This window comes from Polypterus senegalus, chromosome 4 (assembly GCF_016835505.1).
Source record: "Polypterus senegalus isolate Bchr_013 chromosome 4, ASM1683550v1, whole genome shotgun sequence".
Taxonomy (NCBI): Eukaryota; Metazoa; Chordata; class Cladistia; order Polypteriformes; family Polypteridae; genus Polypterus; species Polypterus senegalus.
In genome coordinates this window covers 151609113-151715485 of record NC_053157.1, presented here as the reverse complement: position 1 = coordinate 151715485, position 106373 = coordinate 151609113, and the positions used below count along the sequence as shown (strand labels likewise).

Below are 106373 nucleotides of genomic sequence, written 5' to 3'. Positions count from 1 at the left end.
CGTCATTTTCAGAGACCTTGGATTTTTTCATCTCTATACCTGTCTCTTGCTCATTTTCATATTCTGCCTGTGTTGTTCTTTTTAAACACAGTTCTTTTGATAAGTTACATTCAGAATTAAAAACACTTGTATTTTTCCCAGCCCCAGTATGAATGTTGGTCTTTTCTACACCACTAAAGAGCACTGGACGGGGAATTAATCGCTCTCCGGAATTATCATTATAGTCCTGGCTTTTTAACAAACTGTTTGAAGGAAATGATTTATTAAAGTTCAGCACTCTTAGAACAGTACCTTGTGGAATGAACACAGGTGGAGAATCTTGAAAGCTCCGAACATCTTTATGTTTGCATGCAGAACTACCGTTATTTGACGTTCTTTCTTTACATTCATCGAGTCCTACTACTGGAGCATTTATAAAAGATGAAGATAAATTAGTCTGTTGGGATAATTTCAAATCAGAGTAGTTAGGTTGTCCTTCAGAAGAAATATTTTCAACAGATGGAATCTTGTTGCCAGATGAATCCTCACAACATTCAAGTCTGTCATGTGTAGCATTTATCTCAATGGGTTCGGCTGAAACTGAATCTGTCAAATTTTGTATATCAACCGAAACTTCTTCATTTTGAGAACTTGACATATTCTCCACTAAAGGCTCAGGTTTTCCAGATGCTTGTTCACTAGTCCCTTTCAGACTGGAAAATGTTCCTGCAGTACTATTTTGTAAATCCAGAGATATCTGTAGTACATTCTTCTTGTTTTCAAAGTTTTCCTTTACTGATGAAACACCATTTAGTGTATGTTTATGTGAGTTTACCACAGAGGATGCAATGGGGTCTTTCAATTGGTCTGTAAAAGTTTCTGAGACAAGGCTGATATCTTCAGCTTTAGAAGAAATTTTCTGTTCTGTGCCATTATCATAAACACCCAATGAATTATCAGGAGAAATTGTATTAGTTACTTCTGAATTAGTAACTCCTGGGCACGTCTGGGTGACAAATTGAGTAACACTGTTGTTAATTTTATTTTGTAAATGATCTTGTTCTGAAATTACTGGAATTACACTGCTCTGACACATAATCTGTCCAAGATTAGTTTCTACCATCTGAGCACTGTCTTCTCCTTTATTTTTGCAAAAGCTTATAAGATTTTTATCCCACTGGATGCAATCTGGGATTGCTTCTGTCCCTCCACACAGTGAAAATACAGAGGAAATTACAGGCCAGGCTGTGGTTTCTTTGTTGAATATTGCTTCATCAATGGCCTTATCTTTGGTGATTTTTTTACTTGTATCTTTAAGTGTAGGCACATTTACTGTTCTCAGTTCTTGGCAGGAATTATCATTTTTCACACACACTGTTTGATTTGTACGAGAAAAAATCAAAGCACTGGCATCTTCCTTTAGTAGGTCTTGTTTTAAATCATACATTTGCTTGTAATCTTTATTTACATGTTGTTTAAGCGATAAATCTGTCTTATTGTTCTGAGGAACTAATATATTCTTATTTACTTCAGGGAGAACAATACTTTTGCTTACAGGGAGCCCAATATGATGATCCTTAGTGCACGCTTTTATTTTAAGTTCATTTCCAGTAGAATTCTTCTCTTTTTGTAAACTTTGCTGTAAATGAGCAGAAGTATTTTTTGAAGAGGACAATGTTTGAGATTCTTGTAAAGGTTCTTCAGCAAAATGAATGCAAACCATTTGTTTGTTTTGGAGCCTGTTTGATGGCAACGGTGTACTGGGTTGGTCAACTGCTAATACTGCCTTTGGTGGCTTTGGTTTATGATTTTCTGGTCCATTGACAATAACTTTTGAATCATCACTGTAACAAAGAGTAGAGTGTTTGTTTTGGTCATATAAATGGGAACCATTTTTTAATTTGGCCGAATTTTGATCATACTTTTCCAAAATATTTCCTAAATGTAAAACATGTTCTGACTTGCAAAATTCTGATTGATTCTCCTGAGGTAAATTTGCAGTTGATATTATTGTGTTTGCATCTGGCAGCTTATTTGTATTACTAGTTTTACCAGCATCCATGAATGTGTCAGTTTTTAAGCTACCTTCAGGGATGAATTTCAGGACAAGCTGCTGCGTTTCATTAACTGTTTTTATTTCTAGAAGTTGTGCAAAACAGCCAGGGGGAACAATTAAATCTGAAGGTGCAACTACTGTTAGTGACTTATCAGGCTGAAGAGTTTCATTTAAAGGTGTAAGCAGCTCCAGCTGGACAGGACTGGGGACACTACTTAGGCAAACATATTCATTTTCAAGCAGTAAATTTCTGGAACTTTTTACATATGGATGACTTCTGATATCCTGTATACTGGTAGAAGAATATTCATTACCTGTCTTACAAGCAGTCTCAGTTTTATTGTTTTCTATAGAATATTTATTCCCAAAATTAACATTTCTTGGACTGAACACAGAGCACTTTGATGCTGTTACATCTATCGCCTTTAGCTTTAAATCATCCAACATTTTCTTCCTTCTTGTTGGCCCATGAACTCTTTGAGTATGCTTTACAATATAGTCGTGCCTAACTGCTCCATAGTCACAGAATTTGCATTTAAAAGGGAACTGACCTGTATGGTCTACCAGGTGACGCTGAGACTCCCCCTTAGTGTAAGAGATATGATTACAGTATGAACAGTTAAAGGTGATCTCATTGTGCTGTAATACATGTTTATTAAACTGGTTGAAGTCTTTCGAAGAAAAGCGACACTTGTTACATTGGTATCTGTCTGTCTTTGAAGGCCTGCCACCTTGATGCTTCTTTTCCTGAACTTCTGAAGAAGCATTATTTCCATTACATCCTGAGGTGATTAATGAACTGTGCAAATTAAAAACAGAATGCTGGTTATAATAATCACTGTTGTGTGTTTCATTGTCACAACTGCTGCTTACAAGAGCTGTTTTTTCTCTCATACATTTTGGCAAATGCTTGTTCAGGTCTTCAGAAGACAAATTACCTGGATCTCTACACTTTATGCAAATCGTTAGTACCTCTCCATCATGTCTCACTGCTTTATTATTAACGTGTCCGACTGCCAAATTACATTGCTTCTCCAGATTTAGGCTTTCAGGCGCTAGATAAGGATTCATTGTGTTCATTTTGCATCTTACGAACCAGAGCACACTTGATTCCCTTCTTTCAAATGCATTTTAAAGAAGAAATGTGAAAATATCTCACTTTCTGTGAGGCAGTTTTGAGTTCGGCACATCTTGACAACATGAACTTTATTTTCTCCATTGTTGAGAGGAGGTCACAGTGTTGTGTGTTTATTGTTGCATAAACATATCTGAAGCAAGTTTTCATGAATCACTGTAAAAAATAGAGAATAAAAAAGAAAAATAGTAAAAAAACATCAGTGGTCAACTGTCTTTATGTAACAAAGTCTTTCAAGTACAAAAGCAATTAATACAAAACTCCAAGCAAAATATGAGAAAAATGGAGTTACAAACATGCAAACTAAAGATGTATGCGTCTGGCAGCCTGTATATCCATCTATATTTTTAATGAATCTATCCGGCATGGAAACAATAACAACATTAATTTCAATGGCACAATTCTACATGTGACATATAGCTCAAAGTGCTTTAGCAAATGTTAAATAAAAACAAAAAGAATTACTAAGGATAAATAAATAAAATGAAATACAAAAGATAATAAAAAATATACATAAACATACAAGATAAGTGAGAAATGGCAATGTCCTTTATTTTGAACTAAATCACCAAACTGATTTTTAAGTCTCTAATAGTTATAACAAGTCTGATGCTATGCTAAAATGTCCAGGGATTACTGGAAAACAAAAACTACTGCTGGTGAGATGCTGAAAAGAATAAACCTACAGGGGTTCCAAGGCCAAAAGACCAGACTGAAAAGGAACAGATTGTGGAAAGAAGACAGGTTTTGCTTGTAAAGTGAATTTGCTTAGAAAAAAAAATAGGACAGCTAATTATAAAGGGCATCAGGATTCAAACCAAAATTCCAAAACTTTTTGAGATGTTCTCGCAAGTAATTGTGACTTTCACTCATTTCCTTCATTACAGTGCTGCAATCAAAAACAGGCTGCTTGTATGAGACAGGAAACAGTCATGGGTAAGATGAACAGTTTAACTGAGAACACGCCAACACATACAGAAAGTTATGTTTACTCATACTGAATCAAATTAGAACTGACATTTAATTTAATAAGCACATCTTTGAGACATAAAAGGAAGCCACAATACCTGGAAAAAACCCCATGTCAGGGAAAAAGATCAAACGCCATGAGCCTGAATCTGTGAGGCTGCAGTGTTAAGACTGTTTGACTGTATCACACTTCATACCAAAAATCTCAATGATACATCAACATAAGTAAAATTATTAAAAAACACCAAGAGCACAATCAGCATATTGTAATAGACATTTCACCTTTGTTTGCTTCTTTATGTGTGGTTTATTTAAGGCACCACCTGAAGAGGTTTTTCTGTATAGGGAGCTGTTTATTTTTAAGTATGCAAATATTATCAAATATTACTTCTGTATGTTCAATCACTAAGAGACAGGAAAAGCTGTTTTTAATGAGTATGTGTAGCTTTAGGTTATAGCATAATCTCCACAATGCAAATAATTAAAGATGAAACAGGCTAAAAAACCATCATTTGTTGAAAGTTGCTAAAGTTAGATTTTTCTGCCAATTACCCCCATGAATTACAATAGGTGAAATGTCATGATCTACAGATGTTTAAGGATAATTTGCTGTTTGTTTTTTGCTTGTAATTTTTTTTTTATATGTACATGTATTTATTGATCAATACTTGGTGCAATTATAAATGTTAGACTTGATGATAAAGTTCACTTCCCCTATTGCAAACAATTTACAAACAAAAACTTTAAAGTGAAACTTCAACCTGATAAAGAAGATCCAGTTCAAGTGTTGTTCTGTTCAAAATATCTGAACATTGTTAGTTGTTGTGGGCAAATTGTAGATTCCTTGCATCTATGTACAGCTCATGGATGACATGTTAGATTTTACAAATATGAATCTTCTGTGTATATTCCCACGCAGTATATAGAATAAAGCTACACAACTTGCAGAAATGAGTGCAGTGAATGTCAAGACAGTAATAAACACATACCACAAATTCTATTTTGAACAAACCATGTAAAGAATACATAAACAGCCCTAGACAGGATGGTAGTTCTTTACTGGACCCACACATACCCAATGATGATCACAATCACATAAGGCCAGTTTAGAGGCACACATTAAATTAACATGAACATCTCTGAGAAGGTGGGAACTACACAAGGATAGCAACCAAGCAGGAAAAATCTAACCCAGGATGTTGAATCCATGAGTCCAAAAAGCTAGCTACTGTATCACAATGCCACATTGGCGCTGAATATAAGGAATTAAATAAAACAGAATAGAGAATGAATACCTGCACCCCCAGAGTATTAGGTCTGCAATGCAGCCCTTTTTAATAAATTAGATCTGTATAATCTGCACGTCACAAAATATCTAAACATAAATTAAAAGAGAGGATGAATGGAAAACAGCCTGTAACACAATCTCAGGACATTATAAATAGCTGGTAATCTCTTGTATTTAAGTAACTGCACCTGCAGTTTTTCATCCTTTGTATATAACATTTTTAAGACATTTTAATTTTAAGATCTTGTACATATTCATAATTTTTTTTTCTAAAAATGTAACAGGAATATCTTTGAAAACTATTTGTAACTGATTAAATATCAAATTTGATATATTTTTGTTTTTTTATAAACCATACATCCAAGCCTTGTGGTATATAATATCTAATAATGTTTTTTTTCACTTTGACATATTAAATGTCAATACTCAAGTGGTATATAACCTCTAATTATGTTTTTTTTGCATGGACAAAGCAAATGTGAATGCTATTTTGAACTTAAGTTCAGAGGTTCCCCGGTTTATGAATTATTATAAAAAATTCAGATTTAGTCAGACCTATAATTTCTCTTGACTTATGAATCAAAAACAGATTTCATTTGATCAGTAGAAACATAGCAAGCATTTTATCAAAATTATTTATTAGAGCACCAGTTTTGCTGTTTTTTTGCAGTTTGAAATTGAAGCTGACATCTAATATATCAGAGTGGGAGTTGTACTGTCTCACAAATTTTGGGGCTCATTTTTTAGAATCGTATAAACCACAAAAATGTAGTTTTAATAAAAACTGCAAAATGTGAAAATGTGTGTCAAGGAAGATAGGTACTCTTTTCCATTAGACAGAATTTCACAAATTCTTTTCTCCTTTAATAAAAATTTTGAATCTAAGGCCTTATTTTGTCAACATGAGAATGTCTTAATTTGACAGACCTAATTTTAGCAGGTGACAGATTTCTTAGAATACAATTTCTTTTTCAAACTAAACTTAGAGAACCTACTTAACTGATAATTACTTTTACTGTCTCTTTTACTTTCAAATATGTACAGTAGCCGCTTTGTAAATTATGAATGTCTTTTTAGTTGACAACAGAATGACTACTGATTACAAAGAACTTTTAAAAATGGATAATAATGTCCACCACAACCAAAGTGAAATGTTTATACAAAAGATTAACTAAGTTACAAAAGCATAAATTAAATAGCATATAATATAAAGAAAAATAACAAGTGTGAACCAATTGAAAAACAATTCTGAAAGTTGTCCGTTCAACCACATAGAAAATGATTATAATTAATCAATGAAACAGATGCTGATTAAATCTTAGACCATCAAATAAATCCTAAAAATACTGCTGCGCCATTTTATATTCTATATATGTAAAAATGATAACGTTTAATACTAAAAAAAGAAAAAATGAGACATGCATCATAGTACAATATGGAAAATTCAACAAAAAATATCTAAACTAATGCCAAAAGAGGACAAGAGAAATGCGTAAGTCTCAGGAATAAATTCCAAATTATCCTGTCATCTACAGCAATGGACTCTGAGCAGATTATAATTTTGGTCAGAATGTCAGTCCATCACAGAGCTAACTTACACAAAAACCCATACTTATTTACTCTAATAACATCATCGACTTTCTGATTATAACAACTAGTTTTGTTTTAAATAACTAAGCTTACAATTTTGATTTTTTTTTCTTGAATATAAATGTACATTTTTCATTTACCTGTCCTATATTGGCCGCTATTAACTTCAGTTTAAACTTTTGTAACTTAACTATTCAGCTATTGCATTTTATTATTACAATAAAACGAACTGTTTTTAATAAACATATCTGAATTTTTGTGTCTTGGTGTAGTATCTGTCAAAATGCCTGGGACACACAAGCTAGAAAAATTTAAGTTTAGACAATAGTGCACTAACCTTGAACTGTCACTGCTGTTTAACAATATTTAGAAATTAAAATTATAATGGCTTCAGTCTTTAAACTGTTACTGATTCATGTCAAACTTAAATGTACACAGTTCTGTAGCATGTATGTATTCTGATCATTCAGGTTGCTAAAAAAGCTATTACTTCACCAGATGAAGTGCTGATGTCAGAACCTTTAGCTCATATACTGTCATCCTTCCGAGATATCACAAGAAATCAAAGTTCAATCAATGACGAGTCAGTACAAAAAATATCACTGTGTTAAAATGTCAGACTGTAGTTACTGTAAATAATGTGACTATTAATTATGATTTTAGTGCGTTTTTGATTTCACAGATACAGATGTGGGCCTCATGCATAACACTGTGCGTAGAATTTGCACTATAACATGACGTAAGTACAAAAGCTGAAATGTGGTTATGCACAAAAAAATCCAGATGCATAAATCTAGGCGTTCGCCAACTTCCATGTTCTTCCACTACATAAATCCCGGTCAGCGTGAAAATTAACACACGTGCACGCGCCTGCTGTCCCGCCCCAATTCTTCCCAGAATTACATCTCCTTGAATATGCAAATCAATATAAATAGCCCTTAAGATCAGCCTTCTGTGAAAAGACACTGGCAAAAGTACAGAAGAATTTCAGTGAATACCAAGTGGAGGCAAGGAAAAACATACTATTTGTTGGTTTAAACAGTGGTATAAACATCAAAAGGAAGTTGTTCGAGTGACATAGCGTGTCGGAGAAACTCGAAAGTTCAAGTTTACAAAGTCACACAGAAAAAAGAAGTTGTCACATATTAAAGTTGCCGTGAAAATACGAGTCGTAGCCCACCGTCTGAGTGCCATATGAAAGCTTACAAGGGTACAGAGAAAATAAAGACACACAGTGGGGAAAAAGCACGAAATGTGCTTAATCTCGAAATTTCCACTTAATCACGTAGTTTATTTTGTCATTAAAGTAGAACATCATAAACATCATCTTAAAATCATTTAATTTACTAGTTTCTCAAATCCCATCGTAACTAAAGTAGCACATTAAATGCTTTGTTTGTATTTGATCTAGCACTGCGGCACTGTGTATTTAAAGTTAAAGTTATATCTGTGTAATATGATAAACATATTTTGCTGCATTTCATCTTAAAAATGATAATAGTCATCATATGTAAATATGCGCTTTATAAAGTGGCTCAGGTTGTGCAATATTATAACTGTATTGCATGTTTACAGTGAGGTGATTGTACTTATAAGTACAGACAGTTCTACAAGGAGCACTTGATGGACTGATGGAGTGTGTTTAGTTGTGATGAAACTGTTTCTGAACTGCGAGGTCTGTACAGGAAAGATTCTGAAGTGTTTGTCGGATGAGAGCAGTTCAAATAGCGAATGGCTGCGGCAGCGTGTGCTTGATGCTGTATACCGATAATTCTCTTTCCGATCAGCTGCTGTATAGCTGTGATTCACACTCAGATACAGTGATATAAATACTCTGAGTGGTGCAGTGAGAGTAATATGGAAAAAGATGATCTGATGTGGCAGCCCCTAACGGAAGCAGCTGAAAGAAGAAGGTGCAGTGACAGTAACAATGCTAAAGCAGTTATGGTATTTGGAATAGTTTGACCATTCTGTGGACCATTATATTGTTACAGGTTAATTACAATCAGATGCATTAAACTAATAAACAATATGTGGTTAATTTCAGTGTATTTATAAAGCAGCATCAGGGATGTGGATATAAAAAAGAAAGATAAACTACATAGGAACAGTAGCACTGTTTTCACACCGGGTGGCGCCAGTCTGCAAAACCAAGCAGAGAACTTGCGTACGACAGGGTATGAGCTACTGTAGAAATATGCGTGGCTTTACGCCAAGTTTAGGTTTTATATATCGTGATTTTAATGTGAAAAAGTTCTTACGCAACACTTTTGTGCGTACGCACCGTTTATACATGAAGACCCTGATCTTTTTGTACACAGTGGAATGTAAAATAAAAGCACTGTTGCTGAAAGCATACAAAAGTAAAATTGTAAGTCAAATAGCATACAAAAGTAACATTGTAAGTCAAATTTGTTGTCTTGGAAAACAAATCAATAAAATATTAGTATAAAAATAAAAAATGCTTAACCAGTTCTAAAAAATAGATACAAATACATCTAAAGATACAGTATATTTAACAAAAGTAGCAACTGCATTCAATGTTTCCAATAAGAAAGAAAAATAACCATACCACAAAAAAAGAAACAATGCATTTCTAAACCATGAGTAATAATTATAATTTTAAATTTTGTCATCATTATTTCCCACTTGACTGAAATCAAAGCAGTACATTATAGGTAACCATGTTATAATGAGCTTATTTGCTTATGAAAACATTTATTTGTCAAAATAAAGAAATATTTGACAAAATATATATTGCTAATCACTGTTTTTACTCTGCATATTGAATTTTAAATTTCACTGAAATGTTCTGAGATAATCCTAGTTCAGACACTAGTCTATGTAGATTGTACACATTCCTCGTGTCTGCAAGTGTGTTTGCTCAGTAACAGGCAAACACACACCCACAAACACTGTCTTGCCTTGATTCTCCCTTGATAGTTTGATAGTCTGAATCAATAGGTTTTGATATATATATATATATATATATATATATATATATATATATATATATATATATATATATATATATATATATATATATATAGCTTATGGATGGTCCTGCAAGTTAACCATTTAAATGATTTCACTTTTTATTTAATTAGTGCATTTAATTTTAATTTGAGTCAGGGGCATATATGAGACAAATTATAATGTGATATTAGGCACCTAAATTTTTCATGTACAGTATATGCTGATTTTCACCTGCAGAGTAAGGCAAGCTGTATACTGAATATGAGTTAAAAATATAACAATTTGATGATGAAAATAGAAATTGGTACACTTGAAGACATCAGACACGATACATTTTAAACATTTCTTTAAAAAACACATACACACAACAATCATGAGACTTGGCAGAAGAGAAAGATGTCTGGTAAAGCTGGTCTTTTTAAAAATGGTTAGCCTCACGGTGAAAATCAATGGCTACAGAACTCAATTGAAATGATCATCTTAAGCCTTTGCCTGCAACTGGCCACTCTGAGGTGTTTATAATACTTCAGTAATAACCGACTGCATTGACACTTAAAGCTGGAGGTTCTTCATATTGCGTTTGCAAAAAGGAAAACGGGTAAGCTATTACTCCGTTAGTTTTATTACATTTAACATGAAACAACGCAAAATAGACTGCGTACATTTAGTGCATATGCAAGCAAACACAAAAACGTAAACGGAGTGGTGAAAAACTGAATAACACAATACTATCAAACGCGTCAATAATATCCATACCTTAAGAGAGAACTTTATTTGCTTCTTTCCATAAAGCATCGGATACAGAAAATAATCAAATGAAACACGATTAAAACAGCAACTCCTAAGCATTTTCAGTATTCAAGAATGATACCGTATATTCCAAATGAAGGTACATTTTCCGGTTAGTTCTGACCTTCAGTTTTCAGAATGATAAAATTATATTTCGCAAAAAAATGTAAAGCGTGTTTACCAAAGATAATTAGTCAGTGGATTCTGTGCAGCCGTTGTATAGTCCATCTTGCAACCTTTCCAATGGACAAAGGAAGAAGGTAAACCGATGCCAAACTAGCTTTCTTATTACATAACATCTTGCTTGTTGTTTACAATCTAAAAAAAATCTTACCTACTCTTTGAACACGTAAACAGAATTCTGATAACAAGAGCCATCATAAAAAGCAATTAACACAACCTGCAAACATACCCGAACAACGGAATCGTCTATTGTGTGATTCGGTGTAAGTCTCAAAATCTGGCAGTTTGCCATGACGTCATTGCTCTCTAACATCTGATTGGCCGTGGCGGTAGACTTCTACTAATGAGAAGGATGCTCACGCATTGAACAAAGGATATAATAGACCTAGATTCTCATTGGCTCGGAAACTATGACATTTTTGACCATGGCTTTGTGTTTTTTTCGAAAGCATTAATCAGTACATACTTGTCAAAGGGAAGTTTTTTTTTTACGAACTACAGTTGCGTTTACGGCAGGTATTTGACTCGCGCAGCAGTCGGTCAACTGGGTGCGTTACACGCCCACTCTTTGACAATTTTGTGAGTGAAGTTCATTGTCAGTGTGTTATCAATACAATTCCGAAGCACCCGGTCCCTTCAAATTAGTAACAGCGGGAAGAAGATCGAACAAAAAAATAAAGCAAGAGTTTAAAAAAAGTCGTTGGCAGTATGGATACACTAGGTGGGGTAACGTGATGAAATGGGGCTCATTTAAAAAAAATGTACATTCTATTAATTCTATTAATCTATTTTGTTTTCTCCGATTTATAGAGAATGGTACATCACACGAATGTCAGAACAAACATTTTTTCTCTGAAAATGTTAATTTCTTTACAGATTGGAAGTTACACTGCATGTTCACTCACACATATTCTTATAATTAGCGAATTCTCGATGGGGCATTAACAATGGTTTCGCAGTTCCCTTTAAATCTACTTCGTATCTCATTGGTTACTGCAGTAGAACTCTACGTAGGCGATGCTTACGATGTAGTGCCAGGTAAAAAAATATAATAATAATAAAATTAAAAAGTTTACAGATAGATAGATAGATAGATAGATAGATAGATAGATAGATCATGGCATTAATAAAAATGAAGATCAGGTACAGTACATCTGTCCTTTATACTGTCAATAGTCATTTGTTGCAAACGGGAAATTGTCATCGGATCGAGTCACTGCAGTAATGCGCGTTGGAATAACGCAATTCTGATTTGAAAATAGAATCAACTAAGGCTATCCGTTAATATGAAAGTACTGCGGCGCAAACGCCATTTTAGTATAGAATCGGTGCAATTTACTGTAAATCGTGTATTACATCAGCTAGGGAAACAAAATGGAGCTGAGCCGTCTGCTGCTGACGTGGAGTAAAAAGGTGGTCTTAGAGCTGAGCGACGTTATAGAGTCGACCCCTGCTGCTAGCTGTAGTGCATACATTTAAAAGAATGCTATAAGCGTTTGCAAATTAAAAGATGAAACCGATTATTCCTTTTTTTTAATTAGATGGTTGCAACCAAAGCATACATTTATTTTAATAGTGTCCGATGTCGCACTGTTAACTGTTTTTTGTCATGACTGGTGAAAGTACTGATTTGGAAGCCTGCATATAGTAAATGCAATACCATCAGAGATATTACAAAAAAGCAGACTAAAACATTTATTTGAATAATTATTCGCAAGGCAGACTTGCTGTTAATAAAGAATGCATTTTACACAGATTTTAGAACACCATTTTTGATCTAGGAAATCCATGACAGCAAGTTGAAAATCACAAGTGCAATGAATAAATCCATATTTAAGCATTCAGAAACCAGAAAAATGTGAGTCTCTGAATGAATCAATGTTGGGATTTTTTCTTTTATTATATTGCCTAGCAACAGAGCAATGTACAAGTTTTGGAAATCTATTCCTGGCATGATCAGGTAAAAGCATCCTCCTCTCTTATACAGGTGTATATATATATATATATATATATATATATGTAAGTTTTATAGATAATGCAGCAAGTCTTTTTTTATTTTGATACAGCGGTAAGAAACTAAAATGGTAAACTAAAATGAAATCCTGTTTTTAAATAGAATAACAATCAAACAACACTTTGGTTTGACTTACATGGAGTGCTTCATTCTGAGCACATTGCAGTAGGCATCTCATAATTTATGTTTCACACATACACACGCATGTACACACAACACACACACACACACACACACACACACACACACATGCACAAGCACACAAACACACACACGCATACTATTCATTTTCAGCCATGCCCAGCTATGGTGACATTTACTTGCAGCTCAGAATTCAAGAGCCATGACAGATTTGTTGTATAACTCCTTACAGTAACACAACCAGCTATTCTGGGCAAGTGATACAACATTAGAACAATACGAGAGAACTGTCTCCTTCTGCTCAGTCATTGTCTGTTTGGAATTTGCACTCCTAGTGTCCATGTATGGTCTCACCAGGAGCTTTGGTTTCTTCACCAATCTCAGTCATATGCAGGTTAGACTGGTGATGATACGTTTGGCCAGCATTTAAGGGTGTGTGAGGAAATGTGCCTTGAGATGGACTCAAGATTTTGTCCAAGATTATTTCCTGCCTTGTGTCCAGTGCTGCATAGATAGGTTCAGTGTCCATGTAATGTTATATAAATGTGTGAATTTCAAAAGAATATACACATTTAAAAATTTTGTTTTATTGTAATGTTTTATTTTTCACATCAGTGTTTCCAAACCAGGGTTAGGGTTAGGGTTAGGGTTCGGTGCTGAAGCCTATACCAGCTGGCATCGGGCACAAGGCAGGAACACTCACTGCACAAGGCACAAGTCCATCTCAGGTTAAACACACACAAACTGGGGTCAATGTATCATCTTCATTTTACCTTACATGCATGCCTTTGGGTAATGGCCAGAAACTGCAGCATCCAGAGAAAATCCAGGCAGACAGTGGGAGAACATGCAAGCTCCTCAAAGGGAGGACCCAGGACACAAACTCTGGGCTTCTTACTGTAAGGCCTAATCACTATCACTTCGCCACCATGCCAATCTTTAAGCTTTTTTCCCTTATTTTATGTTCAGACAATCTATACTGAAGGAATCAACCTACATATTTTACAAAATATTGGCAGATGTTTCTCAGATAGGGTTCTACATTTCCAAGACCAAGGGTTGTATTAAACGTTTTGTTTTCTACTTTCTGTCTTAATTCTTGGTAGGCCATAGAGTATTACTGGGTGGGAAGTAAAACAAATAACATTTTATAAATGATGTAATTCTAAAGTCATATTGTATTGTACCTCTTTTTAAGACCATACACAGAGCATTTAGGGAAAGACGTGAACTCACCAAAGAGTGTTTAGGCCTTTTATGAACAGAGAGGCACTCACACTTCTAAATGCTGCATAATTCTTCACGTTTCAGGAGAGATCTGTGATCAACAGCTCTCAAACAATCCTTAAACATCTCAACAGACTCTTTTAACAGTTCAAAACTGAAAGGAAAAATAATAGTATTTAAGGCCCAAATATTGCACATCCATATACACAGAAGATGCTTATTCTTGCACAAATGTACTTACACTGCATCAAATCTTTCATTGCCTCTTATGTCCTTGCTTTGGGTGCAAGGTAGAAACCAACCTAGAACAGGACACCAGCCTGTCATAGGTCACTGGTACTACAAACACATTCAGATGGTGTTTAGAGACAGTAGTTCATCTAATCTTCATCTCCTTTTGGAAGAGGAAGGAAGTTGTAGTACATTGAGAAACTCCATAACACAGAAAAAATATGCAAGGTCAACTCTGGCAGTTTATGCTTTAATATTTGATACACAGATTATTCTGGTAAATCTTCTACTTGTATTTCTTATACTTAGAGTAAAAGTTTCAAGTCTGTGTCACATACATTTTTTGTAATTAGGACTGCAGCACTCTGATGGTTTTTTAGATTAACGGTTTAGTTCTGATATTATTAACATAACCAAAAAGTAAGGTTGTTTTTGTTACCTCATACATTGTGTAATTCCTGCTCTTTTTGTTTTGCTAACATACACAATTTGACATACACTTTGACTTTGGCAGGCAGTTGCCATTTTAAGTGAAATTGTAATCTTCAAATGAGAATGAATATTACTAAAAACTCAAGCAGGGGGTAGTCATTCAGGTAGCAATAGCTCATTTACGGGAAATACAAGAAGTAAAATTATGGAGTTGCTGGACTGGGAGAAGTGTGCAGGAGGGCCTCTGTCCTCTTGCACTGCTGCACAGTAGTTAATTATTCAATGTATGAAAATTGAGCCCTGGCAGCCCAGTTGTGTGCTTCCTCGTAGAGCAATTGCTTGGCAAAGAACCACTTCATTCTGGGAAGGGTTCTTTGTATGTGAAATTGGTTCTTTGGGCTTTGAAAAGGTTAATAAGGAAGCGATACTCCCAGAGCTGAATAGCATATTTAATTTATGTTTCAGAAATCCATTAAGGTCCATTTTAGGTTTATTTAATATGATTTGGACTAAAGGTTATTTGGCTAAAGCCTGGAGGAAATCATTAATAATATTAATGAAACTTCCTTTTTTTCTGAAAAAAAAATCCCTGTTTAATAATACCTTGAATTAATTTAGAAAAATCTTTGAAGCTGAAGTCTAGGAGTTTAAAATGCAGGATTATTAATTACTGACAGAGTGTTTTATGTATGTTTTATAAGACACTTTACATTTTAATTTTAGATGCTAAAATAAGTCATCAATATTTATCCAAAGTATTACTGAAAATGGTACACAACAGATGAGGTTCAGCAGTCTAGTGTTATTTCATTTATTGATAAATGATTTTCTATGAGCTGAGTCAAATATGGATATATTACTGTTTGCCATTGATTGGGAAATTTTGATTATCTCCTAAAAAAAGTACACTCCAAACTCATACATAATAAAAAGTATAGGCAAGCCATTGGAGTTTAAAAGTTAAATTCCTAAAATAATTGCTGTAAAATGAAACTGTTCTACAGCTCGACTATTGAATGATGGAATGATTTAAAATTCTTGTGTGTAAGCGTTCATAGTAGATGTATAATATTGTTTTGTTTGGAATGGAGGGTGCAAATCAGGCCAGACCACACAAGCCAGTCCAAGGAACCCTTCACTCTAGACACACTTTAAAATTTAAAGAAAGCTTAAACCTCCATCCAGCAGATAGCAGCCTTTTGTCTTGTGCCTTTTTCAAAAGTTTTCCTATGTCTTTTGCCTTTTACGTGAATGACCCCCAGGCTCTTTTCTGAGGATAGACTTGCTTAATAAAACATTTTTACCTCGTCTTCTTCATCATGAGCTTGTACAGATCAGCATTCTTTTTTCAGTATATACAGTCAGCTGTGCTCCCCTGCCAGCTCTTGTCTGATAGAAAGCCAGAACTGGAAAATCAAGTGATATGTGCCTCTCCCCTTGTTATAGGCATGCACCTGACACCTCCATAGTGTATTTGACTCTAATTGGGTTGCAGATAGTAGAGCTTTAGTTGTGTTGAATATTCCTTTCTTATAAACAAACCAAAAAAGTAACATAACACTCAAAGGTATCATAGAAAGCTAAAGTATTAAAATGAGAAGTGTTTTAACAACTTGCACTAGCTTTTTGGCTAAGTTCAGTTGCTACTTAATTGTCACTGTGATCTTATGCTGTTTACTCTCAGTTCTCAAATAGACCACCAGCTTCCCTTGATGACATCAGTTCTGGGAATGAGAGTGCATGTGGTACACTGGTGGCATACCCAAATAATGTCACCTTTGTGGCAACTATGGTAACAAAATGTAAACAGCCCCTAACAAATATGAAATAATATATTTCTCTGTTAATTCAGACACACCGTGAGTCAGCACAGATCACTTGTAATTCTGTAAATCCTGACAGAACCCTCTTCTATAAAAGTGTCTCTGAATGTATTCTTCAGGATTGTCAGGATGTCTCCATTGAAAGCACCATAGAATGAGGCATATGGAATAAAATTATCTGGAGACACCATCCTTAAGTGTAACTGAATTCCTAGGTTTTTGGTGTCAAGCCATGTTTTGCCCAGTACGAAATTTATTTTCCATTATCCATTTACACCCAGTGTTACTGCCTTTTCTTATATTGTCAGTAGTACTAGGGTGTTGTACCGTGTTAGCCATTATGAATGTAGAGAAGAGCCAAGCAAAATGACAACTTTTTTTGGCTAACTAAAAAGATTACAATATGCAAGCTTTCGAGGCAACTCAGGCCCCTTCTTCAGGCAAGATGTAATCATATATTGTCACATACTCTAGCATAAACAGTTTGTCTGTTACAAACTAACTGACTAGAATTTGGTGCCAAAGATGAATGAAGAGGATAGACACAGTTACAGCGTGATATTCTAATGGAACCTGTCTTTAGCACATCTCACCAATTACAATAATCTGTTCATTCTGAAAGCCACACACATGATAATGTACTGTAAATTTCACTCTAAATGCTTATTTACCCTCTTAGTTTGACACATTAATTTAAATATTAGTATGATAGCAAAAACCCTCTAAAACTGAATAATAAACCTAGGTCTTCTACCTTATATGAAGGAAGTAGGAAGTCTGATCAAATTTAAATATTTTCAAGAAAAATATCCACTAAAAATATTTTGAGGCCTTTTAAGAGGTATAAAAAGGTCTGCCTTCAAAACTCGGTCAGCTATTACCAAAAGAGTAGTATACTCATAGGAAAATAAGTAATATCCATACATAAATGAATTACAGAATAGGCGGTTAGTTAACTACTCTTGGTGTGTAATTATTCAAAGCTCATGGCACACTGGGGAAATTCTTAACGATATGTAAGCTAGCACATTTTATATATCACTATATATTAAAAAGGTGATCAGGCTGATCTAAAAGACTGTAGGTCAGTAAGCTTAGTATGCATCATGGGTATATTAATGTGAACAATTGTTAAGGAAAATATCAAGAAAGCAACACATGGCAAGATCAGGTGTGTTGAGTAGTCAGCATGGGTTAGAGATGGGTGAGCTGTTTTGGTAATGATCGAGAAAGCAAGAAAGAGTGTAATTAGAAAGGTGCATATAATATTACTCATCTTGGTGTTCAGAAGGCTTTTGATAAGGTTCCGTATGAGAAATTAGTAATAAAACTAAAAGAACAGGAGTGCAAGGCACAAGATTTAGAATGTATATATAAATACATATACAATGTAATATATAAATATTATTAAGGGTATTTGTGTGCTTTTTTGTAATTTAGAAGTTTTAAATGAGTTAATGTAAGTGAGACTTCATATTGTAACTTTACATAAAAAACAATGATATGTTTGGAATGGGATGTGATATAAATATGTAGCAGTAAAGCTGTGGCTCTAAAAAATGAGATTATCTTTTATGGTTTGTCAGGACCCCCCAAGCCCTAAATGTTAAACTCAGCCCATGATTGAAATTACCTAGGAGTCCTAGCAAACTCTTTGCTTTCTTCATCTAGGATGTGTACAGAGGTGATTAAGATGGCTAATAGGATATTACTTTATATAGTCTTATGTGTGGAGTACAAGTCAAGGGAGATTATGCTAAACTGTACAGTTCAGTAATGAGGCCTCACTTGGAATGTTTTGTGCAGTTTTGGTCTCCATGTTTTAAAATGACATAACAGTGTTAGTGAAAGTCCTGAGAAAAGTGACTAGGCTAATACTAGAACGGTATAAACTATGAGCAAAAATTGAAGTAGATTAACCTTTTTAGTTTAAGAAAATAGGGATTAAGAGGTGATATTAATGAGCTGCTGTGGTGGGCTGGCGCACTGCCTGGGGTTTGTTTCCTGCCTTGTGCCCTGTGTTGGCTGGGAATGGCTCCAGCAGACCCCCGTGACCCTGTAGTTAGGCAGACATAATTTTATATCCTTTCATGATTATCTCAAAATATACTGTTAAAATCTAAAAGAAATTCTGATCATAGAATCCAACTAAATTTGGATGATCTTAATATTCTTTTTTAAATTTTATGACTGCTAAGGAGCAATCAGTAAGTCAAGACACAGGACTCCAAGAACAGTATGTCTTTATTGACAGCTTTTGCCTAAGCTTTTAGAATTCTCTGAAATCAGATAACACACCACAGGAAATTTAATGTCCCATAGGCCACCTATTGTAGCCTCTCAGTGAAAGTTCTCTGTTCAAGGAAAATTAGTTATGATCGGCTGAGTTTTGTATTTGATTGAAAGTGTAAGGATAGGTTTCTCTACTCACTTTGGAGACTCCCAAAATTAGACCAGACTCACTTAAAATGTCTGATCTCCCTTCCATGTTTTATCCAGGGTCTAATGTTTAAGGTGTACATTTTGGGAGTAACTTAGGTTTTGCATTTTTAGTTAATTCCTGTAAAGAAAATGTCTCACCATTATTTTTGACTCTGATGTCTGTTAATAGATTCTCAGATAAGAGGTCTACTTTTCCTATACAGTATACTGTAGTTGCAGACTAATTTTTGAATAATCCCTTTGTGGATTCTCAATGCAATCTTGTACTTTCATTAGACCCTAACACATGGAAACTGAAGTGTTTAATTTTAAGTTTTTGTTTGGACATCATTTCTTAATGAGTGTCACAGCTGGTGCAAATTCAAGAAGCAAGAAATGAATGTATGCATATCTTAAATTAACTTTTCAAAATACCCTGGATTTACATATGCAAGCAAACATGCATGCAAATGAAAATACTAAACATATTTATTATTTATATATAAAAAATAACTCACTTCAACCCTTGTTCAAAGTTTCTTAATGTTTCCTCACCTTACTCTGACTGTTATAGGTTAGCTTAGATGTGAATCATCTGTGATCTGTGCACAATGTTTTTATTTTACCTGTGGTGTTTTTACCAAATAATTTTGACTGTTGCCATTTTTTGTTGATTTTTCTACAGCTTTTTTCCTTTAGGAGTAGGTTTTTTTTTTCAAAAACAGGGGAACAAATCTTATATTTCAGATTATGAGTCAGGATATATTTGCCAGATTTCAAAAAGACATTGCAGCACATATTGACCATCACTTAGGAGTAGGGGAATTAAAAAAGGGGGCAAGGACTTTCTGGAATTATGAATTGATTTATTCATCTTTGTTTTAATTCATCACTCTAAGACCATAAAGAACAGAGATACAAACCTATAAAAGAGTAAAATGTATTGAAAGATGAATACTAAATGAATAATGTGATTAAAATTTGCATTTTGCATTTATGTTCAATTCTTTGCCTACTTGATTGCTTACTTGTGTTTTTAAAGACTTGTTTTTCTAACCTTGCCTTTTGAATCATGGACTCTTAATAAAGCCTTTCAATATTTTAACCACTTACATGTTTGTCACGGCTCTTGCTCATCCAGGATGGCAGCCATCCTTTACTCACTTAGTAAAAGTGTAGCTCTGCTCTCCCATTTCACAATCCAGCTTCCTTTCCTGAGAAACCCCTTGTGGGGAGTCAGCATTGAGCACAGTGTGTTCCTGCATGACATCTGGGAGGTTGCAATGATGGAAGAAATTATCCAAAGAAGATCACAATGTGATGATCAGGCTGTGAGGCAAATATCCATTTGTCAAGGGTATCAAGTTAAGAAAACAATTCAGATGGAGATACATAGTAAGTCATAACATTACTTGTATAAGATGTAACAGCTATTAGTTTTAGTTTAGATCAATGCGGTGATTCTTGGACTTTGCTGAGAAGCTGCCTGGGTAAGTAGTTCAATGATGTCTTGAACATGAGAGACACAATAAATGGGGTATGATGGAGCCTTCTGGTAAAGGGTTACTCTTTGATAAAAAAAGAAGGTACAAACAATATGTGAGATGGAGAGTGTTTTGGGAGAGTGGACAAATGAGAAATGAGGGGTTCAACTCGAGCTCATGGACTGATAAGCATTGCCTTTCTATATAGCTCTTGAAAATTCACCTTAGTGTCCTTGAAATGCGCTCTACATGAATAAATATGTACTTCATGTTCTTCATCTGTTTAACTAATCATTTATATAGGTTCATAATTACTGTCATTTTTGAATGAATGAACATGACATGTTGTAGATTTTATATTTATTTTTATCTTTTATTCAGCGTCCAGAAAATACTAAATAGAAACAAACTGGCATAATGTAACAATCTGCGAATTTGTATCTGAATAAAAGCTAGCTAAAACTAGTATAAAGTATCAATGAGACAAAGCAAAAGATTCATTTTTTATTATTATATGGCTCAAACCATGTTCTTAATGGGCAGTAAGCATATTAAAAAAACAACCTTTGAATGATAAATTGTGAAATGACTCTCATACAATTTAAGCTTTAAATTACACTGACTCAGGACCATCTACTGTTTCAGCACACTTGTGGATTTTTTTCTTGAATGTATAATTGGAGCAGTTTCTGTTGGCAATAAATCTCAAATGCAGTATCTTCAGTTTCTGGTAGTCTAACAGCTTGTTTTTACAATGCTCTTCCTAAGATAGCTAATTGAACTATTTTAATTCATTCATAAGCTTCTGTAAAGATTATGATTGTGTTTATTGATCTACCACTGCAGCATTAATATCTTCAATTTAGAAGAAATAGTTCATTTGGGAGTGATTTTATTTTGGGATTGGGAGAGACAAATTTATAGCAAAATATGTTCCAGAAATTATTTTTTATTTTAAAAATGCTGCAATTATAGATAAATGAAATAAAACAAATTTGAGCTACTGTGAAAAAAATACACAAGAGCCATATTTCTTAACCACTTTTTTTTTTTTTTACTGCCTATGTTTCTTTGCTTAAGATGAAGAAATAATAATATTTTAAGGACATCTTTTTAAAGTTGTTGTTATGAGTCAGATGAAATGATGTGAGATTCTGTATAACCACATGAGCGCAAAAACATTTAGTGGAAATTGAATTGGAGTATTTGTTTCCAATTAAAGACAAAACCAAAGAGTCATTGCATGACAGATTCTTCTCATCAGTAGAGATTGTGGTAAAACACTGAGATACTGTCTTATTATAGACAGCACTTTGAACATTAGGCCTCATTGTTCATCTACAATTAATACTTCTTATTGCTTTAGATTCTCACACTGCATCTCTGATGAAGAAGTACTGTATCATGCCTCTCTGGATTTTTACAGTTTATTAAATATTCTCTCAACAAATGATACAAGTAGGCCATAACAAACACAAAATGCTGCAGCAAATTCCTACTCAATCAAAAGCAAAAACACACAGCATCCCTCAATTGGTGTGATTGGGGGGATTCCATTTTGACATAAATATTCTAATGTTAGCCTTCTTCTAGTCCCAAAGACATACAAACTGAACTGCCAGTAATCGTTACGGGTCCTACTCTGTGGATTGTTCATCTTTCAGTGAGCTTATATCAATTATAATCATCAAAGCTTTGTTAAAAAATCCTCTTTTGCATCTCAATTTTGCTCTGTACAATCACAGTTGTGGTTATTCTTAACTGATCATGTTCTCTTCCTGGCTATCAAAAACATTAATCTGTCATTTTTCATAAATTTATCTGTATTTGCTTTTCAGTACTTTTTGCAATTTAAAGAAGGGTTAAAACTGATTTCAGCACATCTTATGGTGTGGTTATTGGATGCAACTGTGACATGATGTAAGTGTTACTGATCTGAATAAAGAAAATATCTTATCTCAGGCACTATTATACCTGCGGATTCAGTTGTGTAGGGGACACTTTCACAGTTTCTCAGTGTTATTGCTATAGTAAATTAGTGCATAGAGTGGCGTATCTTCCCTCTGGAGAGATGTATCCCAGTCACCACTTTAGAAGAAAGTGGATGTCACTGGGCAATAAATGTATAATGGACACAGCCTGTTCCCATTTTCCAGATTTGTAATGAAGTTTGACTTTCCACTAAATAACAACAATAACAACAACAACATTTACTTATATAGCACATTTTCATACAAATAATGTAGCTCAAAGTGCTTTACAATATGAAGAAAAGAGAAATAAAAGACAAAGTAAGAATTAAAATAAGACAACACTAATTAACATAGAATAAGAGTAGGGTCCAATGGAGGACAGAAAAAACATAAAAAATTCCAGACAGCTAGAGAGAAAAAATAAAATCTGCAGGGGTTCCAGACCATGAAGCCGCCCAGCCCCCTCTGACATAGACATTGGTGAACCTTTTCTACTTTAATGAGGTGTACGTTATACTTTTTATATATTAAACTTCATTTGGAAAAAATGTGGACAATCTATCCTTCAATCCATCCATCTTCAAAAGACACAAGATCGGGCAAAATATAGCTCAAATTCCCCAAATAGCTGCATGCAAATCTGTATTTTTCAGTTCCCAGTTATTATAATTTTGTAGAAAGAAAAACATTCCCTAAATATGTATATCTAGGATAAAGTAAATACATATTAAGTTGAAGGCTCATTGCAGTCATTTCAGATCGACAGTAGTAACTAACTATTAACAGTCTGTATTTAATAGATTAACACTGAATTATATGGTGACAAATGTTTGTGATAGCATGGTATCGAGAGTGGTCATACCATATAGCTTATGTCTCCAGTTCTCAAAAAAATAAGAATGTCTTCCATCCATCTATCCATCTATCCATCTATCAATCCATCATCCAAACCTATTTATCCACAGCTAGAAGAAACAATATAGTCTATCCCAGCAAGCTGTAACAATCCTTAGACAACATGCCAGCTCATCACTAGTTGAATAAAATCACGCAAAAACAGTGCACACACACACAGAAGCTAATTTAGCATCGTCAATCTGCCTAACCTGCGTGTCTTTGGTCTTAGTGAGAAAACTGAGACATCGGGAGGAAACCCACATTACAAAATGAGAACAAGCAGACTCATGAAAGATGTCTTAAATGTGGAAGTAAATGACTGATAATCATTATTCTGTTTTCATAAAGAGGAATGTATAAGTATAGCTAATGACCCTCTCTTTGTCTATACTGCTTGTGAATTCTGGTTCTTTCAAAGTCATCAACTTAACTGAAATATCACACAAATCAATCAGTGGGTCACACTTTAATCAACACACAAGAAAGACATAAACTTTCTCAAAATGTATCTCCAACTAGATGATACTGTTAATCTACACCTATACAGAAAAATAATAAAAACAGGTGATGGAAATATGCGTACAAGTATGTGTGCAGCTTTCTTGAAGTGCTCAGCTTAAATGCATGTTAGCATTCATGCATCATTAATCAAGAACAGCTTTAATGCTTCTGACAAGGTCTGTTGACAAATGTATTGTCTTCCACTTCTACTGAATCATCCATGCTTTCAGTGAGCAGCTGCCAGCTGCCCCTCTCATCTTGACTCTTTTGTTTATAAGCTGTATGTGAATATATCTGCACTTGGCATTATTGTAATTCCAATTATCTGTTGAAATGTATTGTTTATTGCCATTGTTCTTTTTATATACAGAAAATCAGGATACCGTGTGAAGATTAAATATACAGTTCAAGTCTAGTTTTGCTGTCAGTACTTTTAAATTCAGATGGTCATGTTCTAAGAAAACTTTTTCAAGAAGATTTAGATAGATAGATAGATAGATAGATAGATAGATAGATAGATACTTTATTTATATTTTTATTTTACTTTTATTTGTTCACTCTTGAACATATAACACAATGAGTGTTACTTTTCTAATTTTGTTTTTTAACAAAACATATTTTTGTTACTGGCTGGTATGTTTATTCAAATGAAAGATGCGTTCCCAGCATTTGTTCTCTTATAAAATTATATAACTTTCACATTTTTATGCAAAATATACACCTTATATTTATGCATTTTTTTCTCACTCAGATGTCCACAAGCATCATGAGAAAACCTTGTACTGTTGTATCAGATTGCCATTGGTCTGGTTTTGATTACAAGTTGCCAGTTTGATCACTTTTAGGGATGATAAAGTGTTAAATCTGAGCCTGAAAAGGCTAGTCTGTGAAACCATACAGGGTGGTCCAGATCTAATTATGCAGATCCAGATCGTCTGGATGACTTTGATTTATGCAGGGATGATTCCAGTTCGGCGCAAAGATGATTCTTCATGTTGTCAGTTTGCACATTTCTCGATGGTCCGGGATTTTTCAGGTGATTTTCTATGTAATAAACGTAATAAATTATAGCGTAATGAAAATTGCATAATTAGATCTGGACCACCCTATACAGTCGAATACACGTTAAGCCCTAGTTTTTCTCCTTGACTTGTCTTATGTGACAGGATTACCTCCATGGAATGCACCATGCCATAGATGAAGACATCTAGAAAGGACTGGTTGCCTGTGCAAGACAAAATGTTTAATTTGAGATGCACAGAAAGGTTTGCTAAAGTTATAACAAGTGCATTATTCTTCATGGAACTATAATTTTACTGGTTGTTAGCATTTACAGTTGTTATCTTACAGTTGTTAGACTTATAGATTAAGAGCCCTTGCTTTAAATCTTGGCCAGAGTGGTAACTGTGTGAATTTTGCAATTTCTTCTTATTTTAGCAAGGCTTCTCCTCCCACAGTCCAAAGATGTACATTTTATATTAAATGACTACTCTGAATTGGAAAGGTATAAGAGATTGTTTGTGTGAGTGTGCCCCGTACTACAGAAACAGGCTGAGACTGTAAATAAATGAGCTGTGTGTCATTGAAATGCCAAGTAATCTAAGCTCAGTCTTTTGTTAATAACATTTCCTGTTATGTATTGGCATATAGTGTACAGTAAAAACATACAGTGTGACAAATAGGGGGCGCTATTGTTCCCTTGAACCCTCAGACCACACATCAGACACCAGGTAAAAGTCCAAATAATTACTTTATTATTATAATAATGTGCACAAAGCACCTCCACAATCCTCAATAAATCAATAATCACAATAATAAATCAATAATAAACAATCCTCCAATCCACCCAGCAGCTCAGTCACCCTTCCTCCCAACTTGGCTCAGCCTGCTGGGGCTTCCCAGAGTTCTTTTATATTTCTTGACCCGGAAGTGCTTCTATCCCTCAGTCCATGTGATTTCCCAGCACTTCTGGGTCAGATGAAAACTCCTTCTTTTCTTCAGCCCGGAAGTACTTAGTTTCTTCCGTCCCTGTGGCTAGGGTGTACTTCCGGGCTATATGGAAAATACAACTCCCTGTTCTTCCCTGCAGCGTCCCCTGGCGGCCCCCATAGTATCCAGCAGGGCTGTGAAGTAAAACTTTAAGGTCCATGATGCCCTGCTGGAATTCAGGGCACCTCCATGTTGCAGGGAGGACTCTATATGGTGGCTTGGGGGTATTGGCCAACATAAACTGCCGGCCATATATCACAACAGATATTTTCTTTGAATTTCAAAGATCATGTGTAACACATTATTGTATTGTATTGTATTATATCATCCGGGAAAGAATGCATTAAAGGAAGATCTGAGTCAAATCAAACGTAACTCCTTTAATGTAAGTACCAAGATACACAGTATAAATAACATATGTTAGTGGAAAGAACTTGTGCTGAAATCATCTTGCTGTGCCATTATGCTTTCTTGTTTATCATGCCAACAGAGAGTGGTGATGTGCTATATTTTGGTCAGATTTGCAAATAAAATAAACTGATACTACTCATATTACTGTTACAAAGTTTTTTTGGACTGTTGTATTCTTAGACTTCACTAATGAAAGAGTTTCTATTGACTGGTGACTCCCTAGATAAGGTAAGCAGGTCACACTTTTCTTTGTTTTTGCATAATATAATCATTACAATTATTATTCTAAACAAGAAAACACAACACAATTTTTTTATAGACAAAGGAAGCTCAAAATGCATTGTTTACAGCTACTGTTTTGCTTTATCCAGATAAAAATCAGAAATTTCTAAAGTAAATTGATGCATCAGTTGTGTGTAGGCACACTTTCATCTTAATATATCCCCAGAACTGGAAAAGTATAACTTTTTGCCTTTGTTTCATTGAAACTAATTCTGTTTAACAAAATTTGAATGTAATAAATAATAAAAGCATTAGAAGCATGGAGACTCTGATCAGAAGAAACTGAGCTACATTTACATTATTTTCATAGATAATAAAAATCTTACATATTAAAGCTGTTAGGAACTTGCTAATGATGTGTTAATAACATTTGTTTATTATTATGATACATTTTTTAAATTATTTTTGTTTATATTTTTATCAAGTTGGACGGCTGGGAGATAAAGTCAGACAGGCGAGATTGCGTTGGTTTGGACATGTGCAGAGGAGAGATGCTGAGTATATTGGGAGAAGGATGTTAAAGATAGAGCTGCCAGGCAAGAAGAAAAGAGGAAGGCCTAAGAAAAGGTTTATGGATGTGGTGAGAGAGGATATGCAGGTGATGGGTGTAACTGAACAAGATGCAGAGGACAGAAAGATATGGAAGGAAATGATCCGCTGTGGCATCCCTTAATGGGAGCATCCAAAAGAAGAAGAAGATATTTTTATTTTTATTGTCGTGATTTTATTGTGTCCTTACTTCGTGAATTTGTTTCTCCCTGCATTTCCAGGTGCTGTCATTTTGTGTGTCTAGACACAGTGATGCTGGGTGGTACCTAGGCATATGATGCATGTGTCATGTGACCCATGACATTTTAGCGGCCATTATATAAGATTCCTGCTCGCCTTAAAAAGAATCCAAACTTTAATCGTTTAAAGGAAAGACCTTGCAAAAGATTAATACTGTATGTAAGCAATCAATCAAAATTACCTGTTAGATAAAGATCCAGTTTTTTCATTTATTTTGCTTTTGAATATAACTTTGATTTTGTCCGTGTAAATTTGATTAAATATCTAATGACTTTTGTATTAAGAATATCTCTAAAGAACCACAATGATTCTTTTAGAGTAATTAATATTGCAGGCTCAAGATTCCACTTCATCTCAAGTTAAGGTCTGTGGAGGTTTAGTATTTGTTCATAAGAATATTCTTATATGGGGACATGACACCTTACTTACATGTAGGGTTTTCTGGCATTCTCAAAACAAAATCATTTACCTTTAGGTTATTTTTTGGTGGCCAACAATAAATGTGAATGTTACTTATTATGTTAATGTATGTGATATATCTCTGTTGATCTCCTAATCGGTCTGCTTCAGCCATTGACTATGTCTAGCAAACCTGATATCAACATTTGTAGTAGCTGGAAAATTCACAAAAGCTGGGCATTTCATTCTATTGAAGAAAATGTCTATTATTTCAGAATCATTTCAGTAAATGTTGGACTCAGTAGTTTTCTACTTCGATTGTGTGTGATTATGGTTCTCAATTTGCCTATAGTTTTTGGTAAACTTTCTGTTCTGCAGGAATCAAACTAAATTGAATTTAATGGATATCATTCTGAAGCAAATAGATAATTTGAACAAGTGAATCAAGAATGTGAAAAGTATCTATGTTGCAGTTTTCATGTTCTGATGAAAGATTTCCCTTCACTAGCAGAATACACTTAAGAATATTCAAAAGTGTAGTGGTACAGGATGTTCTCCTTATGGGTGTCTTTGTAATAACAGTTATCTTATCTTTTTAGTTTCTTCAGATCTTGATAATGTTCAAAGTGTCACAAATCACTAATTCAGATTTTAAAAAATATGGGTTAGAGTACACAACAAACAGAAAAAAATATGGATTTGCCAAGCATGAATTCTACATAATTCATTTCATGTTTCTTGTCCAAGGTCTGTTTTCCTTTTTATTTATTTTTAATCTTCCCCTTCTCCTCTTCCTGTTGTGATTGACATATTTATCCCGTGTGGCGGGCAGCCAGAACTCTCACCTGGCCGGGACACCCAGAGAGTGGAAGGACCGGGGGAGAGAGTATTTTTGGGACATTATCTCCCCCACACCGACACAGGGCAGCCGCCTGGTTTCCAGCAGGGCTAGGAGGTGTATGGACCTTTCCAGGGCCTTATTTGGCCACACTCCCACCACACCCGGAAGTATGGCCGGAAGAAGCTTGCTAGGCACCTAGAGTCCTTCCAGGTGCCCTATAAAAAGGGGCCAGTCGGGAGGAAGGAGTGGACAAAGCCTGAGGAAGAGTGGAGGTGGAAAGGACTGGTGGCAAGGAAGAGAATGGACTGTGTGTTGTGGTGTTGGTGGTTTGTGCACTTTTATTATAAATAAACTGGGTGTTGTGTGTTGAACCTGTGTCCTGCCTGTCTATGTCTGGGTTAGGTTGGTGGTACGCCCCCTGGTGGCATCACATCTGGTAGCCTTGTACAGATGCATACATATTCCACCTCTTATGAAGGAGCTTCTATCCTGAGTTAAGCGTTATACTGTTCTGATTTTTTTACATTTATTTTTACAATTTATTTAATATTTAACATCTGTCATTTTTGAGTTTTATTTCCTATGACCACACCCATCACTAAGAGGCATATCCTAAATGCAGATGTGTACGCAAAGTCAAGGATATGTGGTCATGTGGCTTTGAGTGATGGGAATGGAAGCACAGGGGAAGAGAAAGCAAGGGAGGCCAAAGCGAAGGTGGATGGATAAAGTAAAAGAAGAACTTGACTTGCAAGGAGGTACAGGAATGAGCTGTTCAGAGAAGGTTGATCAAGCACATCAACCCCACAAAATAGGTGGGAAAAAATGATGTGGAAGAAGAAGAAGAGAAATATTGCTATGAAGATAACAGCAAAGTTAAAGGAAGCATGTGAGAAATTCCTAGACATGCCCCCTTCTGTCAAATAAAGGAGCCTCTGTGCCATTCAAAACTTTATAAAAACTGTGTGAGGAGGAGGAGGATGAGTATGTTGTGCAGGAGTGAGATGTGTCCAATAAAGGCAAACATGAAGCAAAGAATGAAGATGAGAATAATCAGGTGAATGTGTGAAGTATCATTAAATCAGAGGAAGATGAATACTGAGTTAAATTAAAGACTTGGTGTGGAGGGCAGATGTGTCTTGCGGAAGAGAAACTGACTAAGGTGGTTTTGGCATTTGGAGCAAAAGGCAAAAGGTGATTGTGTGAAGAATTTCAGAAGATGGAGGCAGAGCAGATGTGCTCAAGAGGCAGGCTGAAGGAATGTGGTTGGATGCAGTGGCAGATGATATGAAAAGAATGGGTTATACTCCAAAGGTTGCCAAAGACCTTGAAGAGTGGAGCAAAAACATTTGGGAAGCAACTGGCTAACCTGAGTAACCCTGGAAAATGAACCGGTGGTGGTGTGTGTGTGAATGTATGTGTGTGGTGCCTGTAGGGATATGATTTCAGCTTTAACTTAAGTAAAAAAAAATACAATAATGCTTAATATTTTAAAACCTAAAAAATTGCAACATTATCATATAGTTTCCAATTGGGGATTAATACAGTGTACCAAATACTAAAAAGTCATGATCCAGTTATTGGAAATTTAAAACATTGTGTGGTCCCTGCAAATCTCATTCGTTGTTGCAGATATGGTGTGTATACTTTAAAGTTGTGAAAACAATCAGATAGGAACAAGCTTATGCTCACTTAGCTAAGCTATGAAGAGGAAATCCTACATCACTTCCTTCAAATGTGCTCTGCTCTAAACACACATTGCTATTAATGGTTTTCAAAAAAGCAGAAATATATGGGTAAGCACTCAATAAGAATATGGTTTGTACACTTAGTAAATAATCATATATTATCACTATCCCTAAAGTATGCAATATTTAATATGTGAAATATATTCATATATTTTATATATTGTGAACTTGAACCCGGACACAGGCAGCCAGACATCGTTGGTTCCACCACACACTTGTTTTATTTACAATTATTATATACAAGTCTTATTGCGCACTCACGAACCTCCAATGTCCAGGCCTTACAATGCCTCTTTCTCTCTCTCCTGGCCGCCTCCAGTCCTCTCTCTGCCACCCGACTTCCGCCAATGACTGGAGGGAGGCGGCCCATTTTATAGGAACCCGGATGGGCTCCAGCTGCTTCCCGGCAATCTCCCACGGACACACCCCTGTGGCAGAAGTGCCTGCGCACCCAGAAGCCGTCCGGGTGTCCCCAGTCGTCTTCCCCCCAGCACTTCCTGGTGTGGTGGAAGTGCCGGGCTCCCAGGATAATCAGGCACTGGGGCGCCACCTGACGGTGGCCACAGGTCCCTACAGGGCTGGGCTTTCAAGCCCTCTACCCGAGGCCTCCAGCATAACCAGGACGGACGCCCCCTCTCGGTCTGGAGGAGGCACAAGCCCTCCTCTGGTCCTCCTGGGCGTCCCGGCCCGGGGATCACACGGGATATACCGGCATCGGGGCGCCGCCTGGCGGTGGCCACAGATCCCTACAGGGCTGGGCTTCCAAGCCCTTTACCCGAGGCCCCCAACATAATCAGGACGGATGCCCCCTCGCGATCTGGAGGAGGCACAAGCCCTCCTCTGGTCCTCCTGGCCGTTCCGGCCGGGGACCACAATATGGAGTAACACCTTTATGATCTTTCTTCATACGGTAACATTTTTGTGTTATATGCAACTTAGAAATTTCATAAATAGAAATCTGGCCAAATTTCCAAATATTTCCTCACTAGTATAGCAATTTTACTCTTTAAGTGCAACACAACCACAGGAAATATATCTAAAAAGGACACCAAAGACTGCAAAGCAATACACAATTTAACAGTTTGAGACAGCTATGGAAACATGTTTCAAACAAACTTTCAAATAAATGATTTTAATCAACTTAAAATAAAAATTGTTCTGATTTAGTATGTACCAATCATGGTCTCACATCACTCAAAATTGTACACCGTATATATTTCTGTTGACATAGACTGCTTGAAATGTACCTAGGATAAGACTGAACTTGGCGAGAATGTGTTATCATGATTCCATCATAATTATTAATGTTTTATTATTTTAATGTTAATTAGTTAAGTACATCAGTAGGTGGTATGTCATACTGTACATGGATGTACTTTGCTTCAAGGGAAAAACCATCTGTTATCTTAAGATAAATTCCTTCTCTGACAATTTCTTTTCAATGTTTTTCATATGTTTGGTTTTAGGTCTTCATAATTTTGAATTTGAGCTGGCTTGAATTTTCCATTTAATTTGGTTGATTTTTAAGACTTACAGTATCATCCTCATCCTACTGTTCATTTCTGTTTTTCCTTTCAAATTTTGAATCAGGTTATAAAACTGATCCTTTAATCGACAATTTAATACAAACACGACAGCTCTGCAGTGGACCAACACTTTATTCAAGGTTAGTTTCTGCCTTGAATCACATTCCGAATGAATGTCTGTAACACTGATTTAAATATCAGGTTAATAAATTGAAAGGTTTATTAGAATGTTCCTTCACATTTATTATGTAACAGAACTTCAATAAAATAATACTCATTTCTTTGCCGCCTGATATTGTAATAATTGTATGATGACAACAGCACTATATTTTTGAGTAAGTTTTTGTTTGAAGATGGCTAATGTTAAATGAATGACATTTAATTCATAGTTATTCCGCAGAGGAAGTATTCTTAAAGAATAATGGCACATTATAAATGCTTGCGAAAAATACTGTAAAATTCTAAAGATGACCATTCCAGGGTGTTTCACCATTTGCCAATAACCACTTCTCTAGCAAAGAAATCAAACAAATCTTACAATATAAAAACAAAATAACTGCCTAGCACGCCTCATTACCACCTCTAACTATTGAACAGGAATGTGAAAATTTTTCTTCAGTGAAATTGGATGAAGACACTTGATGGACTGAAAAAATTTATAAGGAAAACCAAAATGATATGATTGACATCTTTGGAGTAAAAGTAAGAACACATTTTCTCCTTAAGGGTAAGAAATGGTACAAGCAAATAGAGAGACTTAGGAAATGGCATTACACTGATATTTTATTTACTGTTTTTTTTATCTTCCTAGGGCAAGTGGGTGACCTTATCAGTTAGTAATTGTAAATTTCCTAAAGACTCAATTCAATTAGGAATAATTCTATTTTCAGAGTTTAAAGAGGAGGATACAAATAATTACACTATTAACACTATTGTCTATTTTTGTTCAAGCTAATAGTATATACAGTAGATCTAATACTCAGAAATCCTCAAGCACTTTTCCATTCTTATTCCTCAAAACCTTACACAGTTTGCTCTACTAATTATTTTTAACCAAATACTTGTTAAGCTCTCTTTTCCATATGTCTTAACTCTATACATCTTTATTGTATACTGTATTCCAGGCCATATTTATCCTAAACATCTAACAAGCCACGATGAATTGTTAAGTAGACATTTTATTAATTTATTTTGTTAATGCCCATTTAAATTTGATCTTTTTAAATTTTTATTAACCTCTGTATAGTACCAGTTGCTATGACTCTATTTGAAAGTAACTGAAAATATGGAGATAGAAATCCACATCTCAAAGAAATGCACTTATCCACCCATCTATCCATTTCCTTAAACTGTTTAATCCATGTGTAGGTTCACTGGAGTCTGGAACTTATAATGGCAGATTTGATTGCAAAGCAGAAACTAACACTCGATGGGGAAACAGTCCAAGACAGGATCCAAAGGAAATCATTACTACTATAGAAAACACTAAAAAATAGACACAGGTGTGTGTATAACTGTATATCACTTGAAATGAAAAATCACAATCACTTAATTATGCATGGAAATGTATTAGAATATATCAGATGTTTTATGTATAGCATGCTAGATATGATAATATTACAGATTAATTACCAAATTACATGCATTCAACTTAAACAAGACAGACAACTGAATGTTATTAATGATGTCTGGATAAGTTACAGTATGTTGTTATATAAAAGGAATGTCAAATTCTGATCCTCGAGGCAAAAGTAATAAGATCTTGCCTGAAGAAGGGGCCTGAGTTGCCTCGAAAGCTTCCATATTGTAATCTTTTTAGTTAGCCAATAAAAGGTGTCATTTTGCTTGGCTTTTCTCTACATTCATAATGGCTAACACGGTACAACAACCTAGTGCTTCTAATTAAGAAATTGGTTAGTTTTTAAATGGTGGTCTGTCAGGATTTAAGTTTAAGACTGCTTAGTTAGCTGGTTAACTTGCTTTGCATTTCATTAATTTTGGATTCTAGTAAAGAGATAAGAAACAAAGGCTCTGAATTTTAAAAATCCAGTTTTTATAATTAAAGCATAACATGTCTGTTCCATTAGCAACAGTAATTGGTTAATATTTAGAAAAGTGCCTGGAGTTTGATACTCCTGTGTAGAAGACACACTATATTTGTCAAACATTAGTATAGTTCCATACTTTTTGAATGCCTTGTTGTGATTTGTTACACAAAGTCTTTTGGTCCAGAATAATAGAAGTTTATGATGTAGTAGAAGACTGGTACATAAGTTAAGTTTTTGCTGTAATACAATTGAGTTTGCTTTGTAAATATTGTCTTTCATGTGTAAATGAGTATGAAAATATGACATTCATTAAATGTTCATGTCTAAATTTTGTCATTTATTACTAAAACATTAAGAACGTTTCTGTTTTAAAGATGTGTTTACATAGATTGTCGTTGACACAAAACACACATCAAATTATTTCCCCTTACAATTCTGTGTAGCGTACTCCCAGATAATCAATCAAAGCAGGAACTGGGAGAACTTCTTGCATGTTTTGAGGTGTTGGGGGGAAGGTATAGCAGGCTGCTTGCTGCTTGGGCTTATTGACACATTTAGAAAACAAAAGACACTGACGGAGAGGTGCGAGGGATTTAAGGTGGGCTGGTTTTACGAGTTTTTTCGTTGGCACTGGTAATTCTAGTGTTAAATGTTATGCAAGTTATGCAACAGGACTTCAATGAAAATGACATTTCATATGTTTATTTATAACAACATTAAAAACAGGAACACGCCAAACCTAAAAGGAACTATAAGGCAGTCTTTGGTGGTTAGAGTGTCTGCATCACTGCACTCTCAGATGCTTTGTTTTTTTCTCTCACATGATATCTAGTAGTTTTAAATCACTAAACTGTTATTTGTGTAAAAGTATGTGTTATGCTGGCCTGCAGTCACATTTGAATGGCTGATATTAAGTGCCATCTCTCTCTCTTGAGAAGATGTAGGACTGAAGATTGATGATTTACTACAGTGCATACTGTTTTATTATGGGTAATAATTCTCATCACCTCTTTAACTTGAGGCTATCGGGTATACTGTATAAACCAGATGGCATACAATGCTTTATTAAGCTTCATACCGTATCTGCCAGCAATTATTTACAATGAATGGTCAACAAGATTTGAGTATGCAGATATATAGCCAAGGAGCACACAAAATTATTTTAAAAATGTATAAAGTAAACTAGCCATTTAAAGTACTGCATTAGTGATTAAAAAGCAAAGTAGCATTTTACTCTCCTTAAAAGCAGTAAGTTCTTGTTCAGTTCAGACTGCATTATCCTACTTCATCAGATCAATTTCATGTCTCCACATTACAAGTCATAAGCTACAAGACTAAACTATTAATACATTTTATTAAGTGGTTTAAGTAAACAAAGAAAATTGTCCTAGAGGTTGGGTGTGATTGAGAATTATAGCAGATCACAAAACATTTCACTTGCCAGTCACAGAGAGCCAGAGCCTACTGACAGCAGGTCAGGAATCAGTCCTAGCTGGAATGCCTGTTTATTGATGGGCACACTGAGATCTAGGTCTATTTGGAGCCACCGATTAATGTGGATGTCTGGTAATATGGTAAGAAACAGCATCTCTGGAGAAGGCAGGCTTGCAGTATGGGTAAAAGAAATGATCCTTAAGACAGAGAGCTTGGAAATTCCACATAGACTGTGTCTGGTCTAAATGCCAAACTTGGGCCATTGAGGTAAGCTGTGATAATCACTGTAGCCACTCATACATGTGGAATATTTTAATTATTTTGTTTTATAAAGTGTGCATAATGCAAAACAAGAGATAGTCGTTAATATGATTGCGTAATCAAGTCAGTACCATATTAAAAGAGACAAACTGCCAGCTCTCCACAGTCCATTTAAATAGTGTTATAGTAGACTAAACATGAAGTTGTTTTGGGCTTTTCTTTTAAAGTCCTTTAAGTGACAGGTCCTCGGCATGGTGGTGGGCACTAGGGAATTATTGACAAGCTGGGATTTAATTAATATTTCAAAACAAGTATGATGAAAGTATAATAAACAGTGAAGAAACAAGGAACCTATAGTTTTTGCACAGCCCTTTATAAACGAATGGATGAAGTTCAAAATCACTGACCATAGAAACAATTTTTTTTAGCTTTTTAGCTAATACAGAACTAAATCTACCTTTATGATTTGGTGGACAGGCAGACCAGTTTTGGTTTAAAATTGACTCGCCTTTAGCAAAACAGTGCATTCACATCCACTTTCTCAGATTGATTATTGTTTCCAGAACTCTTTTCTTAGTCCAAATTTTATATCTGTTCCTCTTTTCTACCTGCTTTTAAATATGCCCATATGCCCCTGTGTTTTATTGTTTTATCAAATGCACCAAACACAAAATGTACCTACTAGCCTCTTAGATTCTTTTCATAATGATGGATAGGAAGAAATGTCAACACCAGCTGTTATCTGTAGCCCCATACTGTTAACTGTCCATATTGTCTCCCGCCTGTTCAGACCATTATGATTTGGACCTCTATGGCAGGGTTCTTTGCTGAGTAGGTTTGTCTTTACTTTCAATTCATTGCTGACCTAATTTACCACTAATAGAAGGCTCCCCAAAGGCATCAACTTGAGTCGTTAAGGGATAGTTAGACAAGAAAAGAACAATCTTAACTTCTCAGCTTACCAGCAGCAATCAGACATAAACATTGATTTAAGCTTCCTCTTAAAAATTATATTCATCTGCATCAAAACCGCTATCAGTAAATATAAGCAATGCAAAGAATTATACAACCTGGGTGTGTCAGATCTTTATATCAGCAAAACACCCCAGGTAGTTCAGAAACTTAGTTACAACTTATATATCCTTAATGAGAAATTAAAATTAAAATTTCATGCCAGTGAGAGACTTCCTTTCCAAGTGTTCAGCAGGTAAGAGTCAAAGCTCCATAAAACTGACTATTTCAGCCATGAAAAGTGTTTTACAAGTGTCCGTTTTTACAACTGCACTGAGCTCTTTGCAAAAGTTTCCAGAAAGCAGCAATAAAACTAAATGCTCCATGAAAGTGTGCATTTCAGCAAATGAGCTGAGAGAACTCTTTTTGAAAAAAGACAGCCACTCTCTCACAGAATACCTGCCATTTTTATAGTTTTACAGAACACAGAAAATGGTACTATATCATTATACAAGCTCAAGACTGACTCCACGGAAATCAAAAGCTGCACTTCTAACTAAGCAAAATATTCTAAATCCTGACCAGAAAACAGGGCACAAAGCTGGAGGTGGTACAGTTAAAGATGTTAAGATTTGCATTCGGTGTGACGAGGATGGACAGGTTTAGAAATGAGTACATTAGAAGGTCAGCTCAAGTTGGACGCTTGGGAGACAAAGTCAGAGAGGCGAGATTGTGTTGGTTTGGACATGTGCAGAGGAGAGATGCTGGGTATATTGGGAAAATGATGTTAACGATAGAGCTCCCAGGCAAGAGGAAAACAGGAAGGCCTAAGAGAAGGTTTATGGATGTGGTGAGAGAGGACATGCAGGTGGTGGGTGTAACAGAGCAAGATGCAGAAGACAGGACGATATGGAAGAAGATGATCCGCTGTGGCAACCCCTAACAGGAGCAGCCGAAAGTAGAACAAAAAGAAAAAAAAAATTGGGAGAGGCAGAGTCAGCACCACCAGCAGTAGACATATTAGATAGTTGGATCATTAATCTATCACAAGGCCCACTTTTGCATACATATTTTCTAACTCACTCTGAAATCATAACAGCATATCTGTAAACTTTAGGAGGGAATAACACACAAAAAGGAATCCTGTGCAAACATGCAGACTCCACATAGAAAGGTACCTTGAGAAAAAAGTTGCACTTTTAAAACTTTGTAACTGGCCAGTATTACCTCTTCTGTTTTCATACCATACATCTTTAACTGCTGCTATCATTTATATTATTTATTAGGAAATTGAATATACTGTATAAAAATATCAATCTATGCATTTCATAAGTCTGATCTTGACTGGGGATTTATAACTTATCCTATCAGGATGCTAATCTAACACTGGATACACAAATGCTGAACTGTTGAGATGAATCACATGTGGACTTTGACATAATGGATTATGAAGCATTATGTTGATGGAAGTACTAAATTGAAAAGGGACAAACTATGGCCATAAAGGCACGTACATGGACATCAACAAGGCTGAGATGAGCAGCTACATTCACATTACCCTCATTTTGGATAAAGAGATCTAATCTGTATCAAAAAATCATTCTCCACACCTCTACACTACCATTGCCAACCTGTACAATTAACACAAGGCAGAATGCTATTAATGACAGCAGAAACTGAGAATTGTCAGACATTCTTCTAGTCTCCAGTTGTCTAGTTTTCATGGCCATGTGCCCACTGTAAGCTCTTCTTGCAATTTTTAGCTGAATGGATTTTCACCTGGCTTGCTCTTCAGCATCTTTAGCCTATTTGCTTGAAAGCTTGACACATGTATTTAGAAATGACCTTCTCCACAGCACTGTTGTAAGAAATTATTTCAATATTTGCCTTTCTCTTAGTATGTATTAGTCTACCCATTCACCTGCGACTTACCTTAGGAAGAAGGTGCTTTGGCCCACAGAACTGCTATTTTTTTTTTATTTCATAACTTTCTGTACACTTTAGAGAGTGTAGTGAGTAAAAATCCCAGGAGGGCAGCTATTAGTAACATGCTACAGCAACCATTCAAACATTCTACAGTCAAAGTTGCTTAGACCACACATATTGCCCATTTTGATGTTTGCTTGAAGATCAACCATGTCTAAATTTTATCAGTACAGTTATGCATACATGATTGGCTGTTTGGAGGACCAGGCAATTTGCAGCAATGAGTAGGTGAACTTTACAAAGCGGCCACTTAATGTATTTGCATGTTTAGAATCAAATTATAACTTTGTATATGTTTTATAAATATATCAATGCAAAATATCTGTGGATGAATATCTTTGTTTTGTCATATTCCTTAAGGTTTACAAAAGGTGGATAGATTACTGGAAAATGATTAACAGAAAACAAATAGTTTATATTTATAATTTATAGGCAACAGAAATGTACAGTACAATTTGTAGTAAATCTGAACTCTGTTTGTAGAAAACTAGTTCCTTGTGCACAGAAAAGAGAGAGAGAGGTTGGGAGCATAAATAACAGCGTGTTGTGGCACCCACCACACAACGAAAAGGCTACCAGACATTACTGTGATTGTGTCATGAAGTAGATTAACTGGACAGGAGGCAGTGGTACAAGAGGATTTTCATTTATTAGACTGTGATTAGCTCTTTCAAATCAGCAAATTGATATGTGGTCATGAGATCAGAGTGGCTAGCAGAGACATAATCTGAATGAAAAGACTCATGAATAGATGGTTGTCTGGCTAGTCTTCATGAAAGAAAGAAAACATGGCAAGAGATGTGCCAGAGGGATAAATATCTACAGGAGTTTATTGCCTGGGACAGATGAAAATTCTTATCACATTGCATTGAAAATGAGTTTCAGAAAATGGTGGAATAAATGTAACTATGGCATATTATTATATTTAAAACCAACACAAACAACATCAAGTCAAAGCAAGACAAGCCCAATGTTTATTGTATTTACAGGGACTATTGAGAAGAGAGAGTGACAGGGTGTTGAAATGCATAATGATGCTGTCAAATGGCTTCAGCTTTCAATACCAGTCTGTGTGGGGTTTACATGTTCTACCTGTGCCTTTATGGATTTTCTTCTGGGTACACCAGTTTCCCTTCAACTTTCCCCATATTGGCACTGTGTAAGTGTGTGCGATTAGACAATATATTGGAGTCATATCAAGGCCTGCTTTTTCTGCCTTGTACCCAAGTGGGTTTGAGAATGTTCAGTTATTGAGAAGAGGCAAGCTAATTAGAATATAAATAAGGAAAATGCATAGCTGAGAAACTAAAGACATTTATTTGAAGAACATGAATTTTGCTTCCTTTGTTAATTAAAAGAATGAGGTTTTTCTTTTAAAAAAATCTCAGCTGTTAAAGACTAAATGTGAAACATATTGTATTTATTACAATAAGATTCTATGCATGTATGTGCATGGCCTTCAATAAATAAGAATGCCTGACAGGTGACACTAATTTGTGCAATGGAGAAGGAAAAAATAACCTCATTGCATTCATCCCTCATCATACCCACTTGATGCAGCTGCAAGTTGTGAAAGGTCCAGAGCCTATCCCAGCATTAATGGGTGCAAGGCAAGGACCAACGCACAATCTGGATCTCTCTATTCACCAAATGATTATAGACCAATGGGACTTATGTCTCATATCATTAAGACTTTTCAAAGACTGGTTCTGGACTATGTAAGTCCTCTGGCGGTAGACCACCTGGATTTACTGCAGCTTGCCTAATCGCCAAAGGTTGGAATGGAAGATGCAATTATCCATCTGCTCCACAAGGCTTATATTCACTGGAACAAAACTGGCAGCACTTTGAGGACTGTTTTTTGATTTATGCAGTTCCTTCAGTATCATCCAGCCATCCCTGTTAAGGGGTAATCTCATGGATATGCAGGTGGATGAGCCTGTGGTGCCTGGAAAATGGACTATCGGTCTGGTAGACCAGTTAGTGAGGATCGAGGACTGTGTCTCTAATATAAAAGTGAGCAACACTGGAGCACCACAAGAAACAATCCTGTCTCATTTTCTCTTCATTCTGTACACCACAGACTATAAATACAATACTAGGTCACGTAACTTGCAGAAATGTTTGATGATTCTGCAATTATGGTGTGTATTGATAAAGGGGGAATGGGACATAGAATAGAAGTCAGGTGGATAACTTTGTTTCTTGGTGCAAAGAGAATTGTCTATATCTTAACATCAGCAAAACCAAGAAATGAGTTATTGACTTTCCCCACATGAAAAAGCCTCTACGCTTGGTCACTATTCAGTGTATGGATGCAGAAGTGGTTCATTGCTGCAAGTACTTGACGTTCTACAACAATGACAAGCTTGAATGAGCTCGTAACAAAGACGAACTACATAAGAAAATGCAGAGAAGACTCTTTTTTTCAGCATTCCTTTAATTTGGGTAGTGACATCCTTTACATCTTCAACAACTCTGTGATGGCCACTAAGATTTTCTACTGGCCCAGTAAAATCACTTCAAAAAAGGCCCACCGAATCAACCAGTTAATTAAAAGTGCAAGCTCAATTATGGGACACACTCTCAACTCTCGGGAGGTAATAGCGAAGGAATGACAAGAAAACTGAGTGACATTATAAGCAATGCCGAAGATCCTCTCTTTGACACACTAACATGTTTCTGTTACTGGATTGCTTGCAGCACACTCTTTTCTTCTTGACTGTGAATATGAGCCCTGCAAAGGATTAGCGTGCTGGTAGGTATGCTTCTTACCTCACACACACTGCTGGTGGGATAATAACAAATCAGGTGTATTTACTTCAATAAAATAAGTATTGAGTTAGAATATTCATTACTTCAAAAAGTAACTATGTAACACGTTAAATTTAACACATTACCCACAACGCTGCTCCCAAAATCGTGCTACTGACATTAGTACTGCATTTTCAATTCATCAACATAAACTTAATGACTTCTATAATACTGAGACAACTTATTACAGCAGGAGAAGAAATAAAGCAATCATCTAAGCATTTGTCTCAGGAAATGTATCTATGTAGTTGCTTTTACCATTTTCTGCTCATGGCTGTTGGATGCGTGTGTGAAGAAAAGACTGGGACAGAGTTGTTTTGAATGAGTTTACCAACAATGAATGGAGGGAAACCTTCAGGTTATCAAGAAGTGCATTTGTAAGATGAGCGATGTGATAAATCTGGATCCTGTGACCAAACGTGCACCTCTGGCACTGACATACGTGAACCAACAGTGTGCTACAAAAAGAGACTCCTAAATCTTACCTGCAACCCACTTATGGTTACAGATGGCCATGTAACCAGGTTCCATGCAGAGATATCTATGTGTGGCAACTGGGTATTCTCAGAGACCAAATTCCCGGTTTCTTGGCACAAAGGGTGTACATGGCATTTCTGGAACTAGATTTCTGTGAATAATCAGGTGATTAAAGTGCATGTATATGCATTCATTGACTACCTTCATCCAACAAATTATTCAATATAAGTGTGTTAAGAAATGTTACTGGGGCTCCTTTATATAAACAGCAATATGCCTGCATAATACTTCACTGCTACTATAACTGCCAAGTAACAAGTTTTCTTTCATTTCAGTTTACTTTGTTTTTAGTCATTCTGGTGGATATGTATTTATTTAACTTTTGTAAAAAGCCAATTCCTCCTGGTAGCAAAGAAAGATCTGTCTGTCTGTCTATCTATCTATCATAGCACAGCATTCTCAGACGTGCTCATTGCTTTCACTGGTCAGAAGAGAATGCAACCCTGAACTGGATGCCAGTGACCTTACATATTCAATGTTTTATTTTTTTTATCTTGAACTCTCTGCTATCACTTAGTTGCAAAAATATTTAAATTATAGAATAAGATTCATTACTGTCGTTGCGTGCTAACATATGTTGAATATACCAGCAAACTGACGATTCCCCTCAGAATCTTGTAAAAGGCCAAATAAAGTCATTTCCTTAACTAACACTCGTGATCTCAGCAATAGATGTTTAAAGCGTACATGTCATTACATTGCCTTCTGTTCCTGTCATAGACTAAAACGAATGCTGAACTAAGGGAATCGATGTGTAAATATCACTTCTTTTAAACAAAACGCAAAACCTCCTTAAGCTGTCAACGCACCACCTTTCGTCTCATAAAATTTTACGCTAATGTTTGTGTACCCTAAACCTGAAGAAGGTGGGCCTTAGAGGCGGTCCCTTGGTTACGTCACTTCCTGATTCGGGTCGGCCCGAGAACGACAGCTGTTTCAGCCTGACAGTACTTGACTATATATGGTCAAACTACTGCGCAGACTGATTGGCGCAGGCTTCCGGGTTTCTTCGGCTAGCTGTTCGGCGGCAGGGTTTAGCGCAACCGGCTGTGACGATCTGTGGGCTCAAGGGAGGCTTGTTGTTCATTCATTGGCAACAACTGGATACTTTGTGGAAAGAAAGTCGAAGGAAACCCTGCCACTATGCCCTATGAACTCAGTAAGCGATATTTTTTTGTGGACCTTGCTTTCATAGTCCACATCCTGGTAGTGATCTGTCGTCTGGGAAGCGCTTGAGGAACCTCATTCGCTGTTCTCACTTCGTGTTGGTTTTAAAATGGACAGAGGGGCGGTTTGGGTGTACCCGGTTTCGTGCTCAAACCTCTAGTGTTTCATCAGCTCTGATTAGTCAGGCTTTTACGTTAAAATATTTAAAACTTCAGACTATTACAGCTAGTGCCTCGATCGTTAAGGTAGGCATTTTGGATGATGAAAATCAAGTAAAACCATTCGTACGATTCTGGCTTCTGGATTTTTACGTACATCTCTTGGAAGCGAGAACAGGCTGTTACTCGTTTTAATGACTTGTTCTGGCATAGGGATTTTATTTAACTTTGTAATGCATATCAGTAGACAACACTTTCTTTATGTCCCCATACAGTTTCCGCTGTTAATCTCACGTCTGTAATGTACAGCTGTTTACTGTATTTGGTGTATTTGCCTTAACATTCGTTTTGAAAAGCATGTCATAACAGGCGCCGCCCCGAAAGGAATTCAGATGGCGTAAAAGACGAAAACCGGGCTGTCTTAAGCCACCTATATTTTTTCGTTAAGTAGTTTATAATTAACTAACATCTAATATTAATTCACCAATTAATGCAGATTTTTTTTTGCCAAAGGTAAAGTTTTTGCCAGCCTCCCTCAAGTTGAGAGGGGAGTTTCCAAAGTCCTCGGTGGAGATCCCAAAGGAAACAACTTTCTCTACACCAATGGCAAATGTGTTATAATTAGGAACATTGATGTAAGTATACTGTTTTTATTCGCATGCTCCTCTTCAACTTCCTGAAACACTCCATGTCTGGAAATGGTGAATTCGGCTTGGTTGACTGTCATGTTTAGAAACACACATTGGGATCCCTGATTTAATACTGAGTTTTAAAGAAAAAATAGATCTCATCAACACTAAAAATCAAGCATATATTCTTTATATTTAAGATCTGATTTCCAGAATGTAAGCACCTCTGTTATGGAAATGGTTTATTGGACTTGTCTTGGTAGTATCATAGAGCCATATTAGCCAAAGCAGCACATCAGACTTGTCCAGTTTCCTGCAACACTCCACAGAATTGTTCTTAAAAATAATGCATTTTATTTATATAGCACCTTTCTGATTAAATAAACAGGAACCTGTTAATTTGTCCACTGTCTGAGTGAATGTCTTGCAGTAGACTAGCATTCCATCCAGGCACACCATCTGCATTGTGTCCTCATGCTTAGACTGGATCTAGTATGGAAAAGCGAGTACTGTATAGACAATTATCCATGTGTGCTGTGCAGTTTTATAAGGTTAGCAAATAGATATTACAATTCAGGTACTTTTCTAATCCTCACAGATAATTATGTGTATATTTTATAGTCTTCAGTTTTGGTTTCCATGGATACATGTTCTGTTGCCCAATTAATCCAAGTTAGAGTGAGAAAAAGCCCTGGACATAGTGCATTCAAATGCAGTGAACATACCCACACAATTTAGAGTTGGCAATTAACCTAACCGCATGTCTGTTGGGATGTGGTAGGGGGGAAAGAGGAAAAAAAACAGGGTATCTGGAAGAAAATCCAATAGCCAGGTATAGGATTTAGGATTCAAATCCAGGTTACTGGTTCTGTAAAGCTGCAGCTCCGACTAAGATTTGAAAATGCATTATTGATGTTTTGATCATACTGTTGTGGTATATTTCTTTATTGATTGAAGAGCGCATTGATTGTTAGAAGTTATTCCTCCACTATGAATAATAATATGGCTGCATTGAATGTAAGTTATCAACTAGTCCTGGATTGCATCCCATCCATTGCAGCACACACAATATTTGGAGAAACACCCACATTGAGTCATATCACTTAAGATAACTTGCCTTTCTTTATGTAGGTACAAACTCCATGCATTCTTGCCTGGGCCAGTTATTAGTCACAACACCATTCCATCAAAACATTAATTTTTTTTTTTTTGGGTGCATCACATTTAACAGCACACATTATTACTGGATGCTTTATATAGTGCCCAAAATGCAGAACACTAATGTAATATTCAATAAATAACAAGGCCTGACGGTCTGAATGTACATAGGGATAAATTGAGAGTAAAATTCAGAGAATTAACACAGTGTTGTGTCTTTAGAATTGACTAAAGCTCCAAGATTTGATTTGTTGATGTGACTTTATTAACTGATTTAATGTACTATTCCCTTTGCAAGTTATGCATTTAATGTTTTTGTTGAAGTTTGAGAGACACCTGTGCATTATTTTGAGGTAGCATTTGTCAGGAATAAATTACCATGGTTGTGTGTACAATTTTGAAAACATTTTATTGTTTTTGCAAATGGTGCACAGTGGTGCGTATTGTAACTGATAACCTGAAAACACAGTTTTTGAAGCATAGTAGATACAAAGCTCAGTGTGACTGGAATAATCTCTTACACAGTATAACGTGTAGGTGGAAATAAAGTATGAAATCATACTTGAAGTGGCCCACAAATCCATTTGTTCAATAAGTATCATGTAGTGTTTTAAGTGCAGTTCCATCCAGTTTGGGTTTTCACTTGTGGTTGTATTAACAAAATACTGTATGTATTATGTTTAGGGTTACTCAGAAACCTTAGGACATTGCTTCTGTTCGTGGATTATCTCCCACATCTTGTCTGTGAAGTAAAGGGATACACTGTTTTTTACATTAGTTTTAAATCAGTGTTTTATTATCCTTTATCAGTAAAAATGTTAGTAAATTGAAATTTTGAGATGTGAAAATAAGTGAATATGGCAGAACTGTTCTATAGAATGGATCTCTTTTTATGTAAACAATGAGTGTTGATCTTGGGAACCATTAAATGCTAATCCATCATGTGTACTTTTTTTACCCAGTTTAGAATGTCTGGAGCCTAACCCTATTAATATTGCTTGTAAGGAAGGAGGTTGCCTTAGACAGGAACCAGTTTAATTTATGGCAGAATCACAAACAAACACACACACACACAGAGTGTCTTGCATTGGAAAAACACCTGCACAGACATGGGGAGAAGGTTCAGACTTCAGATAGTGCCCAAAACTAAGGATTCAAACTATTAGAGACTTAAGGACTGGAGTAAAATATGTCATAATTATACATTTTTGTTATTTTCCATTAGGTTTTCAATATATGGGAATTTTCAAGTCCTTCTGTGAAAGCTTTCACATTTATTGAATTATTTTATGTAATCAATTTTTGTTTTGTTAATTCATTGGGCACAAGAAACCTTTTCCTGCATCAAACAGTTTTACAAGCGGATGTGAATTTTACTGTTCAGTCCATATCAAGTGCTTAGTTTTTTTGAAAGTGTATGTATACCAGAAATACCTTTTAGTTAGTCATTCAATTTGTGACATAAAAGTTGTTGGATAAAGCTGTAATGTTTCATGAATATTTGACAATGCAAGATTTGTACAAGTTGTACCTATTCCTCATAACCATTCACATTGCCTGACTGCACACTTTTTGAAAAATTCTTACTTAACCATTAAGAACAACCCATCCGGAGATAAAAAGATGTGAATGCGGTGTGTGTTGTGTGTGGTTTTTTTTTTTCTTTCTTTCTTTTTTTCATAAGTGGAAAGCCAACATTCACTTATTGATATGTGATGATTCCCTCATGCTTCTATACATACGTGGTATGGCATTGTTGCTTGTAATTCTGTATGGGTCTTGTCAGTTTGAGAATGTAACATCATTACTTCTCTACTCGCATATGCACAGTTTTTGTCTTCTATTTTTCACACAGAGGTTTGTACATATGTTAAACTACGTATCAGGATAGGTTCTAATTAATGTTGTGATTAATTTGTGTTGAGTTTTCAGCACAGTATGATTTCTATCTATACACTTCACTGCTGACCACATCAATTAGAAAAGTTAAAATTTACATTAATTGTAACCTTATTTAAATCTTTTGTTTCACTACCAAAGAGTTGTCTTTCATCTGCATCAGTAGAAAAGATTTTCCAGCAAAACATGGCTGTAATTTCAAGATGTTGATTGAAGACGGATGGTATCTTGTATATGAGTGGTGTCTAACAGTCTGTTTAATAAAGCAGGACTGGTTCAGCACCCAAGTGTTTTTTTCTTTTAGCTTTAAGGTGTTTGGTTAAAATTTGCTTTTGAGATGGCATAATTCACATACAGTACCTCAAATTGGCTAAACATTTTTTTTCTTTACTAAATAAAAGAATTTGTGAAGAGCTTTTACCAACTTAGTGCTTTGTGTTTTAGGTTATTAAGCATCTTTTAGTTATCTCAATACGTATGTGCAATGTTGCATTAACTCTGAAAAATAAGCACTGTTTTTATTATTTATTTTTTATGAAATACTATGTAGAATTGAGAGTTTATACTGTATGTTATGTGTACCTGTGACTTCATATCTTTGTGAAAAAACTGAGCAAGTGAATTGTCAGTGTTCCACTCTTGGTGGGTAATTTAAAGTAATCTCAAGTTATTTCCTTATCTTTCTGCTGTGGAGTTAGTCGCTAGCCTTTCTGATTTTACTAAGAATAGTGAGCTTATTGTGTGTTTTTTTTTTTTTTAAAATCTGGTAGCATGATAACCCATTTATTTTGGAAGGGTGTTGGACAAGTAAAGAGGGACAATATACATGTTGAAGTAACCACTTGCAAGTTAAATTTAGAACATTAACATAATCCATAATTGAAGTCGCACAGATCTTTTAAAACTGAAAAGTTGAATACATTTGCCATATTTTATGTAAAAAAATTCTGACCAACTAGGAGCAGAATTCTTTCATGTAGACCAGGTGTGTCACTTTAATGTGGCCTGTGTCATCTATATTCAAAACATGTTACATGTGATTTGCGATGACAGGTTGGTTTTCTGAAAAGACCTTCTTTAATGTTCTTTACATTTACTAATTGTATCCATTTGTCCAAATTATATTAACAGTGACTATTCAAATTCATCTTCAGTGTCGTATCACGTTTATTTGTGCAGCACAGCACATCACACCTACTAAATTGTTAGAATAGGAACTACTAATGTCCCAGGAGGACAAACTAGGGTATTGGAAGGTGACACAACAGAGGCAGACAGACTAAGCTGGACACACTGCCATCACAGTCTCATGAAGATGACAGACAGACAAAGCTGCCACTTTGCTCACTTTTTAAAGCTACACTGGTGACCGGGCTGGTCACACTTCCCCGATACTAACAGGTTTGTTCTATCTATAATTTAAAAAAAAAAAAAAAGAGGGCTTTCGGATTTGCATGTCCTTATTTTGCTGGTGTCTGATGTATTCACAATACTAAAGTTACTGCATTTCTGACTGAAAGCATCTGATGAGCAATTTGTCAAAAGCATATAGAGAAACAAAAGCTGTATCTGTTATTTGTAGGTGATGACATGAAAATGCATGAAACAACCTTTTCTTTTATCAAATGCATCTAACGAATGGTTGTGCAGCACATTTACAGTAAAAGTCAAAAACTACTTCTGCTATAACTATCCAAAATTTATTAAGTCAGCAGTTCTAGTGATTGACTACAAATATGTTTTGATAAAGTAAAAAAACAAAAATAAATGGGGTTTGTACTGCTTTCCTTATTTGTGTGTATATCACATAGTATGAGTGGTAAGAAACAAGTAATGCATAAGTAAAATCCATATTTACTGTATAATTGCAATTTAGGACTTGGGAATGATTAAATGGTACAATGTTTATATACAAAAACTGTAAAATACATTAAAAGCATAACTAAACAGTAAAAGTTGTAGTATAATTTAATGGTAAAAATATTAGAAAGAAACAAATGCATGTATAATTGTATTTACAGTGTTTCACCTGCCAATATTCTTTAATTGTTTCAATGTTGAAGAATATTTTATGACTAATTGTTGTGTTTCCAGAGATTCGCAATGATTCTGACATAAAACAAGGAATGTTTATAAAAATGTATTTAATAGAAAAAATGTAGCATCTATATATTTTCTTAAAGTTCTCATCAACCTAATTTAGTGTTTTTTTTTCTCATATTACAAAATTTAAACAAAAAAAGTAATTCTAAGCACTTTGATATTCTAATAAGTGAGTCTATAAATAAAAGACCACTTTTATATGTTGTTTATCAATATTAAATGTCTACAAATCCAGTGTAAGCAGCTTAGTCAAACACTGGCCTTTAATTAGTTCAATCAAATGGCAATACTGTAATCATAATAAAATTGCAGGTATGTACTTAGTTCATTTTATATAGTAGTATACTTGTCTATGATTCTGAATATTTTTTTGATAGTTACATGATTGGAATTCCAATCAATTAATTGTTAAATTAAGATAAATTTTCTTTACTATAGCAGTAGCTCTCAGACTTGGTCCTGGTGATTCCATGTTGCTTTAAGTTTTTGTTCCCTCCAGTTTCCATCACTTGAGGCTGAAAGACTGCAATAAAGCCCCAGTGTCAGCCCCACATTGTGTTCATTAGTAAATAATGAATGCAAACTGTAAAAACTAAGTAATAAAAAAGAACACTAAATGATTCCCATGTAACATGCGTACATTAAATAAATGCTTGGTACATCTCTCTAATTAAAAAAAAAAAATCCCGGAGAGAAACGGTAGGTCGCTGAGATGTGATGTTCACGTTAAGATCACGGAAGACACTTAAAAGACCCATGAGACTAGAGAGATTGGCCACAGAGCATCTCGCGGGGACCTTAAAAATGAGACTTTGCGCCAAGAGATTAGAACATGAGATTCTTGCAAGACACGCCCTACTTACAAATAAATAAGAGCAAGGGCAGCCAGCAGCACACTCAGTTGTGTTTTGGCTTTGAGCACACACAGATCCAGGGCTCTCAGCGCACATAAAGCGTATAAGGACAATACGTTATAAATGAAATGTAGATGACTAAGTGAAGAAGAAAGCACCGCAGAGAAAAGGGACTCAAAAGCGTTGGCGAGACAAAAAAGAATAACCTAGGTGCAAATTCAGAAAATAAGGACAGTAATCATCAGCCCCGGAACAAGTGGAAATCGGGGAAGCTCATCCAATCGGGAAGTTGCCGCTATACACATGCAGAGCAGGTTAGAGGTTATGAAAGTAATGATAAGTAATTATCAGCCTGGAACAAGTGGAATTGGTGGGGAAAAAAAAAAGCATGTACAATCGGGTCATTGGCGCTATACACATGCAGAACAGGTTACAGATTATGAAAGCAGTGGAATTCGAAAGGCTCAAAAAAAAAAAAGTTGGCGTGATACACATGTGGAGAAAGTTAAAGAATAATAAAGTAGGAAAATTAGAAAGTATAAAAAAAAAAAAAAAGTAAAGATTGCAGGAGCGCAAAAAAATGGAAATTATTACTTGAAAAAGGAAAAATAATCACCATGGACCAGGTGTCACAAAAAAAAAAAAAAAAGCAGGATAAAGCGAGGTCAGAAATAAAAAACAAGGGGCCAAACACTTGCAGAGCAGGTTAGAGATAATGAAAACTAGAATTCAGAAGGCTCAAAAAAAAGTTGGCGCGAAACACATGCATAGCAAGATACAGAATATAAAAGCAGAAAAAATGACAGTGTCAAAACAAAGAAAGTAGCATTAGCGCAAAGAAAGAGAAATTATTACTCGGAGAAATAACGAAAAGGCAAATAGAGGTCGAATATATGGACATAGGTGATATGTCAGAAGTATGTAAATATTATAAGGCTTTGAAGTTTAAGTCAAAAGATTTCAAAAACTGAGTTTTCCTCACATGCATTTATTGGTTACTTTGCAAAAAAAATTAACTGCTGATGATGTAGATCGTTTTCTCTGTACTGAAATTCCAAATGGAGAAAGCTATCCTGAATTATGGTACAAAGTCATTAAACACGTCTCACGGAGCTCATTTAAAAGATTCAGAACGTTGGGACTCGAAAGATTCCAAATATTGTTTTTACAGAAGTTCTGAAATAAAAGTGAAACTAATGAAATAGCAACAATTCAAAGAAAAAAAAATCTTAAGTGTGTATCCAGATAAACAAAAACGGGGGTTGGCGAGCGAAGCAAGCACAGGGCAAAGCCCCCTAGTTTTAATTAAAAAAAAAAAAAAAAAGTTACAAAGATAACATCTTGCCTGAAGAAGGGGCCTGAGTTGCCTCGAAAGCTTGCATATTGTAATCTTTTTAGTTAGCCAATAAAAGGTGTCATTTTGCTTGGCTTTTCTCTACATTCATAATGGCTAACACGGTACAACACCCTAGTAGTACAAACTTAGTTTAATTATACCTATAGTGACTCATAAATTAGAACATTTCTAAATTTGAAAATGTACGCATGGTGTAATATTCAGGTGTGTTTAAAGGCTGTGCATGCACTGTAGCTCTCAGTGGACTGAGTTCACTAGGAAGGTTCTAGAGCCTTCTCAATCCTTATCTCACCAAGACTGAGAGACTGAAAACAAGACTAGACAGGACTCGAGATCATCAGAGGGACCAATCTCACGTACACACACAAACCCCATATTCATACACGGTGACAAACCTTTTGTAAAAAATTCCTCCTTTGGTTGAGCTTGAGTAAAATAGTGTCGGTAAAATGCTGAGTTATTATCAACTGTGGAGAATGGAGATGTAAGGTTGGTTTATTGTCTGGTTGATTCCAAGTTAATGTTGGTCTACTCTGTGCATAACGGCTTACACTCGACAGGGTACCTCACTTATAAAATGCAAGCAAGTAAAGCAAAAGGTTATATACTTTTATAGTTTGGAAGATCATTTAATTTATTTTTAAACAGCTTAGAAATTTGGATTAGTAAAATAGCCTGTGTTTTGAGATAGCTAAGAAGTCTGCATAAAGCAGAAATGATTTGCCTTGCTGGACTTGCCAAGGTAGGTTCACTCACCCCCATAATTTATTCTTTGACAGTGAATAACTACAGCAAATAACTATCTACCTGCATTTCATTAACTTTTTGGGGAACTGTTTGATGTCCGTAGCGATTCTCAGAGGTTGAACAAAGAAAACAATATCCAAAATTTAACTTGGTGTAGCTGCTGTCAAGGTAACATTTGAAACAGTAAAATAGTTCATAGTTGAAATCGCACAGAATGCTTCTCTGTTTTGTGGGAGACGAGTTTGCAGTTTTGCCAGTGCTTTTTAATAGGAGTTTTTGAATTTTCAAAATTTTGTTTGTTCAAGATATCTAAAAAAAACATTGAAACATGTGTGCCACACTTCAACAAAATTTGTCCAATGAGGTTGACTTGTTGACAGACTGACACAGTCTATCACAATGTTTGCTGGGAAATAATTGCTTATTTAATTAGTCTAAGAGTCATATTGAAACACAGAAACAAAGCATACAGCCACAAAGGGTCTCAAGAGCTAAATTTATGAGCCGCTGGACTTTTTTTTTTATAAATGTGTGTGGGGTTGGAATAATTAGATCTCAATCACATATAGCCCCATAACTTGTGGACCTGTAAATTATAATGATTTTCACATTATGTATGAATGCACCTAAAAAGTAATTGCTCAATCTGTTATCACTGTCAAAATTCCAGAATCTTATTATTTTTGAGAAAAAAGTTGTACTGTAGATTTTGCTCTACAGTGATAATGATTTTGCATTTTTTGTAGACTTTTGTGCCCCAAATGCAACATTGTTCAAGAAACACCCTCATTGCGTTCATGGCCATTTTCTGGGTTTACCCAGGTTAGCAGGTTGCTTCGAATCTTTTTCCTCCACTCCCCATAGCCCTGGGTATTCTTTAGGGTAAGACCTATTCTCTTCACATAATTTGGCATTGGCACCATCTTTAACCACATATTCTTTGTTCTTCCTTTTGTCCTTATCCCTTCCATTTCTTTGTTGATGCACCTTTTAAACAAGTCATCCCTTTGCATTTAATTCAACAAGCTCAAACCACCTTAGCCAGTTTCTCTTCAGCAAAGCACCTATCCCCTTCACATAAAGTCTATTTTTTTCACTCAATTTATCTTCCTCTTTGGGACTCCAATAAAATGATTCATTTCATTATATATATTCTCACACAGTCAATGAATTGATATTGGTAATTAAGCACTGCTTAAATACAAATGCACATATATGTTTTAATTGTTTTAAGATATTAATAACACTAAAGCTGTTTGCTCTTAAAATATACATTTACTACATTTATAATTTTTTTGTAATTTAGTTTATGTGCCTGACATTCATAATTCTTGGGGTGTAATTATAAATATGGATTACCATTTTAATTACGTAGTACTTGTTTATTACCAAAACATATGCTGTGTGACATGCAGAAACAAATAAACACAATACAGATCTTTAAAAAGGCCTAATGTTTAGTAGGCAGCGATTTCAAATTTGACTATCTAATGGCTAATATTCCAGTGTCTCTTGCTCTCTGATAACACAACTTTCTACTTGCTGCACTGCAGGAAGTTTGCTGAAAAAAGAAAAGAGAGCGAGACATACTCTAAAGTAACCTTCGCTCTGTGCTGGCTCAACTACTGTATTACCTTGAGTAAAGGAGCAGTTCAACTAAATTAATTACCTTAAAGTTTAGAAAAGCAGAGGCTGAAAATATTGGGGTTTTTTTTGTGATCACCAACACTTTACTAAAAAAAAAAAATAAGAAGAAGATTGGCTGATTGAAATTGCTGGCCGATCGATCTGAGCCTCTGGATAAGTATGTGTTAATTTTCCCAGATATATGAATATTTGCTGTAGTGTTATTGCTTGCATCTCCAGTTGAAACCAAAGGATCAATACTGATTTATAATGACTTTACCATTTGCTAATATAAATCAAATAGATAGCAGGGAAGCAAGTAACCTCACTTACTGCATTCAACCATAGTAACTTTTGTCAGCACCTGAGGATACTTTTTCCACCATTCTATGCTGCCCAAGGTTAATCTCCTAATTTTTGTTCATGAAAGCTAAGTGAGTTGTTGTAAATATAGTATGTGTATGTAACCCCAAAGAATTCAAAATGTGTGTGCATGTATAAAAACCTTTTAATGCACTATTTCCATTTTTTTTTCTTTCCCAATTATTATTAAACAGTTCCGCTGTACCCATTAGGTATCATCTCTCAAAGCTCAAGTACTGATGTGTGTGTCTTATTACTATACCCAAGTATTCATAATCGGCAGAGATATTTAAAATGTGTCCTGGAATGACACATTATACAGAACTCTTTTTCACATTGTTTTTAGAGGCTTTCTTGCAGATTAAACATGGTACTTAATGTGAGCTCCAAAGCAACCATAAATCCCACCAAGTCTGGCTTCATCCTCACCACTATTTTATAAAATGGGCTTAACTAGAGATGGAAAGCCAGGTTAGGGGTTAATGAAATGCCCTGATGTATTTTCTTACCCCCTCTGCAGATCATCTGATGGCAAAACCACCTGAAGCCAAACATGTTTCACTTCTACCTCCAGACCACACCCTCTTACTGACCTCCTATCTGCCTGTTCTTTGAAACCTCCTCTTCTTTCCCACTACCTATAGAAACCAACCCCTTTCCTCTCCTGTCTAGTCCTGTTCTGGACTCGGTCTTCAGAGACAACTCGGTGGCAAATCCACTGCTTTTCAGCAGGGAATTTACAATATATGGGGTAAATCCCCAAATCTTCTTTTTCTGTGTGTCTTGTACTTATTTTAAAGCTTGTATTGTTGGAATATCTGCACTTTTATTGCCTGACTTCTGCTTTCTTGCATCTCATTTTTAAAATTCTGCAAATCCTAAAAACAGTTTTGCCCTCTTAATTGCTTCTTGGACCCACTTTCATGTTGCTTCTCTGCAGAGTTTTGGGGGTCAGCCTGTTCATTTTTAAGATTCTCAGTAGTTTTGTGTGTCATCCATTTCCAGTTTGGGAGATTTCTCTGCAGATGTAGTTTATCAGCACCTTTGCAGCTCTGCAACTGTTTTATACAGCTTTACTCTGATGCAAGTAATTTTGTCTAGTTAAAAGTAAAACCTATGTTTTCACTTGATGATTTTCCTCCTTTTTTCCATAAAGTATGTTTTTTTGCAGTGTTTTTATTTTTTTATTCATTTTCTTTTATTTTTGCTTTGACTTTTTTTCCTGTTTAGAATCCAGCAATTGCAGATATTTATACTGAACATGCTCACCAAGTTACTGTTGCAAAGTATGCTCCCAGCGGATTTTACATTGCTTCAGGAGGTACTGTATCATTAACATTTTGTATAGTATGATTCTATTTTCCTTTAGTTAAAACTATAATTCTGTTATAACTGGGAGGAAGGGGGGGTTGGTGGTGGTGTGTGTGTGTGTTTAAAAGAAAGTCTAGGTACACATTTATGTAACTCTTTGCTTTTTTTTCCCCCCAACATATATTTAAATACTGATGGGGTGGCACATTTTTAATTCATGGTAATATGAATTTTTTTTATTTTGATTGCCAGTTAAACTGAATAATGAATTGCAATGTTTTAGAAAATCAAATCAGAGTAATGTACTTAATTATTTCAACCGCTGCCCATATGCTAGTAAAATTTTATCTTTCCTTAAAATTGCATTATTTTTAAGATCCCAGTTTTCTATTGTCCCTGATAATCACCCTTGGTGCCCTTCCACTGTGCACAACTTGACATTTCCCCCATGTAGCTTGCATTAGAAATGAAAGCTACAGCTAAATGTGAAAATTTTTAGTTCTAGTATGCCATTATACTATTCATTTTTTTTTTACAAGTAAATGCAATTATGTTTTGTTTTACTCTTTTTATTCTTCACAATTAATTTTATTTGGTCACAGAGTACAGTGTATGCCGAGGCATACATTATAAAGTTTTTGAAGAAATCACTATTCTTGCATTGAAAACATGTCATCTTTTTATAGTCCGCTTTGATCATGTACCCCAAGGTTACTGTTGTTGTCAAAACAATGGTATTTTTGCCAAAGCAAAAACTATTACTTGTTAAATGCTAACTGTTGCACAATATTAACAATATACCATTCTATTATAGAGAGATGCGCCCTACCTCAAAATTAAGTGGCTATAGCACAACTTGCTGATGGGTTTATTTAAGTGATTGTTAACAAGACCATTCAGATTGTTTCAATTGCTCAGGTTAGGCTTTTGCTGAGCAGAAAAACACCCAGATTGTAACATTTCATATGTGACCCCTTTGTGGGTCCACTACCCAGACATCTTCTCAAGCTAGTGATTAGGGAAAGCAGAGATGGCAGGAATACAGAACTGCCTAGATGTCAATGGAGAGTTCCCAAAGATAAGTGCTCTGAGGTTGATTATTATGCAGATAAATTCTTCAAATGCACCAGCATTTTATATCATGGATACAATCTTTTATTGTGAAAGAAATGAAATGGCAGAAGTAATAAAAATAGCTGCTTTCTCCAGTCTTGGTGCTTTAACTATTTTGTTTATATGTTACACTGAAAGCTGAAAATGAAAAGTGCAAAACAACACATTGAGCTGTTATGCTATTAAAAATGAGATTTGCTTCTCCATTAAAAGTGAGAGTATAGCTAATATTAGCTTTAAGTACATGTGGTACACATTTCAGGGTCAGTTCAAATGATACCTTGTGGAAGCTTATCCAGTAAAATAGCATAAGTGGGTGTGTAAATAATATAGCAGTATATTTTCTGAATGTACAAGGTATGAAAAAATAATGTAGCTCATAATGCAGAAACTATCCAACAATGAAGTACATGTACAACTTTAATGGAGAGCCTACATAAGTAAATGTTTTTTTCTTATTTTTAAAGCAGTATTTAAATTATTTTCTCACAATACAGTGATAAAGTAAGCAAATACCAAACCATGGTGTGTACTGTACCTTCAATGAGTCATTGATATTGTATTTTTGCCTTAATAGTAAACAGAAAACATTGTTCTGTATATGAAACTGAATTTGCTTAACTTCTCTCTACTTCATTTTTGAACATCCCTCCTGATTAATTGGTTTTGGTCTTAATTTTATTCTTTCTCATTTACATTTTTTTCTTTTGTTTTATCCTTCAAGCATTTTTCATTTCTCTTGATGTCTTAGCTACAGTCTTTACAAACTTAAAGAAGTTAAAGTTCATTTTTCATTTTCTTTTGGGGAAAAAAAAATTTTCATGGCTGTATTTATTTGTGAGAGTTTAGAAAATCAGCTTTCACTTGTTTACTTTTCAGAGCAAACAGTAAATGTTTATTACCTACAGTAGTAAAGTCAAAATTCTATACATTGATTCTGCCCAGCAAAAGATAAAATTGTTATTCCTCAACAGCCTTCCTTTGCTGCTTATTGTTGTCTTAAGTGAAACGTTAAAATTAAATTGATGTGTTTCTTTTATTACAAAAATAGATATCTCTGGGAAGCTGCGAATCTGGGACACAACCCAAAAGGAGCACATACTTAAGTATGAATACCAACCATTTGCAGGAAGAATTAAGGACATGGCTTGGACAGAAGACAGCAAGAGAATAGCAGCTGTTGGAGAAGGGCGAGAAAAGTAAGTTAACTAACAGACAGCAAGTCCAAATTTATATTGCATAACAAGTGCATATTCAAATAGAACAGATTAATGCATAGATGTCAGCTTTTCTTTTTTAGAATGTATTCATCTCATAAAAATGACAGTATGTTACTAGTAGACAATTTGTAAACTTGTAACATTAAAGTATTTGAGTACAAATAATTTTTTTGATTTAAAACAGATGTTGGTATTCATCTGCAAAAATTGACTTCCAGAACGAACAACCTTGGTTCTGTCAACAGTTGCAGTTAGTTACAAAAGTTTTGTTTCCTTGAAAGTTTCACAACCAAATCATTTGGAATTATTGGAGTACAGCAAGAGAGTAAAGCATTTAGCAATGTTGAAATCCCCATTTTTCAAGAATGAATGCACTTGGCAATCGGCGATTTGATTTGAAGGATTCAGTTTTAACAAGCAGTTAGTGTAGTGCTTTAAAAGACAGTTAGATGACAATTAGATTTACACTGATTTTAGGATTTTACCAAAAAATTCCTCTCTTCAAAATGTGTGTATTTTTAATTCTTTTTTAAAGATTCCAATTCTTATAAATGACTTCAAGCTCTTTACTCCTCTCATCAAGTGTTACAAAGACCATTGTACTGAAATTGAGCATTTTATGCATTGACTAGCAAAATACCTGCGCTTCGTAGCGGCGAATTACTGCCTTAAAATTTTTATTAAGAAGAAAATTAAACCTTTTTAAACTGAGGGATACTATACCAATAATTATTTGATAAGGATCTCTTTGTATACTACATTGTGAGTTCAGCCCTCCGGTTGTAATATGACCAAGCTGTGCGCTGAGCTTACTCTTGAGCATGAGTTTCATGGTTTGTTTCAATTACGACAGTATTTGTAGGACTTGTGTTGAAGAGACATTCGGCAGCTGTCAAGTGTTGTAAGTATACAACCGGTTTCATCGATAACTTCACATCTAACTTTTGAGAGTTTAAACATTCATAAACATCAAAGTGTCCACTACTGAAATCGTCACCTGTCAATCTAAGATGTTTAAGATGCATTGGCGGTTGTCGAAAGGTGTAAAATATTTGGCCATTTCGGTACACTTGAAAGCGACAACCGAACAATTCAGTGGCAGCCATCAACTGACATGCAGCTGCATAGGTGAAGGGCTTAAGCATTTCACTCTTCTAGTGCTCCTGTGTAGAATAATTATCTCCTGTACCATCATCGGTCTACACCTTGAACCTGTCCCAGTCATTCAATACATAAGACACAATGTTCCTTCGGATATCAAGAGTGAGCCTGATATGGCTGTGCAATATGTAACAAAGAGAATGGAAAAGGTAGGTCCCATCTCGGGCATGGAAACCACTCGGTAAGTGACAATTCTTTGATCAATGGTGATCACCTTGATAGACATGTTAATGGGAGTACAGGTGGAATGATAAAGAAAATGGGTACCTGAAAAATGTAAAGTAAGTCTAAAATACGTACACAATAACTATAATCGTAATAAATGAACAAAAAAACATCGGAGAAGCCATGGATTAAATAAAAAGGCTGTAGTTATCAACAGGGAGACGTGAATCCCGTGGAGAAGCAAGGAAGGGAATGTAGAGACTGGAGCGATGGACGGCCTTATATAGCCAGACAGCCAACAACGTGGGAGGCGTTGGGATGGGGGACCCAACGCCTCACATGGTGACCGAGCTGCAGGCTATGGACGTATATATGTACGTAAGTAGGATTCAGTTAGCGTTGGGAACCCGCGTACAAAATTTCTTGAAGATGGGCCCATAAGTAACAAAGACCGTTGAAAAGTTCAATATGGTGGCCGACGGTGGCATCATACCACCAAAATAAGTATGTACATTGGTTTCGGTTAGTGCAGGGGGCTTGCCTACCAAATTTCGTGAAAATGGGGCCATAAATAAAGTTCAACATGGTGGACATTGTTAAACGTTACGCGTAGAATTTCGAAATGAAACCTGCTTAACTTTTGTAAGTAATCTGTAAGGAATGAGCCTGCCAAATTTCAGCCTTCTACCTACACGGGAAGTTGGAAAATTAGTGACGTTGGAAAGTTCAATATGGGCGGCTGACAGTGGCGTCATACCACCGAAATAAGTACGTACATTGGTTTCAGTTAGCGCAGGGAAGCCGCCTATCAAATTTCGTGAAGATGGGGCCATAAATAAGAAAGTTCAACATGGTGGACGTTGTCGACCGTTACGTGTAGAATTTCGAAATGAAACCTGCTTAACTTTTATAAGTAAGCTGTAAGGAATAAGCCTACCAAATTTCCGCCTTCTACCTACACGGGAAGTTGGAGAATTAGTGATGAGTGAGTGAGTGAGTGAGGGCTTTGCCTTTTATTAGTATAGACTAGCAGAATACCCGCGCTTCGCAGCGGAGAAGTAGTGTGGTAAAGAAGTTATGAAAAAGAAAAGCAAACATTTTAAAAATAACGTAAGATGATTGTTAATGTAATTGTTTTGTCATTGATATGAGTGTTGTTGTCATATCTATCTATTTATATTATATACTAGCAAAATACCCGCTTCGCAGCGGCGAAGTACTGCCTTAAAATTTTTATTAAGAAGAAAATTAAACCTTTTAAACTGAGGGAAAATATACCAATAATTATTTGTTAAGGATCTCTTTGTATACCACATTGTGAGTTCGGCCCTCCGATTGTAATATGACCAAGCTGTGCGCTGAGCTTACTCTTGAGCATGCAACGTACATTTGGCCATGTGAAAAGTAATCTTGTTTCAAATCTCACAGCTTGGATTGCTGCTGTCATAATCGGTTTGAGTTTCATGGTTTGTTTCAATAACGGCAGTATTTGTAGGACTTGTGTTTAAGAGACATTCGGCATCTGTCAAGTGTTGTAAGTATAAAACCGGTTTCATCGATAACTTCACATCCAGCGTTTGAGAGTTTAAACATTCATAAACATCAAAGGGTCCACTACTGAAATCGTCACCTGTCAATCTAAGATGTTTAAGAGGCATTGGCGGTTGTCGAAAGGTGTAAAATATTTGGCCATTTCGGTACACTTGAAAGCGACAACCGAACAATTCAGCGGCAGCCATCAACTCACATGCAGAACCATAGGTGAAGGGCTTAAGCATTTCTCTCTTATAGTGCTCCTGTGTAGTATAATTATCTCCTGTACCGTCATCAGTCCACACCTTGAACCTGTCCCAGTCATTCAATACATAAGACACAATGTTCCTCCGGATATCAAGAGTGAGCCTGATATGGCCATGCAATATGTAACAAAGAGAATGGAAAAGGTAGGTGCCATCTCCAGGCATGGAAACCACTCGGTAAGTGACAGTTCTTTGATCGATGGTGATCACCTCGATGGACATGTTAATGGGGGTACGGTTGGAATGATAAAGGAAATGGGTAGCTGAACAATGTAAAGCAAGTCAAAAATACTTAAATAATTAAATAAAAAGGCTGTAGTTATCAGCAGGGAGACATGAATCCCATGACGAAGCAAGGAAGGGAATGTAGAGACTGGAGCGATGGACGGCCTTATATAGGCAAGCAGCCAACAATGTGGGAGGCGTTGGGATGGGGACCCAATGGCGCCTCACACGGTGACCGAGCTGCAGGCTATGGACGTATATATGTACGTAAGTAGGAATCAGTTAGCGTTGGGAACCCGCGTACCAAATTTCTTGAAGATGGGCCCATAAGTAACAAAGACCGTTGAAAAGTTCAATATGGCGACCGACAGTGGCATCATACCACTGAAATAAGTACGTACATCGGTTTTGGTTAGCGCAGGGAAGCCACCTACCAAATTTCACGAAGATGGGGCCATAAATAAGAAAGTTCAACATGGCGGATGTTGTCGACCGTTATGACCGTTACGCATAGAATTTCGAAATTAAACCTGTTTAATTTCTGTAAGTAAGCTGTAAGGAATGAGCCTGCCAAATTTCAGCCTTCTACCTACACGTGAAGTTGGAGAATTAGTGACGTTGGAAAGTTCAATATGGCAGCTGACAGTGGCGTCATACCACCGAAATAAGTACGTACATTGGTTTCGGTTAGCACAGGGAAGCCGCCTACCAAATTTCGTGAAGATACGGCCATAAATAAGTAAGTTCAACATGGCGGACGCTGTTGACCGTTATCGACCGTTATGACTGTTACGTGTAGAATTTCGAAATGAAACCTGCTTAACTTTAGTAAGTAAGCTGTAAGGAATAAGCCTGCCATATTTCAGCCTTCTACCTACACGGGAAGTTGGTGAGTGAGTGAGTGAGTGAGTGAGTGAGTGAGTGAGTGAGTGAGTGAGTGAGTGAGTGAGTGAGTGAGTGAGTGAGTGAGTGAGTGAGTGAGTGAGTGAGTGAGTGAGTGAGTGAGTGAGTGAGTGAGTGAGTGAGTGAGTGAGTGAGTGAGTGAGTGAGTGAGTGAGTGAGTGAGTGCTTTGCCTTTTATTAGTATAGATTAAAACGTTTGCGCGGTTCTAAAGTAACATTGCCTTCTTATCGACTTAGTTCAACACCATATCACAGGGTATTGGAGCTGATCTTGGCAGCATCTGATTCTAACCAGGGATCTTTAGACAACATGTTACACTGACACAGAACCTTTTGTCCATTTCAGTGATGTCCACTGAATTCCATAAAATCACTTTGGCCTGGACCTTGAAGTTCTTTGAAGTTTGAGAATAACCCTGCTTTCGCTGTTCTGGTTGTTTGGATTACAGGTATAGTCCTCTACCAAAGTCTCATCCCCAGTTAAGAATCTCTCTAATATTTTTTCCATTTAAAACCAAGATTCTTCATGGAACATTGGATGCAGTGAGGATTTTAGGAGTTAATATTCTGGCTACCCAACATGCACCAACTTTGCTCATATAAAGTTGTTCATAGAGAGGGGATTCAGCAGACTCCAAACTACTCCCTACAGTGTCTACTGTCTCATGCACCATTTCTTTTATAGTTCATCATAACAATTTTCTCTTGGGTGGCAAAGTTTTCTTATGTCGTTAATATTGAAGGCCTGCCAGATTTTGGAACGTTTGAGACACTCTACTATAATGTAATTCTGCTTTCCATTTCTTTATGTGGCATATGAATGGGACTGGTCCTTGTACATGTTGACTAGGATAGAATGAATCTCTGAAACAGTATTATTCTATAGCATTAGAAACTTGAGTGCTATCATGGTTACATAATCCTCAAAAATTAACTACCATGTTTACATAGTTCTGAAGCAAGCCTACAAAATAAACAAGGAATGCAAACACTTATAATTTACATATTTTAGTACACTGGAACTATGTTTAGCAAGTTACAGGGTCTCCACAATATAAGATTACACCTCATAATGCATTTTGTTAACTTAACAAACTGAAACTTGAACAATTCCAGCAAAGCTTTTCACTGTTAATAGTACAGAAAACCAGATTCATCAGTGGGCACCTGGAACTATAGCAGACAGCATCATAATTCATTGAAATTCTCAAGTTATATACTAATTGTGTTTGAAGAGACCGTTATTGATATTTGGCTGGTCTATCACTCAATTACTAATTACAACAGCTGGGCAAACACTGGAACTTGTAACTTGTAATCTATTTTTTATTTTTTTATTTTTAAATGGACACCAGTGAGAACAGTAGTATATAATCAAGGGAATTTCTTTAAAATCTAAAATAGAAACCAAATATTTTGACTTATTTTATCATTTTGGTTTTCCACCTTTTACTTGGGAACACTTTTTTAGCTGCAAGATATTTGTTCTATTAAAATCTTGCTTTTAAATAAGTTATGTTAATAATCGTATTATTTCATATCTTTCTTTTTCTGTGTTTGAAACATTAAGGTAATTGTTTTAGAAGTGTTATTTAAACTGTTGCTTGAAAACAAAGCAAGAATAAACCTTACGGTGTGTGTATATATATATATATATATATATATATATTATTTTTTTCCTTTGTTTGAAGCTGTATCAGCATTGCCTCTTCTAATTTCCTTTTTTTGGATAGAATCGAGTGATCAAACTCTACATGGAACAAGTGTATCAGAGAAATGTACTTTCAAAGTTTTTAAAAAGATCTTGTAAAAGTAAATAACAATATAATGAGCAGAGAAAAAAGATCAATAATTTTAAATTACCGATAAATAAAAGCAAGAAGGGTGGCGCAGTGGTAGTGCTACTGCCTTGCAATAAGGAGACCTGGGTTTGCTTCCCAGGTTCTCCTTGCGTGGAGATTGCATGTTCTCCCTGTGTCTGCGTGGGTTTCCTCCGGGTGCTCCTGTTTCCTCCTACAGTTCAAAGATATGCAGGCTGGTGTTCCTAAATTGTTTTGTGTGTGTGTGCGCCCTGCGGTGGGCTGGTGCCCTGTGTTGTTCCTGTCTTACGACCTGTGTTGGATGGGATTTGCTCCAGCAGATCCCTGCGACCCTGTGTTAGGATATAGCGGGTTGGAGAATGACTGACTGACTGACTAAAAACAAGAATGAGTCTCTAGTTCTTCATGAATTGTTCCTGCCTTATGCCCTATGCTTGCTCGGATTATTCTCAGCTCTCCAACGACCGTACTTGGCATAAAGCAGGTTTAGAAAACGGATGGATGAATGAATTTGAGAACCAATGAGCAGTGTCATACACACAGTTCTGGATTTTTATAATAAATTCATGCATTGTACTGTATTACTTTTAAATACCCCCAAGTAATTTCATAGTATAAAGTACAGAGATGGAGGAAGTGTTTATACTGTATGCGTTAGTTATAGTGGACTAAGGATAAGTTAATAGTAAAGGTACAACACTGTCATTGGTAAATTCAGATTGTTGAGATAGTATCCTTAACTGTTATTGCAGTATTTGTTATTTGCATTTCTCTGGTGAAGGAGTCGTATTCTATTAATAGATAAGAAATGTTGAATGCTTTTCCTTACTGTTTTAAGAAATGTTTAAAAACAGAAATGACTTGTATGTTTTTTTTTTAACCTAATACACCATAGTAGATTATGAAGCACTTCTCATCTTAAAGTGGAATGAATTTAACAATCGCATAATGATTTTAGGTTTGGAGCTGTGTTATTATGGGATACTGGCTCATCAGTAGGTGAAATAAGCGGTCACAGCAAGGTTGTCAACAGTGTGGATTTTAAACAGACAAGACCATATCGCCTTGTGACTGGAAGCGATGATAACAGTGCAGCATTTTTTGAAGGACCACCATTCAAGTTCAAGTTTACTATGAATGTAAGTAAAACTAAGTGTATAGATCTTTTAAGTTTTTTTGTGCTTATTTAAAAAAAATTCTGCTCATTTCTAGTAGAGTATTTATTTATTTATTTTTAATTCTTTATTTTGTCCAGAATTCAAAATTAATAAAATTTATCACAGAGTTGTATATAAGATATTTTATTTGTTATGAATTGATTTTTAGAGTTTATGAATTATTACACAACAGCATGGGGGTTCAGTGATTAGCATCACTGACCCAGCATCCAAAGTTTGAATTATACACATTTTTTGCCTGTGTGGAGTTCTTCCCATGTCCGCACTGGTTTTCCTCTGGATACTCTCTCTTTTTATTTTTATTTATTTATTTATTTATTTATTTTTCCCCTTCCTCTTCCTCCTCTTTCCAGTCCTCTGAGATATGCGTGTCAGGTTAACTATCAAGTCTAAACTGGCTGTGTGCATGTGTGAGTCAGTGGGTCCTGCAAAATAACAGTGTAATTGCTCATGCTGTTGCATGGACATGCTAGGAACCCACAATTTAAAATCAGTTTAAGAATGTTCTATGACATTATACTTTTCAAAGTTTTAAACTGTGCTTTTTAATTATATTAAAAATGCTAAACGTTTCTAAAAATAATTGCCAGTGTTTAATCTTTATTTAATTTTATGTATTTTTTTTTAATGAATGTTGTCAAGTCTTTTAATCAAACTTAATGTTAGTTGGTTGTAACTCTAAGTAAACAACTTAGATTATTAAAGAAACTAGTGCAGAATACCCTGAACTCTGTGAAAATCATTTCCCATCTTGGACTGTTGTTGTTTACATCACATTTAACAGTAATGTCCACAGTATAAATGAATGTTTTTTTTTTGTGCTGATGCTGATCAATTTGTAAGTGGTATAGAGTAGTATAGAAGAATATTTGTTACATCTTTGATAGGCCTGTTTCATCTTTGACATTCTTCATCTTTGTCACACATTTGATCATAGGCATTTTAGAAATAATTGGTTTTCTTAATCTATTTCAATATATGGCATAAATGTTTGTGAATTGTGGATCAAGATCTTACAATATGACCCAGCTGTCCTTTAGCTCACAAACTGATGGCTTTGCATTCTCCAAAATGATACAGAGCAGAAATTCTGGATCTTTTTAATGATTTAGTCATGCAGGTGGAAATGCAGCAAAGCACCACCACCATGTTTGAATATTTATATATGTATATTTTCCCACTATGAAATGTAGCCTTGACTTTTCTCTAGACATAAATATTTTGTTGACCAAAAAGACAAACCATTTACTTGGCTGTAAATAGAATGTTCCGCCAGAATTCTAATAGCGCAGAGATTAGTGCTGCTGCCTCACACACCCAGCAACATGAGTTTAAACCCCTTGTCCACTCAATGCTAAGTGGAGTTAGAAGGTTCTCTGTGTCCACATGTTTTTTGCTATGGGTTCTCCAATTTTCCTTCCAGTTTTCCAAAATAGGCTTATAGAATTGGTGATCCTAAATTGGCTCAAGTGTGAGTAGGGGTGTTCATATGTACATGGTCCTTGTGATGGACTAGTGGCCAGTGATGACAGGATAAGCTCCAGTCCTGCATGACCATGAATTTAAGTGGGTTTGAAAATTTTATGTTAATCTTCAGAATCCTGCAGGTCACTTAAGGCAAACTTGAAGTACTTTTGATAATAATTTTCTGATTGATCAAATTTTTTTCACCTGGGCGTAGAATTTACACTAAAACATGGCGTATGGACAAAAGTGGTAATGGGCATATGCACAAAACTGTGTATAAGCCAACTTCCATGTACTTCCGCTACATAAATCCTGGTCAGCATTAAAAGTAATTCTTGTGCATGCACCTGCCGCCCCACTCCAACTCCTCCCAGAATTTTGAAAATTTTAATATGCAAATCAATATAAATAGCCCTTTTGATTCAGTGTTTGGTTAAGATTAAAATTAGTTTCAGCAAATGTGAAGTTGAGGCAAGGAAAAACATACTATTTGTTGGCTTAAGCAGTGGTATAAAGAACAAAATTTAAATCGATCGAGTGATAAAGAGTGTGTAGAAACTCAACATTTCGACTTCAGAAAGTTGTACAGTACCTGAAATAAAAAAGAAGACAGTGGGCAACGACTTGCCGTTTTACGGCAACTTTGATATCTGACCACTGAGTGTCATACAGACGCATATTAGAGTGCAGAGAAAAATGGAGACACGGAGGAAAAAAAGGTCAAAATGTCCACTTCAATCTCAGTGTATTTTGTCATTAAAGCTGAATGTCCTAAACGTAAACTTAAGATCAATGTTTAATTTACTAGAGTTTCTTGCTTGTAATGCTTCGTATTATATGTGTTCTTCTTTGTGCTCTGTGTGTGTGAATCGGTACGTCTTAAAAGGGCTTTCTCTTACACCGCCAAAACACAGAATACATTACATTCATGATATTACAGCTCTCTGAACAATTTAAATACTAAGATGTATACTTGATGTCATGTTCATGTGAAATTAATTAAAGCATGTATTAAGCAAGGAAGCACGTTGGCACTGTGGTAGTGATGAGGCGGTTCCCCATCCAGAGATTGTTCCTGCCTCCCACAAGATGCTTGCTGGGACATGTGTGACCCTCAATGAAATCATTTTTTTCAGCTGTACTGTCTTTCAAACATACTAACCCTCAATTCCCGTGCTTCCTTTTCTTTCTCCAAGTAATCAATCGCCACACAATAAGTTCAATAATAAATGTGAAGCCATCAGTAATTTAAAACTTTTAAGGAACATTGAAATATCTTCGTAGTACATGTTTAATTATTCCATCCATCTGTCCATCCAGGGTTGCACCACTCCCAACAAGCACACAGTGCAAGGGAGGACCAATCCCTGAATGGGGCGCCAGCTCATCGCAATCGCTATGTCATTGCGCCCAGACATTTCATTACTAACAGTATACATTATTTAAATAAAGTTAACAATTTATCTGTATAATATAATATACTGTACATACTTTTAATGCATTTCATCTTAAAAATTATACCAAGAGCTCCAAGAAGATTGCTGTTGGAAATCTAAATCGACTTAGAAGCCAGTCATCATCCTCTATAAAATATGCACTCTCTTCTATTGAATTGAATTTTAATTCCTTAATTGTTATTGTATAGTACAATGAGGTTCAATATATAAATCATCCACAAACTTATCTATACTAATAAAAGGCAAAGCCCTCACTCACTCACTCACTCACTCACTCACTGACTCATCACTAATTCTCCAACTTCCCGTGTGGGTGGAAGGCTGAAAATTTGGCAGGTTCATTCCTTACAGCTTCCTTACAAAAGTTGGGCAGGTTTTATATCGAAATTCTACGCGTAATGGTCATAACTGGAAGCAGTTTTTCTCCATTTACTGTAATGGAGATGAGCTTCAACGCCGTGGGGGCGGAGTTTCGTGTGACATCATCACGCCTCCCACGTAATCACGCAGTACATAGAAAACCAGGAAGACCTCAAAAAGCGCTGAAGAAAACATGCATTATATAATTGAGAAGGCAGCGAAACAATAAGAAGCGAGCGAAAGTGACATTTACAACCATATTCATGAGTTCTGCTACTTCGGAAACAAAGCACGATGTAAACCTACACTTTAAATTAAGTTCATAGACAGGCTGCGCTGGCGTTTGTAATTTAGTGCCTGCCCATATAAGGCCGTCCGTCAGCGGCAATCCAATAGCAAACTGCCACGGGTAAATATTCACGGGTGAAGGACTGTGCTTATGGAGAGGAAGATGAGATGGTCAGGGTGGTGTTTGACACAAACTCAGCAAAACTGCGAGAGAAAGTTTTAAGTGCCAGGACTAAGGTAACATTAAATACAGCTATGGACATAGCACGAGATGGCACCAGCACAGCTGGGAAACTTCGATACATGTACACCGAGTGGCTCACGTGAACTGACGCAGTGCACAGATAAAAAGCAACAGTTCCAAAGAGCGCTGAACAAAAACCGAATTACACAATTGAAAAGGCAGCAAAAAATATGAAGCGTCTGATACTTACAAGCATATTCATAAATCCAGCTACTGCGGAAACAAAGCACACGTTGGAAAAAGTCAATGTCCCGCTAAAGGAAGACAGTGTAAAAAAAAACCCGTGCATGCAGTGTGTCAGGTCTCAGATAAAGAAGAAGACGAGCTGTTTATTGATGCAGTAAGAAACGAATCGATGAATGAAACCTGTCATCTTTACAACGATTGACAAACACGGAATGTAACTTGAACACAACACATCCTACAAATACGAACCTGATTGAAAGAAATAATGATAATCAAATCCTTGATGACAGCAACACTCAGTAACACTCACAAAACAAATACTGTATATTGACAGTCATGTTACGTTATTTTTAAAATGTTCCCTTTTCTTTTCTAGCTTTTTAACACACTACTTCTCCGCTATACGCTGGTATATATATATGTATATATATATATATATATATATATATATATATATATATATATATATATATATACATATATCGAATAATGGATACTTTATTCACCATCAATGATTGTTTTGGTAAAGCCATACTCAGTGTATTCATTAGATGAACGGTAAAAAAGTAAGAGCGAGGGGAGGATGACTCATTGAGGCATGCAGGCTGTAGTGCGTCAACTCTATCTGAATTGCGCGATCACATTTGAAAAATATATCTTTTCAAGTTCTATTTAGTCCATATGTGTCAAACTCAAGGGCGCGGGCCACATCCGCCCGGCGCGTAATTATATCCGCCCCGAGATCATTTTATATACTGTATTATTGTTATTAATGGCCCGGGTATATGAAGCGCTGGTAACACAATAAACTACAGATCCCATAATGCAGCGCTTCAGCTGCCTTGCTAACACTTACCGCGTTAATCAAGTCTACCTTATGATGCTGCAAGTTATTGCAAAGCTAGAGTTATTGCGCACTGAGTTTGCGCGGCGCTTTGGTGACTTTGAAGAACAAAAAAAGTCCGTCTACATGCGGCTCGAACCTTGTGCATGTTTGGTAGCACATATCTGTGTGAGAAGCTCTTCTCAGTGATAAAGACTAACAAAACAGCACACAGGAGTCGCCTCACTGATGAGCACCTGCAATCCATCCTGAGAATCTCCACAACACAGAACCTCACACCAAACATAAACGAACTTGTGGCCAAAAAAAGATGCCAGGCGTCCAGCTCTAAAATGACATATGAGCAAAGACAACTGAATGATTTGATTTGTTATTGCACGTAAGAGCGGAGTCAACCGTTTTAACAAACAGCGTATTGCACTGATACGAAATAGCTGTGTGTGTATATATGTAGATATGTATGTATATGTATATATATGTTTATATATATGTGTGTGTGTGTGTGTGTGTGTGTGTATATATATATATGTATATATATATATGTATATATGTATTATATATATGTGTATGTATATATGTATATATGTATTATATATATGTGTATATGTATATCTATCTATCTATCTATCTATCTATCTATCTATCTATCTATCATCACTCACAACAGTGACAAAACAATTACATTGACAATCAGGTTACGTTATTTTCAAAATGTTTCCTTTTCTTTTTCATTGCTTCTTTAACACACTACTTCTCCGCTGCGAAGCGCGGGTATTTTGCTAGTTTTCCTATAAAATAATAATAATACGATAAAAACAATGAAAAATACATAATATGAAAGCATAAGTACAATATACATATATGTATAGTGCAGATTATGGCTCCGGTTGTGCAATATTACAACTGTAGTGCAAGTTTACAGTGAGGTAATTGAATTTATAAATACAAGCAGTTCTATGTTTATAGCTCTTGGGATGAAACAGTTTCTGAACCGTGAAGTTTGTGCAGGAAAGGATCTTAAGTATTTGACAAATGGGAGAATTTCAAATAGACTGTGCACATAGCTGAGGCAGCAAGTGGTGCACTGAAAGTAACAACGCTAAAGCAGCTGTGGTATTTTGAATAGTTTGGCCATTCCCTGGACCATTATATTGTTACAGGATGATTACAATCAGACGCCTTAAATTTCAAAGCGATATGTGGTTATTTTCAGTGTATTTGATAAAGCTGCTCCAGGGATGTGAATCTAAAAAATAAAGGCAAACCACACAGGAACAGCAGTACTGCTTTGACGCTGGGTGCTGCCAGTTTGCAAAACTGAGCCGAAAACGTGCGTACGCAGTGGTTTGAGCTGGACTGAGAATGTGAGTGGATTTACATCAAGTTCAGTTTTAATACATCACTATGCCATTTGAACATGAGCCATCATTTGAACATTTTTTTTTTTTTTTTTTTTCCTCTCTCCCCCCTCGATCTTGCCTGTACTCTATAGCAGGGGTGTTGAACTCCAGTCCTGGAGGGCAGCAGTGGCTACAGATTTTCATTCTAACCATCTTCTTAATTAGTGGCCAGTTTTTGATGCTAATTAACTTTTTTAGCCTCAGGTTTAATTAGCTTGACTCTGGCCCCTTAGTTGTTTTTTCCTTAATTAGCAGCCGGACAGTAATGAGACATAAAACAAGCAGGACATGACCAGCTCACCTGTACCCATCAAACAAAATCTGAAAATAAAGATGAAGGTCTCAGTAAGGTTGATCCCTCAGGTTACCAAAACATTTTAGGAGTTCTTAGGGAAAAAAACAGAATATCAACAGTTTTGGAAATGTCTGCTGTGGTAAAAAGAGAGCAGCAACAAGGCATAGAATTGAATAACGGGTTTAATTAACAGCAAGAATCACCTTCTCATTAAGAAACCGGTTGGAGTTTGAAGCCCCAATTTAGCTAGTCATCTGTTGGCTCATTTCACGTCTCATTTCTGTTTGGCTTAAGACTTAATCCTTAAAGACAGGGCTATTAAAATAGAGGGAAAAGAAATTAATTAGCAGTGAAAACTGGACACTGATTAGGAAAAGGGTTAGAAAGGAAACCTGCACCCACTGCGGCCCTCCAGGCCTGGAGTTTGACACCTGTGCTCTATAACATAGTGTTTTGAAATATTGATGTTTTCATGTATGAATATGTGTTTGTGTGTTAGAGAAGAGAGACAGATTCGATCTAATTCAAGTGGTTTCTGGAATATAAAATAACTTTCATAACAGTATAATGAAACTAGTATGCTTTTACTCAAGAATAAAACTGAATAACAAAAAATTCAAGTGATAACAAGATACTGTATACAGAAGACATGATTCACCAGCATTTGTGTATCTGTTTACATTTCTTCAATGCATGTCTTTTTCAGGTAGCAAAACCTTTACACCGACTGTTACAGACTGAAGTCAAAGGCTTCTTCTTTTTGGGCACACACACCATCGGCATGAAACTACCAGATCTAAACACTAGTGTGGCGAGTTGCTCGCATACTAAAGTGAATATAGCTGCTGGAAGTCCCATTTTACTTTATGGTGCCAAGCTGAGTTGCTTTGTGCTTTCGCTGGCAAATAGACTGCTGTATCGTAGTGAAGAAGCTGTCTATTACGGTCCTACCTTTGTCCAGTCTGATAGCAGTCACGGGACATCATATGTTTGATTGCTGGTACAACAAATAGTTCTGAGCAGGCGTCCGGCACAGTAACCACTGTGGCATTGCTGCTGTTGTGAAAAGAATGGATATAAATACCAACTCGGAGAGGGAGAGGCAAGTTCATTGTACCACATGAACGTCACTGAAAAAATAAAACTGAATAATAAAAAAACAAGCGCTAACTTTTACAAGTAGCCAAGATTTATACCGGGTGTTACAGACTTCGATCAAATGTATGATTTGATTCTATTATTGTAGTAATAATAATAATAATAGCAGCTCGCTATTCAAAATGCGGAGCGCCTGCTCTTGAACCCCGGGACCTTTTGGGTTATAAGTTCTTACCTCTACATCACTAAAGAACATGTATGAAGTCCCTGTCAATTGACATTTGAGCTTGGGTTTTTAACTCATTGCCAACAACATGTGAAACAAATGTGTGTGTGTGTGTGTGTTTTTTTTTTAATTCTTTGGTTATATTCTTGAGTAAAAGTGCACATTTATTTGTTATTAGGACTAAAGTCTTCACACATTATACACTTCACATTATTATTCAGCATTTCTTACCTTGCAATTCCTTTCTTCCTACACGTACGAATATCTTTGTTGTGAAATGCATTTATTCCAAATAACGATACACTATTATATACCCTATACAACTTCAGGAACCTCACACACAGATAAGGAGCCTTGGCTTGAGCTGGGAGAACTTTTTGCCCAAGTTAAGCTCCATCAAGGTGGGGGATGGGACAGCAGGCTGCTTGTGCTGATCGACACATTTACTAAACAAAAGACGCTGATGGAGAGGTGCAAAGGGATTTAAGGTGGGCCGAGATTACTGTTTTTTTTTGTAGGCTTCAGGAATTAGTGTTAAGAACATCACCTATGTTATGGATATTTTCAGGAATGTCTCTTAATTCTAGCATGGTGTTTATGTACCTTTTGCACACACAGCTTTACTTTCAATTATTAAGCTATTTATATTTTCTATCCTGCTTAGTTCTATTCTTTGTCGCTAGAGGCCAGTGCCTATTACGATAGCATTGGGTGTCATGCAGAAAATAAATATGGACTTGGACTTGTCCATCATGTGTCAGACATGTACAGACTAAAGGGCTATTTTGTTTATAAGGGAAAGGTTAAGCAAATTATTAACCATATATTCATTCATATTAATTAGCTAAATGGCTTTATCACACATTTTTTACTATTTCCTTGATATGTAACATCTTAGAAGTTTTTCTCACTTTTATTCATTGGAAAAAGTGAATTTCATTAGGATTCAATGCACATTGCTTGCTGTAATTATCATGTGGCACTGCACATTTATTGTAAAAGAGAATGGATGGCAAAACAGGTTGGCCTTTTTTGTTTGTAGCTGGGAAAGTAGGGTTTTTTTGAAAATGAGTACTTAAGCCCTTGGAGGAGTGAGAGGTAGTAATACTGACCGAACAAAAGAGTTAAAACATGAAGTGCTTTCTTGTAGTATCAAAACTTTATAGAAAATAATGTGTTCATGCTACAATTGTTATTTATTGCAATTTCTACATAAAGCCAGAGGGATTTTAATACTTCTTACAATTTTAATATATAGGTGTAGTTTAGGCTACAGCAAGAGTCACCTAATGTTGAATGCACTAATTAGACATGTGTGAATTGAAATCCAACTGGGATCACATTGCCTTACATGTGATCTTCTACTCTCCTAGGAAAGCAAAGTGCTGCCAGTGTTTTGTTTTCTGCATGTAGCTGTCATCTGTTCTTTGCCGTAAATATTTTTGCAGAAAGTGATTCTAATGAATGCCACAGGTCCACAGTGGAGGAAACTGGATCTGGCCATCAGTTTATAGGTTTAAACAGCTGGGTATGAATGGCAGTCGTAGAGCTGGGGCTGTGAGTAGTCTTTGTTTGTTCAATGTCTTTAATAGATATGTAAACAAAAATAATTAAATGTATCATTACAGCATTCTGCAAATGCAGTAATCATCCATTATTTGGGCTGTACTTAAGAGACATCACTGCTTTCACTTGGCAAGGTGTCAGAACAGCTTTACTCTGCCTACACATGGGGTTGTCAGAGGCACATTGTGAAGTTGGGATAGTTGACTTACCTCACAAAGAGTTGTATAGAGATTCCACTGACTCAACTGTGCCAGTGCTGTCTGTAGAGATATTGAAGTGTTTCTGAAAAAGCAGTGTTAAAGGCTTTCTTATGTTTTAGATATTTAACTGCTGCACTTGTTTTTTTTTCTGAATAAAGAACAAGCTGTTATTTGAGTTCATTGCCATAGTTCATAGTTTTATTTAGCCTTCTGGTGATAGCTAGTCCTATGCATTCATTATATTGGCACTATAATTCACTCATTTTGCAAATTTAGCATCACACTATTTTGTTTTTTTTTTTTGTTTGTTTTTTTGTAAGAAAGTATCATATGGATATTGCACAACAAATGTACAGTTGTTCCAATACCTTTGAATGTGTTATTAAAAACTGCTACTTGTGGCCCTTCATTTCTGCATAATTCATGGAAACAAAAACGGAAACTTTTTCATGAAAATTCGGGGGGGATGGGGCAAACCAATAGGGGATGCTCGGAACCACCAGTTTTTAATTACAGACAGTCAAAGCCCAAACTCACCAAGACCAGCAGACAACCAAATGTTTTAGATCATTGACATATGAAGTCCCAATTCTCCTTTGTATGTGTTCTTAACTTTGGTGTCACTATTAAAGACAGCTGCTAAAAGCATGCCAAACTGTCATAAACTCCAGCTGGTGCGAGCTGCACAAGCAGCACAGCAAAAATGAAGTAAGATCTGCTGAAACAAGAAATTTTTCCTAACTACATGGCAATGTGGGCATGACACAGTGTACCTTGATGGTGAGTTTTGAGAAGAGACTAGTTACTTGGGTAGTTGTGTGAATTATATCCTCTTGTCCATTACCATAATATTAATAAGGTAGTAATTCAGGTATACTGTGTTATGGATAAAAAAAAAAAAAGAGAGAGAGGGGGAAAGGTAAACTGTTCCAACATGGCTTCAATACCAGTTATAAGAAAATGGAATCATAATAAGGTGCATTATGATGAAACTAAATAAGTTAACTTTTCAAAAACTGGAGGAACTTTTTTGGCAGATTAAATAGTATATAGATGATAATTCTCAAAGTAGCGGTGACTGCAGGGAGTGGACAGCATCACAACCAAGTCGGAAAATGTACCATGCTGCATGGAGGTAGCATCCACAAACCACATAAGAGTTCCTTTGTTTTTCAGGCAGAACTAAATTTAGGCTTGAAAGGGTTTAAAAAAAAAAACACTATTAAAGACTGTTTACTAGTCAACCTGAAATATCTAACAAATGCTGATGCAGTGCTGAGTCATTAAAGACTGTTTACTAGTCAACCTGAAATATCTAACAAATGCTGATGCAGTGCTGAGTCATTTCATGAAATGTGCTACTTTATTAAATGTATGCTGATGCAGCAAGTAAGGATTTGCTACAGCTGAGAAAAATATTCATGAGCTTTGTGATAACATATGCTGGCTAGACTGTTCCAATAGTGCTCCTGTCACGAATTTTCAAGTGTTTAGTCTTATGAAATGGACACTAACCTTTTGAAATTAGAAGGCTATACTCCATTATAAACAGATCTCTCCTTATGAAGTCATAGAGAGGAAACTCACTATTAACCAATATGTGCCGTGGGCTCCTAACGTGTATACTAGAAGTTGTGAAAATACTTCTGTTAACCCAAAAACTGCATAGTGTGAACATAGTTCATAGTTTTTCAGGCCTAAACTTAACCTTTACTAACATGAGAACCCTCTTAATGGTTCAAGCATGACAAATTTTAACGCAGCTCTGCAGTATTCAACTGTGGACAAAAAGGCATAAGGCACTGTGAAGAACATATTGCACCTCAAAAAAACCCTGAAAGTCAATCTGATTTTGACAAATTGGTCAGGTCTAAATAGGAAAATATAATAATTCAGTATTTAGGTTTATTTTTGATAAAATATTTTTGTGTACATTGGAAACAGACCACAAATTAACGTGCTGTTCTGCTTTAATAATCTTTTTGCTGTGACTGGTTTTATATTGTTTCAGAAGAGGGCACTCATGTATAACACAACTTTACAAATAAATTGCTGTAGAAAGTTGCAGGTAACCCTACACCCCACATATAAAGGTGGACTACCAGGTTTACAAAGCTTACACAACGCTGTAGACTCTTACAGAGGTACAGTAAAGCATATTTTATCTTGCACATTTATTAAAGCAGATGATCCATCAACTTCCCAAGCAAGTGATGACTATATACCGTGACTTGAGATTTTTTTTTTTTAATATAAAGTATTATCTTGCTTAATCTTTGACAACAGAATATGTAAGAAGTTTTGGGGACTTTGTTTACTGTACTTAAATGGGAAATGTTTAAGCAACTTTCTCATAACTGCTTTAGCATGGAAACACAATTGTACCAGCCAAGTGATGAACCCAAAGTTGTTTTGTATTGTGAGTGCTGCTGCTGCTAATCCTGCCTTACACAGGCTTTGAGTCATGATCATTACTGTACAAATTATGTGCATTATTTACAGTATGGAATTTGTCATTTTAACCTTTTTTTCCTTCTTTTAGGCTATAGAAATGTAGCATGGCAAAACAGTTAAACCATTGGAAAGTTCCATTGAGGATTAGTAGTTTAGGACATGTTTGTGACTGTTATCGGCATTGTCTTGAAGTACTTTATACCTTAGAATCTGAACTGATTATCTGTCTAGTATCTGTACAGGATTCTATACTTTTTGTTCTTGTGTGCTCTTGTCTGCCATCAGTTGGGTTATGTTTTATTTCAAACTAGCTAATGTTTTATTTTGTCAGGACCACACAAGATTTGTTAATAGCGTCAAATTTTCCCCTGATGGCAACAGAATCGCTACTGCTGGAGCTGATGGTCAGGTATTTATGTTTTTAGTATGCGTCAGGTATTCTGTCTGATGCAGTCAGTTTGACCTATTTGGGGGAGGACTGCACTTTTAAACAACAGTGTTGTCCTTTCAATCTTCATATGTGAATAAACGTGTGACCCTCAACTTTACTGACTGTGCTCCAATTGTAAAATTTAAATATTTACATATTATAAATGTGTGTACATAGTACATATTATACATAGAAATAGCATGTGTGATTGCATGTATTATGTACAGTGGGATAAAAAAAATGAACACTTTAATAAATGGATTTCTTTATAACTATGCATAGTGTTTTGCTTCATTTCGCCCAAATCTAGAAGAAATTAAGAGTAAGGAAAGTTTGCAATTTGTTGCATATTACATATTCATATGATACTTAAGTCACTGAGTAATGGGTTTTTTAAATTACCTTTTTATATCTACAGTAAGCAAATACTATACTTTAAAACACACTTTTTTATTTGTACATGTGTACAATACATACTGCATATAACATTATTTACTTGTTCCATAAAGTCTTGGGCTATTAAGAGCATGTTATTTATGTGCAGTCATTGCAAGGTTATTGGATAATTATGTAAAATGCAACATTTTGCAATAAGTGTAATGTTATTTTAAAATGAATTCAAGAGAGATATAGTCTTATAATATGTTCACACATATCCTTCATATGTCCTTGGTAAAAAATTGTATTAATTTTATTGCTTCTTAACTAGATCTTCATTTATGATGGAAAAACTGGTGAAAAGATATCTTCCCTTGGTGGTGATAAAGCTCACAGTGGCGGTATATATGCTGTAAGTAGCTTTATTTAATGCTTAACTGATTCCACAACTAAGTTTATTCTGCAGATGACCCACATTATAAGAGTAGTTGCAGCCAACCTTGACACAGCTCATTTAGGGAAGTTCAACTAAGGGAAATCCTTGACATGTGAAATAGTTTGCTTTATTAAAGTCATGAAGTTCATAAATTTGCATAAAAAGATGAAAATGCACATTTAATTTTAATGAAAAAAATCACATACTATTCTAAACAAATGTTTATACATTTTTACTGTTGATCATGTAGCCCATTTCTTTTTCTGTTTAGTGTAAAAATTCTAAAGAACTTGTATGAAGATAGTGGTAAGAGACCCCACACCCTTAACTAACATTTCATTATTAATTTATCCTTCGCTTAACCTCCAGAAAAATCCAAAATATATATATATATATTCTTTAAGAATGAGAAACTTAAAATACTAGAGTTTTAAAGTATTTTTAGTTTGGCTTCCTTAATCAGGAAGAAAGCTTACAATGGTACCGTTTAGACTATGTCCACACTACTACATCTTCATTTAAAAAAAAAAAACTGCATTTGAAAAAGAAAACGATCTCTGACTGCACTACAGTTTTTGCATGGTTTATGAAAACATCTACGTCCACACCAAAACAACCAAAAATACATACTGTACGATGCAAATGTTTGCCTAAATAGGGCAAGTGTGCATTGGAAAAAAGGTCCTTGAAATGATGGTAATGCTGCTGGCCATGGAATTTTTCACAAAACTGTAATGACTGGTAAATTTATTTGCCTTTTGCACATGTATGCAGCATTCAAACGGTACAAAACCCAATTTAGGCACATTTAGGTAAGCAACACACCATCTACCATTTTAAGTAACTCGTCTGTGTCCACTATTTTTTTGGATGTGATTTTCTTCTGTGAAAGGTGACCAATCGGAGAATAAGATGCTGTAATGAGCATGATCTAATACTGGAAAGGCTATGTAATGAACCTGAACAAATTAAGGCGCAATTAGTGTCTGTGTTTTCAATAATCTGCAGTTTTTTACCCATCCATATTTCAACAGCCAGTTGGTATTTTCTGAAGTATCTGGATCTTGAGAGTGCTTTCCAAAGTCTCCATTTTTGGAGGTTAAAAATGCTGGGGTATTGTGGATGAAAGGCAAAAATGGAGACTAATGTCTGTGTTTTTAAACAAGAATCTATTAGTATAGCTGTAATGACATGTAAAGGTGGGATAAATTATACCACCATCTTTATCAAGTCCCTGTTTTAGAAGAGATGGCTACTTGTGTGACCAAAAAATACTGCATAATTTTAATATTCTCATGATCTGAGCACCAATGACAGATTGGCACCCTGTACTCCGGCTGTAGTCCCTTGTTACTATGAGTTGGATGTTTGGGTTTAACAATGTTATATTTACATTATTTTGGAAAGCCCTAAATTTACTTCATTATCTGTTTTAAATTTTAGGTCGGTTGGAGTCCTGATAGCACTCAGCTTCTTTCTGCTTCTGGAGATAAGACTGCTAAATTATGGGATTTAGCAAGTACTTCATTGGTAACTACCTTCAACATGGGATCAGATGTGCTTGATCAACAGCTGGGCTGTCTGTGGCAGAAGAATAATTTGCTGACAGTTTCTCTTTCTGGAAACATTAATTACCTTGACAAGAACAACCCAGACAGGCCTTTACGCATTATCAAGGTATCTTTACTTGTAGATTTTTAATCTTCTTACTTGTTTGTACATGCCAGCATTTCTCCCAGTTATGATACTGATACATGTATTGGAACAAATGGACTAAACTAACTGAAAAAATGTTTTGTATAACATGTTTAACCCATCTAAATTAATATTTTCCATAATGCGCATGACTAGAGCCCTTTTTCTCCCCCAAATGTGCACATTTACATAAATTTGAACACTAGTAGAATGTTGTGTAGGCATTGTCTTATCAATGTTGCTTGCTAAATCAACACAGAAGTAAATGGCCCTTTTATGACTGGAGAAAAAGATTACAGTGTGAGGTTGAGCCATATACAGTGGTGGAATGCTGCTCTTTCTAAACTCCTTGATCTAGCTTGGTGAATGCTGGCTAGGGAAAGGTATTTGGTCCAAATCTATTAATATGTAAACTTATCCTCTTATATGTAAATGAAGTGAAATATTACCAGGAAATATACTTAATTATGTAGCTGAGCATTTGGTGAAATTGTAGGTAGGCAGTCTACATTTGCTTTTCTGAGAATTCTCCATTCTTTTGATTTTTAAAGTGACAAGACTTTCTTAAATCTAAATTACTTTAAGTGCACAAAAAATAATAAAATACAAGTTATGATTTTGTTTAGGATTGGCTTAATTGTTTAAAAGTAGAAAAGCAAAAAGGTATTTCAAGGCTTTCATCCAATTCCTAGAGTCTGCTGATTAATAAAGAATTCTTATCTTATTGTGTTTCTTTTGCTTTCATCATATTAGATAGAGTTGGCATTGGATAGACATTGAAAGTCAGACAGTTGCTATATTATGTAGGTAGGGCCATGTGTTTGCTCAAAGGTTTTCACTTTTCTGATATCTTTAAATTTTTTGCTATGTTTCTATTCTTCTGTTTGTGAGTATAACATATTTTTGTAGGTGTACATTAAAACAGTGTAGACTTTTTGTTACAAGCATAAAAATGCTTAAACAGTTCCAATAAATTTGTATTAAAAATACAAAAATATCTGGTGTCTAGCACTTAAGGGAAATTGTACTTCATTTTCTTTTCTATAGAAAATTTGCAAATTTATATATATTCTTTATTCTTTACAGGGACACAATAAGTCTATTCAGTGCCTCACAGTACATAAAACTGATGGTCGATCATACATTTACACTGGAAGTCATGATGGGCATATCAATATCCTTTTTTTGTCTCTGGAGTTTAATATAAGTAAAACATTTTAAAGTTTGCTGCTGTTGTTTTTTAGTGTATAAAGCATTTTAGTTATGAGAGAAGAGGATGGAGAAAAATGTACTCTGAAGCATTTTGCTTTTATAATCCCATTCCTGGTACAAACCTCTGGATTTCCCATTTTCCTTAACTCATTTTCACATTTTTGGGATGCTGAAACTGGAGTAAGTGAAAACTTTAAAGGAAAAGGTCATGCCAACCAGGTTTCACGAATGATAGTCGATGAATCAAACCAATTAGTCAGTTGCAGTATGGATGATACAGTGCGTTATACCAGCCTTGCCAAGAAGGAATACAGGTCAGTTATAAAATTAATTCATACCATATGACAAATAAATGTTGTCTGATTAGCACATGCTGAATGTTATTAAAGGTATGCCCTTTATTGATGTAAGTAGAATAATATTGAATTAATGTTTCAATTGAATAGGTTTAACAGTCTAATTTGTGTAACTGTAGGAAGGTTTGATTTTATGAACTTTTGTCTTCATGGTCAAATATAAATTTCTCCATAACAGTTTTTCATCAGTTTTCTCTGTTATTGTGTTTAAATGATGTAAGATGCCTATTATATACACTGCTCACACCCAGCCCTTTGTTGATATGGCTTATTTTAGTCTATTGAGTTTACATTTCTGCTTTAAACTGTACCCAGAGCCACTTATAAATATTCTGGGATATAAGGTGGTGTTATGGGCATTCATTTGTGACTGCTGTGCTACACACACTGAGCCCTAGTAATTGTACCCATTAAGGGTAATTTATACTCATGCACAGGAGGCTGCAGATGCAGTTGAACATGGATGATGTGCACCCTGGTCTGTTCATGGTTAAAGTGTTCAGTGCATGAGGCTACGCGGTAGCAGAATCTCCAATCCTTTCTTCTAAATTGAAATTTTACATATCCATCTCTCAAATATTTCCATATCTGTCCGCACAAATTATCATCATGGATTTGGGCACATTTGGCTGTCTCTGCGTATGTTTAATGTTTTAATTGTATCGTTGAGGGTAATGATGAGTACTTAACACCACTGTTTTTTTGAATGAGCCCATGTGTTCTCGTCTAGTGCATGCACAGTTGGCGCACACAGGTGTACATAGGACTCCACGATTACAAATAGGACTCCACGATTACAAAATTCTGGAGGCACGGGGTCGCCAATGTGAGGGTCTGTGCGCCAGAACTGCTGGCAAAATTTATTTCACCTGAACGTTCGTGGTGACTCAGGCACTCGGTATAAAGAGCCCTTTACTCTTTACTAGTAACTGGGACTCTCATAATCATGAAATGTTAGTCCCAATTTTGTTTTCAGTATATGTTTTGGTGTTTTTGACTTTAAATTTTTTTTTTTGAGTGTCAAAGTGAGTGTGAAATTTCCAAATTAAACCATTTAGAGAGAAGGGATAGATTTTTATTAACAAGTTAACAAACAAAACCTTAACCTAAAATATTTCTACACTGTCGATATAGTACATAGAACAGTATATTTTGAATTTATTTCTTTGTTTATTTATTTTAATAGTGCATCAGACGCAGTGAAGTTGGATTTTCAACCAAAATACGTAGCAGCGGGGCCTGGGGGCTATGCAGTGGCAGTTTGCATTGGGCAGGTAAATTCAATATGTATACTTTTTTTTTTTTTTTTTTTTTTTTTTAATAGGGTATTCTTTAGCCAGTGGGGTAAGGTCATTCATTACTTAAAATTGTTAATGTTCAAACTAAATCCTTTATAGAGTATTTGAAAGGTATTATTTGTGTGGTACATGTTATCTTGTCTGTTAAAATAATAAAAGTAATATGTAAATATTTCTAATTAAAAATGACTAAGCTAATATACTTAGACCCAAAATTCTATAATCAACTTTGTAGTCACAAAATCTGGTCTAGCGATAGTCGTAGCAGTAGTGATGGTAGTAGTAGCTGTAGTATTGCCACATGCACAGAGTACAGTGATCTAGAACTGTATGCTATGGATACTTTTGGAAGAGAGAATCTTACCTATCAACTAATCGCATTAAGGAGTTTTTAATAAAAACTAAATCTAATTATTTAAAAATAAAGTGGACTTATCCAAGCATGTTGGAAACAGTAAAATTATACTGGTGTAACAGTGAGCAAGTGAGAGCTATTATTATTTGTGTTGTACCATCTGCCTGCAGTGTAAATTGTGTTATACCTGTGTATTGCATGTGAATTCAATATTTGAAGGTGTTGCATGGGATGAGAGATGGACGAAATGCACAGGGCAGCCATTAGTGTTCTCCAGTTTACATCAGTATTTCCAGGAGTGACAACCACCATACTGTATCTTCTCCTGAAACTGTACTACACAGTGTATGTAACTAAAAATAATATACTGACACCTTAAATGCAGACCAACACCTGTGATCCATAATTCAAGCACTTTTGTGTGAAAAGCAGTAAAAGGGGAGAGTAGGCTTTCAAGATGGACTGTTTAGATCAGCTGTAGGAGAGGGTGGTTTTATTTTTGTTTATAATTCTGTAATAGTGAGGAAATTTCAGACTATTAAGTTATTTTATAAATTTAGTTAACATAAAAATGTTGCAGTTTTTTGATTTGAGTAATTGCACGAATTAAATACTCATTTGTCATGGCAAAAGGAAGCACTTGCAATATGTACACATTATATAGTGGTAAGGTGCTGTATTTTGTTAGCCATTGTGGATGCAATGAGAAGTCAAGCAAAATTACACCTTTTATTGGCTAACTAAAAAGATTGCAATATGCATGTTTTCAAGGCAACTCGGGTCCCTTTTTCCAGGCAGTTTGTAAAGAAGGGGCCCGAGTTGCCTTGAAAATATGCATATTGCAATCTTTTTAGTTAGCCAATAAAATGTGTCATTTTGCTTAACTTCTGTGAACACATCAATTTTATGTATGATGTGTAATGAGATGTCTATTCATCACTTGAAATTAAATATGTAATAAAGGAACGCAGTTTTTATGTGTTGTTTACACTATTAATATAATATTGAAGTTTTAAACAATTCTATTTTTCATATTGTTTTAGTTATTGTAGTTTTTGAAATAATCCCCAGGTCCAAAGATAACAACACCCAATCCAGGTATCTGAAGTGTGCTCAAAAAGGAATGCTGGCCTAATCTGCATGTTGTAGCCGTGTCTTTCCACACAAGAAGGGGAAATGTGGAATGAGTGAAAATTAAGTTATATGCAGTTTAACATTACACAAAATTGCTACAGTTGTTTGAGATTAAATTTGTGTTTGCAGTCTTCTAAACATAAAGGGAATACTGTATCAATATACAATTTATACATAAATTTGTACTTCTAATTGAAACATTCCTTTTGTGTATTATGCTTCAGCTCGTGCTACTAAAGGACAAGAGAAAAGTTTTTGTAATAGACCAGCTTGAATTTGAACCAAGTTGTGCTGATATTCACTTGGGAGGTGTAACTGTGGCAGTTGGAGGTTCAGTAAGTAGATTTGTTAAAAAAAACCATTCACTTTATGTTTTAAAGCTCACTTTGGTTTAATGCATGCTAGTTCCCTCCATATTCACATTCAAGCAATTCACTTTAGAGAAACAAGATAAATGCATATGCTTTGCTAAAATATCCTGTGTAATTCATTCCAGTATATGTACAGTATTTATTTATTTTTTTTTTTCGTCCCGCAAGTAAGATGAAATATATATTGATATGATGTTTTTCAGCCCAAGAACATAACTGTTACTTAACCATTTCTTACTCAGCTGTTTGGTATTTTTCCATACTGGCTCATTATCAGACATGCACCTCTGTTAATGCTGTTATTTGTATATTAGCAATGAGCCATAGGTGGATATCCGAGTCACTTTAATGAATTTGCATGCCTCAATTGATATATTTTAGGTAATATTTTTCCATACACAGTATCTTCAAGTTCTGCCACTAAACACAATACTGTATAAGATTAAGCCAAAGTGAAAACATTTTTATTCTTTTCTACACATATGGATTATTTAAATTTAAAATATGTTAGGATTTTTTTTTTGTTTTTTTTTTTTTTGGACTTAAATTGAATACTTCGACTAGCCTAATGTGCTTCATCATATTTTTAATTCCTTTGGTAGGATGGCAAAATCCACCTGTACTCCATTCAAGGAAATACCCTGACATATGATGGCAAAGCCCTGAGTGCTGAAGGACCTGTAACTGATCTGGCCTTCTCGCATAATGGTGCCTATCTTGCTGCCTGTGATGCAAGCAAAATTGTTAAAGTTTTTACTGTAGCTGATGGATATGCAGTAAGTATTTATTAATTTACTTATTTTGTTATGATATAATTTTCCTTACAATATTTTTTGTCAAAATGTTTTAATTATAATACAGTTGAACTTTGTAACACAACTGAAATCTGAGCGAATCATTTTTTTGTTGTTTTAGTGAAGTTTGCTGAATCACTTTAACTACAAGTTGAGTGAGGAATATGAAATTTAAATGCCACCATTAGGCCTCACAAAATCTGGTTGGAGGGTTTGACATATTAGTAAGAGTCTCACGTTGCAAAGCTTTGTAAGAATATAAATGTAAAAAAATGTGCATAATGTGTGGTGTTTTCTCTTTTGTTTAAATATTTCAATGTCTATTATGAAATTAATTTTGGTTGTGTGTGTGTGTATCTCTGGCTGTCCTTTTTATCTGTCTAGGATTTAAATCGCCTGTAGCTCATTAATCATTTGAACTATTGACCTGAAATTTGGTCAACATATACTATGTGATGTCTACTATCTGCTTTCTGGGTGATGATTGACCTCCAAGGTTATTCCGTTTTTTTTTATTATTTCATTTTATTGTAGAACTAGCAAAATACCCATGCTTTGTAGCGGCGAAGTACTGCCATACAATATTTATAATTTTGAAAATTAAACCTTTTTAAACTGAGGGAAAATATACCAATAATTATTTGTTAAGGATCTCTTTGTATGCTACATTGTCATTTCGGCCCTCCGGTTGTAATATGACCAAGCTGTGCGCTGAGCTTACTCTTGAGCATGCAACGTACAGTTGGCCATGTGAAAAGTAATCTTTCAAATCTCACAGCTTGGATTGCTGCTGTCATAATCGGTTTGAGTTTCATGGTTTGTTTCAATTACGACAGTATTTGCAGGACTTGTGTTGAAGTGACATTCGGCATCTGTCAAGTGTTGTAAGCATACAACCGGTTTCATCGATAACTTCACATCCAGCTTTTGAGAGTTTAAACATTCATAAACATCAAAGTGTCCACTACTGAAATTGTCACCTGTGAAACTAAGATGTTTAAGAGGCATTGGCAGTTGTCCAAAGGTATAAAATATTTGGCTATTTCGGTACACTTGAAAGCGACAACCGAACAATTCAGCAGCAGCCATCAACTCATATGCAGAACCATAGGTGAAGGGCTTAAGCATTTCACTCTTATAGTGCTCTTGTGTAGTATAATTATCTCCTATACCGTCATTAGTCCACACCTTGAACCTGTCCCAGTCATTCAATACATAAGACACAATGTTCCTCCGGATATCAAGAGTGAGCCTGATATGGTCGTGCAATATGTAACAAAGAGAATGGAAAAGGCAGTTGCCATCTCCGGGAATGTAAACCACTCAGTAAGTGACAGTTCTTTGATCGATGGTGATCACCTCTATAGACATGTTAATAGGGGTATGGTTGGAAAGATAAAGGAAGTGGGTACCTGAACAATGTAAAGGAAGTCTAAAATACCTATGCAATAACTATATTCTTAATAAACGAACAATAAAACGGCGGAGAAGCCGTGGATTAAATAAAAAGGCTGTAGTTATCAGCAGGGAGATGTGAATCCCGTGGTGAAGCAAGGAAGGGAATGTAGAGACCGGAGCGACGGACAGCCTTATATAGGCAGACAGCCAACAACGTGGGAGGCGTTGGGATGGGGGACCCAACGCCACCTCACATGGTGACCGAGCTGCAGGCTATGGACGTATATATGTATGTAAGTAGGATTCAGTTAGCGTTGGGAACCCGCATACTAAATTTCTTGAAGATGGGCCCATAGGTAACAGACTGTTGGAAAGTTCAATATGGCGGCCGACAATGGTGTCATACCACCGAAATAAGTACGTACGTTGGTTTTGGTTAGCGCAGGGAAGCCACCTACCAAATTTCGTGAAGATGGGGCCATAAATAAGAAAGTTCAACATGGCGGATGTTGTCGACCGTTATGACCGTTACGCATAGAATTTCGAAATTAAACCTGTTTAATTTCTGTAAGTAAGCTGTAAGGAATGAGCCTGCCAAATTTCAGCCCTCTACCTACACGGGAAGTTGGAGAATTAGTGACGTTGGAAAGTTCAATATGGCGGCTGACAGTGGCATCATACCAACGAAATAAGTACGTACATCGGTTTCCGTTAGCACAGGGAAGCTGCCTACCAAATTTCGTGAAGATGGGTCTATAAATAAGAAAGTTCAATATGGCGGACGTTGTTGACCGTTATCGACCGTTATGACCATTACGTGTAGAATTTCAAAATGAGAACGTAGTGTGGATTCCATGTCTGCTCCCCCGGATCCAGTGTCAAAGGGGTGTTGGGTCCTAGCCATCTGTCACAATGGATATAGACATTGATAGATGGATATAGATATTATTACGAAAGGAATATTAACATTAAAAAACACACTATTTTATTTATATAATTGTATGTATTTTTTAAATTTCATCATTCTTTTCATAATGATCTGCATCATTTGTCAACAACAGTGGGAATTCTTGGGTTGAAAGTAGTCAATTACTTTTTGATTTTTTTTTTGTCTATACAGCTTGAAAAATAGAATGCAAGTGTTTAGTAAACTTTTAGGCAGTATTAGGGCTGCGCGATATGGACCAAAAATCTTATCTCAATAGTTTTAAACATGAATATCTATCTATCTATCTATCTATCTATCTATCTATCTATATATCTATCTATCTATCTCTATATATATATATCTCTATATATATATATATATATATATATCTCTATATATATATATATATATATATATATATATATATATATATATATATATATCTCTATATATCTCTATATATATATATCTCTTCATATTTATTTTTTCTTCCCATAAAGTAATAACAAAGACCGGTCTGAGTCAAATCCACATGTCCGAAATGTCGCACAGGTACTTTTACTAACATACAGCTGTAGATGTACATGTACATGAGAAATGGCTCAAAAATAAACTATCAACATCCATCCATCCATCCATTATCCATCCTGCTATATGCTAACACAGGGTCACGGGAAGTCTGCTGGAGCCAATCCCAGCCAACACAGGGCGCAAAGCAGGGAACAAACCTTGGGCAGGGCGCCAGCCCACTGCAGGGCATACACATACACACCAAGCACACACTAGGGTCAATTTAGATCCGGCAATACATCTAACCTGCATGTCTTTGGACTGTGGGAGGAAACCGGAGCACCCAGAGGAAACCCACGCAGACACTGGGAGAACATGCAAACTCCACGCAGGGAGGACCTGGGAAGTGAACCCAGGTATCCTTACTGCGAGGCAGCAGTGCTACCACTGCACCACCGTGCCACCCAAACTATCAACATATATTTAATAATAATGTTTCTTGAATAAAATAAAAAATTGTTTTTTCCTGTATTACAAAAGACTCCCGGCTGTACAATTAAGAAAATGTAAACGGATAAGATACAGAGTGAAAATAACAGAAGGCCGAATTGCTTGTTAAAAAGTGGGTTTCCACTGAAGTAGAGAGTTCTTTCTTTACCAAAATCATTTATCCTGCTTGTAGTCCAGTACAAACATCTAGGAATTTGTGCAAATATCAAAGTATGTAAACAGATTGAATGAACTCAACAAAATTCCATGCCTTTGTCAGTGCGTCTTTTTTGTGCAAATTTCAAATGATAAAAATATAATGAGAACAAAAGTCCAGGCCACCTACTGTACATTATACAGATTTTGTGCCAGGAAAACTAGTCGGTCAACAGTGTCAGGCTTCAAGGATGCCCTGTGGAAGGTTCCAATGATTACAGTGCAACTGAAAATCCTTTGATTTGAAATGTCTACACAACTCACCGTTACCTTATAGGGTAGACCCTCTTTGCTTGGAGGATTGTTAGACTCGTTGACTTGACATCAAATCCCTGTGTGTGTGTGAGTAGCATAGAGTAATCAACATCTAGAATGGCATTGACATTGGTTGAGAGAGTGAAGCGAATGTGCAAAGTAAAATACTCAGAAATTACATTTTACATATATTTTATTATTTTGAGTTGGACTCTGACTTGTTGGACTATGATTTGGTGCAAGTGATCTGGAGATCGAGATCTAAAACAAAAATAAGGTACTGGCATCAGCTGATCAATTTCCAGCTGACGCACCGCCCCCTCCCTTGCCCAGACAATGCAGCTGCCACTGCAGGATCTCTAACATGCAGTGACAGCACTCTGCATGCAGCATCATACGTTTTATGTGAGAGACTATTGCTTTCTTTTATTTTTTCAGAAAAATATTCCGTCCTAGGAGAAAAGGGTGGAAAAAAATCTGCTCTAAAAGAATACATTATGCCTAGCACATATAATTTTTATTTATTTTTTTCCCTTATTTCAAATTAACTGGTTCAATATTGCACTCCCCACTGACTAGATGTGACCAAAACACTGCATCCTTAACCTCTTTTTCAGCTTTGCTGCATTGACAACATTAGTTCCGTTGTCAGTAGTTACAGTAACCAGTCCTGTCGGGTTGAGCTTCCAACTTGTGAGGGCATCCTGAAAAGCTTCAGCTATATGCTCCTAGGTGTGGTCTTTGGGGGGGTGGGTTTGGGGATGGCGGAATGTAGCTGGTTTGGAGACACACTCTGCAGTTCCCAGTTTTCCATGAAATGTAGTGTCGCACTCATGTATAACTTGCAGGTCCTGCTGGACCACATAACGGTAGTCAGTGCAGAGTGAGACACTTTGCCAAGCCGGGCGGCAGGACTCTCAAACTTCAGTATACGTTTCTGGCAGTACTTTTTTTGCAAAGTAATTCCGACCAGGTAACTGGTATCTTCAAGGGTTGTATTAAGCCGTCTTTTTCTTCATTTGAGGTGGGGACCATGTCTTTAGCTATATGATAAGCCCACTGCCTTAGTAATGTCGCCCCACTTCTCACTTTTTCTATCATAAGGCAATGTACGGGTATATGAGTTTTGTAACGTGGTTTGTTTTGGGGCAGGAGGCTGGAAAGGCTTCACGGTCTGGGCTGTAGCATGCATTTTCACACCCTCTTCATACTGCACTTTATGGCACTGTTTTAAATATTGGAAAAGATTAGTAGTGCTCAAAGCTTTTGTCGGGACTTTTTTCGTCATTCTTTACAGAATACATTATTCTGCTGCTCATCTCACACTTCAACCCGAACCATCTCCAAACAATTCAGCTATTGTTTTTCTTTTTACCAACCAGTTCTTCTTCGTGTCTTTTTTAGACTCCATCCTGTTGCTGCCTGCAGGACATACCGAGTGAAGCAATGGTTGAGTTGTGTTTAGAGAGGAAAAGGGGAGGGGCAGGGTGAAGTTGTGCAAGAGACAAATGGGGAGAAGAGAAAGGTGAACTGGCAGCTGTAGAAGTATAATTCTAATGTAACATAGACTATATTTATATAAACAATCCTATATCTCGTATGAAAATATGCATCTCTTAAAATGTTGCTATATCACCCAGTCCTAGGTAGTATCAAATAACCCCATCCCCGTGACCGTTTTTGTTTAATGTGGTGGGTCATTTAACAGAAAATGCTGAACTTGGTATGGATAAATTATAGTCTACGTGTACAAGAATCTTTATTATTCTGAGGTAACACTACATACAGTAAAGCATCATCTGTATATATTGATCTAAATACAATATATTGATGTACTTTATTTGTGGCCTATATGCTAATTTTATACCATAAAATATAGTAAGTACTGTACATTTCATAAGCTTGTAAATAATAACTTTGAACTTCATGTGATAGAAGCTTTGTTTTTTTTTCTTTCTGCTATGTATGTACGTTTTCATACAAATGAACTGAGTAATCAAATATCAAAATAAAATGTTATACTATGGATTGATGTTTTTTTATTTTTTATCCAGTACTGCCACCAAGATTTTCCAGAATAGCTGAAATAATTATTCATATGGAGTACAATGAGTTAAATTGTTTTATAATTTTGCATAATTTAATCTTGTGTTGTTTCTTTTAGACCAGGGGTGCCCACACTTTTTCGGCTTGCAAGCTACTATATATATATATATATATATATATATATATATATATATATATATATATATATATATATATATATATATATATATATATATATATATATATATTATATATAATATCTCATTCGAAGTTTGAATCACAGTCTGATTGTATGGGTGGTTACCTACCAGATAACGTGTGTGGTTGGTCTGCAAGTCAGCAGACATGCACCACGGGTGGCCCTCTCAGTTTGCGAGAAGCAGATCGTAGAATGTTACATATTTAACTGTCAAATAATGCAAAGAGTATGCTACACGTCTTTCGCCCTATTTTTTGGGCTCATGAGGCGTACACACTCCTCTGCACCCCTCATCGGGGATCAAACCTCGTCAGACAAACGCACTTTGATTGTGACATTGTGAGGAAAAAAATCCTCTTCCAATTCCACATTCAGCCCATACCCTCCCCAAACCATTTTTTTTTTTTTTAAGATCCCTTCTTTAGTCGATATAAATTGGAAGGCTAACTAGATCATAGCCAGAGTTTTGCAGTAGCTCGCACGTTTGATCGTGTGTGCTTGATGACCAATGTGTTTGTGTTTGAAAAAAAGACCTCTCTGACTGGCCTGTATGTCAATCAAGTGGCAAATGCCATAGGAAGGATATATGATTAATGATATGACTAATGTTTAAAAATTTTTTTTTTTGAATGCAACATGATCTACCTGCACTGCCTTTGCAATCTACCAGTCGATTGCGATCGACATATTGGGCACCCCTGTTCTAGACTATAAAGGTGGCAGACCTTCATTTTTAGATTTGTTTGTTTGCTTTAAACATTGCAGTAATTACTCTCGTGTTTATTATTTTTTTTTTCTTCCTCCCCAAGGAAAAGAATTCATTTTATGGTCATCATGCAAAAATTGTCTGTTTAGCATGGTCACCAGATAATGAACATTTTGCTACAGGAGGCATGGATATGATGGTGTTTGTGTGGACTGTAAGCAATGCTGATGCCAGGATAAAGATGCCAGGTAAACTACATTTTTTTTGGATAGTTCAGATAATTGCAGCTAAGCAGGGTTTTTTATATACAACCTCATTAGTATTGGTACTCATTTAAGCACGGAATTGAGTATATATTTTAAATGTGCTTCAACTGGTTTGAACTGAATGGGTTAGAAAATAGAATGCATTCTCTAAATGTGAGATCTTGGCATAACGCAATCTTGTTTTAACTCGTCTTGATTTTTAATTGCTATTTTGCATCACTAAGTCTTCAGTGTGTATATAAGAAAGCTTAGATGAATAACTACACTTGTTGGTATGGAAATGTCAGTTGTAGTAGCTTTTATTAAGATCTTTTTTTTTTTTCATTTAAGCAGCTTAAATGTTAGTGGATGAATATATAAATATATATAAAATAAAGTGTGTGTGTAGAGCTTTGAATAATTCAAGTGTTGTAGGCTGCTGGCCAGATGTTTATTCCTAAACTCTTTAGTCAGACCACCATATCGATAAATAACCTGAAAAAATGATTAAGTGGTGTTAATACAGTTTGTTTAAAACTTTTGAAATTTGTTTTTTGAATGTACTATATCTCGTGCTACAGAAAAGTAACAGTAAACAATTATTTGTGTCACTGATAAATTGAGAGTAGTGTGATATAAATATACTATGTGACAAAACAGTTGCTCAAATAGCAACTTTACATGAAAAGCAAGTCCTTCCATACAGATGATGTTTGCATATCCATTGTGTATATGGCAGCTGTTGGCCGTGACTGAAAATCACAATATTATTATATCAGATCCTTCTTACAGTCGGTTGAATAAAAAGTGAAAACAGAAAAACATACCTGAGACCTTGGTCAAAAATGTATCCCCATCAGTATTAACTCCTGATGATTTTTTTATGATTGTGAAAAATGCTTGAAGTGGATCGGTACTCGCCAATACTAAATACTGGCACTTCCCTGTTCTGCCTGTAAGAGTACCGGCAGTTTATTGTATACGGACCAGCAATTTGCCTTATTGGCAACCCATTAATAGAAAAGAAATTGGTTCTTTCACCAGGCTTTTGTATATGTATGGGGGACTCCCAGCTTTCTGCTTGTCTCAGAAGTAACTGTAATATCAGCACTGAGGTTTTATTTATACAGTGACATGCAAACATTTAGACACTGTTGCTTAAGATGTCTTGTTACTGTTAATAGTTAAGTAAGCAGATGATGAAATGATCAACAAAAGGCATAAAGTTAAAAATGACACATTTCTTTTTAGCAATTTGTTGCTACAATACAGTTGTTCCAACTCTGCTTTTAAACAGACAGTGGGCCTTTAAGTAATCTACTGAAGTTGGGACACCTGTGCAAATTGTTTGTTTCAACTTGCAAGGCTTAATTTCCCTTAATTGTTGCAGAACAATTTGTAGGTTGTAACCTATTAGTTGTTCCCTGAAGAAGGCCAATTTCTAATAGCCTGAAATTACCTTTTTTCAGTTTGTGCTGACCTAAAGTTCAAATTTAAACCTCTGTTACTGCTTAACTTCCCACCACCTGAGGTGTTCTAAAACCTTTGACTGTGTGTGTATGTATGCATGTGTGTATGTCTGAATGTATGTAATCCCTCCTCGATCGTGGGGGTTGTGTTCCAGAACCCCCGCGATAGATGAAAATCCGTGAAGTACAAACCATATGTTTGTATGGTTATTTTTATATATTTTAAGCCCTTATAAACTCTGCCACACTGTTAACATTATTAGAGCCCTCTAGACATGAAATAACACCCTTTACTCAAAAGTTTAAACTGTGCTCCATGACAAGACAGAGATGACAGTTCTTTCTCACAATTAAAAGAATGCAAATATATCTTCTCTTCAAAAGGAGCGTCAGAGCAGAGAACAGAGAATTTCAGAGAATTTCAGAGAATTTCAGAGAATTTCAGAGAATTTCAGAGAATTTCAGAGAATTTCAGAGAGAGAGAGAGAGAGAGAGAGAGAGAGAGAGAGAGAGAGAGAGAGAGAGAGAGAGAGAGAGAGAGAGAGAGAGAGAGAGAGAGAGAGAGAGAGAGAGAGAGAGAGAGAGAGAGAGATCACCGCGATAAGGCAGCCGCAAAGAAGGGCGCAATCTGAAGGTAGTCATTCAGCATTTTTTAGAGAAGCGGCAACTTCCCCTCTGCTCACACCCCCTCCATCAGGAGCAGAGAAAGTGTGTGTATGTGTGTATATATATATATATATATATATATATATATATAGTGAACTGGGACCCGGACACAGGCAGATGGACAACATAGTTCCACCACACACCGTTTATTTTACAACTATTTACAACAAGATTAAGGTGCACACAAACCCCAGTGCATCTTGCACAGATTCCCCAAAGTCCAGGCCACACTCTCAGTCACTGTGCCTCTCTTCCGAATGCCTCCCGTCCTCTCTCCAGCTCTGTCCTCTTCCACCCGACATCCACTGCTGACTGGAGGGAGGCGGCCCCTTAAATGGGAACCAGGATGGGCTCCAGCTGCTTCCCGGCAATCAGTCCTGGCCACACCCCAGTGTGGCGGAAGTGCCGGCTGTCCCCTGTTGTCTTCCCCCAGCACTTCCTGGTGTGGCGGAAGTGCTGGGCTCCAGGGTTCCTCAGGCACCAGGGCGCCTCCTGGCGGTGGCCACGGGCCCCTACAGGGTTGGGCTTCCAAGCCCCCTACCCGTAGCCCCCGTGATATATATGTATGTGTGTGTGTGTGTGTGTTGTAAAAGACTGAGGAGGAGACAGCAAAAAGGTTTGGGGTTTTCCGGCCCCGTATATTGTAGACGATCCACAATAATAAATCTAATAAATGAAAAAACTGGTCAAAATTATAAACAAAACCGTTCATAAGCGCAACGCCGAATCATGGTGTTGGCGGCCATTTTATGGAGGAGGAGCCGGAAGTGGAGGAATGTTGGGAAGGAACCGTGATGGAGGATGGGATCGATGACGTCGGGAAAAGATGGAGGAGGAAGGGCGGAAGTAACGCAGTGCGGGCAAACCCGGCTTATGGTGGCGGAGCGTCTTTTTTCCTATGAGAAAGCAGAGGGAGAAAGTTAGTACCCGCCATTCCCTGCCGGCGAATGTCTTCCCAGGTGTGTTAAGATCCTTCCGCGGTCTCCCACTCGCGTCGCGTGACGATCCCCTTAGCCCAAGACCGTCGGGTCGGGCGGACCTAACCGAGAGGTCATGGATACGAGAGAGGGCATCGGCGTTGGCCTGAAGGGCCCCGACAATAAGTGACGGTTAATTTATATGGTTGTAAATCCAGAAACCACCTGGTGACCCGCGGATTCGACTCCTTATGTAGGGACATCCACAGAAGTGCAGCGTGATCAGTCACCAGAGTGAATTCGCGACCCAGCAGGTAATAACGGAGATGGGTCACCGCCCACTTAATGGCCAAGGCCTCCCTCTCCACCGGCGCATACCGAGTCTCCTTGTCCATCAGTTTCCGGCTTAAGTACATTACGGGGTGTTCGACACCGTCGACACTTTGGCTCAACACGGCGCCCAGGCCTGTGTCTGAAGCGTCGGTCTGGAGAATAAAAGGGAGCCCAAAATCGGGCGTTCTCAATACAGGTGCCGACGTTAGGGCCTTCTTTAGGTCACTGAATGCGTGTTCCGCCTTGTCGTTCCACACCACGTATAAGGGAGTGCCCTTCTTTGTCAAATTGGTCAAGGGTGCTGCTCTTTCGGAGAAACGGGGCACGAACCGGCGGTAGTACCCCACTAATCCCAAGAAAGCCTGCACCTGCCTCTTGGTATTCGGACGGGGCCATTCCAAGATGTCTTTGATTTTTGAACACTGCGGTCTCACCTGTCCCCGTCCCACGAGGTAGCCTAAATACTTGGCCTCCTTTAAGCCAAAAAAACACTTTCGACGGTTTATGCGGAGGCCGGCTTTAGCTAGTGTTGTGAGGACAGCAGAGACCAGCAATAGATGCTCCTCCCAGGTGCCGGAATAGATGACGACGTCATCCAGGTAGGCGGCACTATAGGACTGGTGGGGCTTCAGCACTCTATCCACCAGACGTTGAAAGGTCGCCGAGGCCCCGTGCAGCCCAAATGGGAGGACCTTGTATTGCCAGTGCCTGCTAGGGGTGCTAAAGGCCGTTTTTTCTTTTGCGGATGCCGTTAAGGGAATTTGCCAATACCCTTTCGTCATGTCAAGAGTAGTCCAGTATCGAGCCGTACCCAGCCGCTCAAGCAGGTCGTCAATGCGGGGCATCGGGTAGGCATCGAATTTGGAGACCTGATTCAGACGTCTAAAGTCGTTACAAAATCTCCAGGAGCCGTCTGGCTTGGAAACGAGGACGATAGGGCTGGACCAGGGGCCATGGGTCTCCTCAATGATGTCCATGTCCAACATTCGTTGCACCTCTAATTCCACTTCAGCGCGTTTTGCCTCCGGGAGTCTATAGGGTCTCTCCCGGATGATTACACCGGGGTCTGTGACTATGTCATGCGCAATCAGCGAGGTCTGGCCAGGCGACTCGCTCACTACTTCGGGGATGGCTCGGATTACCTGGGTTAACTCCTGCCGTTGTTTGGGTGTTAGCTTTTCACCGAGGTTAAGGGCAGTCGTGCATGAGAAGAGTGAGAGGGACCTACGGGAGTCAGGAAGCTCCTCCCTGTCTTTCCAAGGTTTCAATAAGTTTACATGGTAGATCCTCTCGCTCGGTCGACGATTGGGCTGTTTAACCAAATAGTCGACGAGTCCCTTTTTTTCCTTAATCTCGTGTGGTCCTTGCCAGTGAGCGAGCAACTTGGAGTGGGAGGTAGGAACGAGCACCATAACTCGATCCCCCGGGACGGAGTTGCGATTGTAACACCGGGCCTGCGCACGAGTCACGTGGTCTTTCAGGAGGGGTCTGATTTTTGTGAGCTTGTCACGCAATTGCGCTACATACTCCAATATGTTAGAGGAAGGAAGGGCCTCAGCCTCCCAGCCCTCTTTTAGTATGTCCAAAACGCCTTGGGTTTGTCGCCCATACAACAGTTTGAAGGGGGAGAAGCCCATAGAGGCCTGAGGTACCTCCCGGTAGGCAAAAAGCCCGAGCGGGAGGAGCTGATCCCAGTTTCTGCCGTCCGCGTCGACTACCTTGCGGAGCATCTGCTTAAGCGTCTGGTTAAACCGCTCCACCAACCCGTCTGTCTGCGGGTGATAGACAGACGCTTTCAGATGCTTTATTCTCAGTAATTTGGCCACCTCCCTGAACGTATCCGAGGTAAAGGGTGTACCCTGGTCCGTGAGGACTTCTTTGGGTGTACCCACTCTGGAAAATAAACTGACTAATTCCCGTGCGATGTTTTTGGTGTTAGCGTAGCGCAGGGGAACCCCGTCCGGGTATCGGGTGGCGTCATCCACCTTAACCAATATTTATTTATGGCCACGGTTTGAGGGCTTCCGGGGTCCTACTAAGTCGACTCCTATTCTATCGAAGGGGACATTGATCAGGGGTATAGGGACGAGAGGAGCGCGGTCCCTTTTAGGAATCTGGCAGGTCTGACACTCCGGAGGGATTGGCAGAAGCGCCGGACCTCCTTGTTAATCCCAGGCCAGTAAAAACGGAGCTTAATCATCTCCAAGGTCTTTTCGGCCCGAGGTGGGCGCCAAGGAGGTGAGCGTGAGCTAATTCGCATATCTCCCGCCGGAAGGTACGTGGAACTAGCAGCAACTTCTGCACCTCGCCCTCGTGTGTTGCCACCCGATACAGCAGATCATTCTCAAGTACAAAAAAGGGCTCGCGTGGTGTGGAACCGTCGGCTTGTGAGCTGTTTGGTAGAACCACCGCATTCCGGGCAAACCGCAGGGAATCATCGTTCCACTGCTCCCTCTTAAATGAGGCCGGCGTGGATCGAAATTGGTGATCCAAGCTACCCAGAGGGTCTTGTGACCTGGACACCGGAAAAGTTCCCTGGCTTGTCCCTTCCCCGGCGGAGTCTTCCGGGTCAGGGTCCATCGCCGAGGAAATGTTCCCCGAGGTGCCAGCGCCACTAGGGCCCGCCCCAGAGCACAGCGTGGAGACTGCGGGAGGGGCACCTTGCCCCCTCATAACCAGATCCAACGAGACCCCGGGAGCGGTGTGTGTCTTACCGCAATTTTTTTCCGACCAGTCATGTCCCAAAATCACCGGATAGGGTGACCCGTCCCTGTCAGTTCCCACGAGCTGACCTTTCTGACCCCCCGACTCGGAGAACCGCGAGCTGACGCTCGGACTTCCAGGAGACCCAGCATGTCCTTATATGGATGCCGTCGGACCTGCTGGGCGAGGGAACTGGGCATGGCGTTCACGAGGCCCTCACAGGCCACCTGCTCTACTACTCTCCGGGCCTAGGGTCCCTCTGGCCGTAGCCAGCGCCCCATCTTGCCCCAGAACTTGAAGGCCTGGGCACGGGCAGGTTTTTCTGGGTCAAACTGCCAGTTCCGCCACTCTGCCGCCTGCTGGCCCGGCGTGATGCCGTAGCGGGCCAGGATCTCCGGTTTGAGGAGGTCGTAGTTCGCGACCTTCTCCTCGGGGAGGTCATAATAGGCCCGCTGCGCGAGTCCCTTCAGGTAAGACTCCCACTCGGACCGCTGCCACTTGTTCCAGGTGGCCGTCCGTTCAAATATGCCCAAGTAAGACTCGACGTCATCCGCGTCGGTCATAGGTACCAGAGGCGTCTGTCTGGGCGGGTCTGGTCTTGCTCTTTGGGCCTCTGCCAGCCTGGCCTTCGTAGCCTCCAACTCCCGGGTGGTAGCGGCTTGCGCTTGCTGCAGGGCTTGGCGTTGGGCATTCATCCCCAGCAGCACGGTATTCAGGTCCTGTCCCTCAGTCATCTCTAAGGATCTTCTATCCTGCCGACTACGCCACTGTAAAAGACTGAGGAGGAGACAGCAAAAAGGTTTGGGGTTTTCCGGCCCCGTATATTGTAGACGATCCACAATAATAAATGAAAAAACTGGTCAAAATTATAAACAAAACAGTTCATAAGCGCGACGCCGAATCATGGCATTGGCGGCCATTTTATGGAGGAGGAGCCGGAATGCTGGGAAGGAACCGTGAGGGAGGATGGGATCGATGACGTCAGGAAAAGATGGAGGAGGAAGGGCGGAAGTAACGCAGTGCGGGCAAACCCGGCTTATGGTGGCGGAGCGTCTTTTTTCCTATGAGAAAGCAGAGGGAGAAAGTTAGTACCCCGCCATTCCCTGCCGGCGAATGTCTTCCCAGGTGTGTTAAGATCCTTCCGCGGTCTCCCACTCGCGCGTGCGTGACAGTGTGTATATATATGTGTGTGTGTGTGTATGTATATGTGTGTATGTATATGTATAGAGAGAGAGAGATATATAGATATCTATCTATCGAAACAAACACAGTCTCCTAGAACTAAAGATACATTGATTTTCAGAGAATTTTTGACCATATTGAATAAATCATTCAAACTGTGAAATTGAAGGTTGGAAAACGTAAGTGGAACCCTAAGCTAATGACTTTTTAAAAAGCTCATTGCAGTCCGAATTTAGCACACCTGGAGTCCATTTAATGAAAAGAATTCAGAGGTGTGGCCTAGAATTACTTTGATTTGATAACAGAAACACTATAAAGTTTGAGTTTGAGCTTTTGACAAGAAGCATATCCAGGTGGGAATCATGCCTCGCACAAAAGAGCTGTCTGAAGAGCTACGATTGAGAATTGTTAATCGACAAAAGGCTGGAAAGGGTTACAAAGTCATCTCAAAGATATTAGATATTCATCAATCTACTGTTAAGCAAGTTGTCTATAAATGGAAACAATCTGGTATTGTGGCTACTCTACCTAGAAGTGGGCGTCCTGCCAAGATGACCCCAAGAGCACAACGCAATGAGGTAAAGTAGAACCCTAGAGTGACGGCAAAGAACTTCAAGTCATTAGAACTGGCTAACATCTCTGTTCATGAGTCAACTATACACAAAACATTGAAGAAAAAAGTAGTCCATTGCAGGACACCAAGAAGGAAGCCACTGCTATCAAAAAAGAACATTGCTGAACGCTTGAAGTTTGCGAAACAGCATTTGGACACTCCACAACGGTACTGGGAAAATATTTTGTGGAGTGATGAAACCAAAATTAAAATATTGTGGGAGGAACAAGCAGAACTTCATTTGGCGTAAAAAGGGCACTGCATGTAAACATCATCCCTACAGGTGTCTGTCCATCAACTTCAGCTCAGAAGAGGCTGGGTGATGCAACAGGACAATGACCCCAAACATCGCCGCAAATCCACAGCACAATGGCTTCAGAAGAACAAACTCTGCCTTTTGGAGTGGCCCAGTCAGTGCCCAGATCTCAATCCTATTGAGATGCTGTGGGATGAAGAGAGCCATACACAGAAGACAACCAAAGAATATGGAAGAGTTAAGGCAGTTCTGCAGGGAAGAATGGGCTAAAATTCCCCCCGCACAATGTGCAGGTCTGATCTGCAGTTACAGGAAGTGCCTGATTGAGGTCATTGCTGCCATAGGAGGGTCAACCAGTTATTAAATCCCAAGGTTCACTTACTTTTTCCACTACCACTGTGAACGTTGAATGCATAAAATAAAGACATGAAAGAGTAGAATTTTTTGTGTCATTGGCTAAAGCTCATTATGCATATCAGTACAGTGATCCCTTGCTATATCGCGCTTTGACTTTCACAGTTTCACTCCATCGCGGATTTTAAATGTAAGCATATTTAAATATATATCACAGATTTTTCACTGGTTCGCGGATTTCTGCGGACAATGGGTCTTTTAATTTATGGTAACATGCTTCCTCAGTTTGTTTGCCCAGTTGATTTCATACAAGGGACGCTATTGGCGGATGGCTGAGAAGCTACCCAATCAGAGCACATATTACATAAAACTCCTCAACAACGCTGCAGCCAGACCCTTCTACTCCTCAATGATATGCTTCCCACGCTGTGCTTCGCACACTTAAAAGCTCTAACAGCAGGTATTGATTTTTGATTGTTTGCTTTTCTCTGTCTCTTTCACTCTCTCTCTGACATTCTCTGCTCCTGATGGAGGGGGTGTGAGTAGAGGGGCTGTTTTCACAGAGGCTGTTTGCCTAGAGGATACGGACGCTTCTCTAAAAAATGCTGAATGACTACCTTCAGATTGCGCCCTTCTTTGCGGCTGCTTTATCGCGGTGCTTCGCATACTTAAAAGCCCTATAGCCCTATTGATTTTTGATTGTTTGCTTTTCTCTCTCTCTGTCTCTCTCTCTCTCTCTCTCTCTCTCTCTCTCTGACATTCTCTGCTCCTGACGCGCACTCCTTTTGAAGAGGAAGATATGTTTGCATTCTTTTAATTGTGAGAAAAAACTGTCATCTCTGTCTTGTCTCGGAGCACAGTTTAAACTTTTGACTAAAGGGTGTTATTTCTTGTCTAGAGGGCTCTAATGTTAAAAAACATATGTAGAAGGTCGTAAACAGGTTTTCTATGCTCTAACTGTGAAAATATTAGATTTATAAATAAAGAATCCTACTTCGTGGAAATTCATTTATCGTGGTAGAGTCTGGAACGGATTAACAGCGATAAACGAGGGTTTACTGTATAACTGTGCGGAGAATATTTATAAACAGTGTGGGAGAGTTTATAAGGGCTTAAAATATATAAAAATAACCATACAAACATGGTTTCTACTTCGCGTATTTTCACCTATCGCGGGGGGTTCTGGAATGCAACCCCCGCGATTGAGGAGGGATTACTGTATATATAAAATATATGCTCAAAAAAATTAAAGGAAGACTTTTTAATCAGAGTATAGCATCAAGTCAGTGAAACTTCTGGGATGTTGATCTGGTCAGTTAAGTAGCAAAGGGGTCTGTTAATCAGTTTCAGCTCTTTTGGTGTTAATGAAATTAACAGGTGCGCTAGAGGCGCAACAATGAGATGACCCCCAAAACAGGAGTGGTTTAACAAGTAGAGTCCACTGACATTTTTCCCCTCCTCATCGTTTCTGACTGATTTTTCACTAGTTTTGCATTTGGCTACATTCATTGTCATTACTGGTAGCATAAAGCGATACCTGGACCCTACAGAGGTTGCACAGGTAGTCCAAATTCTCCAGGATGGCACGTCAATACATTGCATTGCCAGAAGGTTTGCTGTGTCTCCCAGCACAGTCAAGGGCATGGAGGAGATTCCAGGAAACGGGCAGTTGCTGTAAGAGAGCTGGACAGTGCCGTAGAAGGTCCTTAACCCATCAGCAGAACCGGTATGGTTGGGGGGGGTCAATATTGGTCTGAGGATGCATATCCATGGAGGGATGCACAGACCTCTACAGGCTAGAAAAACAGCACCTAGACTGCCATTTGGTATCGGGATGCAATCCTTGGACCAATTGTCTGACCTTTTGCTGGTCCATTTGGTATGGCTTCCTCCTGGTGCACGACAATGCTTGGCTTTATGTGGAGAGAGTATGCGGGCAGCTCCTAGATGATGAAGGAATTGATACCATTGACTGGCCCCCATGCTCGCCTGACCCAAATCCAATGAAACACCTCTGGAACATTGTTTCGGTCCATCCAAGTTGCACCTCAGACTGACCAGGAGCTCAGTAATGCTATGGACCAGATCTGGGAGGAGACCCCACCCCCCCAAAAAAGGACACCATCCATCGTCTTATTAGGAGCATGCCCCGACGTTGTGAGGCATGCATATACTGTAAGCACATGGGGGGACATACAAAGTATGGAGTATGATTTTGAGTTGCTGTAATGAAATTTCGGCAAAATGGACTAGCCTGCCGCATCATTTTTTCACTTTAATTTTCGAGCTGTCTTTGAATTGAGCACACTGTAGGTTGATAATTTTCATTTCCATCAAACAATGTGGCATCCTTTCATTCTTAACACATTACCCAGTTCATAGCAGTATAGATATCCAGCATGATTTTTTCCCATAAAGAACTGATGTGTTTTTAAAGTGTTCTTTTAATTAACTGTAGACTAGATGCATCGTTATTCATTTTTTAAAAGTATCTTCACGCACAACTTTGTTCACTGTAAAACATGGTTAGTTTGAAATGTTCATTTTATACTTGAGTTTTGTCTTGTAATTGTCTGTACATAATAAACATCTAATTATGTTTAGTTCATAACATTTTTAGAATTGACTTTTTTTTTTTTTTTTTTTTGTAGATACACATAGGCTGCATCATGTCTGCAGTTTGGGATGGCTGAACGAGCACACTGTTGTGACAACATCGCATGATTCCAGTGTTAAGCAGTGGACCATTACATACACATAAACAAGGCAAACAATGTTCAGGGACAAAAACTACTGTAGAAGATGACATTTATCTAAACATTTCTTTTATTGGCTGCTGGGTTTTGTATAGGGTCCTCTGAGTGGTATTGTGGGCGGGTCATATATAAACATGTTGTATTTTGAAAGCTTTAGTCAGTAACCATTTGCACAAGAAAAGCACTTAACATAATCTCTGGAGCTTTTAAATTTTCTGTGCTTGACATTCCAGAGACAAGAGTTTTGTCTCGGTACACTTGAAGACTCCGAGCAGTCTGTTCATTTCTTTTCTAGCAAAGAATATTGTTAACATTGTATGGAATGGGATTAATGTTTGCTTTGTTGTGTGATTACAGAACATTTCTGTACTGTTCAGAAACTAAATTTTGAAAGAAAATAATAAAAAAAAAATCTATATAATTAAAAATGTGTACAGCTGAATTCTGCTGTTGTATGGTGAGTTTACTTTTGCTCATCTGTTGGTTCTTCCATTACTCAAAGTAAATATGATGCAAAATAAAGTTTTTTTATGCATTTCACACCTTTTTTTACAGTACTTGAATAAATCTTAAATAAATCCTGTATGCATATCCAATATTTAAATACTGATCATTGTATGTTATTTACTGTATTGTGGTGGTAGGCATTGTGAAGCCATTAAATTTGAGATAAATTGAATCATACATGTATCTAGAGATATCGGTGCTTATTAGGAATTTTATATCATCTGGCAAAATAAAGAACTCGTTGATTATATATGGGTTATTGTAATTTTAAACCACTTAAAAAAGTAAATGATTTACTTTCCAATGTTGTGTTCATCCAAAAGTGATGTGTAGGAGAATGAAAAGCATTACAAAATGATTATGCAGCGTTTCCTACATTATGCCATTCTCAAATGCCTCTTTTAATCTATTTCAGTACTTTTTTCACCTTTACCAAGGTATGTCTGCTTTACAATCTTTGACAGAGGGAGTGATTCACAATTAGCCCGGTTTAAACATTAAGATTAACTGACTTGTTTTATTAGAAAACTATTTAATTGTTATCAAATAAAATATAATATATCAGGCCATCTGGAGGGATTAAGAGGAGTGTGGTTCACTTACCTTGATTGAAAGTCTTAACAGCCAAAACATGATTCACTAAGAATAATAAAGAAATGTACCTTTCAGGGTTTAATTATTGGCTTTGCCAAACATTACGCTCACAATTAAATGGCATATTTCAAACATGTTTCCACATTAGCAGACACAGATACCCATATCAGGCCAATATTCAGTCTCAAGTTAAACTAAATTTACAAGGGTATTTAAAATGTGGGAAGAGTCCTTTGCAGAAAACACACTGGTCAATGTGTACATGTTGCAGGTTATAATTTAATCCCAGACCTTTTGCTGCAGCACCACTATCTGCACTCCTGCTATAGCACAGTACTCTCCAGGCTCATAAATAATATTTCAAATGTATGATAAAATGTTCTATTGATTTGTACTGATGAACAAAACCATAACTGCTGCTCACAGTAGCAAAGGTCTGCTTGACTTATGCTGCAAGGCATGATGGTCTTTATTTTTTGCTTGCATGCTGCTCAGCTATGCATTACCTCATGATATCTAAAAGTAAATTTTATTCTAGTACAAGATTCAGGACAAGCACGATGATGCTTCTTTCTGCTTTTAGAATAGATATTCATCAATGTATCATCCATCTGTCCATATTCTAAACATGTTTATCTAGTGCAGGGTTATGAGGAAGGTGGAGCCTATCATAGCAAGCACTTGGTAGAAGGCAGGAGCAGTATCTATACTGGGTATCAGGCAATTGCAAAGGAAACCCACACACACACACACAAAATGGGACAATTCAGCATCCCCAATCCACCTAAACTGCATGTATGTAACCTATACGAAGGAAACTGGAGCACCCAGAAAAACATAGGGAAAACAAAAAAACAGCAGATGGGACACAATCAGGACATGGAGCCTAGTAGATTGTTGCAAGACTGCAGTTGCTACCAGTGTAACATCCATCAATGTGAGTGTATGTATTAAGTGAAAGGAGGAGGATTTATAAAAGTTCAAAAAAATCTCAACTGGATGGGGAACGTTCTTTCCTTGCTTGTGTTTTGATGAAAATTATTCCAAAGCCAGTTGCTAGTTTCATTTCTGTGTGGAGTTTTTGCCTCTACAGTACCAGGTGTATTTTGTGGAATTCTTTTTCTCATTCCAGTAATTTTAAAGATTATTTTAACTGCTAAAAGTGGTCTGTCATATCAAGATTTCAGTGTGTGCTTATAATGGTTCAGCTCATTAGTTCTCATATTTAGTCCTGGTGGATATTCATGGCTTCAAGGTGTTTATTACAACAAATTTCACAATCTGTGCATGATTCTTACTTTTTAATTGATCTCATTGTTTAGTTATCAGGCTTACGAACATTTAAAAAAAATCAAATCTTTTTATTCTTTGCCATAGCTTTAAATTCTTTTTTTTTTCTCAGTTTC

At 36.8% G+C, this 106373-nt stretch overlaps 2 protein-coding genes across 6 annotated transcripts in view; one reads left to right on the top strand and one right to left on the bottom strand.

Annotated features, from left to right (window-relative positions):
- The window catches only part of LOC120527735 (zinc finger protein 518B), a 13121-nt gene extending 1857 nt beyond the window's left edge, over positions 1-11264 (bottom strand). Inside the window, exons 1-2 of one of the 5 annotated variants that reach the window (XM_039751494.1) lie at positions 11195-11264; positions 1-3326 (exon numbers count right to left, since the gene is read on the bottom strand). The exon at positions 1-3326 is cut by the window's left edge and continues 1857 nt beyond it. In XM_039751494.1, coding sequence (XP_039607428.1) covers positions 1-3115 — 3115 coding nt within the window. In that variant the 5' untranslated portion in view covers positions 3116-3326; positions 11195-11264. Of the gene's footprint in view, positions 3327-10749 lie in introns of all 5 variants that reach the window. The other 4 variants (XM_039751495.1, XM_039751492.1, XM_039751493.1 and 1 more) reach the window with 4 other exon arrangements.
- A 31843-nt stretch (positions 11265-43107) lies between these two features.
- On the top strand, positions 43108-104623 carry wdr1 (WD repeat domain 1). Its single transcript, XM_039751491.1, has 15 exons — positions 43108-43284; positions 43964-44085; positions 55417-55507; positions 57662-57809; positions 64862-65042; positions 77498-77575; positions 78306-78386; positions 79854-80087; positions 81192-81279; positions 81475-81631; positions 82860-82947; positions 84685-84795; positions 85434-85607; positions 92476-92620; positions 103762-104623. The coding sequence occupies exons 1-15, from the start codon at positions 43269-43271 to the stop codon at positions 103869-103871; spliced, it is 1824 nt and encodes a 607-aa protein (XP_039607425.1). The 5' UTR covers positions 43108-43268; the 3' UTR covers positions 103872-104623.
- The last annotated feature ends 1750 nt before the right edge of the window (positions 104624-106373 follow it).

Excerpts from the sequence above, each read along its gene's own strand:
- wdr1 (XM_039751491.1), top strand. Across the intron at positions 55,508-57,661 it reads ATTTTACATTGCTTCAGGAG|ATATCTCTGGGAAGCTGCGA; the intron begins GTACTGTATCAT and ends TTACAAAAATAG. Across the intron at positions 84,796-85,433 it reads CTGTGGCAGTTGGAGGTTCA|GATGGCAAAATCCACCTGTA; the intron begins GTAAGTAGATTT and ends TTCCTTTGGTAG.